Source organism: Lytechinus variegatus, chromosome 1 (assembly GCF_018143015.1).
Source record: "Lytechinus variegatus isolate NC3 chromosome 1, Lvar_3.0, whole genome shotgun sequence".
Classification (NCBI taxonomy): Eukaryota; Metazoa; Echinodermata; class Echinoidea; order Temnopleuroida; family Toxopneustidae; genus Lytechinus; species Lytechinus variegatus.
In genome coordinates this window covers 13,674,851-13,795,561 of record NC_054740.1, presented here as the reverse complement: position 1 = coordinate 13,795,561, position 120,711 = coordinate 13,674,851, and the positions used below count along the sequence as shown (strand labels likewise).

Here is a 120,711-nt window from a genome sequence, read left to right as displayed (position 1 = left end):
GATGGTGATGACGACGATGGTGATGATGGTGATGATGATTATGATGGTTACAATGATTATGATGGTAACAATGATTATGATGATGAAAATAATGATGTTAGTGGTGATGATGATGACGGTGGTGGTGATGATGGTGATGAGGATGATAATGATGGTAATAATGATGATGATGATACTGGTGATGATTACAATGATGGTGGAATTGATATTATATGATGATTGTGATGATGGGATGAGCTGTGGTAGTGATGATGATGATGTTGGAAAGGGGGAGGATGTGATGACGATAAAGATGTTGGTGATTGTGATGGAAATGCTGTTGATGAAGATGATGGTGGTGATGATGACCATTGCGATAATAGTGGGAGTGGTTGTAATGATTGATAATAATGATGGTCAAGTTGATAGATGATGGTAAAAATGGTGGCTGTGATGATAATAACAATAAAGGTGACGATGATGATTAGGATAATGATGGTGGTGGTGATTATGATAGTGGTGGTGATGATGATGATGGTGATGTTGATTAAGATGATGGTGATGATGATTATGATAATGATTGTGGTGGTGATGATTATGATGATGGTGATTATGATGATGACGATAATGATGATTATGATGATGATGGTGATTATGATGATAATGATGATGTTGATGATGATGATACTGGTGATGATTACAATGATGGTGGTATTGATATTATATGATGATTGTGATGATGGGGATGAGCTGTGGTAGTGATGATGACGTTGGAAAGGGGGAGGAGGATGTGATGACGACAAAGATGTTGGTGATTGTGATGGAAATGCTGTTGAAGATGATGGTGATGATGAAAATAATTGTAAATGATGGTGGTGATGATGACTATTGCGATAATGGTAGGAGTGGGCATGGTTGTAATGATTGATAATAATGATGGACAAGTTGATAGATGATGGTAATAGTGTCTGTGATAATGATAATGGTGATGATGATGAAGATGATAGTGGCAATGATGATGATTAGGATAATGATGGTGGTGATTATGATAGTGGTGGTGATGATGATGAAGATGATGGTGATGATTATGAAAATGTGGTGGTGGTGATGATTATGATGATGATGATTATGATGATGATGATGATTATGATGATGATAATGATGATTATGATTATGATGATGATGATTATTATTAATACATTGATGATAGGTGAGAAAGGTGGGCGGGGGTGGAAATGATAAGCCTAAGGGTGAAGGTGGTTGTGGCTGTGATGTAATTGAGCAGTTCAAGATAAATCCCATCTGTTTCGCTAAAACCTTAATGGATCGCATGGACTAAGCTAATCACTCTGAGATGGATTGTTTTTTGTTAGTTACCAAAACATGGAGTTGTATTGTGTTCAGCGCTTTATAACCAAAAGGAAAAGGCGCTTTATCAAATGACTATTGGGTTGGATTGGATGATGATGATTAATAACATATTGATTGCATGTAATGGAAATAATCGTCGTTATAATGTAATGTATATATAAAATATATGTGTGTGTGGGGGGGGGGTGGCTTCGATGGCAATATCCATCCCCGGTCTTTGCGAGACTTTTTAACCGTAACCTATGTACAGATAAATCCTACCAATTTATCGAGATTTCCTCTCCAAAATCGAAGCGATAAAGGGGGAATTTCCGCTTCCACTTCATTCATCATTGCCCCATGATCTTTACTAAAGACCTACGTCTAATGCAATCCTATCGCTTGGTGAAAAATCGTGAATTAAACATGAACCAATTTCGTGCAAGCCCCTGTAAGTAGTACGGGTCGTAAGCAAATGTATAGTTTTCTGTAATTCGCGCTCGACTTGAGATGTCACGTGTCTAATTCTGTCAATCATAGTTCCTGCTTGCTTAACCGCCAGTAGACGATGTTAAAAATCTTTTAAAAGCCTGAATAAGACAAAATCCGGTAATCTGTCTGTTTCGTGGATTTAATAAGGATTTTCACGGATACACTTTATCGTTTCATGTGATTGCAAAGCTGAAGTGGCTTCGATATGCCTGTGAAGATGACAAGGACAAAATACTGGGAAATGTCAGGAACAACGTGAATAATCCCTAAAAAGTAGAAAAATAAAGGGCACATGACTTAATACCAAGAGTTGAATCAAAATAAGGACATATGCAGGGAGCACGATCATGGTTAAGATGAACAAACAGCGTTAACTTTACTAACCACTTTGACTAGCTTATTCTATCTAAATAGGTTTGGTTCACAGGAAAACAAAAACAGTAGGCAAATCGCAGGACAGGATCAGTGTTGTAATGAGAAAACAGTTGAGGGTGGAATTTTTTTTCTTCATAATGATGATTTTTTTTATAAAAACTTGCAAGAAATAAAATCAAGCGGGAAAAAAATCAATTTCAAATGAAACATTGAATGGATTTGGTAAACAAAATAAATTAAAGGATATCCAATAAAATATCATGATGCTGAAATGCAAGATTATTATTTCACTAAAATATCAGTATTGTTTTATTTTTTTATTTATATATATATATTTTTTTTTTTTTGGGGGGGGGTAGACATAGCGCCGAACCTACATAAGCAGGCCTAGACCAATGGGGGTACAATTTAACGAGTATACCACCATCAAATTATCAATCAAAGTAAAACGGAAAGATATTGAGAAGAAATGACTCTCACAATATTATCTAAATAGTACTATTAAAGGATTATGAATATAACACATGAATCATAATAAAGAAAAAAAAGAAAGAAAACCAATTATATTCTAATTGAAACATTTGCTTTATAGAGATGTTCTTCTTATCTTTGCTTTGAAAATCATGTTGTAATTTCATTAATTTGATATGTCCGCGGGGTTGGACAATGCAAGGATACAAATTAAATTCCTGAAACGCAGTTGATCGTCCTAGATATACATCTACTTTGTTCATTGTTCATCTACAGAGTAATGATATATAGCAAATGTAGTACAGAAATCAGAACCAAAGAAAATAATCGAAGAAAAAAAAATAAAGAATCCCTTTCAAAAGTGATGTGAGCGAGAAGGTGTTGATAATACGTTCACATCAGATGAAGATAGCTGGATCATACTTTTCGGTAACAGTTCATATATTTCATGAAGTGGTGGATTATAATCGCATTTATAGATACGTGTCTTGATTTGGGCAATAGCACCATTAAAGAGTGTGAGATAACGTGAGCCCAATGATTAAAGTGAGAGTCCTTTCAACCAAATGGACAAGTACCGATATCAATTTATATATTCATTTTAGATGTTAGATGCCACTGAACGACATTACAGTCAAGCGCCATCTACGGCAAATTTCATGCAATTTGCAAAGATTTGTCTCCCGACTCTTCACAAGAGTATAACATGTATAAAAATGGCATGTTATTCCTCCTCTATCATGATTGCGATTCTGTCTATACTTGACTATAAATAAAAATCCATATTTTATTGTTCGAAAAGTTATCTGAAAGCGGAAATACTCCGAAAATTCATTCTGCACAATTGATCGTGGGCCCGGCAGCCACTGTGTAGCGTCAAACTGACGTTTCTATTAAACCGTTGAACGCCAAACAGGGAAGCAGCATTTCCTATCTTTTAACATCCTTTGGTCTGACGCGGCAGGGGCTTAAACTCCCGACCTCCCGGTTGAGAGACGAACGCTCTACCAACCTGACCCATCGTACCGGTAAACACATAGGTATCACCTTCTTTCCCCTTCTATCCTAATCTACCACGCTGTCACGTGACCAGCAATCTCTGACACCAGACAGCTGTTCCCAGTTATACCCGGCATGCTCAAGGCATTGGTAATTTTGACAAATGAGATAGCAGAATCGGGCTCAGCGTCGGTGGCGCCGAAAGTTCGACTATTAAACATTCCGAATTAGTGACAATGGCATGGGCACGCGATGGGTTCGGGACCACGGTCATTACAAGGTGGCCTTGCCTTGCCCCCCTCCCCCAACCCTCCCCTCCCCCGTCCCCATCCGGATTTTTGTGCTTGGTAGAAACTATTTGTACATAACTTGCTCCCCATTTGCCAACCCTTGGAAGTATTATAGTGTATCATAAAACGACTGGATCCGACACAGTATGCTTCATTCGACAGTTACCATGGTAACAGTGATACCTAGCCAATAACAATCAATGAAACTTCTAAAATCCCCCAGCTTTTTGACAAACATATCGATGAAACACAGCATTGGATCCGCATCTGGGGCCCGTTTCATAAAACTTGGTACAATTAATTTGCAATCGCAGTTAAAAGCTACTGAAATCCTTCAAACTGATTGGCTGGTAAAAGATCTTTTATAGCAAATGTGCATGTGTTATTTTTATGAAAAAGGAACCTGGAACCTGGGATGTGTAAATGTAGATTAATATGTTCATATCAAGAGTAGATAGATAACGACAAGGAAATGTAAACGATTTACTTAGCAGTAATAAAAACGAGGCATGTATGTTGTTGAAGGAGCATGCGAACATAGTGGAGAGGTTTGCTGGTTCAGCCCGTAAGGGGGGGGGGGGTGGCGAATAAGGTGACCTGGGTTTGATTCCAACGTGGTGCACTAGTAGTGCCTTTTGGTTCATTCTAAAAATATTATAATGTTAATTTAGCACTTACAGAGCTCGTTATAGTGACTGCACATCGGAGTGCTGTTTTTCTACTAAATCAGTACCGAAGTGTAGTCACTATACAGGCTCCATATTAAGGCTATATCAACACTTTAAATATGTTGAGAGTGTAATGCATTTATCCTTATTATCAGGTCCTTCGGAGAGGACCTTAATTTTTCGGGTTTTTTGGTTGCTTACTTACGAGCATTCATGCTTACTTAGTTATCGGATGAAAAAAATCACAAATTACAAATATCAAGTAAAAAGCATATACTTTTTGAGGAAATCTGCATACCCCTGCCAGGTTACAGAAAATGACAATAAAAATTTCCTTACATTAATTTAATTTAACTTAAAAAATGAATGACTACTAAAATGCTCATTGTGAATGACCGGAAAGAACAGCGAAATAGCTACCTTAAGATACATAAACTTTCCTGAACGGGTCTCCATTAATCTATGCAGAAAAGTGGTTATGTGTAAGAATGTCGTGTCGTTAATGCACTTCGAGGTGTTGATTTACAATACTTCGAGTGTTAAAACAGCACGTAATGTGCTGAAATTGTCACTTGAAAATAAGCATGTGGGAGTGATGTCACATTATCACTAAAGTGCTGAATTTTAGCACTTTATTTTTTTAAAAGGCATGTTCATGTACACTACATCTAAAAATCTCAAGTTACGTCATCGATCAGTTTTCGTTAATGTGTATTGCACGAATAAATCTAAATAATGTTCCATTAACATTATGTCATGAGTGTTATGCGCCATTGAAAGAATCTCAACCGTTGTGCTGCAGTCTCATTTTACGGTGAGTCCAAAAAAAGCCGCTTTATCTATTGTTATTCAAACCACCCATTAAGTAGCTGGTACAGCGGCTGTTTCCAACTCGCCGTATGGCGACCGTAGGCAAAATGTGATTGCGCCATAACAAGAAATGTCAACTAATATGACGTGGGAAAGTGATGAGTTCATTACAGAAAAAAAGCCAAACTAAGTTGTGCGAAACAATCATTTCAGTGTACTTACAGAGTATACACAAATGGTCTGTAACAATCAATAACAAAGCAAATTAAGTCAGCTGTCATTGCATAAATTCGTATAACTACTTAGAAATGTAAAGTGAAACTTACACTAGTATGGGAGAAAGAGGAGACATGTTTAATTTCTCCCTGGATAATTTTTTGACCCGTTTATAGGTAAAGGGTTGTCGTGTATTTCCTCTCCCCTATTGATGCGAAAATAGAGAGATAAAGAAAAAATTGAAAGAAAAAAAATGGAAAAGGCCGGGGGAAAGGCTAAATGAAAGAAGGAAAACGAGAAAACAGAAAGAACGGAGGAATGTGAGATGAGAGAGAAAGAGAGGCACACACAGAGAGAAATACCCTGACACCGAAAGGGCAAAAAAATGGGAAATGAGAAGAGAGACACGACGGTTACAAATATCAGAAGAATTAAGGTGATATCTCGTTTACACAAAGGGAATAGAGAGATGGAAGGTTGACACTTCGCACCACAAAATCTAAATGTTTCATACCACCTTTATTTATTAATGCACAATACATATTTTGTATTAATTTGATAATGTTATCTTTACATCCTATTATGCCTAACACTTTAGCCAATAATATGATTAAGTTAAAAAAAATAATAAATTTTAGCCTTGATAAGCTCACAAATCTAACCTTTAGACAGCTTTTCATGGTCAGTTTGAGAGCGTTAATTGTTCCTGATTTAATATACGGCCTGTCTGCATGCAGCTAATTGGCATATTTTTTGTGTGAGAATATGTCATTTATTTTCAGTTTTCTAATGGTGTAAAACTTCGAAGTATGTAGATTTAATATTCGCACAGAAGCGACAGAATTATGCGCAGTCTGAGTTGGCTTAGTGTTTATACAGCCTTGATTTATTTTATTTCCGAACATGATGAAAATAAATGTGGAATTCAATTGTTTTAATTCGAATCGGTTTATTGATAAAAAAAACTTCCATTGAGACGTTTTTACGCGAATTACATAAAGTTATAACACTGAACGAAAATAACTTCATGCGCATAACTTACAATGACATACCACAGCCTAACAGAGAAATATGTTGAAATGTTGATGAAGGCAAATAATTAAAAACGATCAAAGGAAAAGGTGGAAGAGAAAGAATAAAGATCCTGACAAATGTACACTCTCTCTATCTCTCTCTCTATATATATATACATACATACTTCGAGAATTCTATCCTTGAATAGAGTACTCGATGTCCTTCACAGGAAGAGCTTTGAATCATAAAATACAAAAATACCAAATAAACAATAAAATACCAAATTTTTTCTTCTGACGCGGATCGGAGTATGGCAACTTACGGACCCAGCCAGTGGCGTACCGTGGGTCACGGCATGGGGGGGGGGGCACCAGCCAAAAATTGAGTCATTTAGTGAGAGTGCGAAGCGCGCTCAGATGATAGGTTTACTGAACGAAGAAAATTTTTGATATTCAGACCTAAAAAGGGACATTATAAGCAAATTTTTGTAATCCTGATACGTACCTGTCTCGCTAAACATATAATGCGAGCGTGAAGCGCGAGCTGAAAATTTTGTATATATTGACCCCAAACAGGGATATTTTAAGGATTTTTTTTAAAGAATCCATTAAAAGTATGTATACCTCACCATAGTCCTCTAATACGAGTGCGAAGCGCCTGCTGATTTTGCTAGAATTACATCTAAACACATGAAGCACTTTTTGAAGTCATTATATTCATGATTATCATACGCATCTCACTAATCAAAAATTGCGAGCGCGAAGCGCGAGCTGAATAGTTAGGAAATTCAGACCTGAAGAGGGGCTTTCTAAGGCTTGTTTATAGGAATTCACTAAGACCATACGTATTTTACTAACCGAATGATGCGAGCGCAAAGCCGAGCTGAAAATTTGTGATATTTAGATAAGAAAAAGGAACATTTTAAGTCTTTAAAATGATGGCAATCACTTTAATTAGTCATGGAAAAGAAGTATATGTCATTACCAAAAACAATAAGAACTCGAAGTGTGAGGAAATATATTTGGTGTATATTGACTTGTAAACGGGAGGTTTTAGTACAACAGGATCATATATCTCGTTAAACAGACAATGCAAGCACCCAGAACATTGAAAGCATAGGCCCTGAACAAATTATGCTTCATAAAGTTATGAAAAAATATTTATTATGTAATATAACTTATTATTATAATTATATTAAACAATAATTTCTTTTTTCCCGCTACGTTGTTCTTCTTTTCTCCCTCTTTTTTTCGCCTTTCCCCCGTTTTTTTTTTGGTCAGTCGATGGGGGGGGGGAAGTGCCCCCCATGCCCTCACGTAGTTACGCCACTGGACCCAACTTCCGAGTCAATCTGACCCGGGATATATACAGAATATGGACTTGTTTGATCACTAAGAACACAAAGCCCATGTTTTAATACAATTTTTACATCTTGTTCACTTTCCTAGTTTGTTCTTTATCGTCCTCATGCTTCTACCGACCAGAAACCAGGAAAAAAATTTAATGTATTTGAAAACTGAATGAGAAAACCAGTTTGAAAATGAAGAAGCTTTCATTTACTCCTATTTTCTCAGACTTAGCTGGAGAAGACTCTGCCTACCTCACCCATATAATTGTACTTTCTAATGGCAATGCTGACTCTACAGCCATACGGTATATAGATGGCAACATTATCAAATGCCAACATTCGATTCATCATTCAGAGCCTAAAAAAAGGAAAGAAAGCGAGCGAGATGGAGAGGTATTTGTTTTTCTCATAGTACCCCTATCGGCTTGTGTAATTTCCTTTAGCCAGCGGTTGGAGGAGCCGGCGTTTGGTATGACGTACTTTATATCATAATGATCTGAGGAGAAAAGATATAGCCATGTCTTCAAGCGAAAAATAAGCTACGACGTTGGAGGCACGTTAATAATCTTTCCAAACAGTATACTTCCCGGTCTCATCGCATATGTGTTTATGAGTAACACAACCTTTGCGAAGGGTTTCTTAAGACAGCTGAACCAGCAGACTGTTTAATATATCACATGAAAGGAGAAATTATCAAAATCAGAAAGCTTAGGGGGACATAGTAAGTGCAATGACGGCGGAAATGATGTACCACCTGCGAAGCGCAGAAAAAAGTTTTGTCGCAGTGAAGAGAATTATTGTTATTATTATCATCAAAATTGTTTTTTTATCATTATAATAATAATAATGATGATGATGATAATAGTGATAATAATAATAATTATTGTTATCATTATTATTATTCTTATTATCATTACTACTACTATTATCATTATTATATCATTAGTATCATTATTATTATTATTATTATTATTATCATAATTATCATTATATCTTTATCATAAACGTTGCTATCCTATATGGTATTAAGTGAGGACGTTAGCAAGGCGTTGAGTTGTGCGGTGGTATTTTGTTTTCCTCTTAAAACAACAATTGAATATGCTTTGAAACACCAGCCAAAGCCATACCGAAATATTTTTTCCTAGAAAGCAAGCATACATTATAATTTATTTTCGAGAGCATAATAAGCGAGGTAGCGAGACTACTGAGCTTATCACAAATGTGATATTGATTTCATAGGAAGGTGTGCATTTTTGTGAAAATTTGAATTTTATACACAGTAAAAACGCTGTTTAAGATTTTATACAACGCTGTTTTCTATATGAACCTTACAATATTTGTTTAACCGTTTAAACAATCATGTTTAATTCATTGAAGATTAGATATTGAAAATTAAACTTTGTTGCTTAAGATTTAAACACTTGTTTAAACTGTTTAAACAATTACTGTAAGTAAACAGCGTTGTTTATTTTTTTTACTGTGTAAAAAACGAAAGTTTTCGTATTTTCTTGACCTGTATGACATTACAACAAAATATTTCAATGCCCGAACTTTCATATAAAAATATTTCAAGCGAATATTGCCTATAACATTTTCGGATTATTTACATGAATTTGACAACTTCAAATACATGATTTATAGTAGACTGTTTTAAATTCAATGTTATTTCGGGAGAAAAATGAAATATTGCATACATCGGGGGGGGGGGGGCTCAATCATTTCAAGGAGGGGCTTATTACCATACCAGTTGAGGAGGGTGAGAAAACGACAAAATTGTGGAGTCTTATTAATATATTTTCTTTTATTGGGGGGGGGGTCGTAGGATTAATTAAGCCCGCTTATTTTTACTTCATTTTTTCAGATTACCTTCCCCTCCATCTCTTTGTATATTTCATTTTCTCTCTCCGCTATATTCTTCATATCTCAATCCTCCAATGTGTTTTCTCCCCTCCCCTTTCTTGTTCCCTCTCTCTCCCTTTCTCGATTCATATCTTCCCATTAGTGGCGTATAGTGGGTCACGGCAGGGGGGGGGCACCGGCAAAACTTTGAGCCACTTAGTGAGCCCACGAAGCATGCCCAGTTGCCAGGTATACTGACCTAATAGAGAGATTTTAAGGATAGTGCCATTAAACGGATATGGATATCACTGATCGCACAATGCGAGCGCTAACGCGAGCTGAATATTTTTATATACCTAAAAAGGGAAATTATAAGCAAAGTTTTTATAATCATGATACGTACCTGTCTCACTTAAAAAACATTGCGAGCGCGAAGCGCGAGCTGAAATTTGTGTATATATTGGCCTCAAACAGGGACATTTAAGGAATCCATTAAGAGTATACATATCTCACCATAGTCATCATATGCGAGTGCCAAGCGCTTGCTGATTTTGATAGAGTTGTATACATCTAAACACATCAAGCACTTGTAGTCATGTAAGCATGATTAACATACGCATCTCACTAATCAAATATTGCGAGCACGAGCTGAAAATTTAGGAAATTCAGACCTGAAGAGGGGCATTCTAAGGCTTGTTTGTAGGAATTCACGAAGACCAAGCGTATTTCACCAACCAAATGATGCGAGCATGAAGCGCAAGCTGAATTTTTTTGACATTTTAAGGACTGAAGTGAAGAACAGCCATATCTCACCAATCCAGTAATGCGAGCTAAAGCACGGACAGGGAATGTTTTATATGTTTTATTATTACTTTAAGTGATCATGAAAAAGCACATGTCACTACATAAAACAATAACAATTCGAAGTGCGAGGAAATATATTTGGTGTATATTAACTTAAAAACGGGGGGTTTTAGTATTATTATTTTTAGGATTATATATCTCGTTAAACAGACAATCCAAGCATTACGAACAGTGAAGTCATAGGTCCTGAGCAAATTATGTGTCATAAATTTATGATTTTTTTGTTTTATGTTACATAACATAATAATAATATAATATAACATTATAATAAACAATAAGTTCTTCTTTCCAACTACGTTTCTCTCCGTTTCTCCCTTTTTCCTCCTTTTCCTTTTGCCGGCCGATGGGGGAGGGGGGGGGGCACGACGTGCCTCCATGCCCCCGTAGTTACGCCACTGCTTTCCATTGTAATCTGTCTGTCAGACTTTCTTTCGACCCCCTCTCTCCCTCCCCCTCTCTTTAACACTACTCTTTGTCGCCTACTCCTTCCTCTTATAAATCATTTTTATACACAGACTGGCCTAGACCTTCACCGCTCATGAATCAGGCTGATAGATTGACATGTTTATTTTACTGTCTCACAGAGGTTAAGAAACAGAGAAACAACATGACGTCTAATGTGTCCCATGAGGATCACGAAGGCGCTAATTCATGTCTTCACATACGGTATTAACATCCTTTTGGCACTCAGGAGCGATAACATTTCAAAATGTATTTTAACAGTTCAGGATGCAGGGAAAACATCTCGATGATTTAGCCATCAACAATATACACACATGCAGTGGCGTAATGAGTTAAAAAAAAATGAGGGTCTAGATATGGCGTAACGGGCAATTTTTTTCAAAAAGAAACGAGTGAACGAAGCAAGAGAGCAAAAAATTTCGACATTTTTGTTACTAATATCCAATTTTTTGATAGATTTTGACATATTATTCAGAAAAATCAGGTTTCACCCTTTTTTTTTTTGGGGGGGGGCGGCAAGCGTGCTAAAGCCCCCCCCCCTTCATCTTCATGCCACTGCACACATGTAAGTTTTTTTTGGGAAACTCTTTACTCGTTTGTCATGATTGCGTTTGATTTTGCTTTTGAAAAATGCTAACCTTATTCGGAGAAGCTCACCCTGAAGAAAAGTTTGTTACAAAAATATCAGAAACAAATGAAAGCATAGGTGAAGGTATGAGGAAAATCCAGGAAATATTAATAATAATAACAGTCAGTTCTTGTATAGCGCATAACAGTATGAATAACGTGGGTTGAGTGCAGCACAATGTGGATAAATTTCTTGCTGAAGGAAAGTATGCCATGGCTGGGATTTGAACTCAAGACCCTCTGTTTCTTTCAAAGTCGAGAGACTAATCCACTGGGCCACAACATGCTTGTTAGAATTTAAAATTTTTGATTTGTGATGTCATTATACGAGTAGTTGCCCCATATAGTTATGTAATATGAATAAAAAAATAATTTTCAATGGTTTAGGATGACTACATTTTTTTCTTTCAGGGGCAAGTGTGAAATAATTTGTCCGTTGATATAATGAAGGTACGATAAAAACCATCACTCCAGTTGAATAGAAAATTTTTACAAAATATTCCAAATCTGGTTTTGGTCTCGTAAAACTTGATCTCATTTCCCGCAAAGACAAGGTTATCATAATGACATGATTTATATTAATGACGAGTTTCACATAAAAAACATAATTGACGAAATTCACATCAAGGTCGTTGTTACAAACGTCTGAAATTTAGTAAGTGTCTAGTAATTTTGTCGAAAAATCATGAAAAACAATTTAATTTGAAATGAAATTGAGCAAGGAGATTCGGTTTTTTAAAATAAAAATGTAATTTGATTTTGACATGATATTCGACAAACAATCTCACATTCAATATATTTTCGTTTCACTTTCTTTCGTTTCATTTTTTTTTGGGGGGGAGGGGGGCTCTTCAACCCTGATTTGTACGCCAGTGAGTACAAAACTTGCAACTATGCATAGCTTGAACTTTCCTACATGTCATTCCCCCCCCCCGATTTTCGCAAGATTATTTAATATAATACTAAGCTTATAAATAAGTATAGATTACCATGTAATGTGAAATTAATCTTTCTCCCGATCGAGGGAGGTTATTTTCTTTGCTCATGCTTAAGTCTCTAGGGTAAGAGGGGAGAAAATCATGAAAATACCATTATTAAACATTTCTAACCGTTTGACTCAAAATCAAGATATAAGATAATGGGAGCAATCAAAAAATGTTTGAAATCATCTTCATTTTAATATAATTGAATAAAAAAAAGTCGGTATTATGAACATTCTTGTTTTGATTCAGACGATAACAATATCACTTTATCATCTAACCTTTTTGTTTGCGTTCACAAAGGCCATTTGTAATTTTGATATGAGTAGCCTGGCAATTAAACCTTTTACAGCGCTCAAGCATTTCAAGGAATAAAATCTCTGCCAGGTACCCAATCACCTAACCTGGGTTGATGGCAGCACAATGTGGATCACTTTCTTGCCGAAGGAAATAACGCCAGGGCTGGGATTCGAACCCAACCACTTATGCCTATAAGCCACAATGAATAATTTTCAAAATCTGCCTTTACTTTTACTAATCACTGGTGTTTCCTCCAATTTTTTATTTGGAAACAGCTGTTAAAGTTTGAAACAGAGTCAATAAATGCGTATTTCATTGGACATACATTGGCCCAAGGAAAGATGACGTTCGAAGATCTTTGGATTTTTTTAAGGTAAACGTTGTTTCCCTGCCTCAATAAAACCTTTGATATAATTCAATCTCGTCGAGTAACATGCTGCACTTCTCAGATATCTTTCTTTTCTTCAAAAGTGTAAGAGGAGACTGAAATTCACGAGTGAGTGACCTAGTATCGCCCTAGCACGCGAGGACAGGCACAAACCGCAACAGTTTTTCGCTGCTAACTCCATGATCTTGGAAGCAATCTTCCCCTTTCTCGCACTGCCCTTTCGTTATTACACCCGCCGTCAAGTTTAACTGGTTTTGCTTTCGTGTGGAGCATTAATTGGCGGAAAGTCTACCAGCGGGCGGCGACACTGGAAAGGACAGCTCAGGGGCTCATCAGAAGGTGTACTGTGGTATATCTCGCCTTCAGCGAGCGTTAGCTGAGAGTAAGCGCTCTGGTATGCGTGCTCAAGGCAGATAGATGTGTTAGAAGGGGTTAGAAGCTTCATTCGTGCTAACTCCATGAGCTCGAGAATCCCGTCGCTTATGTATAACGTTGAGACAGCACAACTTCATGCCTGCTTTATAATCACTTTCAATGTACTTGGTGTAAGCTACAGACTCGTCAACCGTATCGATAATCATCTTCTCGGAAAGAAATCACCAACATCTTCAAAAAAGTTGGTAAGTCGTCATCAGTTTCTTTTATTTGTCACTGTGAAACTAGAATAGGAAATTAGAATGAAATAAGTCAACGTTCACAATCTTCGAGTAAATTGATTAACGGGAAATAATTCCATACGGGTCCCATATGAACTATTGATGTTCCCCAGTGAGTTAACATAAGGCGTAAATGCCTTGATTAGAAACTACATGGAATGAAAACCGAATGTCATCAGAAAGGCTTTATACATTGATGACAAAATGAAAAAAAAATCAACGAAAGTTAGAAACTGACAATGAAACGGCAAATTGTCAATGTTGTGAACATGTGCGTGCGTATGTATGTGTGCATGCGTGCGGTATTATGTGGATAGGTGTGATGGTGGGGGGAGTAGGGGTTGTCGAATGTCGATTTGTGTATATTTACTTAAAATTGTGTATCCTCGTTATTTTAATATGGCGCGTGTGATTTTCATTTACTTATCATAAATTTGGTCCCGTCTTTCAAGCAATCAGGACAGTGCATGTATTATGAACTGGAAATTCACCGTGAAGGTATTGTTTTCTTTTTGAGTGTGTGCGTGTGTGTGAGAGAGAGAGAGGGAGAGAAGGAGAGAGAAGGAGAGAGGGGAGAAGGGGTTCTTTAACGGTCAGCGTCATAATGACCCGCTATCTTCATTTTGGCACCCTTGACCTCCGAAGCCTCTCCTGATGACCGCCATAGATTACTGCGTCTTAGCGACGTTATAATGACATGAATACCTCAGGTTTGATCACTTATATATGACAGACAGGAGTAAAGAGCGTATGTCTGATTTTTCCTGTGATGGGAATTCAACAGATATCCCCAATTCGGCCAAAGTTCATTGACCCTAAATGACCTTTGACCTTGGTCATGTGACGTGAAACTAATGCAGGATGTTTAGTGATACTTGATTAACCTTATGTCCAGGTTTCATGAACTAGGTCCATATATTTTCTAAGTTATGATGACATTTAAAAAAATTAACCTCAGGTTAAGATTTCGATGTTGATTCCTCCAACATGGTCTAAGTTCATTGACCCTAAATGACCTTTGACCTTGGTCATGTGACATGAAACTCTAATAAGATGTTCAGTAATACTTGATTAACCTTATGGCCAAGTTTTATTAACTAGGTCCATATACTTTCTAAGTTATGACGTCATTTCAAAAACTTAACCTCAGGTTAAGATTTGATGTTGACGCCGCCGCCGCCGCCGTCGGAAAAGCGGCGCCTATAGTCTCACTCTGCTTCGCAGGTGAGACAAAAACAAACTAGATTTGATGAAAAATGGTAGACAGGGCTAAAAGATTTCACCCATATCAAGTATTTTACTTCTAGCTCGTGAACATTAAAGGAAAAAGATTATGATTGTCAGTATCAATTTTGTTTGGATATGAAAATAATTCATTCTGTAAAATATAGCGCTACTTGACATTTATTTAGGCATGAATCTCAAGCGATGACAGCACGTGCGCGGTCGCCTTTTTAACCTCTCATCTTCTCTCAGTCATGTTCGATAAGAGCTCATAAAGATACAGAAGATGTAGTTTGTTAGGGTGGAGAGCTAAGGAGAGGAGAACACTCAGGGATTTAAAGCAATTCTTTCTGCATGTAAATGGATTAAGGAGAGGTTATTAGAACATTATTTGATTTTTAAGGGGATGGAGAGAGAAACGGTGAGAGAGAGGGGGAGAAGGGGGAGAGGGAGATAGAAATACAAGGGCATTGTGTGTTTCTTTCAAATGTTTGGAAATACTCTATAGATGCTAAGTTTAACTTTGTATTCAATAATTTAAAATCCTTATATTGTCTGCCCTTATTCAGGTAATATTGAGCAAATGTTAATTCTGTGGATATACCAAACAACGGAATTATACCAAGGATTTTTTTTCTACTGACAGTCCTTCTATATTAGTTTTCGTTCCTTCACTTATTAAGTCGTGACGGTCATTGAACCATTATTATTACACTGTTTTTTGTGACGTCATTTTGAGGAAGATCGCTCAAGTATCTACTCCTCGCTCTCTTCTAAGCTATTTTAAGCAGGAAAGGGCTTGTTTTGATCTCACCAAATAAAAAGATTTACACCATGGCTTTGGAAAAAAGGTTACAGAAGCTTAAAGTGAATATATTAAAGGGATGGTCCGGGCTGAAATTTTCTTTATCTAAATGAATAGAGTAAAATTCACAAAGCAAAATGCTGAAAATTTTATCAAAATCGGATAACAAAGTTATTGAATTTTAAAGATTTGCATTATTCCGGTGAAACAGTTCTAGGCATGTCTTCATGAATATTCATTAGGTGGGCTGATGATGTCATATCCCCAACTTGTTCTGTTGTATTTTATTATGTGGAATTAGTTTTATAAAAAAAAATTCTACCAAGAACTAAAACTGATTAAGTGCATTAGTCATTCATTGCCACAACTTATTTCATCATGACGGAGACACATAATTTACAAATGTATGAAAAAATGAAAAAAAAATCATGATTTCATGTAATAACATAAGAAAAGGAAAGTTTGGATGTGACACATCAACCCACCTAATACATATTCATGACGATGTGCATATGACTGTTTTCACAAAATATTGATAAACTTAAAAATTCAATAACTTTGTTATCTGATTTTGATGAATTTTTCAGCATTTTGCTCTGTGAATTTTACTTTATTGATTTAGATATGAATATTTTCAGCCCGGACCATCCCTTTAAGTTTCAGTATTCACTGTTACCAAGTTAGCGGTATGTATACTGTTAATTGTGAAGAATGACACTACTTAGGGTTAGAAGGGCTTCGTAAATGTATGTTAAAGCTTAAATGAATCTATTAAATCTTAATATTCATTGTTACCACGTTCCCGCTAAGAATTAGTTTATTTTTGAAAAATGATATAGGGTTAAAAGGCTTGGCAAATTTTGTTGAAAGGTAAGTGAGTCTATTAAATTTTCATGTCTGTGGAATCACGTTCAGCAGGTTGATAGAATACGAACTATGAAAGCGTCAATTTGGCACTGAAATTATGATGTGATTACACCTATTTGAATACTGTCGTAATAGCGTTCAATTTTTGCTGTTTATGTGTGTGTGTGTGTGTGTGGGGGGGGGGGTCGAGGAATTCTCTATAAATAAAATTACTTCCCTTGGTGGTCACGTATATAGTGAACATGGTTACTAGAACAATGTTTCACACAAATTTCACTTCAAAAGGGTGAAATTCACTAAAAAGTAGCTCTTTATCTAGGCAATCAATGAGTAAATTGCGCACTCAATTTTTTTTTTAGATTTCGGAGGGAGTGGGGCTACTGCTCACTTTACTTTTCACATAAATGTATTAAAAACAGTCATATCTTATTTTAACTTAATTTAACATCTTACCGATTTGAAATATTAATCATTTTTTCTAAAAACAACTATAGAATAGAAACGAATATTACATATTTCTGACTTGGTCACTTTGATCACTTGCAAATCTTCCGAATCACTACGCAATATCCAAAAAGTTAGCCTTCCGAACACCACTGATACGAGTCAATTTGTCTGTGGTCATTCACGGATGGTTGATCGATAAGGTCACGTGGTTTTGAGAAGCTGACGGGAAGGAAGTGGCGGGAAACCCAATATACCATAAATCCAGATATCAGAGGAAATGTAACAGGCAACAATACCATTGATATCTTCCTGTAGTAACAAAATCGTCTGCACGTGCGGACCCAATAAACAAGGTGAATTTGTAACACCAAATAACACCAACAGCAATTTCACTGAGTTATAAGACCAAACGACATTACATAAATGATAGTCAGCATACCCTTTAGAAATGTGACCTTTCTGAAAAGATAGTGACCTATTTTTGTTGATAGGTATTGGATGTTTTCCTCAAGGAAATGTATTATTCTGTGTGAGAGTGATATTTGAGAGGTTTTTCACAATTTCAATTACTTCTAATTCAAAAATATTTCACTGCCTTAGAGAAAGCATACTATATAGAGTTTTGGTTGTTCAAAAAGGATAGAAAAAGGGCTAACCGAGCTTGTGAGAGTTATGTTGTAGTTAAGATGCATAAAAGGGTTTAAGGTTTTGCAACGTGAGAGAAAAAGCCCCCCCCCCCCCCGACATTGAATTTGTTTTAATAAAAGTAGAAAAAATAGAGAAATATTGGTTAAGGCTTAATAATTATTCATCAAGGAATTAGAAAGTTGTGATTTTGAATAGTGTTTAATTGTGATGTCATTCGTGAGCGACAGCCATATATTATGTTATATGACATAATTTTCAATTTCTTAATGCTTCGAGATGAATAATATCATAAAACATTCTTTCTTATCGGAGGGGGTATGAAATGGTGTTCATGATTTTAAATCTTGAATGCAAAGACAATTACATGTTTTTTAGAATATGCTATTTTATGGAATTTATTTCACGTGGCATAAATTCAAAGCTCCTTTATTCTTTCTTTTATAAAGACTTTTGCCAAACTTCACTAAATCATTTCAATTTTGAATGGTGATACGGTGAACACCACTTTAATCAACAATTGGATATGATTGTCTTTTTTTATTACCTAAGAAAGGATAAATATATCACAACATAACATTTATAAACAAGACTTGTTTGATATGAAAAGAGAATGTCGATGAAACTAAATTATTACTGGGATAATCTTGGTATTTAAGAAAACATAATAGATCATTAAAACCGGTTGCAAAACATGAAAGCTAAGTATTTTTTTTTTATGTTGATATGCAAAACCCCGGTGCAAAAAACAAGGTTGATAGAGATGAAAAAGTTGATGAAATATTTAGTTACTACAGAGCCGCGGGATCATCAATAAAGTCGTAACCAAGTTCATGACTGTCCTTGTCAATGGTCAGTCATTAGTTTGTGGCCCTGAGCGTAATATGAGTGATGACCACGTGACCGCAACAATGGACTTGTCTTCTGACCTCTAGATGTCAGTTCATTTACTATCAATAAATATTGACCAAATATGCTAGGTATTTCATCAGGGTCATGCTAGCCGAAGTCTATGTACTTGAGACGAAAATGTTTTTTTTATGGAGGGTCAAGGGTCACGTCAGATTTTTATTGTAATCATAATTTTAAATGTAGTTTTCGGCTTGAATTAGGCCTAGTATACCCTCTATCAATCCACTGTTCTTTGATTGTATAGTCATTTCTTTATTTCAAAGAAAAGCAGTGTACAACATGATGAACAAAATCAAACAGTGAAGTATAAGCAATAAACACAAGGTCCTAGAACTTTTACTTCTTCAAGACAAGTTGAAATGAACATAAACATAAATCAGAGATGCCAAAGAAAGCAATCATGCTGTAAAACTGCATTGGTAAAATAGCATTATTATTAAAGAAAGCGGGTTGATGTCAAGCAAAAGCATGATATTCTGATTTTTTTTAAAGTTTGTTAGTTTGGTTATCATAAAACTCCAGCGGGACTTTGAGCTCTGGTTAAAATCATTATTGCGTTGAATGGACACATTCTTATCATGCATGATATCACTAATATCTGAAGGTCAATTTGCTTATAAGTTTAAGGAATACTAGATAGAAATTAGTAATAAAAAATAGAGACAGAAAGTCACCCCACTACTAGGAATTCAAGATGACATTGGATAATTAAGGGATTTGATGACGGTAACCATGCCAACCAAATTCCAATATTATTTCGCACCTCAGGTGCAGTGGTCGCATTTACAACAGGGGGTTTTATTACCGGGACGCAGGACGCTTTCAAGAACACAGACAATGTATCGTCAAATGCCCTTCATGATGACAAACACCAACCAAGAAGTCTTTGTCGAAAATTGGTGAATCAAAACAGCAGTTTCGTCTTGGACTTTGGACAAACTACATTTGCGATTTTTGGTCAGCCCCGAAACTTAGTACGAATTGCTGTTCTGGTTCGGCAACTTTCGACAAGAAAAACCCCAAGCTGTTCATTTTCATTTGATGAGAATTTTCAATAAATTTACTGTGGTCTAGAATTCGTTCTTCGTGGCTGTGCAAAAAATCGCTATAGTGAAAAGGACGCAATATAACCAAGAGCTAATTCATTCAAGCCTTTTAAACTTCAAACAAACTTTGTCAATGTCTGCACGTGACTATCTGGCCAGGCTCATAAAAGAAATTACAATCAGTTTTCCCACTTATTTTATTTTTCTCAGTAACATAGTGACATTGAATTAATCTAATTCTATCAATTTTCCTCGAAATTTATTTCAGATGTGGAAAAAACTATTCCTGATTCGGCCGGTATACAATTTCAATCGATCATTTTATATTACTGCGCGGAAACCTACTTACGCAAGCCAATCCAGGATTAACTAGATTGAAGTATTCTCAAATGATACAATTGGGGTCAGTCCCTAGACTCTTACAAAATAAAGTTAATCAAGTTCTTTACTTTTAAAGAAAAGGACAGCTATAGGTGCTACTGCCAGTACCCTCTCCTCTATGATTTCATCTTATATTCCACCCAACAAGTGGTCATAAAACTAATACATATTGCGCTTTATCATTGACATTTGAAAATGTAGTCCCATCTCGACCCCATCCTTTCTCGTTGCGACACATTTGCTGCAAGAATTTGTGAAATAATGTTTTCTTTTTAAGATGAAGTGTTAGTTTTATAGCATTATTTATTTGTATTTCTGCAGTTTTCTGTATGGTTTTTAATGTGAAATAAATGAAATGAAAATAATAATTAAAAAAAGTGAAGTAATCGACAGAATTCGCAATTAAGGTAGCCTCGTCCCATTTCTCGTGTTTCATAATTGACCGGGAATTAGACATGATTATACATCCTGATTAAAAATATTACTATGAATAATTATTTGCCTATATATCAGCCGACGGCAATATCCTTCCCGGAACACTGTCCTAATTACAATTATACGTGGACAAACTACCTTGCTGTTTCCTAAATTTCGGTGCTCCATGGAGGAGTGCTAGTGACGTAAAGGTGATCGACATTTGAAGAGTTTGGTTGCAAAAGGGGTTTTGAGATACACTTTATTTGGGCCATTCCGAAACAAATCATGTTTTTTATTCTACCATATTGCAATATTCTTATGAGAAACTAAATTTTCATGATTTACTACCCTGCCATGTGAACATAAATTTGGGCATAAAAGAAATCTATCTGTCTTCAATTCAATCATTTTTTTTTCAAAAATTATTGTGGATATAACCTCTTTTGCAAGCAAACTGAAATGGATCCAATCCCTTTTGAATAAATAAAGTGATTTTTCTTTGCCACTTTATTCACGTTTTAATGGGTATTTCAATTTTCTTTGGTATCATCAGAGCGACTATAAATATATAGGGTTTGACAAAAAAAAGGAAAATTCATGAAATATTGATCTGACTTTTTTTGACAAATGAGCTTTTCAGAAGAGTTTGTTTGCAAAAGGGGTTGCATCCACTCCAAGAAAATCATTTTTTCTTCATTTTCCCATATTGCAATATTCTTATGCAAATGATACCCTATACATGAACATATTGGGTATTAACGAAATCTTCCTGTCTTCATTATTTTTTAAATATTCTTTTCCAAAAATTTCCTTAGATCTAACCCCTTTTGCAAACAAACTGAAAGGATCTAAACCCCTTTTGATGGTAAATTCAACTTTTCTTTGGTATCATCTTATAGAGCTACGAAAAGACTTTACATTGAGAAAAAAAATCAAACATTGATGAAAAATGGATCCAACCCCTTTTGCAATTGAGCTCTTCACTTTTGGGGGTGATGTGATATTTTCTCAGATTTCAGTCACCTTGGTGCATGGACTATATGGTTTTGAAAGTAAGCAAATTTATTGATTATTCCACAGCTAAAGATGTGGTGTTAACCGGTGTAACGAATAGTGATCCACATCCATCATGTTCATCCAGTGCTAACTTTTCTTGGTGTAATGTTCGAACTCAAGGGTGTAATTTTTCAGGAACACCAACTATAGTGTCACTATAAACCCCAATTTTACTCTGAACGCTTAGGCGATATGTATCAATATTGCTAAAAGTGTTGTGTCTGTGATCAACTGCTCGATTGTGATGCATAGAGAGAGGGGTAAAACCACCGCGCGAAGCGCAAAATTGTCATTGATTTATCTCATTTTGAAATGAGGGCGACATCTCATAAGCCGATGGTAGCTTTGGCAACGATGACAAAATTCGGTTACAGGAAATCATCAGGTCACGGTGAACATACAGAAGTGGGGGGGAAAGCTGCTTCAAAATATTTGCAATACAAGCATCGCAAAAAGAAAGGTTAAAGAAAATCGGCTAAAAGCTTAAAAATAATTTGAACTATTCAACAAGAATATTTCATTTTCACTGCCGGAAAAGAGATTATCCAGTGGTAAAACACAACTACAATTCTAACGTTTCATCAACGTTTTTCGTCTGGCAAGATGTCAAATAGGATAACTTTCCTTGATTTTGATTGGCTGAGAAGCATTGTTACTATGGTAACTGTTTGATAAAACAGACTTTGTTTGATAAAACACCCAATATTTATCATGAAAACACCTCAGGTTGTGAAAGAAAAATCATGTACTAGCCTTTACCTGGATCGCTAAGCACCTTTCCCAGCTAGGGTTCAAAGTGTTGTTGTTTAAAAACCAGGATTTGGGAATATTGGTGTATTGGATTAACCCCAAGAGAATTCAGCATTATTATAGTGAATGCAATCAGTTCAGACTAGAAATGTCTGATCGATATGTGAGGTATTAATGTAGGTTTTTCTTCTTGCGTCTGAATAGTAATCCATCGATACAATATATCTCCCAAAAATAAAAATAACAAAGAAACAAAACCAAGATGCATCAATGGATATCATAAAACTTTTTTTTCGTTATTAGATCCACAGAATAGTGTCAAAAATATATTTTACATGAATCACTGTACCGTCGAACAATGTAACACATGTCACTAAAATAAATGCATATATAGATCAATTTATGGTTTAATTAATACAATTTCATACTTTATGTTAGAGCAGGATCTAACTTTGCTCAAAACTTTATTTATTGGATTTAGAATATAATGTAGGAAGCTAACATTCACCAGTACTTAGATAATACACTAGCTATATTTCTTGATTGGGATGAAGCCAAGAGGGTTTATAGTAGACATGTTATGACATTTATTCGTGACATTCATTGTGTCATTGAAAATACATCATCATGATTTACTTTAAAAAAATCAAATAAAGAGAAGGAAAATAAACGTTGTAACGTCCCTGATAACTAAGTCTCGAGCCAACCCTATACACCGCAAAAACTTTGACAAACCGGTGTACAACACAACACCAGTGGTTTTACATTGATGTGTTAGTTCAACACCTTTTCTGTGTTATTACAACACTTGATATTTACACTCTTTGACGTTACGCTCAAACTCTATAGGGTGTAATTTGAACACCTCATGGTGTGGCCCTATAGGGACACCAAATGGTTTCAGTTTTAACACCACAGAATTTACAGTGTAGTATCAGTTCATCGGACTCGATGCCATTAAATTAATGAAGTCATGGACAGCTTACAGCAAATGTTTATTTCCTAGAACCTGGAATCCCGTGGGTAAGCCGTCATGTATGCTCTTAAATCTTATTGCATTGGACAGGACAGCATGCTTCCGATTCCAAAAGAAATCCTGTTCTGTCTCAAGATGTTATTGTAATACATTACCACGTGACTATTTCGTCACATGACGCAACTGTAATGCTATACTGTAGTAGTTATAATAGTAGAAATTGACATTTGAAGGGAACAGTCGACAAGCCTCCAAGCATGATCCACATAGTAAGATAATTACATTATAATCATTGAATTAAAATATATAATGATGATGATGATGATAATAATAATATTACCCAGGGTAATAATAATAATTATACTTGCTTATACAGCGCTTAATACTTACTTTGTCAGAAGTCTCTAAGCGCTCTACAGTATATGCAGCATAATTACCCTGACTTTAGCAGTGCAGCTGTTACGCGCGCTGCGTTTCAAGGAATAAATTCCTGCCAGGTACTTATTTACCTCACCTGGGTCGAGTGCAGCACACTGTGGATGAATTCCGTGCTGAAGGAAACTACGCCATGGTTGGGATTCGAACCCATGACCCTCTGTTTCATATTTACATGAATTACCGAATCATATAGAAATACATAGAAAGAGAGGATAGTTGAATTGATCATAAGAATCATACTAGTAATAATTAAAAGTAAAATCATAATAAACCAATTATGGAATATTAATTAGAGTGATCCGGAAGGGTATTATCATCATTACACATGATAGTTACACGAATTTGAAATAAAACAGCTGAGTTTTAAAGACTTGTATCCTATGTGCATATCAGCTGTTTGTCAAAGCTCTCGAGGTTATAGAGGTGTACATAGGCGGCGGAAGCGGGGGGGGGGGGGACGAATCCCCCTAAATTTGTTGTTGATGACTTTTTTTTTTTTTTTTGCTTGTCAATTTATTTTCCTACGTCCCCCCTAAAATTTTGGGGTTGAGAACCTTTTTTTTTTGCTTGTCAAAAAAATTTTGGTTGTCCCCTCCTAAAATTTTTGGCTTCCGCCGCCAATGGAGGTGTAGACTGTCTTTTGACTAGTGTATCTGGACTCTAAATTAAAAACTTCGGGGTTCGAATCCCATCACGACACTTTGGTATAAGTATAAGTTCTTTGGTATAAGGTATGGATCAGGGGCGGAAATCTCTCCCAAAAGGTAGGGGGGGACAAGGGGCTGGAAAATTTGACGAGCCAAAGAAAAAAAAGGTTATCACCCCAAATTTAAGGTCAGCTGGACGAAAATAAATTTGACAAGCAAAAAAAAAAGGGTTATCATCCCAAAAGTAAGGTCATAACTCTTCCTAAAATACATGTTTTATTTCGATTTTGAATGCTGTATTTCTTACCATCATAATAGACCACAAATAGTAGGGGGCATTTGATATTGCGCCCCCCTACTATTTTGAGTAGGTGGGACACGTCCACCCTGTTCCCCCTGCCCCCCGGGGATTTCCGCCCATGGCATGGATGCACATTACTGTATTTTGTCGCACTCTTTCCATGCAGGTTGGGTGACTGGATACCCGGTAAGAATTTATTTAAACTTTACAAGCGCTTTATGGACAGCTTTTATCTACCAATTATCTATCAAAATTATCAAAATCATCTATCAAAAATTATCTGTGGTAACAATAACTAAAGACAGAGCACCAAAAGTGTCATAACTGGCAGCTGTGAGCGAGACACTGGATTACATCAGTCATTTTACTCCGGTGTTAACCTTGGTGTTAGTTCAAAACCTATGGGCGTTAATATAACACCTTTGGTTGTTACTTTTCCACTTTGGTGTCATGTTCAATCTCTATACTGATCAAGGTGATTCTTTCTTTCTTTCTTTTATTACTGTTTTCTTTCTACTTCTTTCCCCTCGCCCCTTTTACTTTTGCCTCCTTTATGCCCCCTCAAAGTTGCCCCGGAGCACTTGCATTTCTCCCCCCCCCCATACGCTACCGAGTAAATGAGAAAGAGAGAGAGGGGGAGTCAGGAGTGTATAAGCACGGAACTACATAGTATAAGTAAGGAATCAAAGAAGGGGGGGGGGGGTGAGAAGACGATCCAGGGCATAAGTCAGTGTCTGTCGGTATGATGGTAGTGTTACTAGGATTAGAGAGCTATTGGATGATGCTGACAAAGAGGCCTTCGTAACAAGATCCGATTAATTGATGAAGTGTAGTATCCATTCATTCAACGTTCCATTGACCCCCAAACTTTACATCCTATCTTCATTTGTTCTTTTTTTTTTCTTCTTCTTCCTCTTCTTCTTCTTCCTCTTCTTCTCCTCCTCCTTCGTCTCCTTCTCTTTCTTCTTGTTCTTCTTCTTCTTCGCTTTCTTCTCCTTCTTACTTTCTGCTTCTTCTCTTCTTCTTCTTCCTTCCTTCTTCTTCTTCTTAATCTTATTTTTTCCTTTGTCTTCTTCTTCTTCTTCTTCTTCTTCTCTTTCTCTTCTTCTCCTTCTCCTCCTCCTTCTTCTTATTCTTCTTCTTGATGTTGTTGCTGTTGTTCGTCCTTTTCTTTATATTTTTTTCTTCCCCTCCCATTCCTACTATTTTACTTTTCTTAATTTCCTCCAACTTTCTCCTCAAATGTTCCATCCATGTTTTATTCCTCTTTGATAACTGAGTATAATTTTTTTTTACTTCCTCCCAAGAGCAGGCAAGATTATTTGGCCGTTTTATTGATATTGTTGTTGTTTATGACTTCTCATTTTCGGGTATAATTTCAAATTCACTCCAACGATAAATAAGAATACAATTACCCATTCTTCTGGTTGGCATATAAACCCATATCTTCCCGCATATATTTTTTTATTTTGAAGTCGAGGAGGAAAGGATTGATTCTTTTGGGAGAGGCTAATGGTGTGACCCGAAACGTCCTTTCATCAATAGAGATTAATAAGGCGATATCCGATGATACACCACGATGGGATATCTATCCACTCCCAGGGACGAGGATGACGAGCCATACAATGGACCACGTGACACAAAGCGTTCCGGTCGATTGTAGGACTGATTCTGTGACTGATTTCATTACAGAAGAAGAAGGAGAAGAAGAAAAAGAAGAAGAAAAAAAATTATATGACTGATTTCATTACATTAGTAACTCTGCGTAATACAAATCAAAGGTAAAAAAAAAACCTCTAGCGTAAACAAAAAACAAAACAAAAAAGTGGAGGGATTTCAACGCTCGTCTCGGCGAAATATGATATAAAGTTGAAATTGTGTTGCAAAGGCAAAATATTATAAGGGGCGCAATGGCGTCCAATGTTGGAAGTTTAATATTTCTTGACATCAGTGAATTCACCCTCCCTCTATCCCCCTTATCTATATGAATCATCCTTTCCCCTCTCTTATGCAAGATATTTGTCTTTCCTTATTTATCTCCTTCATCAATTGTCTCTTTAAGTTTTTTCTTCAATTAATTATTTTGGATGTAGAATATTTTTTTCTTCGCATTTTGACGGCATGTAATTAAATGGTTATAAAGCTGACCTTGAGTTACGAATATTTAATTTCCTCGCTCATTTAATTGGTAGAGATTATCTCAACTAAAAATGTAAGTTATTGAGTCCTTATATATATATATATTTATATACTGCGCATCACATGTCGACTATCACCTTACTCTATATGCCGTCTGCTTTCAGTTTATGAATGTATACGTAAGTCCTTCCCTTTTCACATTTCATAGTAAGACCTTAATGGAGTAAAACGAAGCCTGGAGTATTAAGACCCAGATAATCATAATCACATCATCTTCCTATTACCCCTCATTCTCGTTTTAAATGTGTTACCTCTGTATGAACTATCCCATTCCTCCATACCCTTGATATAACCTGTATCGCCATCTGCAGATGTTCAGCCTTTCCATCTGTAGGATCAAATTCGTTTAATTCCTTCCCGCCAAAGATGCGAGCCCCGTAACGAGAAGACACAACAACAACAGAGGAGCTGACATGGGAGTGAACTAAGAGGGGGGGGGTTACAACAAAGATACTGTGGTGTTGTTGGATTAATGTACAGTACAAAGAGGAATACACCTGTCATTTCATTCCGGTGTTAATTGTTCGGTGTTTGTTTTACAACACCTTTGCTTGTTACTTTTACACTATTTGGTGTTATGTTTAACATCAAGGGTGTACTTTTAGCATCTCAGGGTGAGGTCATTACTGCATGGTGTCAGTATTAATACATCAGATTTTACAGGGAGTGAATGGTTGGTTTGGCTGACGAGTGTGAAAATATATTTTTATTTTAGCAGAAATTCCTTTACAAGATTAGGCCAATGAAACTCGATGTTGAGATTCCCGTCACATTTTTCCAGCTCATAATGAGGAACCGATTTCATTTTTCATTATTCAAGATACAAATTAGTTCATCAGTCAAAATTTCAATTCCTGCTATTTTCTCCTTTTTAAGGGGGGGGGGGGGTGGAGAAAAAGGTGCTGTGGAGGAAAGTTTACTTGGTTCCCTTTTCGCTCGATACGCCACAAACAGTCGGTGATGCAACAGAGCTTAGTTAGGGCGCCCTCGTTGAGACTATGGGCTGTAGGGCACGAAACGAGACACGTCGGATCAAGTGTCTTGAACAATATTTATAAGAGGGTCCATATTGATAATGTAGATTAATTGCGGTGGGAGTAGAGATTTTCTCCTCTCTTTCTTTGCTAATATAAGACCTAAGATCACACTCACTCGTCACGCCTCTGTTATGGTTTAAGGGTGTGTGGGTGTGGGTGTGCGAGCGTGTGTGTACGTAATTATTTTCGTCTCAAAAACAACCCACACTATTCAGTATTTTTAGGCGAAAAGTATTTTTTTTACGAAAACAGACTAAAAATAGTTAGCTTTCTTACCCTTTTCGATTAATATGTGTGTGATACAAAATAATGGACGATTTTGGTTGAAGCCGGAAAAACAAGAAAATACAGACAGACATGTACATCCTAAAATTCTTTATTACCCCATTTTCTCCGCGATGGGGGGGGGGGGGGTGTCTCAACTAGTTTGATTGGTGTAACTTTTATTTATGTTTTGTTATGATATTGCATTGATATAAAATATACTTAAATTATGAACAACGTTGTATTCCAAACAATATCAGTGTAATTATTGATTTGATGTTGATGAAATTAAAAGGGTGTGTGCAGAGATTGACGTCTTACCAAATAAAGTGCTACACTGGGATTCGAACCTAATACCTGTAGATTGCACGGTAGAAGTCTGAACCACTACAGCACGGTGTTACATTACATTTAATGCATATACCTTATTTCTACTACTCGATTCATCATGTAAAAGTCCAATACGAAATTGACTAACCATACCACCCTCCCCCTCTTATTAACCCCGAGACATAGTGTCACGTCGCAATATACTATCGGAAATTTCAAAGTGAATGTGGAAACATGCACAAAATACATTTCCTCAACGCAGAGAACATTCTGAGAATTCATATCACAGGCGAGGAATGAATGAAACGAATATTCCAGAAATGTTTTTGAGGTCGGTATACCTCGCTGCCCCCTTCGTAAAAAAGTACACAAAATATGATGTGATGTATTTTTTATTAGCCTAACCCCACGCAACCCGAACTCCCATACTGTAAATTACTTTACCAAATATATTTTGAGGAGTGATTGAGAATGTGATATAGCATTATATATTCATAATATAGTCTCTGCCTTATCTGCGTTTTTATAAAATGTATTCTTGTTCTTCAATTAATATCATTGTTATTATTATCATTATTAACATTCATATAATTTATATTATAAAAATATGAAAAGTCTGATACGAATGATATGAAATAAAAACAGGTTTTGAAGTGGATGTGTTTTGCAATCTTACTTGAAGGGTTGTTTTTTATTGTTTAAAAGTAAGTCCAGAATTTTTCGTACTTTTTAATGATTAGAAAACTACTTGTAGAGCGTAAAACGGGCTGGCAATAATAAAATGTTATCTTTGTTTGTAATATAATATACATTAACTAAATTTGAAAAGTACATGTAAGTGTTAAAGTTGTACCTCTTTTAAAAGAAACAAAAAAACGCCGCATCGAAATAGGGCGCTTGGCAACATTAAAGGTATAATTCAAAAAAAGGAAAAACCTCACGGATGGAAAAGAGAATTAATAGTTATTATACACCTTTGTTGAGGCTAGAATGATTACCAATGCATTAGTCAGCCTTTAAGTAGAATGATTGTCAAACTGTTAACAGATTGATAAATAAAATAATACATTAATGTTCTTTATCTCTACCTGACAAGTAACTATTCTCACTTTCCATGTTTACCTCGCTCTCTTAATCCCGGATCTCAACATTATTTGAAATGTCTCATTGGCAATACATGAACATGAGGAATGTGAATATCTGAGAACATTGATATTCATCAGTGAATTTCATATCATTCAATCGGTGTTCTAATCTTAATTCAATAATTTGTCACAATCGAAGAGTCTGTCGTCAGTGGTATTATTAGGGATCAAATACACATATGATAACACAAGTGGACCATAAAAAGAATGAATAAAAAAATCCATTTATTAAATGTTTTGCTCACGAAATCTTTGTAAAGTTTTGTTTATTCAAATTAATCTAAAGTCATTTAAGTTTAATGATATTATTGTAGATCGACAGGGCCCCTTTGTTATTATTCTACACAATCACATAACTAAATCAATGGATGAACGAAATGCGATTTTATTTAAGGAAAAAAATAAAGGTCTTTAATTGGGCGTGTTCTAGTTCCGACGTTTGAACTTTGTTGACAGTAGATTGATGTGTTCGCGATGATAATCAGATTGAAAAACGAAGAGTTAAACAAATGAGTTTGGAATAACATTGAAATGTGACTGTGCGATACAAATGAGAGGGAGTCAGTGGCAATATTCCTAATAAATGTATTATAATTTATATGATATGAAAGATAGCACATCAAAACGGTGACATGGATTTGCCATAGTGAAACTTGAGATCCCTGTTTTCCATCATAAACACCCATGTATTTCCCCCTATAAGAGGCTGCGAGGAACGATTCAATAGATTACGCATCTTTGGGCATACATTCTTCCTCCTGGAAGATCGTGAAATATTGACATGGCTGGATATAAATGTTAGATGAAAATGTGTGATTAAGTAACAAACAAGTGACAATTTATCGCAGTTAATTGAAACGTAATGACAGATTGGTATGTTAAAGAAGTGGCATCGTCTGCATGGGTGGAAATCTCTCCCCAAAGGTAGGGGGACCAGGCCGGGGCTGGACAATTTGACAAGAAAAAAAAAGGGTAAAGTCATCTCGTCCAAAATAATGTTTTATTTCGATTTTGAATGATATATTTCTTTCCATCATGAAAGACCAAAAATAGTAAGGGGGACATTTGATATTGTGTCCCCCCTCCTATTTTGGGGGTGAGGGGGACGCGTCCTCCCTGGGATTTCCGCCCATGATCGTCTGTAAGGTAAGATGAGGAGTCACAATGGGCTCCACGAGAAAGGCAGGTTGGTAGGGGTGGCACTTCAGGATGGGGGACACAGGACGATGTGCACAATTCATAAGGCCCACGACAAAGAATGTGGGGAAAAGAAAGAAGACAGATAATCAAACGGGAAGTGATGAATACCTTCTGTGTCAATATCGTGCCAGAAATATTTTCCAAAATAAGATTTCGTTCATGAGAAGAAGTTAAATAGAAATGAAATCAGAGGGAAAGAATCATAACAAAAATCAGATGAAATGGGTGTGAAACGATATACCATTACATTTCTTCTTATTTGTGAGAGTAGATCCTGAAAAAATGGGGATTATTTTTGAGAAAATGACATTTTGTGGAATTTATATCACACGATTTATGGAGGAGCTACTCGGCTGTGACGACACAAAGTAAGAATTTTACAAATTAATAAATCAATTATTCTTTGACGGATGTCAATTAAACCTTCACTAGTATTTCTCTCTAATTTCCCTTTATTAAAACCAACGTATCGTCCGGGTGAACTTCCCCTTTAAATGTTTTGTTGAATCTGCATTGTTATACATGGTTTACACCCTTCACATACATTATAAACAATGACAGTTCATCTAAATTGATATAATTTATGAGAAAATAAGCCTTAAAAAGCCCTTCCCCAGAATTTGTTCAATTCGGTTTTGGTTGGAATTTTACTCTCACTATTGATTTTTTATTCTTTTGGTACGTGATAGTTCTTTTGATTAACCCAAGATTTTTTTTTCCGAACAGGGGGCCGTTCCAATAAAACGCAACCCAATATATCAAACGCAACTTGGTTTTGAGCCAATAGTCATGTTCGTATTTCGGACTTGCACTTGATTTTTTTTTAAATGCGTTTAATCGTAACTCTTTATGCAACGAGCCCCAGGGGGAACAGTCGCGTGCCGTTCGATCTAACCTACCGCGTATTAATTCAACCGGCACGCGTACATCAGATCGCTCCAAACAAATTATGACAGTATACAACTCACTCTCCTTCAAAAAATATTTCGGTCAACTCCAGCGGAGGACGCAAGAGGTCAAGAGAAATATTTTCGGCAAGATCATCTTTCAGTTACCCAAACTCGTTCCCTCTTTGTTTCTTCGTATTTCGCCGTCTTTATACTTCCCCCTTTCGTATGTCGTCAAGATATAGTCTTGACAGGCTTGTTATAGCTGGGAGATGTGTTTACAAAAAGCGTCTCGAAATTCTGACAAGTTAAAAGGGCTTGGTGTGCTGGAGAATTTAGTTTCATATACATCAAAGCGGAAAAGGAGTTGAATGCTTATATCGTTTGAAAATTCCTAGTATTTAGTTGTTTTAATTTTGTTTGAAATATGAATATTTGTTTCTTGAAGATAAGGTTGCTGGTGGACAGGGACTGGTGCAGGATTGGAGTGGTGTACAAATATTGCACCTTATCCCCTAATAGTAAGTGTGTGTGTGTGTGGGTGTGTGTGAGTGAAGGGGGGGGGTGTGCGTATGTGTGTGGGGGGTCAATGCATAGAATAGCCTCACATTAAACTCAAAGACTACATATCTTATACCTAAATCTAGTTCAAGAGCCCAGATAATCTGCATTTTTATTTGCTCAATATAAAAAAAAGGAAAAAAAATGAAACCATATCGAAATAATACTTTGGTATTATGAAACCACAAACCCGGCTTTCTTTTGAAATCGTGTTGAGGCGACCTACTTTACTTCACGTCAGACGGAAGAATAACGAGCGTTTATAATGGATTGGGCTCGGTTTAAAGAGTCGGGGATTCAACATATATAATATATATGAATTCTATTTCTGCGAAATTGAAATGAGCTCATCGTGCTTTGCTCATCTTGTTAATGCAATTTGGAAACATTATGTAGGTGGACCTATTTGCTTTCGCTGAGATATACAGCAGATGTAGTGACCCCCTTTTCTCCTTGTTCTCTATCTCTCTTACAATCTTTACTTTCCATTTCTGTCCATCTCTCCCCCTTCCTTATCACTATCTCACTCTCCCTATTTTTTATTATTAGTCTCCGGACTTTGAAACAGAGGGTCGTGGGTTCGAATCCCAGCCATGTCGTAATTCACTTCCTATCCCCCCTCTCTCTCACTTTCAATCCGATTCAAACGATCTGTACTGACCATCGTGATCTTTACATTTTCCTGTGCTACAGAAGAACATTTTTTTTTCTTTTTAAGTCGACCATCGTATAGTTTATATAGGTGAAAGTATACAATTTGTGCAAATTTCACTGAAACAACATTGATTTTCTTTTTAACACTTGTACATAGATATCCAATCTTCTTAATACGATATTCGACTTAAAGATCTTGGAACTCTGATAATAATATGTCCATTTATATAGCGCAGTTCCTATGTGCATAATTATACTCAACTGCGCTTTGATACTTAGCCCGGCTGTAGCTAGGCCGTCATATTAATAGGCGCTAAAGCGTTCAAGGAATAAATCCTACCGGGCACCCATTCACCTCACCTGGGTCGAGTGCAGCACAATGTGGATAAATTTCTTGCCGAAGGAAATTACGCCATGGCTGGGATTTGAACCCACGACCCTCATTCAAAGTCCGGAGACAACGCTCCATGATACATGGAAAAAAAGTAAATGAGTACGCATTGAAATCGCTCCGATTGATTTACAAAAAGTCGTGAAGTCATCGAGTTCTTAGAACATGCACACACACACACACACCCACATTTACACAAAACACACACTCCCTCAGGCACATACACACATACGCGCACACACACAAAAAACGACTTTAATGGCGTTCAAAAGCGTGGATGCCATTTTGAACTAAGTTAAGTGCAACTCTTTCCTCAGCCAAAATCTGACTGATTTATCCTCCCCTCGCGTGCTTTTTGCGATGTATACTTCGTGATCTGGATATCATAACGGCAATCCAACCCAAATACATCCATCTTTTTTATTTGAAGTTGGAAATGGCAAAGAGCGATTCACATTGAAATATGCCCTTTTTAGCCTGATTGATTCGAGTCTATACCAAGTTTGTCTCTCGCCACTCCTTGCTTTTAAAGCATTTATTTTAACAGACTTTTCAGAGTTTGCTCAATTTATTTCTTCGGATTTTGCATCGGTAAAAGCGCTGCTCTCTTGATATTATTCAGCGTTCGCATGTAACCTAAACCTATTATTGAAAAAGTTATAAAGGCAGTGGGCTCCAATAAGAACATTGAAAATAACCCTAAGACTGTAAGGCCCGTATTCTGAAGTCAAGTTTAACGTAGAGCATGTTCTAACACTGTGCTAAAGTTATGGGAAGCCAAAAGTGTCATTTTTTTTATCACATTGTATACAGTATTTTTTTATGTTTATTGTGCTCTTTCCAGATTCCTCAATGGTGGAGGCGATAATCTTATTCCCACTTCCCAGATGTCTACTGTTAGTGAGTTATTTCATAATTGACTATCCATACCAAAATCACAACTATAAACCTGAGTTTAAATTAAACCCGACTTCAGAATACGGGCCTAAGTGTTTGCGCGCTAAAACTTTTTTTATGGATAATAGTGATTAATTCAAAGATAAATTGTATCGTATGAAATCATACTGACTATTGCACAGTCTTCTATATGATATCGATTCGTACTGACACGACTAGATATTTACTTGATTTGTATTTTGTCGTATATAATGAAATGATAATGCAATGCCCGTTTCTTTTAATATAATTTAAAAAAGTTCATGTAGGATTGACTTCTGTCCCGTATTCACGAAAAAGTTTTCAAGAAAATTTCATTTGGATTTCATTTTATTTTCCACAAATCAATCAAAATACAAAGAAAAACATGCAACTCATTCCGAAATAGTATGCATAATTACAATATAAATGCAGATTCTAAGTGGATGGACCTAAAGTAATGCAAAAGCTTGTTGTGGATAGACCCTTAACAAATAATTAATGTGTGATAATTGATAGCTAAAAATAGTTATAGAAAAAAAATAGAGCAGAGTTCGGAGAAAGTTAAAGATAGAAACTGGACAAGGATGAAAGCAGAGAACGTTACAAAGAACAGGGACAAACAGGTTACTAGACAAGACCAAGAAAGACAAAGCAATACATAAAAGAAAGAAAGGAGGAAAGAAGACCCGTCTATTATCATTCACGATAGCGACGTTCAAGTATGACATGAAATAATTTGACAGAATTGGTCGTATGCCAATGAAATAGAAAATAGTAGACGGGTATGATAAAATTATGATGCAGAGGCAACAACAACTAGCACTTAAAATCAACCTCAGCACCACTCCTCGATCAAGTCGGTTGTAAGCTCGTTTCATATCTAACTCTGATGTTGCAGTGAAGGCACCTAGGTTCATTTTCATTTGGTCCAATGCCAATTCGTCCAATCCAAACTCGTCTACTTTCATTTCATCTTTCTTCAGTTTTTCCAATATCCACATGGTCTAATTACCATGTCGTCCACTCACCATTTCGTCCAATAACCAGTTGGTCAAATAGCCATTTAGTCCATATACCATTTGGTCTAATTAGCCGAAGTGTTAATCGGGCCACTTCAATGAAAATAAAACGAATCTTTGACCAACTGGTTATAAGACGAAGTAGTGATTGGACCAAATGGTTATTGGACGAAATGTTGATAGACGGAATGGCATTAGACTAAGTGAAGGGAGACTATGTGGTGAGTTCATGGACGAATTGGCAATTCATTTACTTATGTATGATGGAAGGGGGCATTATGGGCAGAGACGAAAGGGAGGGGGCATTTCATATGGGCAAGGGTGGTAGAGAGGGGGTATTTCAATATGGTAGGGGTGAAGGGGGAGGGGAGAGGAGGTACATTCGTTATGGCTGGATGGAAGGGGGGATGGGGTCTTTACAAATCGGCAGGGGTAAATGGGAGGGGAGGGTGATTCCATATGGGAAGGGGTAGAAGAGAGGGGAGGGGTCATTCGATATGGCAGGGGTAGAAAAGAGGGAGTCATTCGATATGTGTAGGGGTGAATCCAGAATGGGGCACGCAAAGGACCCTAATTTTTTGTTTACTACACTCGAAAAAACGAAGAGCTAATTTAGCTCTTAAAGAGCGTGAATAGTGACTGCACTTCAGAGTGCTGAGTTTTTCTTTCAAATTTGAACTAGAAAAATCAGCACTCCGAAGTGCAATCAATATACACGCTCTTTAAGAGCTAAATTAGCTCTACGTTTTTTAGAGTGTAATCATTTCGAAAAAGAAACCATATGAATGCTTTCCATTTCTCAAAAATATACATAGTTGTCTTTTTGGATCTACATCCTCTCTGTATCAAACAAAACAATGTTCTTACTCCGAGAGGAGAGGTACTCACTCACTCTTTTGAGAGCCATAATCGAAATTTGCAATGTAAATATGGCGTTTTGCTGAAGTTATACACAGGCTTTTTGCATGTCCGATTTTCCGCGGACGAAATGACCTTGATTTATTGGTGAAAATCTTTTGTTTCTGCTTGTCAAATTTTCATAGGGAAAATGTGTCCCCCTCCTCTTTTGGAAAATCCTGGATCCGCCCCGTATGGGGTATAGTCACAGTCCCTCAGCCCCGCATGAACTCTTGTCTGGGTGTAGGGGGGTGTCGGTCGGTATTTTGCTTGATCTGATTTTACGATTTCATTTCGCGGGGTAGAATGATAATATGGGAAGGGAAAATATGTCAACGTGGACCATCTTGATTGAATATGGCGTAAGGAACGCGAGGAAGGTCGTTGACTAACGCCCTCTCCCGGAGGAGTTCAGGAGTTGAACATTATGGTGTATCCAAACAAGATGGGGGGGGGGGGTAGATAACTGAGGGTGGAGAGACTCACAGAGGGAGAGATAATTTGTATACGGTGAGCAAATAAATGATTCCAATAATAGAGAATTATGATGGTCATATTTGCTGTTTCGTGATATTTTTTTTCCATCAGCACCAAATGTATAGAGCTACAAAGATGAAGCCTTTAATCTATTCTACACAAAATCTAGCCATTCTAATTCAGATTTTGTTTAATTTTGTCTAACAAGGTGTAAGTCAGGCAAACTTTATTTTTACTAGAGTGGCACCACCATCTGTGAATTGCACTCGTCGTAATCCACCGGATCGATCCCTTTAAGATCATTATCCGGGGTTACATGCGTGAGAGCCCTTCCTCCATCATCGGCTCAGTCTACCAATTACTTTCCACAATTCGAAACAAAACATCCAGAATGCGCCCGCCACTTAACTCATGAATGCGCCTTACAAAAGCCTTTCCAGAACTCCGTAACGTTGGATACTTACTAGGTGGAAAGAAGCAAAAGGGTATTTACAGTATTTAGAACTTTGGAATCTCGGCGGGAGACACTTATCCACACTTTAATGAATCAAACATTTCAGTTAAGACACTTCACTTGACATGTTATGGATAGTCGTACTAACACGCACTTTGCTTATTACAAAGTAAAGAAAAGTTACAAAAGAAAAGAAGTCTGGTAAAGTGGGTACAGAATGTCATTATTTCATATTTCATTTTCGTCAAACTTATTTCCCGCCAATTCTTAGCGATACGACACATTCTGGAATTCTGTTAGATTTTTGGATTTTTCTTTTGATCGTTCCAAACCCTTTCAAAAACGAATATGACCGAGAAGTAAAAAAAATGGATAATGGATAAATTTTCTGTGCCCATCCCCGTTTTGAATTGTAGATTCTGCAGCACGAGTTTATTGTCATGCACACAACGCACATCTCTGAAGTTTATCGTCTGCGTTTGCTGAAGGTATACTCAGGCGCCCTTCTCTGAGAAATCTTTACTTGACAGCGAAACAAGAGCGGTAACTATAGCCGGATCTTGAGGTGATAATGTACATCACTGTATATAAAATATGGACTGAAAGTGGAAGGTTGGTATCTCCCAACCAATTTGATTATTTCGATATCAAGACATCAAAATATCGCAGCAACCGGGACAATAACAACACGGCCTTTCAAAGGATAAAACAATACCGCCTTTAGCTCGAACTCAAATTATTTCAAGACATGTGTAAGTCATTGTCGCATATTATGCATATTGAATTCTAGCGCCAAACCCCCATGGTCCTTTACCTAGACACCACGCAGGTGCAGTAACCGACACCCCCTCAACAGCCATGACAAAATATGGAGTTGTGGCATTTTACGATGATATTTGATATTTTTTAACAAAGATATTAACCGAATGTGGGCGGATCGTTTATAGATGGTAGATTTCAGTGTTTATATGTCGAGAATTAAATTTTGATGGAATTATCTCAATTAGATCGGATTTCGATAAGCATGAGGAGGGAATTCATGTCGAAGCAAAAATAAACTCCGCAGTGAAACTATGGACTCAAGGTCAACAACCTTATAGATGCAGTGCACGTTGTGGGTGGTGTGTGTGTGTGTGGGTGGGTGCGTATGGATGGGTGTGTAACTGTGGATGGACACATAGGGCGGCTTAGGAAACATTCAAATTGAAATTAAAAAAAATGACGAAAACAACGCACATTTCAGAATGAACATTAAAAAACTATTGTTATCAAACCATAATTAGAGGGGGCGCCCCCTTTGCACTATACCCGCTCTACGCCATGATCTCTTAATCCAAATAAGTGTCAAAATGGCAACTTGGGAGGGAACGTAACTTTCCTTCGTTCATCTTAACTTACTCGACCAATCTAATGACGATGAACTGCGACATAATTGCATCTTACCCCCCCCCCCACCCCCTTCTCCTAGATCTGCCACTGTCCTATAGCGCTCAATTCATGCGACAGTGTAGCTATCATTGATTACGAACTGGTTATAGATTCCATATCCCTTTCTTCGTCTCCACTGCCGACCCGCTTATGATACTGCTCATCAGCACTCAATGCAAATCACCCCAAGGCCATCATGCAATAGATTTAACAAAGCAGTAATTTGTTTCATTGATTTTCCTTATTCTTGGATCAAATGTCGAAATAAAAAATATGTTCCCTAACCAAATAATGTTAGAGGGGAATGCTATGCCTTAAAGGATGTATCGTGTGTCTATCGGAAGGTCTTGAGAACATTAATATCCGTGAATATAGCGTTATCATGAATACGAGTTACCGCAGTGGCGCTGATGAGTATTCAACCCTCCTCCGATTATTGCATGAAGTTAGATTCTTCTAAATGTTATCACTTCAACACATCTTAATTTGCAATGTATCGCATATTTCTCTTTATTTAAGTATTTGACTGAGTGGTTACGAATAGATCAAGAAATCGAAGCGATTTTCACCAGGAACTCCAGGACGTTTCGTCAATGCTTGATAATTAATTTTTTGCTATTCCCTCTGAATACTGCACCTCTTATTCATTGTAAGTACATGTATCATAAGCACAGACAGAAGCAATCGTTTCTATAATGATTGTAGATCGATATACATGATATACGAAATAATTATGAAGTCTAATGTATGAAATAGGAGATCATGTAACAAATTTGAGAGCCCATGTGCGTATTAACCATCGTCCTTTGAAAATAATCTAATATTTTGACTGTGTTACGATAAACCTAGATAAGTCTAAACCTTTAAGCGGTGGTTAACCTGGTTGTGGTATGGAGGATCCTATATTGATCATCATCACTTGGGTGTAATATCCTTTTTTTTCTCCTCGAAGCAATTCTTATGCTTGTGTAAACGAGTTTTAATAGAGGCCCACTTGTAACGGAGCAACGCATAAGGGGGTGGGGGTAATCAATCTTCCGTTTCTCTGACATGCATGTTGTACGAGCAGCAATGCTTCTGATGTTAATTTGGAGAGCTCGTTGGGTGCTAACTTTAAATGCAGTGTTTTCATATCTAGGCAAGATAGCCATACATATCCACACTCTAAATCACAAGGATTTTATATTGACTAGCCAAATATTTGATTTATATTTATATTTAGTGAAAAATGATTTGCGCAGAACTTTGAAGTATTTATGCGAATAAAAGTAGGCCTTAATCATGAGGATCGCGTGGAATTTAGCTAGTAAAATTGATTTGAAGATATCTTTTACCTTTTTAAATTTGTTTCCTAGCTTGCCCAAAACACTTCGAAGAGTGCATTGTGTCCCACCCCACTCCCCCACACACCGAGGCCATCGTGACGATATTTGCTTTACACTGAGCTGTGATTTACATGAAATGGCTTAGTTTTTGTCAATCATTGTCAAGCTTGGGAAAAGTGTGGAGAAACAAGTATTACATGAAAAATGAAATTTGTTCAGATTCAGTTATGTCTTCAGATCCAGCTTGCACAAAAAAAGGGTAAAGAATGTGCTTACGAAGTGTTGAAATTTCAATTTGGGTGACAAAATTGTTTCAAAATGCTTGAATGTATCCGTTTTATTTCAATTGACTAAAAGTGCAAGGGAAATGTAAGAGAAATGTTTCGCAGGGTAAGTTTCATTTCGCCATTTCCCCTTGACACAGCGTGAAAACGAGCATTTCTGCGCAAACAGATTTCTGCGAGCTTTACAAAAATGGACAGTGCTCACTCAAGTGAAGCATTATGTCAAAACTTTTACTTTCATAGGATAGATGAGCCCAAACCCAAGATTATATGTAAAAAAATAGCCACATGTTGTATATGTTTTAATTCCCAGGGCTTTTTCAAAGTGTAATTTTTTTTGATACGCACTGTATATGTATATAATATATATATATATATATATATATATCTTAAAATTTCACATATTGGCTTGTGTAAGGTAACAAAATAATGCTTTCATTGCCAATAAAAAACTTTATTGGCAATAAAAGCATTATCTTCAGCATTATTATGATGGTATTGTCATAAAGATAAGAAAAAAAAGCACATGAAAGAAATTATACAATTGTATAAAATGAAAGTATTTGGATAGGCATTAAGGCTTTTACAGCCAAAATATATTGTAGTCGACGAACGTTAAGTAATTATTTGTATTTCTTATAAATTGATAAATTATGTCATGGTGTATGTTAATAACCATACCCCTCAAAAAAATTGTAGCTGAGCGACAGAGAGACGTGTAACGATTAATGTTACACCGTTGATGATTTACAGAGTGATTAATCTCCGTATCATTTTCGCAAGCTTATTTAAAGTGTACGAGCAAAGACAGCATATTCGACTTCGGTTAGGAAGTTTGGCTAAAAAAATCGTCCAAAATTCATAATTAATTAAAATCGATTATTTAATGTATCTTTTTGTTTAAACAGATGTATGCATTGATTGCAACCTTACCTACATGGAATCAGTATTAACATTATATGGGAAATATTGACACTAATTAAAACAACAGGGCTGCATCTATACACAACAAAAAAAGTAAGTCCCCCCTAAATCAAATTGCTGTAACTTTTGAACGGAATTATTTTGAGATATAATATTTCGTAGGTGGATTTCTACACTCATTAGGCAACTCCTGGAGAAATATGAAATTGATCGGTTGGGTCATGCATGAATAATCAAAGATTGAATTAAAAATGACCATTTTTGAAAGTCACAAGAGTCGTGTTTCAGATTGTGCAAATACAATGTTGGACAAAAGTTGTTTTTTAGGTGAATTTTATGGTGTTATACTGGTTTACTATCCATCATTTAGCCACTCCACACACAATTTTTATATCGTATGTTCATGGTTGAGTGAGCACATTGTATTGCAGGGGCCGCGGAAGCGGGGAAGGGGGTTCAGCCCCCCCCCCCACTTTAAAAAAAAAAACATGTACAAAAATGTAAAAATGACCACACGATTGTGATTTTTTGCATGGTCAGCCCCCACCCTCCCACTTTTGGCTCAGCTACCCCCTACCTCCCCCCCCCCACTTTGAAAACCGTTCTGCGGCCCCTGTATTGTGACGTATCATCATAGTGGGTTATGGTAGTATCCTTTACAACTTGCTATAGAACATGTTAAAATTTGAAAATGTTGGTGGCTCCCCCGATTATAGGCCCCTCCCCCATTTTAAAATTCTGGGTCCACCACTAATTTGCCCATAAATTAAACTGATCATGAAAAATTGTTACGAAAAGAATACATTTATGCCGTATTAAGAGTATTCATTCCTAAGTTTTCGAATGTGCTCGCTCAACCATGAAAATGTTTTAAGTTCGAAAAGTGTGTGGTGATAGAAATGATGGATGATAAAAAAAAACATTTGAAACCGAATTTGCCCTCAATATGCACTTTATGACCCATTAAAATGAGTCTCTGACATTGAAAATACCAATTTTCCCACTTTGATGCGTGCTCACTCATCCATGAATAAACATATCGATTTAATTTTTGCACAGAATTCTGCCCATAGGCCAATAAACATTACTGCCAAATGACATTGCTAAAGACAGCCTTGAAAAAAAGTTCCACTATATTGAATGAGGGTTTATTTATTCTTAAACATATGCACTCATAATGTACACAAGTCTATGAGAGAAGAAGTCAAAATTTTCACAAATATGAAATGAGGGTTTGTTTCATGGACGGTTTTGGCTACTTCTGCCAACAGTTTTTTCATGAAACTTCGCACATGGCTTCAGAGTAACACTATCCAAAAGGCGCGCACACCAAAATAACCATTCAACACGGCACAGAGTGGGGCCAAGGCTTTGAACTTTCTTCTCATTTGCATAATTTTCGAATATTATGTGCTCACTGATGCATTAAACATCGGGATTTTCATAAAAATCAAATCAAATGAACTATGCAAGGAGGTTTTTAACAGATATCCATAGTTACGAATTGCATTTTTTCCAATAACGTAAAAAAGAGAGCATCACATTCCACATGTTCATTCAAGCGTGAATGTTTAATTAAACGCCTTTGAATCATTGAAGCATGTTAAATGGTCATGAACATAACAAAAAAGTTGAGAAAAGATCATTTTCAGTTACCAAAATGAAACAATACTTGTCTATGATATTTGAAAATCGTATTTTTTGTTTTCAATAAATGTTCATTGAACCGTGAAACGATGAATATTATTGAAGATACTCTTCCCAAAAATAACTGTCATCATATTCTTTCATTCTTAGTGATATAAATGTGTAAAAAATCCAATTATTGCAAATTTGGACTTGTGTTTATTCAACCATGAAATTTAGCAAAAAAAGTTGTATGGTACTTTAGAAAGTACCTTTTACAAGCCTTCTGACTATTTTTCATGATGAGAATGTGGAATTAGTTCCAGTAAAATGGAATCAAAGTCATGATATTTGGCTTGTGACTTTTGAAAATTGACATTTTTGCCTTCTGACGGTGCTCACTGAAGCATGACGTAAAATACGTCCATAATATTTACTCAGAGGGTAGCCTATAAAATTACCTACACGCTCATGTAAAAATATATCAATAATTCGAATTGGTTCGGAAATTATTGATGTTTGTTCAAGGGGGGACTTACTTTTTTTGTTGTGTATATATAAAAATGCGAGTAATATACGATACTGTAAGAAAATAAACATTAGAGAGGAAACATTATAGCATATTAATATCACAAAAGAGGCACACATGCTGTAATTTCTTATCGACTAATATTTCAGTCATCATGAGAAAGACGTGAATTATACACACATGCGTGGTGATGCAATATCACAAAGATTTATTCCGCTTTAGCAATTGACTTTCAATTTTCAGTGCAAAATGTACGTCTGCTGTTTGTCATCTATTTGGTATGATTGCATGGTTTTAGTAATTCATTATTGTGAATCAATGCAAATTATTTTCAAATGATTTTGAACATTATTTTTTAACAAAATTTAAACATATTAAAGACTCGCCTTGTTGTGAGGCTACTTGTTACTTTGATTTCCATCTCAAACTGCTCGTGTATTTTTTTCTTGTCAATTTTCTTTTTAATATTTCTATGTATGTATTGATTTTATTTTCTGTATTGTATAAAATTGTTTGTGTTCATTGTTCACCTTGAGTATCATTATCGACAGATTTATGTACGCTATATAAATCTGAAATTACCATCATTATTATTATTATTATTATTAACATTATTATTACTATGACTATCATTTTTATTATTATTAATAAAGTAGTCGCCGAGTTATGCAGTTAATTCACGAATTAGGTAACCAGAAAAACCTTTCATTTTTGTCGAAACGTTTAATTTCCACCGTACTTTCAAACCACGTGGACTATATGAGAAGATGACAGAAAGTTAATGGCGGCAAACAGCTGCTATTAATCGTCACTGAACGAGCCTGATAAAAGACGCGCGCTGATAGTTTCGTCTGCACAAGAAAACAAACGCCCCTGCTATACATGCAACAATAAATAAATGCAAGTGAGTAACTGTGGTATGTAATCGCGGGAATTCATCGAAGAGATGAGGTTGTTTTGTTCATTAGAATGCAATTTGCCAGCCTATTAATTATTGGCTGCGAAGTGAGACAGTTTTCTCCATTTACATAACCAATTTACAACTAAAAACTACTTGTAACAGCAGCATGGTCATTATAAGCTTTACTGAATGGGACACTTTAATTAAGAAAAAAAAGCATATTGTTCAGTCTCATTTATGTTCTTTATTATTTTCATCTTATATCATACTTATATTTACAAATTTGGATATCCATCATGCTGTCATAAACAATAACAATATGGCTATTTATTGATATCATCATTGGATACTTCAAAGGAATAACCAATGCGAAGTATGTTTGACCATGTCGATACTTTAAAATATGAAACACCCACCTGAAACCACTGGCGTACCGTTAGCGCACGGATTCCGTCACGTCTAAGAAAAAAAAAGCAAAGGGAAAGAGGGGGTATGTTATTTTCTGAATAATATGTCGAAAATTGTCACAAAATTATTATCAAATTGGTCACAATTTCAGCTCGATCGCTTCACTTGCTCACAACTTCTTATAATTTTGATCCATACGCCATGTCTGCCCGCTCAAAATGTTGGTTTATTTGCAATTGGGGTTCGGGGTGTGAAGCCTTCGGTTTCTTGGATTCTTCCTTCTTGGTCACTTTTTGGGCGTCGACTTCTTGGTAGGGACTTTCTTTTTTGGTGTATTTTTCGTCCAATTACCAACTCGAATATATTATTTTGGTCTACCATCAGTTCGTCCACTATCCACATTGTCTAATTGCCATTTCATCCACTTATTACTTCGTCCAATAACCAGTTAGTCCAATAGCCAATTAGTCCATATACCATTTGGTCTATTGGACTGAGTGATAATTAGGCAAAATGAATGACACTAATATTAGACCAACTTGTGAGACGAAATTGTCATAGACAAACTGGTGATCAGACGAAGTGACGATTGAGCCAAATGGCTTTTTAAATGTTGATGGACGGAAGGTCATTATAGACTAAATGAAGGTAGACCATAATGACGGCAAAAGGCGAGTATGCGATTTACCAATATTTTTGGCTCATCGCGGACCCCTCCCATCCATCCACTCCCAAAACATCCCAGCATCACGCCCCAGCGACTGACCTGGATGCAGAGGTTACAGTAATTCAATCTTTCTTCCACCAACTCCTTGCCTATTCTCCCACAGTCGTATCCCTGCCTCACCGAGTTCGGTGATAGGCTCTTCTTGCTAGCGTTAATGAGTAATGAACGTAACGACGAGAGCAGACCCTTCAAACCTACCAAGTTATTTACCATTCATTACAGTGTTAGTGAAGCAGTCCGGGTGGGGAATGCATCCCCTCCTACCGTGTTTTCGATCATTGGACTACCTTACCCTTCCCAACACATGCATTGTGTATGGCGTCCCCCACGGCCATTGACAAGGCAGTGGTTTAGTCTTGCCACTCTGAACCCAGGTGCCAATGGGTGAACTATGAACGTCAGATACTTCGTGCATGGGGGAATGATGTTGAAGTAATGTCAAAGTGCGAGCTTCACATCGCGAGAAATCGTTCTTTTCGCATTTATTAGCATCATTTACAATACATGCATTTGTATCATTATTTTTATTATCATTAATATGATGATGATTGTTATTACTATCATCATTTTAATTATAATCATATTCATAATAATAAATCAGAATTATCAATATTATTATTATTATCATTATCATCGTTATCATTTATTGACATTATTATTGTAATTATTATCATTTATCGTTGTTGTTGTTATTCGTTCAATATTGTTGATTGTATGTACGTTCTGGATTTAAGATCAATTTTCTAAACGGGCAATACTTCCAGTATAAAAAATAATATCCAAGGTAAAAAACAAACAAACCTAAAACATGCTTTTAAAGAAAATCATACTTAATGTAAAATAGTCTTACAGTTGCCTCACCCCTTACAAAGTATCTTTCCGGTTACTCTGTTTAGCACATCATACAACTCTTAATCTAGTCTCCTTCGTGTTGTACTTTCATATTTCATTTTCCTAGTAATTCCCAATGACAGATGAGAGGATACTGAAGTGCAAACAAACACGAACTCGTACCTAATTAATTAACTCCCTCTTCAGCATATTACGCGAAAGTCTCGTAAACTGCGAGACGAGATTAACATGATTAATATGAAATGGCCCGTGACGTTCAGACTTCATCGCCTTGGGTACGTGACCATACAGAGGGTACGTGAAATACATGTGTTTCCTCATGGATGGATCAGAGAAGGTTACACGGCATAAAACAGTCTTTGATTTAATCTAGTGAAATGATTTCATTTGATTGGCTGTGAAGGGATTAGCCATTGAAAAGCATTGTTTCATGATACTCACCATGACAATGTAATCCTACTGAAATTAGGGAAGACTCCTAATTTTGATTAATAAGACTACTGTAAGATAACTGATTTAAAAACGTAACATGTTCTTTTCCATAATTTTGGGATACCCATAATGTAAAACAACAAACAAACAAGAAACAAAAAAGAAGCTTACCTATTGCGATATAGATCTCAGTATACCGTTCCTTAAAGACGTGTTATAAAAACAAAATAATGCACATTTTCCATATCAAGTTTTCTATTGTTCTCTCAAATCGAATGATTTCAGTAGCTTTTAACGTTTTTTGGAAACTTGCTATTGTAAGTGTGTTATGAAACAGGAGCGGGATTGACCTTAATGATTGTTGCTAACACTGTAATGATTTAACTTTGCACCTTTAACAAGACTGGGGACAACGTTGACTGGTGCAAAATGCAACTCTCTGGACTGAAAGGTGCAAAGTTACACCTAAAGAAGTTCACAAAGACCATAAAGGTGCAAAGTTGCACTCCTGTACATGACACACGCCATCCCGTTGTGGCACAATGTTTGTAGCTTTGAATGTATGCAATTAAAAGCAGACACACAATGATATATGAATCGTAAGTTAGTAACTGAATACATAAATGACTAGATTGATATGTGTTAAAGAGAGTGGATGAAGACGTATATAATGACCGAATCAATATACGATTTCTCAGATGAGAAATTACATGAAAGTTCTGAATTCGCATAGCAGCCTATGTAGTTCTCCAGAACTTAATCCAATTACTTTACTCGGAATCGCGGTTGGGTGAATTTGTAAACTATGTTTCCAACGTCTAATTTCCCTTGATTTATGTTCACTTTTTTCTTCATCTATAAATGTGAACTCTTAATATCATATTTTCTCATTTTCCGTGAACTTGCTGAGACACATGGGAGTGATATGGTTCGGATCGGGTCAGGTTCTGAGACTAATCTAACAGCTGCGGAATGTTGGTAATATGTTAGTTAGAGCGTTTTCGCACCGCAACCCACATTGTCAAGTGCCCTTCATGACAATGACCGACAAAGTATAGTCTTTGTCGAAATTGGTTAATCAAAACAGCAGGTTCGTCCAGGACTGTGGACAAACGCCATATTTTGGTATGTTTTTAGTCAGTTCCGAAACTTAGGAAGACAAGTTAAAAAAATATTTACGACAAAGACCTCCCAGCTGTTATTTTGACGGGCATTTTCGATACATTACTGTTTTCTTGGATCCGTTCCGCGTCGCGCTGAGAAAACTACCTAATATGAAATGTAGCAAAACGAGAAACGCATGTGGCGAGATGCATGGTGTTGTGATTCAGGGCCTCTTTCTCCAAGAATTGTGACTCCGATTATCGTGATACTTCAGAAACATGGTACCTCCATCTCAGCCATGGCAGAAGAGCATGAGAAGAGAATTCATTTAAACTTTGAACTATTAATATGACCCCAGGCAAGGACAAGTCACTGTGAGGATGGGGGACATCTCAGAATTCCAGAATCAATCCATTGAATATCACCAAATTTATTTATCATCTTTCGAAAAAAAAATCCAAGGTCGATGCTATGTCAGGCATTTCCTGGTAATATTTCCTAGAGAGATGAGGTTAGATATGGGTGCCTATGTCGCCAAGAGTACATCGAAATACATCTACCGTACATTGTAATGCGTCTACCGGACATGGAACTGCATTTTCCGGACACGGTGGCTCAGTGGTAGAGCATAAGCATGCATGAAATAAAACCCAATTGGTTCGGTCTTCTGCGTGGATATTCCAAAGACTTTTTAGCTTTTTCTTAAGTACAATTACTAGAAAAAATAATAAAAAGAAGGAAATGTCATATCGATTATAAATATCCGTTACTTGGCATACTAAAAGTAAAAATGTCAGCTCATACCTTAGGTAATTTAGATTCGTTATTACCTTTTTATTATTATCATCATCATCATTATTATTATGATTATTATTATTATCATCATCATCATCCTCATAATCATCATCATCATCATTATCATCATTAACATTATTATTATTGATATTTTTTTAATTATTATTATCATTATTATTATTATTAGTAGTAGTAGTAGTAGTAGTAGCAGCAGCAGTAGTAGTATATAGTAGTAGTATTGTTATCTTTGTCATTAAACCAACATCATTATTATCTATGATACACCTTTGTCTCTATAAACTCATGGCACCAGAAGAATAAAAAAAAGATTTCGATATTACTACTCACGAATATCAACAAGTTAATGTTGTGTTGATATAAAGTGTATGTCTGGGTTTAGACGAATGACCTGCGTGTGGTTATTACTGCCGTTCAGTTGTCGGACTCGCGAACCTTCTATCCACTTTCCTTCCGTTTCAACGCGGATTTCTTGATTTCCTACTCAATTGATTTTTATCTCTTGAAATAGCCTCCAACCACTTTACAACCTTTCTCATCCAATAGGTGTAATTTTGTATCTATCAGCCACTTCGGGAAGAGTATAGAAATTCTATAAAGCAATCAATTTTGAGAACAATAATATATACCTTTTCATTTGCCAAGAACCAGCCGGGATTTCTTTTTTTAGTCTCGAATAGTTCTCGGTAAAACCAATGCGATATGGCGGAATGTTATGCGATTCTCTTATTATTTTGAGTACCGAGAAGGAATCGAGTTAAAAGAGAGACAAAAGGAAATCGATTTCTTTCTATTCCAACCTGTATCTGTGGTTTTTATTTCTATCTTTATTTATGTCAGCTAGGTAGCACTGCCCAGGCCTCTTGACAGGTTTAAAGACCTCTAATAAAGGATTTATCAAATCATGAATCGGAATACTTTTTAATTGTTTTCCTCCGTGATTGTTCTGTATTGTAAACGCCTCCCGTGTTTCATGACTTGAGGGGAAGAATTTTTTTCTGCAATGGAAACTATACCTATACCGCATTGTTTTGACAGGGTAAAACTTATCAAATGGCTGAATAAATAAAGACTACATAAATACGGTAATTAAAACGGAGAACTGATAAAAAGATGAATGATAACGATAATAGAGCAAACAAATTAATTAGATTAATGAAAAGTGAAGATCTAAACATCAGTACCTAAATTGATACGATGAATAAACACATTTATACATTAAATGAATGATTAAGCGATTACAATATTGACACAGTACGTTTTGTAGCCATATAAAAATCGTTATACTCTATTGCTACTTTCAACATAATAAAGTAAAAACTAAAGGCTATAATTGGCAGTGTATGTCCCATCGTTCATATAGTCATATGTAACTCTGAGAACAGTTACATATTTTAACCCCGGTATTCATAAAATCATATCAAACATAAATACAAAATATCTTTAACAAATTTACAAGCCAAATGAACGTCACGATTTTCCTATTTTTGCTTTGCGATGAAGAGGTTTTATAAACGACTATTGAGGAAGAATAGTATATACCAAAGAAATAGAACAATAAAAAAGGAAGAAAATTTACACATATACGTCCGCGGATAAGGACAATCTAAAATATACCACGTCATTGTTCGTCTCCTTACGTCACAAGGGTGTGGCATCGCCAATTTCTAATCGAAATAATAAAATTGTGGACAATTTCTCTACGATTTCACAACGGGCGTACGTATTCTGAAATCATGTAATCCTCAAAAATTGTTGTAATGTTATCAAGGCAGAATAGTCAACTAATCATTAATCTGAAGTCCTCCTTGAGCGAGAAGGACGAAGACTCCCGGTAACATAATAATTCCCTTTTTTCTCTCTTCACTTGAATAAAAAAACATGACCGTGATTGGGGATGGGGTAATGTCGTTTCTATGACTACCAAAAGTTTCAATGTATTATTTATAGACTTTATTATAGTGAAATAACAAAATACATGTACCCCATAATGGTTGTTTACAATAATGCTTGGATAAATGGCTTATTAGTACCACGGATACTGCGCAATTAGCTGCTTCACGTAATCGTGATCTAATTATACACATAATCTTACAAATATCATTGTTTCTTGATGGAGAATTTTGCCATGAAATGGTGTAGGTGGTTTTATAATTCAGATACGATTTTTTTTTACATCTGCGTTGTGTTTTGAACTGTCTCTCATATTTCCGTATAAGAGAATGAAACAGAGCAATGGCACCAATGTTGATTGTACATCCTAGCTTTACAACGGAAAGAGAAAGTCATACAATGAGTGAGATAATGCCGATAAGAAAGATTTCAAAGAAATTTGTGATCATCAGTACCGCTGACAACTTCTGAAAAGGACGCATTTGCCACTAGTCAGATAAAGTGCATTTTCGTCCCATGAAGTTAACAGGATTACCAAATTTCCTAATGATTGCATTCAATTCAACGAATATAATATTGGACTACCATGAAGAAGATTTATTAATTCTCTTGCTTTAAAATGGTGATTTATCATTGCTTTCAGTTTTTAGAGTAAGTAAGCGATGCCAAAATAAGATCATTAAAACGGATAGCTATGTGGTAAAGATTGAAAAATGAAAAAGGAGGAAAAGAAAGAGGAGGAGATGTGGAAGGAGCTGACACAGAAGAAAATAGAATAAGACGAAGTAGTAGTAGAAGAAAATATAATAAGAAATGATGATGAATAAGGAGAAGGGGAAGAAGAAAAACAAGAAAAAGAAGGAGGAGGAGAAAGAGGAGAAAAAAAAGAAAAGAAGGAGGAGAAGATGAATTATAAGAAGGAGGAGGGAGAAGAAAAAGAAGAAGATAACTGAGAAAACATAAGATTAATATACAAAGAGGAAGTGAATTGGAGGAATACGTAGAATGGAAGATAGTTTAAAGAGATATTACATAGCCGCGGGGACGAGATGGGGGGGGGGGGTTCGAGGAGTTTGAGAACGACGAAAAATCAACAGCCTCACAAATTAATTCCATCGCATCGTCCCAGGTAGGGAAAGTCATTTTCTTCCCAGAATTGAAAAAAATTGAACAGACTGATAGACCATTAACCCTCGATGTTCACCCTAAATTGCCTTTTCCCATTCCAAAGGCAATGTATTATTGACAACACAATCTAATCCGCCAAGTGGTTTTGAAATCATTCCCAGAATTCATTTATTTCCGGGTATAGGTTGGAGTTCACTTATTTCTCCAAATCAATTGCGCGTGGATAAATGGATAAAGCTAGATATAAAGTAGAATAAAACAAATTTTGAGTTTTTTTTTCATTGTCGCCACATCATACTGATCATAAAATGTTATGTTTCGGCGAATCTCGCCTGTCGTAAATTCCATATTGTTAATTGAGAAAAGGGGAGAATATAGATTTTCAAATCCTCGAAATATGAAGTTGAGGTGAAAATATAGGCCCTCTTTCGATGTTTTGTGCTGCACTGTGATGGTATCTAAATAAAAATGAATATGACAATTTTTTTTAATTGAGATTTACTGAATTTATGAATCATTAATGGATTGGTTGATTTTAAGTTCAGATATACATATAGCATACACAGTCATCAAAGTTGAAGATCATTTACAAAAAAAATTAGAGGAAAAAGACTGAAAGGAGGGGCGGATCCAGGATTTTCCAAGGGGTGGGGGCACATTGTCCCATGGAAAATTTGACAAGCAAAAAAAAAACCTCACTAAAAAATAAGCTCATGTTATCCCGCTCAAAATTTGTCAAGCCAAAAAAGTCCCCATTTGTGTACAGACGACATGTTCCCATTAAATATTTGCTGTGACTCTCAAGGGGGGGGGGGGACAATTGTGTATGAAAGACATATTTACATTGTTGATATTGACCATGGGCTGGAAACGCCCCCCCCCCCCTTGGATCTGCCACTGCATGAAAGGATAATCATAAGGTCTAAAAGCTTGAAAACGACAACCATCAGAAAGGAAGCAGAACCCTCTTCACTTTTAAACCATTCTGATTCAGTGGAAGCAAAGTGCTTGATAACTTTGTACAATAATAATTATCTTATATTCATTATATTATATTAAAATTAATTTGATTGGAAGTGATGTGAACACAGGTTGTTAAAAATTATTACTCAAGACATTAAACCTGATGAATATCCCGTCATTCGTCATATTATATCTGCAGGAATTTACGCTAAAGATTCTATCATTTATCATGTTTATAAATTTCAAAACGACAAGATTTTTATAAGATGTTCACGCAAGTATAAGGAAAGATTAAACCAAGAATGATAAAATAAAAAGAGTAACAAACGTAAATAACAAGCATTGACATAGTGTCTGACGCTACTTACCCCCCCCCCCAACAAAAAAAAAACAGTGCGAAAGAGAACGTTCAAAAAGATGCGCATAATATTTCATTTATTTCATTTTCCAGTATATCGCGCGTGTCTAATCTAAGAATCATACCCAATACAAAAACAGTCTGTGAACTTGAGTTCACATGACAAGTCTGCGAACTTTTACACGGTCGTGATATTGAAACTTTTATAATTTGGGAGCCATCTTTTTTTTCGATTCGCTTTCTCTGCGCAAGATGAATGGTCATGGATTTTACATCTGAACAAAACATTATTTTAACGGTTTAAGGACAATGTTAAAGCATAAGGTACCAACTTCAACACTGAGTATCCTATTATATTACATTCATGGCAGACTGAACAAGGACATTAAAGTATTCCATCGAATGTTGAAATGATTCGATTTCACATTGGCATAATCCACGGGAGGAAACCCAACCTGCCTTTTTCTGTTGTTTGGCATAATAACTCGATCCCTTATGACAGTTTAGGGTAAGTGTATGGGATGTTCTGCAATTCAAACCGAACCCTCTTCAACATTGAAGTGGCTTGATTCTGTAAAATATTTGGGGCATGTGAGGATTATGGGTTATAAGCCTCATTTTTTTTTTTTTGGGGGGGGGGGGTTTTCGCTAAGCACCGAGGGTAAGTTGAGAGTCCTTTGGTCCACTTGTTCTTGGTCGTTAATGATGATCAATTATTCATTTTCCCGCCCAAAAATGTATGCGGGCTTTGCACGTCGTCAGATTAAAGGTCGTGTCATTAGTCTCGAAATGTTGCGAGGATTTGCATTTTTCCTGTCACGCCGTGCAATTCCATTTAAACATAAAGGGTGAAATAAAACGTGTGTTAATTAATTATCGCCATTTTTGGTCAAACGTCACGCTAGATATTGTACACTGAATTCAATTTATTATGTTAATATACGATTTGTGGAAAGGAAATGTATACATCTGTAGTTCTATATGACAATGATCACGATTCAGTGGTAAGAAATTATTCAAAATAATCAAGTTGAAAAATTATGGCGTAATTTGCGTGATGCTTGACGAAAAGGGCAATGTAATGGAGGACGATTATAACACGTATATTGAAGTGACTGAATTCATAATAATACGCAAGTATATAAGAAATAGTAGAAAAGGTGAACAAATGAAAACGAAAAATTTGTGAAACCAGTTTGCTCCAGTTCCATATCCTTAAGCGAACAAGTCAATGCAACTTACTTTTTTCTCCTAAACTTTTGATACATTCTAAAAACAGGAGTGTATTTTCTTTTTTCAAGTGAAACGTTTGCAAATAGATTGCAAAAACATTGTCGTCGACGACTTCCGCTAGTGTTTTTAGGCGTGAACAAAACCCAGATCGAATGAACGACCGTGGGCTGCATGACATCGGTGGCGTATTGGAATCTCGCAATGCCTTAATCGTCTGCTCATTTGACCCTTAAGCTGTAAGCAAGAGTGAGCGCCGCATCGCTTGGTAGACTGCGAGATTTCGTTTAACACAGCAGCTAGTATCTTCGGTTGGGAATGCTACAGTGGCAAGGCGGGGAGGAGTGGTAGAAATCCAACACTACGCGTGGCATTGCCTTTCTTCGGGCACTGCTGCCGACTGTTTGGTAGTACACATCGTAAAGAAACTTGGTATCAATTTCCTCCACGCTTCGTGTCCGTGCTATCTACGTATGATGTGAAAGACATTGCCAACTTTGTAGTGAGATTGGGAATATGGACAACAGACATCTTGATAGATGCAGTCGTGTATTCCATGACATCTTATGCTGGAAAGACTTTGATTTGATTTCAGTACTTTCTTCAAGTTTTGTACGTCGAGTCCCGTGGCCATTGTGTGTGTACAGACTTGAACTAGCTAGTCTTGAGGGCGAATGTTAATATTGGTAAGTTACACAACAATTAAAAGTGAACTGTTCACTACGATCATTGGATCAATTCGTGTTAATCTAATTTCATGTCAATCTTAGATTACACGCGTGAAAATTGCATTGACTTTCATAATTACAATTGTAAAGTTAATTTAGGGCCTTATTCGTTCATTTTGTTTATTATTATTTATGTATTCATTTGTCTTATCTTATATTGTGTGCGTGTGTGCGCATATGGAGGGAGGGGGGGGGGTATCATAATAATATACACGCCCCATAGAGCTATTTGTAATATAAGAAAATCATAAATTTTCGTTCCATGATGGACGATTTTCATCCAAAGGGTAAAATTTTATCATGGTTTGAAATAGTGCATTCTGCCGTCGTTATGTTAGATGTATGTTCAGAGTATCTCCTGCTTATTCCATGATTACTAGTAATTTTGATTAAATTACAGAGTACTGGGAGTGAAATATGGACTTTTTTCCTGAACACTTTCGTGGCTCTTTTCTGTGTGAAGCTAACTTTTGTGGACCGTTCTTTATCTCTACTCTATGCCATTGGTTTGCGACGAGATTGGATTGATAGTCTATAGACCTACGTGTGTGTATTTGAGTTTTGTGAGACGTGTATCAATCAGATATAATTATTTACGTCTGGGACCGACCTTTAATGTCACCATCCGAAAGACGTGACCAGGGCTCGAACCTCTGCATCAATTTGTAACTTCACCACATAGCTTGGTTTACAGGCGCACGATACAACGCCAAGTTGTCTACGGTCTAGCTTAAAATAGTTAAGTTTTATATCAGCATAACTTATCAGTGTGCCTCATATTGATAAGAAAATGAACACTTGATTATTTGGGCGGGATTAGAATTTGAAAATCGAATGAGAAGTGGGTAAATGAAATATGATGATAATGAAATAAAAATAATGTTATATATTTTTACATTTATACTTTTTATCTTTATCATTAATCATTATTCTCAACACTACTGCTACTACTACTACTACTACTACTACTACTACTACTACTACTACTACTACTACTACTACTACTTTATTACTACTGCTACTACACTACTACTGCTACTATTATAATTACTACTACTGCTACTACTATACTACTACTACTGCTGCTGCTGCTGCAGCTACTACTACTACTACTACTACTACTACTACTACTACTACTATTACTACTTCTTTAGTAATATTAATATACAAAAAGTGGAGCGCCTCTGGCAGTCTCACCTGCATTAGGCGATTCGATATAGCAGCAGTGCTGTCTTTGATAACAGCTATTAAATTATTATTATTCACAAAAGGAAACACTCATATGATAATAAAATGTCCATTGACCCAACATGATCTTTGACTGTGATCATGTGAACTAAGCCATGTGCAAAACGACCATTCATACTTGATTACCCTTATGTCTATGTTTCATGATTGTGTAGATCCATAAACTTTCTGAGTCATGATGCCAACTAAAAAAATATCCCCAACACGGCCAAAGTTCATTGACCCAATGACCATTGATTTCGGTCATGTGACCAGAAACAAGCACAAGATATTTAGGGATACATGGTTACCCTTATGTCCTAAGTTTCATGAACTAGATTTATGATGACAATTCCCTAAATAACACAAACATTGTCAAAGTTCTTTGACCCTAAATGACCTTTGTCATGTGACCTGAAACTCGCAAAGGATGTTCAGGGATACTTAATCGTTCATATTATTTCTATAAGTTTCATGAACTAGATCCATAAAATGTCAAAGTTGTGATAACAATTTCACAAATACCCCAACATGGTCAACGTTCGTTGAACCTAAGTGACATTTGACCTTGGTCATGTGACCCGAGACTCAGGCAGTGTCTTTAGTGATATACTATCTTTCTTATGTCCAAGTTTCATGAACTAGGTCCATATACTTTCGAGGTTATGATGACATTTCGATTTCAATGTTGACGACGCCGCCGTCGCCGTCGGAAAAGTCTCGCTCTTCTATGCAGGAGAGACGATAACAGTGATAACTATTATTATTACTATTATCATTAGTAGTAGTAGTAGTAGTAGCAGCAGCAGTAGTATCAGTAGTAGTAGTAGTAGTATTAGTATTAGTATTAGTAGTAGTAGTAGTAGTAGTATTAGTAGTAGCAGCAGCAGCAGTAGTAGTAGTAGAAGTAATAATAGTAATAGTAATAATAATAGTAATAGTAATAATAATAATGATAATAGTAGTAATAATAATAATAATGATAATGATAATAATGATAAAAATAGTAATAATAATAATAATGATAATAGTTGTCACTGTCATTGTATCATTTTAATATTAGTACAGCATTAGTAGTAGTAGTAGCAGCAGCAGTAGTAGTAGTAGTAGTAATAAGTAATGAATGAAAATGGAAAAGGAATAGGTGGTAATGAAAATAACCATAATTACGATTTTGACGATATACTGATGTCATTGAGAATTTTAATGATAATGATGATTGTCCTTTCTATATTTCCAATTTCCTTTTATTTTCTTTGATCTCCTTCATCATTGCCATCATTTGTCAGCATCTTCTTTCTCTCTTTTAAGTTATCGTTCTTGTCAATCCTCACCATTTTTATAAGTCAGTTTAAATTTTCTCTTTACATTTTCTTCTTCATCATGATCTTCTTCTTCTTTTCCTTCTTCTTCTCCCTATTTTTCTTCTTGTTTTTCTTGTTCTTCTTCTTGTTGATCTTCTTCTCCCTTTTTTTTGCTCTTGTTCTTGTTCTTCTCCTCCTCCTCTCCTCTTCTTCTTCTCCTCCTCCTTCTTTTTCTTTCTTCTTCTTCTTCTTCTCCCCCTTCTTCTTCTTCCTCCTCTCCTCCTCTTCTTCTTCCTCCTCCTCTATTTCATTATTTTTGCTGTTCTTTTTCTTCGTCCCCCTCATCTTCTTCTTTTTCTTGTTCTTCTCTCCGTCACCTCCTTTTTCTTCATCCTATTCCTCGTCTTGATCGTCTTATTCCTCCCTCTCGCCCTATTTCCACGCATCGAACCGCACCAATTATTAGCACTCATCGTGATTGTGCTTTTTACAAAGCGATACTCTAATCATGTATTTGACCTGCTATTTTAAAATCATTCAGGAGTATCGATTAAGAGCTCCATAGCATTTCCCTCAGGCTCATGTCGCCCTGGCCACCTGCGACGGATGAAGTGTGGCATGAATCAGGTCAATATTGAGATATTGATGAAACAAACAGGGGAAGGGGGGATGGTGGGATAAAGAGAGATTAGGAAATAATGCGGAGAGGGGAGGTAGAAATATGGGAGAGGAGAAGAGAGAAAGATACATCAAGAAAGAAAGAAACAAGATAGATAGAGGGGGAGAGACAAACAATGAGGGAGAGAGCGGAGGGGAGGGAGGGGGGGGGGGCTTTTGAAAATCGTCCTTTAAAAGATTAGTGAAAGATTAATGGAATTCGCAAAGATTTAGGGGTATTGATTTTGGGGCCAATAACCCTTCTCCCAGCGTGGTCTGCAGGTCCACGTCGCTCTTTCACACCACCTGTCTTACATTTCTATCAGCATATACATACTTTTTTTTGGAGGGGGGGGGGTGTACCAGCTATTCACAAAATTGAAAATCAAATGATTATTAAAGTTAATCCTAAGTCGTGAAATTAATAGCAAATTTTCAATTGATTTCTGCATTGATTCAAATAACAGAAGTCTATTTGCTTTAATTGAAAATCGATTGATCGACTGCAAATATATTTTTTTACTCGAAATGGGTATGCGATGTATTCATCCCAACGAGTAAGACTGTTAGGGACCCCCTCCCCCCAAAATATATAAATAAATCTATCGAAGCTAGGCAGGATAAAAAGGTGGCAGAGTTGTTCGATTGACAGGGAAAGGAGAGAATAGAAGGGGCGGTTTTACTTTGAAGAGAAGTCGAAATGAATGTGGTGAAAAATATTAAAAAGAAAATACATGGCAGGGAAAGAGCAAGAAAAAATGAAGAGAGAGAGAGAAGGGGGGGGGGGGCAGCGAGGGAGAGAGAACTAGCACTAACCCATTCCTCCCCCATCTATCTTTTTACGCTTATTACTATAGTTGAAAATCTACGGAATTCAACTGTTCAAAGAAAGCATTTATATAGAATTAGTATGCCTTGGACCCGATAGAAGGCCTCTGTAGCCTTGGATTCGAACCAATGACATTTGCTGTGTAGACACATGCGATCTTATATCATCGCCTTAAGATAAACACACCCACACCAAGAAACAGACCTACTTTCTAGTCAGTATATACAGCGTGAGGCAGAAAAAATACACTTTTTTAATTGTGTATATGTTTTAAAAAAAAACTTGTGGAGTAGTTTTGTGAATTGATAATAATATAATATGCAACATTTATATCGCGCTTAGTACAATGTTTCTAAGTGTTGCATACTATTACCCCGGCTTTAGCACGGCTATTTCGGGCGCAACGAGCGTCCAAGGAATTCCTTCCCACCGGGTACCCATTTACTACACCTGGAAGGAGAGTGGCAAATGTAGATAAACGCCTCGCCAAAGGACAGGAGTGCTGCGTTGGGATTCGAACCCCGGACCTTGTGGTTCAAAGTCCGGAGGCTTATCCACTGAGCCACAACACCTCTATAGAGAATAGATTATACGTCCTTCATTGGGTGGTATCATTTTTGTTTGGTATAAGTTGACGACTGAAGGCACAGTGGACAAGGTCAGCTTATAAATCATACAACATGCAACATGCAAAAAAATCATCTGAAATGGATCAAGTAACTATCTGCGATCATTATGCAACCGCTCAAAATCTGGCAGGACATTGTTTGGAGTTGGCGCTAATTGGTGTTAAACCAGTCGACCTATCGTTCAAGCCTGTTTAGTCAACCGTGAATGATTATTTTAATAATCATAACGGAAATAGCAATAAATGGGATTTTAATGCGCTAAATTCACTCTACTGAGTGCTCAAGGGGCAGAATCTGACCCCATTCCCAACAAATTTGGTATTGGAAGAAATGCTGTGTCTAAATACGCAAAAATAATTTTAAAAATCCATCTCCCCTTTTCAGTACCGGTTGATTCTATACTGTTTCTGACTCGCACATTAGTATCTGTACCCTCATTCAAGTCCGTCTAAAGTTCGCACAATACTTGACTACTAATATAAACTTTAATCGTTCTATTATTTTGATTGACTTGTGAGTGGGAGCGGTTGTTGATCATGCACCTGAAAGCGAGTGTCGTCTGTTAATCATTTGCAATTGCCAGAAATGTTGATAAACTCGACGAAACCTTTCAGAGTCACATGCACTATACAAATAACGTATGGGACAAGACACCTGTTGTGGGGGAGGTTTCGGACTTCTCAACCAGCGGTCATTTTTCTCCAAATATATTTTAAAAGATCGAAGAGTTTAATATTTTGCTTCCCCTTCTCCAAACCTGGAACACCCCTTTGGAATAGAGAGGAAAGAGAATTACCTGTAACATTTGAATAAAGGAAAGGAACCAGCAAGTAGAGTTTTTCTTCAATCGAAACAAACATGAATCGTAAATCGATCTAATTAAGATGTTAACATACTCCCGATTCAACGGTGAGCATCATTTTAAACTCAATGAAATTCAAATTCTCACACATTTTCTTTTTCTTCCGAACTCATCTCCATTCTTCCAAATAGGCACGTTTACTTTCTCAACCGTTTCCATCTTTAACAGCTACTTTTAAGGGCGTCAATCCAGAGGGGGGGGGGGGGGGTCGCTTCATTTTTGTAAAGTAGTTTGGATAAGGGTGGACAGCATATGACATCATTATACGTAGCTTAATTCGTGATGAAATAATACCTTTTTATCGTGGACTTTGCTCTCTCGTAATATCTTAATCAGGGTAGTTTCGGCAGCAGGTTGTTGCCCCGTACCCCCCCCCCCAAAAAAAAACCCGGATTGACGCCCATGACTACTGTAGCGAAGAAAATATGCCGTGTGACGTCCACAATACTGTGTTGATATCTTTTTTCTGTCATCAAATCGGCGATTGTTGCACGTGCGATTTCATTCTATCAATAGTTTGGGACAAGCGTTCCAACCAAGTAGGCATGTACGATGCGATCGATTTTTTGAAATGTCTTCCATATTTTTGGAGGGTACGTTTGAGGTACAGCTGAAATACATCGTCCCACAGAAACGAATGATCAAGAGAATTCTAACGTTCAAAACATTTACAAGGGCATGGGCAGGGTGGTCGTTGGTTGTCAGATAATCTTGTGCGATTTTGGGAGTAATCAAATGACGTAAATTATACAAAATTACCCATAATATGTCACCCAAATATCTCCAAGACCTTATTTCCCTTCGTCCTTCCTCTTCTGTCAGATCCCTACGTTCATCATATTCCTATAATTTAATTCATGGCCCTCGCACTATAAGACCCGATATGGTGATCGTGCATTTTCTGTAATTGCACCCACCCTCTGGAATAAACTCCCAACTCATATCCAAAATGCTCCCTCCGTTGAAATTTTTAAATCGTCACTTAAAACTCACCCTTTGTCCTATTTTTTTTTGATTGACTGTATATTTTTAAAATCTGCCAACCTGTGCGCTTTGAAACACCAGTATAAAGCGCCCTACAAATGTTATTATTATCATTACAAATTATTGTCGCCCTGGTAGTGTAAACATGTTCATAAGATTATAGAGTAGAGGATTCTTGATTTTTTTATTGATTCGAGTTATTTACGTTAAGACACTATGTTTGAAAATGAATTGCTCTGTTATTTCATTTAGCACAATAGGTCGCCAAGTGTTCGTTATTAAATCGTTTGTAATTCATGGGCATCAGTCCTAGAAGTTGTATTTCTCGAGGACCCTACACTTCTCGCTAAACTTAAAAGTTTCCATATAGGATAAGAGTGTACTTTATACCTTTCCATTTGAAAGAGGGAAGAAATATATTAAATTGTCTTATTCATTTGAAGATGTATTGTACACGTATAGTTAAAAGAAAATGATTTGTCCTGAATTTGTTTCCTTTGTCATTTATTTCATCCTCTGGGTAAAAAAAGGGAAAGAAAACGATAAAAAAGTGGGAAGTGTTTTGACAGAAAAAGTTAGTAAAAGAGACAGAGATTCGAACACAGGACCTCTTGATTCATTGAGAGTCATGGTTTACCACTGCAGAATGATAGTAAGACTGTTACGGATCATTCAATCTGCATACGATTGCAATGGTTACATATTGTCGCACGACTAATGTTGAAGATGCTGTATACAATCTTGTCACACTTCCAACCTCCCTCACGTTTCAACCCTCTTCATTTATTTAACAAACAATATATTTCTAATTCCTCTAATCTTTATCAAATATTCACTATGATATGGATATGTAAAATATAAGCCTTTGTCAATAAATGCAAATGTCACCACTATTACCGTCATATTTTCCTATCTTTCATCTTTTTTATAACAAAATATATTATCATTAATGACAAGTAAAATTTACGCATCATTTATCCCTTGCCATTATTAAATGACTTCAAAAGGATGTCTGCACCCATTTCTTTTCTTTATATCTTCAGATCTGATTCGAGCACCTCAAGAAATGACGCAAGTATTGACGTCATCATGTCCTCAAACTAGACGATATTAATTGCAATAAGATTATGTACATTTTTTTCCTAATAGTTGTTGTGATATTGAGATTAGTTCACGAATTTTACATATATACTGAAATGTCACAGCATGTTAATTCCTTTCAGGGAATGTAATTCACATTATTGTCAGTGTGAGTGTGTGTGTGGGGGGGGGGTGGATGTGCGTGCAAATGTCTGTGTGGGTGAGGACACGTACGTGTGTGTGTTAGGGCGAATGTGTGTGGACAATATATTGACTTGAAAGGTAAATGCTAGTATTGGTAACGATATCAACATGAGTTCGTACAGAATCCAATGAAATGACCACCAAAGTGTCTGTTTGTATAAATAAAATGCATGTGCCAAAGGATTCTGGAAGAAATTGTGTCATTGCTAAGAAATCAGCAAATAAGCACAGGATTCGGGTAGAGCGTCGGGCCCGACGCCACGTGCGCTTATCTGTGTTAGGGATCTTCGGTGTGATCATTTTTCAGCGTAGATTTCAAGATTTCACAAAGTTCAGTTAATGTAACTGTACCAGATCTAGATCCTCGATGATATGACAATTAAGCCTTGTTTTACAGACCTTCTCATGAAATCAGTGTTTACTGCAACTACTGGAATTTCTCTTTAAAACGATATCCATGGTTTCAAGCACATACGTCACGCCTTAGCCTCATTTCCTTGCATTCATCATACGTGTAAAAAGTAACTCTTACAAAGTACTCTGAAGAGTTTTGCTCATCGAATCATATCCTATCTTACCCACATCTACAGCCTATACGAAAAGTCGGATTAATAAATTGTTGGTGTGTAAATCGGAAAACCCGTGTGACGGGTTAAAAATCATGGAAATGCTGATGCTAGAAAACATTCTGACCAAGTCCGGTGGATTCTTAAATTTCCTTGGCATTTCATCGATACGTGGTGTTCGATTTTCTTTGACATTTGAATCTTTACCATTTATGCAGGGGAAGGAAGAAAATGAAGGAATAAAACTGAAAATCCCTTTTAATGTCCCGCCAAAATGATTCATGTTATGTTTAAAGGGAATATCATACAGCCATGTTGTATAGTGGAAGCTGGGATCGCGTACTGCTCGAGTACTTACCCACAATGCAACATTTTTCATGTCGTCTCATGAAGTCTTGAAGCCTTTTAAATTAATTCATATTTATACACTTGTTAATCATAGTTATCATTACTAATGTTATAATCATTATCATCAATGATACAATTCTGATGTCATTATTATGCCTATGACTACTAGTGGTGGTAGTATCTTTTTAATGATTGCGTTTTCATTATTATTAATGATAATATGATAAATTTGTATAGCGCAGCCACTATACTTTACTGTGCTTTAGTTACTCCTGTTGTCACGCCTCAGTATTTCATTTCTGGTGTCTATTTCGAATAATGAAATATGGATTATGGATTGCTTATACTATTTACTAAATATGATGATCTACTTTAAACGCTTCCCTACACATTATTTGTGTCTTCACAAATGCTTTGAAAGCAGGTACACTACAGATTGGGCCATTCAAATTCTAAGGGGAAGTTGGTTCCTCAGTTTCGGAGCTGTGTAGCTAAATGCAGTCTCCAATGTTGCTTTGGTTTTAGAGTAGGGTATTTTCAACAGGAATCTAACACTTCGCAGGTTGTGTAAGGTCGATGGCAAACTAGGGGATTGGCCATTCAATGTTTTAAACACAAGTAAAAGCATCTTGAATGTTATTCTATAATCAAAAGGTATCCAATGCAATTCTTTCATAATAGGTGTGATATGTCAAAACTTTGGTGAGTTAGTCACAAGTCTAGCACAGGAATTTTTAACACGCTGCAATTTTGAAATCTGTAAGTATTATTAGTATGGTTATTATAATTATTAATATTATTATAATTTTGGTTTGATCATCATTACTATTATTATGCTATCATAATTTGTTCTGTAACATCGAAATCTTAACCCAATGTCAAGTTTTTGAAATGTCAACTTACATGAACCTAGTAATCAAGTATTACTGAACATCCTACCTATAAAGTTTCAGGCCATAATATGAATTAGGTAAAAGGTAATTTAGGGTCAATGAAGTTTGGCCATGTTGGGGTATTTGTTTAATTTCATCATAAATTCTATGGAGCTAGTCATGAGAGTTAGACATATTAGAGTTATCAAGTATCAAAGGTCATTTAGGGTCAATGTACTTAGATTATGTTGGGGGAATCAAAACGAAATCTCAACCAGTTAAGGTTAAAAATAACAACATATTTACCCAGGGTAGCCACTTCAGTTCCGAAAACTGTTCTCCCAGCGGGCCCTGCTATTATTATTACCCCGGTTTTAACACGGCTACCTTGATCGGGCGCTCGAGCATTCGAGGAATTTCTTCCTACCGGGTACCCATTCACTTCACCTGGGTCGAGTGCGGCACAATGTGGATAAATTTCTTGCCGAAGGAAATTGCGCCATGGTTAAGATTTTAATTGTCATAACTTTAAAACTACATGGATCTGGTTCATGAAATTTATACATTAGAGTAATCAAGTATTAGTAAACATCCTTTTTGATTTTCAGATCACATGACCGAGGTCAATAAACTTTGACCGTTTTAGGGGTGTTCGTTGAATTGCCATCGTCACTTTGAAAGTTTATGGATCTAGTTCATGAAATGTGGACATTTGGGTAATAAAGTATGATAATCTTGCACAAGTCTTCGGTCACATGATCAAGGCCAAATGTCATTTAGGGTCGATGATCATAGTAGGCCCTATTTTATTAATTACATATAATTATGAATTTGCTTTTATTGTGAAAAATTATTTTATATTCGTTTTCAAAGTCAGCACTGCTCTGCTGCTATATTGAATCGCTTAATGCAGGCGAGACTGCCAGAGGCGTTCCACTTGTCTTATTAGTAAAGGCGTATAAGTGGATGTATTTTATCAGAGTAACCACAACTGGAGTTTTCATTTAATGTTTTTGATGTTTTTATCCTCAAGTAATTATTCACCTAATTTTTTATCATGTTTGAAGGCCAGGAAATGTGACCTGTTTGGAGCGCCGAATTCAGTGATTGAGCGATGAACAGTGATGAATAGTAATGATGAATAGTAATTGGTTAGAGTAACTCGTTTCCCCTTTTCACAAGGTGTTAACATTACCAATAAATAATAGATGAATGAAGCGGAAATTACGACAAAAGCCCCAAACCTTAAAACACTGAGAAAATCAGGGAAGATTTAATGTCCCGACGATACACCGGACAAGCTATAGTATCGCCATCAAGGGAGACATTCTGAAGCTAACCCGATATCTTTGATAATTTCCATATGTATGGCTTGGCCCAATAAAATCGAATTGGAACGTTGAAGATGTACACATTTCGGAGCTCATTTTCCACATCTGTGTTGCTCGATTCTAAATCGAGTCGAAGTCGCCCGGGAGCGAAATTCGATTTGGACTCTAGGTATATCACGTCGATGGTGTATCTCCGACACGGAGGTACCAGGCATGCTTAGCCGAAAATTAAGACACCATGGGCTCCATTGATGCAAATTGTGGGCTTCCTCAGAGGGGAGGGGGGGGGCACGGGGATCAATTTGAGAGGTACCTGGTAGGGGAGTGATGTTTTGCTTGGGAGGATCGGGGAGGGGGTGATCAGGGAGGATGGGGGACAGTGAGGAGTGCCAAACCTAAAAGATGGTGCCATTTAATTGACTTTAAAAACTATTGTAACGCCTGCACCGACTTGGTTCCGAACCCAGGTCTCTGCATTCTGAGACCACCGGGCGCTAAACCACATGAGAGTGGGTATTGATGTCGGACGGGGATACATAGGCCTATTAAGCAGAATAATGTCGTAGAACAGGCTTTCCGAGAATCTGTCACGACGTAAGAATCGTGTATAAAGATATGGGAGACGAAGTCAACTGGATTTCACTAATAACAATTAACTATTAAACAGACATGACAGAGGCAAATTATGTTGGGAATGTCCCACGTTATGACAAGTGGGCCAGACTATACGTTATAGAATTCCAATATAAAAACAAATTTCATTGATCCATTCATTTAGTGGTTAAAACATTTACAAAAACAGGATATATATACATTTACAGCAATACTCAAGCTCGATACGATACAACTTAATATAGTTAGGGGCCCAAAGAAGCAAGTTATGGCTCCCGAAACGTAACAAATACGAGTTGATTATAAAAGGCAAGAATTATAAAAAGCAAACTTATCTACATACAACTTGACTGAAATGACAACAGAAAACTAGGACGAATATTCCGGGACATATGCCCCCCGAGTTATGAAATTATCTTTCCAAGAAACCCTAAGGCCAGGATAAATAATATCGTTTTCTGCGTATATGTACAATACATCTCTACGACATTTTCTTTTTTGGTATTGATTTTCATTTATATTTATATAATTTCTGTTCTCTTTTATACATGAAAACGGACAACTAAAATGTTTTCTAGATAGTATGTTTATTATTCATATAAACGAATGCAATAACATTGTTACAAAACATCTACTTAACAAAATTGACACTTCGATAATAATAATCGATTTCGCTTATTTTATCAATGACGTCAAAATAATGATCGTACTTGTAATTACGCAGACGAGAGGCATTTAGCGGCTAAGCACTATGGAAAATAATTGATAAATGTCGTACTGGAGGTTTGGCACATATCTTTTCATCCAGGGAATTTCCCCAGCCAGCACACCTTTACCCTCAGGTGTCGCTCAGAGTTGAGGCTCGATTTGAGATGACCGATATACTCGGCGGAAACCTGGTAACAAGGTGCGGTTTGATTCTCTGATCAGGCAAATCGAGTTTCCCTTCAGATTAGCCTGCAAGATTGACTTTTTTAAGACTGTGGAGGAAGGAAATAGTAGAAAGGGGGTAGAGAATGGAGGGAGAGGGAAGAGGAAAGAAAGGAGAAGGTATTGATAAGAAAGAGGGGGAGGAGGAGGAAGAGGAAAAGAAGAAGAAGAGGAAGAGGAAGAAGAAAGAAGAGGGGAACGAGGGAGAAGTAGAAGAAAAGGGGAAACAAGAATACGACGAATTAGAAAAGGAGAAGAAGAGGAATATGGTAGTGGGTCAAGATATGGACATATGAATGGATAGACATATACATAGATAGATAGATAGATGGATAGATAGATAGATGCATAGACAGATAGATAGATAGATGGATAGATAGATAGATAGATGGATAGATAGATAGATTCTAATATTTTTAGAAAATTAATTTATCAAAAGCAAAAGAAATTGGAAAATGTCAGTTGTCGTTAAATGATAGAAAAATTCAGGTTTATGGGACGGAAAATCGTATAATCTGAACGACACAAAGAAAGAAAAGAAGATGAAGAACATGAAATAATGCAAAAGAGTAATCTCGAAGGAACTATGAGCAATCTGAGGTGTCCATTTTTGTTTAACTTCTTGCTGCATCCCGTCAACCCCTTGTTCATCAACAAACACATCACTAGTAATCAGAAATCAAGTTTACTACTTATCCAGGAAATTCCCAAACAGAAGTTTGAAAAAACTACATGATAACCCGTTTTCACTTGTCAAAGACTCCTGATCAAGCAATCTTTATCACCTTAAGAGATACACATGTATGCACAGTTGTTCTCGTTTATCATCCTTGCTCTTGAATGCTTTTTTCCGGAAAATTCACAAATTTAATATTTTTTAGAGGATTTTCGTCAGTTTGTTATTAGTGTTTGTTTCTTTTCATTCGTTTGATGAGATTCTTGGGAGTGCTTTGTTAATGCTATGATTGAGATACTCGTTAGTGAAAGACAGCTGCGAGAAAGTAGAATGACAAACCAAATCACATTATCTGCCAAGCTAAATGTCGAGGGATTCAAGTACAATGTCTACCTCGTTATCAATTTGGCGTTTGCCTTCATCTCTCATTTCATTCGTGTCATGTGTCTTTCCCTCTCTCTGATACTCTCTCCCTTTTTTACCCCTTTCTTTGGCTTTCTTATCCCTCTCTTTTTGTCTATCTCTGACCCTCCCTCTCTCTGACTTTCTCCCTTCTCTCTTCCTTTTTCATACCCCTCCCCTCCCATCGCTCTCGTTCTCACTCTCTTGTATCCTTCTCTTTCGCATTCACACTCTTATCATTCTCGCTCATGTTGATTTGATAATGTTGTATGAGGATTCAAACCTTTCGGAATGGGGAAGGGGTGGCTTTTCTGCTACCCTTCCCTGTCCAACAACTAATACACCCTAAATGGCGTAATACAGGGGAAAAGCCATCCTAAATGGCGCGAACATGGACAAACCATTGTGGTGTGGACAGAAACTCCCTATATTGGTACATAGCAAAATCGTGTAATTTCAAACCCTTCCTGCCCTAAAATACCTATCAAACTGTTCCTCTCACGTAAAACGCGTAATTCAGGGTTTTTCAATAAGTTGTCGAAACTCTGTTCTGTACCACCATGGACCTGGTACCACCATCCAACATTGTGTTTACGAGCGAATGAGTGGAACCTCAGGGCATTGGCTATAGGGGCACACTCAAGGCGCGCATGGGGGGTGGGGGGGGGGCAAGAGCCCATGAAGCAGTCGAGTATGAGACCTTTTGAAATTGCCCCAAACTGATATTATTAATGTAGAAAATACATTAATCCAAATTCATGAAAAAATATTGTTTTCTTTTTATTTCTATTTTCCGGATGTTTTGCTATTAATAATTTTCAGAGTTCGGAAGTCAGTTTCATAACATATGAGCGTACAAACTGGTTAATGTAAAATCCTTTTGACATCAATCTCTTATCTTTTTTGTATGAGACAAAACGTGAGCTCGTTATAATGTCAGTTTAGGCCGAAGGAGGGGTTGGTAACACTTGCCCTCAGACCCCCTTGTTTACCCCCATCTTTCTGATGAACATTCTTAAGACATATTGTTGATAGACTTATGGATTTTCCATTGACCCCCCCTGCAGCTTTGGACATCACCCCCCTTTACATTCTTACCACCGAATCAGGTTCATAATACTACTAACCAACCTACCGATTTTCACTTCATATTGCACGCGATAATGCCTTCATGATTCACGATGACTGATCGAAAGAGAGTCCGTGTCTCGTTCATGGGCTCGTTGAATGGAATGCGACGTCAGCTGGAATCGCATTTCTCATCGATTAGGCGTATGGCAAACGGGGATGCCAGATGTCCACGGACCCATTAACTGTTGATAAGATACAAGTCAGTGGCGTATTGGAACTCTTGGGTTGCTGTGCGCACCCTTCCCCAGTTCGCGTGCTCGGAAAAGTGCAAGTTGACGAGGAATAACGTTTTTTGTCTCGCTTGCATAGCAGAGTGAGATTATCGGCGCCGCTTTTCCGACGGCGACGGAGTCGTCAACATTGAATTCTTAATCCAACGTTAAGTTTTTGAAATGCCATCATATCATAGATGAATCTAATTCATTAGATCTAACATTAGAGTTATCAAGTATCTCTGATCATGTTGCAAGAGTTTCAGGTCAAATGACCAAGGTCAAGATCATTAAGGTCAATGAACTTGGAGTATGTTGGGGGCATCAATATTGAAATCTTAAAGCAAGGTTAAGTTTTTTTTTTTAATGTTATCATCACTTTGAAAGTAAATTGATCGTTGCATGAAACTTGGCCATGATAGGAATCAAGTATGTGAACGAGTTTCAAGTCACATGACCAAGGTCAAAGGTCATTAGGGTCAATGAACTTTGTATTTATATGCATATGAATGGTGTTTATTGTGGATAAGTTTTCATTTTACTTCTTTTGAAAGTCAGCACTGCTGCTATGAGTCGAAAAGTGCAGGCGATCCTACCAGAGGAGTTCCACTTGTTCATAACCCCTCTCGGAGTGAGGTGAGGGATCAGTCAGTCCTTTTGGAGTGAGATTTGTATGTTTTGAAAGTGGATTTGAACGCTCTTTGGAGTAAATTTTTGTTCGCAGTTAATGGCAGAAGGAGCTATAATGCACTCTATATTGATGTACAGTTCACTCCAAAATGACTGGTCCGACTGGTCACTCCGAGAATTATATTTGGGATTAGATCAGTTCTTTCGTATATCATACGATCTTCTTATTCCCTTCTTTGAAATTTGCTAAAGATCTGCTAAATTCAGGAGTTCTATTGTCCTGTCTGTACTAAATGGGTTAGGTTATGAAAACTATCAGCACGGAATATTCTACTTAATAAACAGATAATTTTCTGGGTTTGATGGAACATCGAAATCTACGTCACCCTGTAGGTAGGGGTCTTGAGTTTCAGAACTCAATGAACCTTGAGCTTCCCAGAATCATTCGTCAAAGTCAAACTGTAATTCGTGATGAATTGCCTTAGAGACTTGCACCAATGGCAAGGTCGTGTCATGCTCTGTGGCGTATCAAGGTCTTGAGTGAAGGGCAAGCGCGTTGAATTAGACAACCCGTGCTCATTATTCCAAAATTGAACAGTTTATTCAGGGGGGACCATGAAATGTATGGGGTAACACGTCATAAAGACATTCTGTAAACTTTGTTTTACGTCCGAGCTCTTTAAAATACTATTATTCTTTTCTGTTTCTTCCTCCTACCTTTATATATATTTCTACTAAGGGGACATTACTAAAAAAAAAGAGGGAGGGGAAGAATCGAGAGAGGTGGTCGCACCTGCCTTCAACGGTGACACCATCCCTGTTTATTCATATCCCGTGGGATGGATAAAGGATTTGGTGGTAGCGATATGACCCCCCCCCCCTCCATAAATCAATGCCAATGGTAAGCAACAAATTCAGTACTCTTTTATATAAGATATCGACATTTATGACGCTAGAACAACTCTTCCTCTGTCTTGGCAACAATTCTTCTGAATTTTCATTTATGTATATTCGTTAAAAGAAAACAAGACGATATTAATTCAATTAATATAATATATAACCTACATTCCAATTTCTCCGCTAGAAATGCCGCTCCTATACGGGAATCTCAAACTGCCAAGTTGATGGGTAATGCGGCGTGTATAGTTAACTAATGAATCATATCATGACTCTCATATACCAGGAAAAAGATATTCATCCCACGGCGTACATGTACATGTAATGCATACCACCAATGTATTTCGGTGTAGGGTTAAATTTATCTTACCTAGAAAGAGCGACATATGGTATGTCGTTCATTGACCTCACACAATCATCTTCATCTATGAATCTCTGGACATGATCATAACCTACATTGTTGTTTACTGCTTGGTTAAAAACTTTCAAATCATTTCCCATCTCCCTTTTATTGCATCTATCTCATTTACCACCATGTCCTCTGACATTTTCTGGCTCCCACTTTCGGGATTGTGAACAGTGCAATTAGGCCTAATGATTTCCTATTATTTACTTTGGAAGGAAGTTCTAATCTAAAAAAAGTAATCTGCTTAACATAAAAGTTAAGCTAAACACATTTCACGTTCATACTATCTGACCACGAAGCGTAGATGAGTTTGTAATTCCGCAGTTCAATAGTGTGATGTACTGCCTTTCGAAGTCATATCAACACTACACAATGGGGCCTTTCAACCTACCTTTCATTGCTTTTGTTTTCTACCTTCACGTTGGGAGTTACATGTATATGTATTAAACGATAGATGATTGCCAAACTGAGTATAAGAGTTACTTTGGGCGGAAGCCTTGGGTAAAAAAAATCAGGAAGATGAAAAGTGATTGCCGAACAAAATGTTCTACAAAAAAAATACTGAGGATGAATAAGAGAGAAGGGAGAGAGAGAGAAAAAATAGAGATTTTTCCTATAAATGGAGGTAAAATGGTCCTAGAAAAAAAGGGTTTCACAAAAAAATATGTCATTTTGGTTACATAAAAAAAAAACATATTCCAGAATACCTGGGGGTGCTGCCTATGGAGAATTATACACGCAGCACCCGCAAGGATTTTTTGGGTGGTGCTTCAGCACCGGGCCAGCACCCCCGCTTCCCAAACATGGCAACGAAGAGAGAGCGAGAGAGAGAGAGAGAGAGCGAAGACGACGAAGAAGAAGAAATTTAGAAGTAGTATATAGTGTATAAGAAGTCATGCCATGAATTTTCATTGCGAACATTATCTTTTATGAGATTTCAGTTTTTCGTTTATGGCTCAATGTTTGTTCTTTCATGAGTAACAGTCATGCTCCCCGAAACTTTTAACCATGCCGACTAATTAATGTCGATTTCCAGATCGATGATGTATAATAACCAATATATCGATGCTTTAACGTCATCGTAAAGGTTTGCAAAAAATCGTGATGTCAATACCAAGTATGATTTTACCTCCCAATTTGATGTACAAGGGCGCTGCTCTAGAACTAAGTGTGTGTTTTTTTAACATTTGTTTCCAAAAGCACTGGAAAGCACTATACAAAAATGCTATGACACATACGAAATTGTCCTTTTTCCCGATGCGCTTCGCGCGAAATTTTTTGCACGCCAATATGAAACATGAAACGAAGCCCCTGTTCTTGGGGCTTGAAAAATGTGTGACGTTGGACATTCAAATCCACGTGTATTTGTTTGTAACAAAAGAAAGTATAAATACAGTACATTTCAATGAAAAGAAAATAACACGAGGACTTACCGTCTCGTATCTTTCTGATGTAATTTAAGAGATGACGTGGGTGTTGTTCCAATTAAACCATTCATTGTTCTGTAGAAGTAAAACGCTTCAGGCGATGCTGCGTAAACGTCATTTTTCATCATGAATGTCGAAGGAGCACTCAGACTGGTCGTAAGGGGCCGACGCCAGATCTAAATCAAACGAACATTTCGAAGATAAAGTGGTGTTATCGCCATACTGTGAAACGTGACATTATTTTCTCTTTTTTTTCAAAACAACCATGAAACTTTTCATGAAGAAATGAAAATAAGTTTTCATTTGTTTTATCAATTCAGATCTGTATTCATAACACAAAGTTATGAGAAAAGTTGCACAGCAAAAACTGTGGTGTTAACCGGTGTACATAGAGGACCACACCATTTATTTTACACCGGTGTTAAATTGGTGGTGTTAGTTTTACACCTATAGGTGTTATTACAACACCTTTTATTGTTACATTTACACTCTTTAGTGTTATGTTTAATCTCTAGGGTGTAATTTTAACACCTGAGGGTGTGGTCCTCTATTAACACCGATTGGTGTCAGTTTTAACACCGCAGGTTTTACAGTGTATAGTGATTAGTATCCAGATTACAGGTGACTTACCGCTAATCGAATACAACCATTATATTCAGAGACAAGCTTTTTCAACTACGGCACAACCATCTAAGTAGGATTTTTTTCTATATGTGCCATTCTCTATCCAGTTGTACGTAGAGCAAGACAGATGGTTCTGGGAAATGAAAAAGAGTTTAAAACAACAAGAAAAGTTAATAATTTGAATGCTGAATCGTGGAGGACACATTTAGAAACATAACTTGTTAATCGGGTTAGTAGTCGCGAATAAAATTATTATTGCAATAAGTAAATGAAGTCAAACAACAAACATGACAAACCCCTATACAGTTATACAATATCACAGGTTAAGAGAAATTCTACTGAAACTTGCATTTCATGCACGCACGCATTTGAATTGACATTTTTGCGATTGTCATAATCAAAATAATGTATGATAAAATAAAATAAGATGATTTGATTAATGGTTTTGTGTTGTGTATATATTATACTGCAACTACTTGCATGTCCCTTTCATAATGACCCTACATAATCTCTGCTAATGTACCGTACTACTCCAGAGGTGCCGTTTGGATATTACTTAAAAAGATCAAACGAAAAGGGATGGGGGAGGGTCATAAGAACGGCTACTTTTCGTATTGTTTGTTATTTCGACAAATGCAAAGGTTTTACTTATTTTTCTTTTAATATCTTTCGTGTCGTAATTGATTTTCTTACCTATTGTCAAATAAAAAAACACTTTTATTTTGGATCAAAATCAATAAACTATTTAAACTTGAATTTGTTGTATATTCGTGGGAGCATTTATAGTGACCGAACATTTTTTTTTATTTGAGGATGAAAGTGTTATTTGAGAGCTCTTTCCTGTTTGAATTGGATATCCATTAACACTAAGACAACAGTCAGAGTCTACACATTACATAATTGTTTATAGTTTTCAAAATTTTGGATAGGAGAATATCTGAAGTTGGGCAAAAGTTCTGACGAGGGGGGGGGGGGGGGGGTACGAGGGGGGGGGGTGGGGTTACCTCCATGCCCCTCCCCCTCTTGGTACTTTGACTGCAAACAAAGTCTGTTTTTCTCTAATTTTAAAAGGGCTCCCCTACAGTCTCATACACGATATATGACAAGTCTCCAGTGCAGTGACGAATTCCTGAAGCGTGTATGAATTCATGCGATTTGGTAGAGACATTAATGTCAGACATAAAGAGGATATGATTGATATCATTATTGGTTAATATAGAGTTACTCTACTGTAGAAGATAAGAGGAAAGAAATGGACAGACAGTGAGGAGAGGGTGTAAGGAAGAGAGAGAGGAGTGACCGTATGCAGCGGGGCAGGGAATTGCCCCCTAGAAATTTAGAAAACTTATTTTTTTTCATAAAATTCACTGAAAGTGTGCATAAAATCTTTGAATTTTACTATACATATTGACAAGCGCCCTATCACAAGCCGTACGCTTCGCTCACTCGCTTTTGATTAAAAAAATATATATACGTCTCGCCCCTCTCCCCTCCACCCATGAAAAAAAAATTGCTTACGGGTAAAGATGATATTTATTTTCTGACTAAAAGTGGCGTAAGCGTAGCCAAACGTGACACTTATCTCTGAAGGGCGGAGGCCCCACCCCCCAAAAAAAATGACCTACAGTATACCCCTCCATGTATCTCTCTCTTTGCTATTTCCATGGTTGTGGTTAATGGAAACACTTCTTTGATCACCATGCTTGCAGATTGTATACACTGCAAAAGCTCTCGTGTTGATTTAACACCAGCCCGGAATCTATGTCCACACCAAAGAAGTGTTAAACAACACCAGTTTCGTTTTGGTCTAACACCAGATAGGTGTTTAATACAGCACCAATTAGTATTAAAACAGCATCGGTTTGATTCCAAACTGGTGTTGTTTTAATACTTCTCTGGTGTGGACATTATATAGATTCCGGGCTGGTGTTAAATCAACACCGGAATTTTTGCAGTGTAGTCCTATCTCGATAACAGAGGTGCAAAGACTAATGACGAATCAACCATGTAATTCCTGGTTATTATGAATAATTATGACAAAATATTGTTTTGACGGTAGGTCTTGATACAGAAAAATACGATGCAGACAAGGCGAACGATAACTTTTCAGCACAGGAGTATTAGAATATATAAATGATTTGAGTTCTTCAACTGAGTAAACCATCACTAACATGACAACAGTTAGTTGCTTTCTCTTACCAGCTTATGCAATATTCAACATTATTTTATGAAATATAAAAAAAGAATTAAAAAATTGTTTTCGAAATTCTTATGGAAAATTAACCTCATGACTATTCACCGCTAAACCGTGTTACCTGATTTCCTAACCTAAAATACATCAGTAAGAATTGTATAAGTGAGACATCATTAATACGTTCTTGTGGCGGATGAAGCGCTGCCCGATTTCTCATTTTTTAAACCACATTTTGTCTGAAATAACAAGATCATTCGACTGCTCACGCACCAAAACGGATTACTTTCATTATCGCATCCGCTTTTTTTCTCTCCCTCTCCACCTTCTCTCTCTCTCTCTCTCTCCCCTCTTCTGTCTCTATTTTTTTTCTCTCTTTTTCTTTTGTATCCGCCTCTTTGCCTCTGATCTTCATTTACTGCCGTTAAAATGCGTTAGTGTTTCGATCTCTAAACCCTGTGCTAAAGATTGGTGTATTTCAGAATTATTTTGTACATTTTCATTTCTCACATTTTGTTCTACACTGTTAAAAAAACCCTGATTTTACAGAAAAAAAGAAATAACACAATCATTCTGTAAATTCATAAAACAGGATTTTTTCCACAATTTAACAGAACAGCTCTGTTTAAAAAGGGGATGTTTTATTAAAGGAAATTTGTAAGGTTCCATACACCAAATACCAATATCCTGTAAGATTACGCAATCTGGTAAGATTACAGGTGTTCTCGAGACTCAGCTGCAGGAACTTCTTTTTTCGAACAGTGTACAGTATATATCAGGATTTGAGAAAGTATAGTGGAATTATTAGTATTTGCCAGACCAACCGAGGATTAATAATTCCCACTATGCTTTCGAATGAAACGCCTGATATATTTGTTTTATATCCTACTTTTAATAATTTATAACCAAAATCTGTGCGCTGAGCATGCAAAGTCCAGTTACTTGCGTTGAATTACCTATTTTTCTCCGAGCCACCGCGCTCAGCGGAACGCAGATTAGTGCCTGCGCCGACACATCGCAGGACTTGTCCGGGAGAGAGAGCTCGCTGGCAGGTGCACCCGAGAGTTTAGCTAAATATCCAGTTTTCAGAAATTATGACGTCAGAATATTGGTATAACGAAAAATATATCGAGGTCTGACGTCAAGCAACATCATAGTTGAAATATATTCGGTCACATGATGCTATTTGAACCAATCACTATACAGGATTATCTGGGCTATATTCTTCAATATTCTTTCCGATTATGCCGCGTATTTCATTAACAGTGCCCCCCCAAAAGCTGTTATCGTTCACTTTCATATAATGTACAAGTCACGATGTTTCCACAAGCGATTTGACGCTTTTCAAGTTTTGTATTTAAAATGGGAAGTATCACCTCATTTCACTTTTGACTGTGTTTGAATGTGTCTGCAAGCATGTTTGCGCGCGCGTGTGTGTGCGTAGATAATTTTATGTGTGTCCGAGGTTGGAAGATGTTAACCGCTGTGTGTTTTGTCTATACAAGTGCATGGGAATACTACGTATTCATACCTCAATCATTTGTGCAAAAAGTACATTTTAAATAATGCTGTGAAAGGCAAAAATAGCGTCAATAATTGTTACACATTGTACCCCCAAATAGCTAGGCAACTCTTGACTAGCAGGGACTGAATGAAAGAGAATTGGCGCCATTTTGGATATCAATTCCCGCAAGAGTGAGTCATGATACTTCCTGGATAATGGCACTGAACTACAGGAAAGAAAATTGACAAGGTGCTGTCCAAACTTCAAAGCAACTCTAAAAAAAGAACAGTGACTGCCAGCGGGGTTCTGAAATAAAAATGCATATGAGCTCCGCACCGATACATATTCCTACGGGGACAGTGACCTCACCTATCCCTGTAAATATGGCGCCACGCCCGGTGCCTGCGTTGATTCCTTGGTAGAATATGTGTGTTAATAGGACGGTTAAGTGGGTAGCAACGGGAGGTCGAACCCGTACCTATTCAGTGACCCCCGAAGGCCCTTCCAGCCAGGTCATAACCCAGTAGCATTTTTACCGAGTTGCAACGAAGAGATTACTGAGAGATACACACCCTTACACACTCGTCTTACTTTTCTGCATGCGTCTGCATGAATTTGACTTTTATGCGTGTTCTTTTCAATCAAAATGAAAAACGTATCAAAGTTTAGGTAAGAAAAAATAAACTAAGGCCTTCATTTTTGTGTACACATGTCGTTTAAGTGTGGCTACACCGATAATTTAAATTCTACGCACTTTATCCACGTACAAAGTACACAGTTACATTACATTTCACTCAGCACTACTTATCTAAGTTAAGATAGCTGTGATTAAAGAAAAACAATGGATTTGATCATCTTCGTAAATAATTACCCCGAATGAATAATAGATGCGTAATGTAAAACATTATTTTGTAATGTTTTTTGTCTTCTCCATTTAATGTCACTGTATGAAACACTATAGAAATTCTTTGTTATTCCTATTCGTCTGTAGTAATTCTTAGAAAAGTTTGTGATAATGATAACAATTCATAAAAAGCAGCAAAAAATATTATTAATAAAAGCAATCTATTAGGCCTATATATATGAAGTGTTCTAGCCATAATGATGCATGTCTCCTTAAAGCAGGTTTCTTAGGAAATTTATCAACGTCATCATACATCTTCAGTAATGACCGGATGTTAATGTCCACTGAATGTACACAATTATTGAAGATCTCTTTCAATTAGCTTTATCAACTGTTTTTGTAACCTATCGAAGGGATGGCGATCCACACCAACGGTGAAGTATGAGGAAAGGGCTCTTGTCCCGACTCGTGATTTAACCCCATGTCAGAACGTAATTTTGTTAATCAAATTTCCTGCAATCACCGCTATCATTTTTTCGTTTGTACAGAGACGGGAGGGTGCTTGACCAGAGCTGCGGCTACCAACGGCTTGAGTGGACATTGGTGATGACTGGATAAAGTGTGGTCTTTGAAGGTAAATATTGTATCGAGCAAGAAGATATTTAGGGGGAAACCACACAGTGATGATGACGTAATTGACTTCCCCTCTGATTCCAGTGAGAGCGATGATCTCAAGTGGACACCTCGAGGTAGACAACTTCAAGTGGCTAAATTAGGAAGATTTCGGTGGCTGTATTCTAGTTGAAGTTGACCGAACGAACAGTCACATGGGTGACCACTTTATCACACAATCTGAATCTCAAGACATAGCGAGCATGAAAGACGATATGGGGATCGATTTCAAGGACACATCCTCACTTTCTATGGGTGCAAGCTTTTCAGACTTGAACTCTTCGGTCTGGGACAACTTGGACTATCCGTCGTCCTCTGGAGGCGAACGCTGTTACGCGACGGACTATGACGTCTCTGAAGGCGTCAAAGTATTTTTCACAGTGTCTTTCGTCTTGACCATTGCCGTATGTGGTGTTGGCAACTCCTTGTTATGTTTCCTCATCATCAGACACAAGAGGCTTCGGAGCGTCACCAATCTTTTGATTGCCAACCTTGCCGGTTCGGACGCGTTGGTGGCGCTCTTCAGCGCGCCCTTGTCACTGCATGTGTATCTTCAGCAGAACTGGACGTTGCCTTTCACCTTATGTCCTATTGTCGGGACGGTCAAGAATGTTTCGCTTTATGTGTCTGTCAACACACTCCTGGTCATTGCCATAGACAGGTAAGATTCACAAACATCAATCATTCTACAGACTTTGATCTAAATTAACGTTTGAAAGTAAGTTGTCCTAAAAAGTGGCAATGTAACGTTATTACTAATCATTTTTCCTTGATTCAACGCCATAATTATTCTGTAGCATTTTACAAAGATTTACAATTAGAGCATCTATAGCGATATGAAAAGAAAGTGCCAAATAAATTTTTGAGAGTTTGATTGTTTAGGGAAAAATCAGTGTTTTTTTATTACATAATTTCATTTTGGAAACCCCCGAGGTCTTGACTTTCGAAACGCCCTCTGTAGTTTATAATATTTAAGTTTAAGTCACATTCCGAAAGATCTCGAAAAGAACTTAATGTCGATAGTAAACAAATGGTGATAAAAGTGGGATGTTTAACCTGACACCGGTTGGTGCTTCTATAGGAACATACCCTGAGGTGTTAATGTTCTATCTTAGAAACTGAACATGACATCAAAGAGTGTAAGCATACAATAAACGACCAAGGTTGTAATGACAGTCAAATGTGTTGTACTAACTCCCACGAGTGTTTAACAATATAATTAACACCGGAGTATGTGGACTTATAACATATGTACACCAAGCAACAACACAGTTTTTGTTGTGTATATATCTTAAGTGTAAGAGTAACAAAGTGTTACGTGGCAAACGTGGTGGAATTTGAGGGGTGGGATATAGGGGTAGTTATGAGGTGAGAGAGAGGGATGGAAGGGATGAAGTGGGAGAAGTTTGAGAGAGACAGACCGACAGACATTGAAAGAGAGGGAGAGAGGAACAGAGATAGAGAGAGAGTAAGAGGGATAGAAACACGAAAGGGGCGTACAGAATAAATGAGTTCATATCTTTGTTAGACAGTCGATGGTTTACGACGGCAGTCGGTCATCATTCAGATTTTGTTTTGAATGTTATTCAGGGATGAAAGAGATAGAGAGGAGGAAGATCTAGAGAGAGACAGACGGACAGAGATAGGAAAAAGAAAGGGAGACAGACAGAGGGGTGGGGGTACTGAGTAACGTGATGATTTCATATCTATGTTAGACAGTGGATGGTTTATGAGGGCAGTCAGGGGATCATTCATATTTTGCTTTGTTAGAAATGGAAGAGTTAGAGAGGAAGAAGATTGAGAGACAGACTAAGGGAGGGAAACAGAGATAGAAAGAAACAAAAAGAGGGAGAGAGAGAGAGAGAGAGAAAGAGTGGGAGAGATCGCAAAGAAGGCATGCAGAGTCACACGATGAGTTAATATCTTTGTTAGACAGACGATGTTTTATGAGGGCAGTCAAGGGACCGTTCAGATTTTGCCTTGTATTTTGTTCAGGGTCTTATAGAAAGGTCGATGGTCTTGTATTAATATCATCCACTGGGGTAGCCATGAGGGTAAGGTTTTGATACTACGTATGCAGCATATTACGTTCAGAGACCGGTTGCACAAGAGGTTGTATTAAAAAAAAAATTGCATTTGATTTTGGAGTTGCGTTTGATTGCAACAGTAAGGAGTTTTCCTCTCAAGAACACAGTAGATGTATTGTAAATTATGCCCTCCAAATGACAAACAACAGTTGAGAGGACTTTGTCAAAATTGGTGAACCGGAACAACTGTATTGTCCTAAGTTTCGGAGCTGACGAAAAAAAAATGCAAGTATGTTTGTCCATGCAGAGTCCAGGATGAAACTGCTGTTTTGATTAACCGATTTTCGACAAAGACTTCTTGGTTGTGCTTTGTTATGAAGGGCATTTGACATCTTCTATGTTCTTGAACCGCCCGTACGTCGCGGAGCAAAAAACTTGTTTAATGCAACCTGCAGTTGTTGATTTATTGAAAGCGAGGGGATCTTAATCCAATTTTCGAATATTTATAAAGGGTCAGCTTTGAGTATCGTGTATAGGTCAGGTGTAAATACACTGGTTTCATTTTCCAGGAACAAACTTTATTCAAAGATCGCGAAATTTGATTTTTAGAATAAATGTTTGGTGTTTCAATAAAATCAAAATAGGAAAATAAAAGTTACAGTCATATCTCGTGACCAATGCCATGTTGTGCTTTGGGGAAGAGACTGACGTTCGTTTTTTTTTAAATCACAGTTTGTTTTAGGGGTAGTAATATTTTCTGCAATATCTATCTATTCCCCAGCGATTCCTGCTTTATTTGATTAAAAGAAAATAATCAGATAATTTCAGGTGCCCCAGTTAAAAGCAACCAATCGCGCCGATTTGAGAGTTACTACCTCTCTAACCCTTTTACATAATTACAGGCCGAAGAATTCATTGATTTTTTTAATCTACAACTTAAATTTTGCATTTTCTTCAACCTGCCACCGTTTCTAATCTAGATAATACCTTTTGTCTCTTTCTTTTGTTTTTTTTGGTATCATTTTTTAGAACGATGCAATTTTCTTTTTCCCCTCTCTCTCCCTCTCTCTATTTCTCTCTTTTTCTCTTTCTCGTTAGTCCTTCGGGTTTTTGCTTTCATCGATTAATTTTCTCCTCATTGATTTTATCAGTCGGTGTTCAGTCGACTCTTATATTCTTTTTTTTTTTAATTGTTCTTTTGACAAAGTAAGGATTTTTCTATAACGCTTATACTTAATGTCACATCCGCCAACGATATCCTCTCCCTTTATTATATGCAATATATATATATATATATATATATATATAATTGAATTATTACCGAGTTTATTATAAAATGTTCCTTCTTCTCATGCAATACTACACTTATCTTATTTTCACTTTTTCTTGCCGACAAATTCATGGTTCAATATTTCAGACCGAGAATAAGATCGACTTTAATCTGTGAAACCATGCTAGTTGTAAATTGAAATCCCCGATTGATTTTCAGTTTCTACCTGAAAAGGAGAACAAAATCGTATTACAACCCCGACTCCCCTCGATAACTCCACTAGCGGTCATTCCTCATTTAATAACGCCCGTGCTCACTGTTCGCCAAGTCGTTGAAATCAAATTTTTGGAGGGGTACGGTGTCGTCTGCACGATATTTTTCGGATTGTTAACTCACATGTACATTGGCTGGGAGATGCCTCGCTACTGACAGTTGTTGGTTGATTTATGACCCGTTTGTATGGATGGATGGCTGGCTTAAAGGTCCAAGTCAAATAGCATTTGGAGGCACCTATATGGAAGAGAGATTGATTTAGAAAGTATGGAAATACTTTATAAATACGTTATTAGTAGTGAGAAGACAAATATGATTTTTACTTTATTGCTGGTGATGCTTTTCCGGTGCTTCTACATACATTTTGTAAAACTTTTCTCAATTTGTCAAGTTTTATCCAGCCGCTCGTTGCAGAAAGTATCGTGATAGAACGCAAATTTTCACTGTTAACACTGTGATGTTAGAACTGACACCATTTGTGTTTTTAAGAGTACCACACCATGAAGTGTTAACTTTACACCCTTGTGATTGAACAACACCAGAGTGTAAAACACACATAGGTGTTGAAAAAAAACATCACAGATTTAACACTAGAGTGAAATAAATGATGTGGTCATCTATGTACAACAATCAACGCCAGAGTTTATGCTGGATAAAATGAAAAAAAAATGTCCAAAATGCACAGTTCTAATTGATTGACAATTAAGTTGTGATTGATTTTCAGAGTTGAGTATGATTGCAACTATTTCTGCAACAGGGCCTTCAAAAACTGCTTGCAACTTAAAAGTATCGTAGAAACCGTATTTGTATTACCGATTTCACGTGATGTCAACTTAATTAAGATCAATTGATTTTCCACTGAAACAGTTTTTAAAAAATTATTTTACATGATATTCAACAGGCGATAAAACATGGGGGTGGGGCTCTCAAGCAATAAATTACGCAACAAACAAAATTATGGACAAATTGTAAAGAAAAAAAAGCCAAAAAATTAATTAATGTAATGCCATGGAGAAACTGGTTACGAAATACACAGGAGAAAATCAATGTGTGTAATGACAAAAATCAATAAGGGGATAAAAAAGACTACTGCACAAGACATCCTTGACCCTCTCTGACGTAAGGTGGACTTAAGAAAAAAATCAAAGAAGGAAATAATAGAATCTTCCGGCACGCTATTAAATATTTGCTCTTCGTCGAGTCTTTTACATGTTGTCCCTTTTAAACGACCGCTTTTAATTCTAAAGGACACAAGAATTTGTATACCGGAGTTTCCGTCGAATAAGATATATCGATCAAACATCCTCTTTTTCGAGATAGACGTCTTTTAAATCTGATTTCTACCTCTGAAAATATTTATTTTTATTGTATTGCATTCGACCTCATATTTTTTATTTCTGGAAATTTAAGTGCTAAAATACTCCCTTGTATTTGACAACTCGTTAAATCTAGGATGAGGAAACGTTAGTCGTTTTTCTAATTTATTGAAGAAATAGTTACTGGATGTGACAAAAAAATAAAAATAAAAATATTTGTCCCCAAAATTGGGAATTTTGCAGTTTTTCTCGTATCATGGGTGAAATTTTCTATTAGTGCTGTTATATTCATTTTCCCTTGGCCTGCGTGCAAACGTATCGTTATTTGTAATAATCTCTGCTAGGTTTTTTTAAATTTCATATCTAATTATAAACTTCAACATTATTCTCTTTCAAGATTCATTATAATTATCCGGGATTTATTGTAAATTAAAGATTTGTTATGATAATTGAAAGTGAGCCACATTACATTCACGCTATAGATGGTACCACTGACGCACAGATGGGGGACTTTGGAGCCATAGACCTCCAAAGTATTCACGACCAAGAAAAAAGTGAAAAAAAGAAAGAAAAGCAAAAAAGATGGGAAAAGGTGAAATATTGTATAATTTTTTTTAATATTGTGTTAATATCCATCGCAAAATAAGATTTTAATATAAAGAAGGTAAGAAATTTTTGCTCGCTCGCTTCGCTCCCCCTATTTGCCATGTCTGATTCCCTGATTTTTTTGGCTCATTACACCACTGGATGATAACGATTTGTCCACTTTTACTCCTGATGATCTGTGAGTAGATATATTAAATAATAATAATAGTGATAACTATAATCATAAATGTATTCATTTGTATATCATTCAAATGATTTACACGTGCCATGGGCATATTGCATTTGTAAAAGGCTATAGGTTAGAGCTGAAAGTCAAGATTTATGTACGTCATAAGAGCATGTTGTGAGCGTCTGAAACATTATCCCCTTTATACTAATGTAAACTAACCGTCGTCTCAATGTACAACAATCTACAAATCAAAGTCTATGCATGGGACTACAGATTCCAGGCAGACGACAAAAAAAAACCAGGTCACACAATACCGATCAATCGATATTCGCAACCGCGAAACGGGTATCCTGCAATGTATAGGAAATGTCTTGGGATATTGCGATATGCCTTCATGGGACTGGCATCTATTATGACGTCGAAACCGCTACCTATGCACATTTTCCACCAATTTATAGAAACTTATATTTAGATGATTTAAAAGATATCGATATTTGCAAGAACCTAGTATTGCTGAACTGCGTGCCAGCGATATGCCGCCTTTTCACTTGTGCATGAAATGCTGTTGACATTATCATATAAACAGTGCTTGATGGTCACATATCTAGGACCGATATTTCATGACGAGAGCAAACACCTCGTAAAACGATGCTTTGTACAATGTAAAGTGGCGCCAGCCTGATGATAAGAAGTAAAAACACATGGAATCACATTAATACAACTCCGCGCAAAGTTTATAGGTCAAGTCCACCCCAGAAAAAAAAAGTTTATTAGAATCAATAGAGAAAAATCACACAAGCAGGATGCTGAAAATGTCATCAAAGTCGGATGTAAAATAGGAAAGCTATGGCATTTTAAAGTTTTGCTTATTTTTAACAGTACAGTTATAATATTATGCACAAGTCAGTGATATGCAAATGGGAGAGTTGATGATGTCCATCAGCCAATATTCTTTTTTTTATTGTTTGAATTATACGATTTATTTTTATTTTACAGAATTGACAATAATGAGCAACTAGACCGAACCACAAATGTTCAAACAATATTAATTCCACAAGCTCAGGGAGGAATAAATCTTTGTTTACATGACAATGAGAAATCTAAAATCAAAAGAAATTGTGAGAGGGTGATGTCATCAGAACCAATGTTTCCATACAGGATGTGCATATATTGTTTTGTGAAATTAAACAACACTTTAAACGACACTTTCTTATTTTACATCCAATTTCAATGAATTTTTCAGTGTTGAGCTTGTTGCATTTTTCATTATTTTATTAGAATAAACTTTGGTGTTGGGGTGGACTTCTCCTTTAACAAAATATGTTAATAATGAGGTTCCAATATGATGTAGTTAACTTGTGTTTAATTATGGTAAAAGGGGCAAACTTCATAGAGAGTTACAACGAATGTAACTTTACCAATATGTTAACAACCATGGTAATAAGGCTCATCAGCTTATCAAACTCAAGGTCCATGGAAATTCCTATATTATGGCCAAGTTCCAATAGTTGTTACTCTTTATGAAACAGACCCTTGAGGCCCGTAACACAAAGCCTAACAAAAAACAAACAAGGAGAATCAAGATTTGAAGTTCGGGGTTTAATCAAGCATGAGATTTGCACACTGGGCAATCTCGGTAAACTGCCGTCCGCAAAAAAATGAAGTCAAAGAAACGCTTTATCTCATTTGTTTTTTATTCAACTTTACAACTTCAAATTTTTACAGTATGCAGAAAAGAAATTTCTCTTTCAGATTAACAAATTCATTTCTTCAAAATTTTGCTTCAAATTATCAATTTTTTCCTTGCGAATATACCGAATTATTTTTTAATATTTGGCTACAGAGAACCTTCCTTGGCAAGTTATTGTAGATCTTACTTCGGGTGGCTAGTCAAATTTCTTTTTATTCCATTTCTTCTCTTTATCCTGCTATATTCCTTGAATTTCCTTCCATCCATCTGATTTCCCAATCTCAATGCCGCATCCAATGTATTCACGCTGTCTATTCATTATCAGCTTATTCTCAATTCAACATCATTTCCCTCCTGGAGCGCTTGGGGTACGTCCATACTGAATATTTTGTCTATAAAGTTATTGATATAAATTGATTGGTGCATGTTGTCGTTGAGGGCCGACCGACTCTCTGGCATACATCCGAGAGCTGGGCGAGCTTCGAGCATGGTCAGCTGTTGCTCCACCTTCTTTCACGAACTCCACATTTCCCCGCACGCGATGTACCACATGCACGCTCTTAAAATTGCATTGTTGAAAGAGTTCGCGATTGATTAAAACTTGTATTTTACCATTAAACTTGAGATTTATTCCACAAATCTTTAAATTGGCTGCTTAAACAGATTAATAACGTACAATGCTGACCCAACTTCTTGCACGCGATACAAGCTTAGTTTAAATCTATCACGAAATATACCCAGATCCTCTTAAAACAATGGGTCTTTAGCTGCATTGACTTTGCAGGATGACGGTTAGTATATAATAATAGATTCATCGGACAAAAATATAGTCATGTGGTTTGCGTAAGTTTCATATCGATTTATCAATATTACTATTTTTTTTAAACAAGTGCATACCCAGTTACCAATAATGCATATAGCATTTCCATTTATTTGAAAGCACGATAAAAGAGCATTGTAGATTCAATGCCTTGCTCACGGCATACTTATAGGTGGCGCGGCCGGGGATTGAACCCCGGGCTTTCAATGTATAGCTACGCGCCTTAGACCACTCGGCCACGGCACTTCCACCATAATACGATCATGACATTGCATGATAATCATTCTAATCAGAGTATACATTACTCCGTTACTGAATGATTATTATTTAATATAATGTGTTTATCGTTTTTCTCAAATAGAAGTTGTCTGTCGTTGAATAGAAATGGTGAACATGAAACTTGTGTCATGAATGATATCAATCAGAGAACAGGGCATAAAGCTTAATATTAGTTCTGCCTAATTGGGGAGGTATGAGTGCCTGTATTCAAAATTACATCATCACATAATGATAAAGGAACCTAATTTTATTCAAGCGATGCATAAAAAAACTGCGATTTGTATTGTAAGGATGTCAATGTATTTTTATGATCAAATGAAAGCTTTAAGTAGCAACCCGTGCGACTTTCTTAAATCGTTATGTTACAGAAAAAACAACTCTGCTTTGTTTTGATTATCAGATATTTTATTATGCACTTTATTGTGTTTTCTTTATCAATCTGTATAAGAAGAAGATTCATAAATCAATGAAATAAAATAAGATGAAAGGAAATGAATAAAGAGCAAGAATAAAAAAAAAACGAAAAGAAATCAAAGAGGAAGCACAGCGTAAGAAAAAAAACTTGTAAAGAAAATGATACAATCTAAATTCCAAACATTTAATTTGTTTGAGATCGGCTGTGAAAAGTGGCCAACCGAATATTAGAGATACATTTAAACCTTGTCGATTTGAATATCAAGCTAAAAGATTCGAGTTTGAAGGAAGATAATCTTAGGATTATTATGCTAAAAATTCGAAATTCGGCTGGCCATTATTCACAACTGATCTGGAACTATTTTAAACTCTTGAAATTTAGAGCGTAAAGTTTGTGGTGTGAATGGGGCCCAAATAGCGGGCTTTTCACGGGTTTCTTTAGGATATCATAATGGACAATGACCGAGGCGGGCATATGTCAGAAAACAAACCTCCCAGGAGAGATGGAAAATGGCGGGCATATTCTGAATAGCTTACAGAGATCTCAACGTCGGTTACCATTACACGTGCTGGCTAACACTTCGACTCAAAAAGGCATCCGCAAATAAATAGAAAAACAGCTGAACCATGAAAAAAGATGATGAACTAGTTCGAGGGGGTTTCGGGACCGTTTCAAAGAGTGTCTTGAGAGAAAGGGGATTTTTATGATTTAAATGAAATCCGGGCGGGCTTAGGCAAGTACCGAGTGCGCGTTTTGTATCGGCTTTGAAAAAGGTTAAACGGTCAGAATTTGTGCAGGCTTGATTTGAGCGGCAGAAGGAGTTAAGCAGTTTCTCAGTCCTTATAGCGTTCTATTGAGTTGTTTGACAAAGATTATTCCCTTGAAATGAAAAGCGGCAAACGAACGCTTTTGAATACCAATAGTTGCTGTCGACGGTTGCCTTAATCATTGTTGTCATAATGCGTAATTAAAATTATGCTATCATAATCATGATCAAATTCTATTTTGATAACAAACCTGCATATCCATTATCTGTTACGAAATAACTAAATCGCTATTTCTGAAGTGCTCCTAGAATCTGAAAATAATAAAAGCGTGGTAGTGACAATCACTGTTTTTACTATCGAATTGCATGACTTGGGTTCAAGTAGATTTGGATAAAACTATCTGAAGTTCCATGCCTCTTAAGGCTATAGCATGTTTCCGAATCATGATAAACTGCTGTATTTCAAACTCAATGAGGCCATAAACTTTTTGAATTCGTTTTCAGACAGATTAACAACTTGAAATAAAATTTTCAGCAGTTCAAAGGTTTTATTTTCACTTTAGAATGCCCTAGACCGAACCATAGCGGCTCGGCAAAGTTACCATTCGGCAGGTAATCTATTCGCACCGTGGCTCAACAGTGCAAACATACATGTACATCCCTCACAAATAAATAAATGGACCAAAATCGGACTGCCGAAGAGATTAAATACTTCCCCCCGTAGACGGCATGTATTTCATCTCTTTCATGTCTCGAGTGATAACCGGTGATTATTTTTACGTAGTGGGCGTTAATTGATGGGGATTCTGGAAGAATAATTTACCAGTGATAAAAATAATGCGCTTATCTGTTTTTGTGGAGTTGGGTGCGACTTTGAAAGGCCGAATCGGAGGAGGGCGGGTGGAGATGGAATGAGAGAGCTTGCTTAACCCTTTGGGTGCGACCAAGCGAGTACTTTACTTAGCAACGACGGGCTTCTATAGAAGGCGAGATTTGTTGGCTTTAACCTAAATCCTTTCCTACAAAATAAAAATGTTGGGCACTGTCTACACAGCAATTGGTTAAAACTGGGTAGTAGTAGTTTAAACTAATAATTACCGTGTTTACATTGTGATCGGCTTTTTATGCAGCGTGTAAACACGGTAACTGTGTGCTTTGGGTGAAAACTACACAGTATTGGTTGAAACTACCCAGATTTGGATACATTCTTTTAACCCATTATTGTGTGAACAGTATGCGTTGCCCAACATCTTAAGAGTGTACGTATACAGTAGCAAAAATAAACCCTTAATATTGTAAATTTATTATTGAACGAACTTTCTATTTCACCCAACGTTATTTGTCATGTTTATGCACATTTCTGCATGGACTTATCGAAAAAAAAAGCTTTTGCTGAATAGCATTTGCCTTGTTGAAATAAGTGAAATGAAATGATAACTCACATGGAATCTTTATTTTGATACCAAGCATGTAAATTCATTTCAACACTAGTTGTAATTGATGGCAAAATCATCATAGGCCTATTTCTTACTCTTTTTTATTGCAACGGGACACAGAAACTAAGTAGTTCGTATCTATTTTTTATATTACACTCGAATTGCATATTTTTGTAAAGAAAGATAGCACTTTGTGGTGCACGATTTTCTTTAACAGTGCATGTTTATTTTTCATTTCATTTACATATTAACTTTTTTACTCATTCATGAAAGGTTCTGACAGTAATTTTTTCGACAGGGTATCGACCTGTAATTGATGAGATATATGCATACATGTAATAGAGTCATAGATTATATCTTTATGATAGAAACAAATTATCAGTAATTACGAATCGTAAAGTGAATTTGCCTCCAGCTATGTTAAAACCGTAGATTCGCCGACGAAATGTGGACGGTCGCCATGTTGTGATGTCGGCGGATGAATACCAGTTGATTTTCAAACCAGGGGAACTCGTGCTGCGCTATAATCCTAACGACCTCTGCACGCCAACTCAAAAACAACTTTCCAACTATCGAAAATGACGGATTTATCTGGGGCAATTACACAAGGACAGACCGTATATGAATTAATTGTCCTTCGCAACGTCGATTTCAGATTCCACAAAGTAAATTTATAGACGGTTAAGGCCATTGCAAGCGTTTTTAATCATTCCTGTAATCCGGCATGTCTGTATGCTGCCAACTCAGTGAGTATACGATGTTGATGGCATGTCTTTCTTCATGTAGTCTCAACAGGAAGGATGAAAGAAATTAAATGATGTAAATATGATAGGGAATATCTACATGACAGATTGAATGAAACCTAATATATGTGAAAGCTTGTTATAATTATGTTGAGTCTTCAGTAGTTTCCACGATTCAAAAACAAAATCACTGTCCCACTTGGTAATTCAGTCATAATTAATTACAATCATTAAGACAATAATTAATTCCTGGGACAACTACATTTTGAAGATTTCCTTAAATTATTTTTATTATACAAAGGGAGAAAAGGAGATACAAATTTAACGAATTACTGTATTTTCTTTTGAATTAATGTAGACCTCATGAAACAGCGCCTATTTTATTCATCTCTCACAGATATCGTTTGATAATGGTTCTACAAACTCTACGTAATATATATATGGTTGTTCAACCAACTACTGTTATTTTTATGGTCCTGATACTTATTTCTATTTGATATTCTTTGAAATGATAAAGACCGAAGTAGAAATATCGTTGGATGGACTTCAAAATACCCCAGTAAGATTCGACGGTAGGAATATGACTTGGCTCTAACAGTATAATGAATGCTTCATCAACCACAGAGAAAAGAGAAGATAATAATATGACATAAAGGGATAGGAATTAGACCAAAATACTATGGTAGCGATCACAAACTAATTTTCTTTGAAAGAAAACCTTATCTAACGAAGATGTGAACCGAGTATAAGTTCAACAGTTTCCTATATTGACCTATAGATGGCGCTCGTCCACTTTGCAAAGTTATTTTCTTTTCCAAATCAATTTCGTGACACACCATGATTAATGATTATAAAGCAAGGTGAAAAAATTTCGAACTTTCAGGACAGGATACATAAAATCAATTTGCTCCTGAGCAGTTAAGAATTTGAATTAATATTTCAAAGGATTATTTTGATAAATAAAACATCCTAAGCAGTAATTATTACAAGGTTGTTTATTTATGCTTAAAATAAAAAAAAGAGACATTGAAACTGCTCAATAAAAAAGAATAGTCATAACCCTGTTAAACTGAAACAGAAGAATTTTGGTGGGGAAATTTTAGCACAAAGTATTCTACTTCTATATTCTTGTAATATTAGCATACCCTTTTGACGGTTGATGGAATTAGATATAGTAAGGAGTTGTTTAAACATAATCAGAAGAGGAAGTAGCCTGATACGAGTACACATAGACAGAAACCGTTTTATGCAAAATACTGGGAAAATATAAGGCTGCATTTTTTAATTTTAGAATAAGTAGGTAAATAGCTTTTGTTTGATTTGCAATGATTATACCTATTCTAAGTGCCTTTGATATTTACTATCTGTTATATACAAAACATACTGATTTTTTTATCACCGAGCAATGATCAAAGAAAATGAGGGTAAAATCAAGTTCATTTACAATGTGCCGCTTTAAAAACAGCTGCTGGGTAGTGATACAGAAAGTAAGAGTACTTAAGATTCTTTAGATTGCTTCCCAGCAGGGATAGAAGAGAGAGAGAGAGATAGAGAGAGAGCATTATAGGGAGAGAGGAGAGTTAAAGAGAGAGAAAGAAATTTCTGAATAGAGAGGGAGTGGAGGGAAGGAGGAAGGGGGTGGGACGGGAGGAAATAAAGGGATAGAACATGTAAAAATGGGAAGAAGAGAAGAAAAGATAATCATAGAAACAAAGAAATACATCTGTTTTGAATGGGAGAAGAGAGAGGAACGATAATAGAAAGAAATAGAAGGATAGAGGGGGAGAGAGAAAGAGAGGGAGAGATATATAAGAAGAAGAAGCATGTATTTAAAACAATACAGTGACAGACATGGATATTGAGTGGGATGGGAGCGAAAGGGGGAAGGGGGGAGAGAAATATAGAAAGGGAGAGAGGGAGGGAGGGAGGGAAGACGACATATGCTTCACGGTAAAAGCAGTTGAAGAGGATGATGATGGAATACTCCTCATGTTGCTAGGTAGAGAGTAGAGGCGAGAGATACAGGGCTGAGGGTACTTACTGGAGGATGAATTGAAGATGAAAAGGAACATCTGTGAATTAGAGATAATGATATACATATACAAATAAAAAAGGCCGATGTGGGTTATGATAATGTGTGTGGTTTTGACTGCCGTATGAGAGAGGGTGAGGGAGAGAAGGGGAGAGAGAAAAGGATGGGGGAGGGAGGGATGGGGTACGTCTGGGGAAGACAATGTAAGTAAGAAAGCGACAGGGTGAGGAGGAGAGATGGAGGGAGAGACTGCAGGAGAGAAGAGGAAGAGGGAGGGGATAGGGGCGCTATAGAACCAAAAAGGGCTCTTGGTCTTTTACATTCAATATAACATCCGGCTGTATACTTTACTTTACGAATCGTTAAGATAAATAATCACAAAAAACAATGACTGTAAGGTTTTCATCAGTCCCAGAAATCTGCCGAATTTTAATACAACATGCGCACAAAATACCTAACAAAGTTCACAGCCAATCCCAACACCGAATGCACACTGGTATAAAAACTTAAAATTGACACTGTATTATTTTCTTAAGTCATATCACTGCAGTGTCACGTCATTCTATTCATCTTTATTTTTACAGCTCATTCCGGTTTAAAGGGATCTTAAATTCTTTTGTTCCAGAAATGTCCTTAATTTGTTTCAAGTTTATTTTCACCGTATAGTTGACTTTAATCCCAGTGGAGGGGGGGGGGAGGATACCACCTCTTACGGTTTTCAAAGTATAGAGATTAATTAAGAGGGGGGGGGGCGAAGAGCGTTTCAACAAGAGGGAGTTAAGTTGTGAACTTTGTAATACCCCTACTATCAATTTGAGATGACTTCATCTTAATTTGCCCCCACCCTCCCACTCCCTGGTCCGTCTTCCTATAGGGATACACTGTCATCATTCCCTCATGCTTATTATCGATAAATCTGTCAAAATGGGATTTTCATATTGTATATTTTTATATATTTTACTTTGTTATATCCGTGAGATTTTCTTGTAAGAAGGTGCCTATTATTTTGTGCCCATAAGTAAAGGCCACTGTGGTTTTAAGTAAACTTTTGTACGTCATACAACAGAATGATTGATTGAACGATTTATTTTTGTGTTGAATTCTTAGACTTTTATCCCATCTTCTTCTCCGCTAGGGAGACATCTAAAGATGAGAGATAAAATATGAAACCGTTCTAGACAACTAGTACGGTGTCATCAGAAACAAAATATTCTAACGCTGACATTTTAATGTAAAGACGAAAATGGATAATGGAACCCTGCATCCGGGGACTTGGGATACGCACGATGACGTCAGCAATCTGGCGGGAATGTGCCTTGGCGCGATAACGATATTTTATCAATCGCCTGCTCGAGATGTTTCATATCTCTGATCCCTCACCAGCGTAAACAATGGTGACATGGTCTTTTTTCTTTGAAAGGTGAAAGATGGTTCGAAATGATCCATGAGCAATGCGATGCCGTGATAATTTTATAAAGCTAGACCAATTAAGCAATTAGAGTGCCCGCTGTTTCTTGTCGCGCCATTTAAGCAAAAACCGGCAAGAGTTCACAAAGACATACGAGTCCCTGTCGCTCATGACCAAAACAAGAAATTAATGAGGAGATATAACAAACGGGAAATGTATATGTTAGAAATAAGTCATGTCAGCTTTCATGGGATATCCTGCCATTGCATTTTGATACTTTGTTATACTTTTACCTGTTTTTATTATACTTGAAAAATAAATAGATCAATTCAATCAACCAATTAATCAATCATAAAGTAGATTTAAACAAAGGGGCAGCGAAGACAGAAATTACTGATAATTATAAGTTATTTTATTCAAAGAAATGATTTTTCTATATTTTACAAAATGCTGTTGGCCTGCACATATTTCTACAAATGCGATTTGATTCGAGGCTACTTATTTGTAATTTCTGATAGCATTTAAAAAAGATTTTTTGTATCCGTGAGCTAGGGGGCGTTGATCAATCCATAATCCGGGTTTAATGGGGGGGGGGGATAAAAGCTATTTAAAAAAGATCGCCGCATTATAATAGCGAATTCTGCACGCGAATCACGCCGACGATTTTAGAATTCTGTATGTTTAAGAGTATTTTAATGTCAGGTTTATAGTGCATTCCAATGCTTTTTAAAACAATTATTACATTGCATATTATGTATTTTTTAAGTTTTTAAAATTGTTGGGGTCAAATTGATATGTTGGCCCCCTCCCAATATTTTCATTAAAAGGGCTGTCGCCCCAACCCCTATACCTGCCCCAAATATTGATGCCTCTGTGTTCGTTCATTGCAGTTCTGTTACGAAGCAGAAGAAGGTTGGTTTTTATTAAGAGAGGATCATGAATTTCAATCGGTCAATTTCATTTTCTGCAAACTTGTATGTTCACCCAAGCTAGTTATGGCAATATTTTATCAATATAGTGCGTCCCAGAAAAAACGAAACCGAGATTTAGTGATGATTTATCATGACTTAATCATAAATAAAATAGACAAATGACCTATCAATGTAAAGCTTAGAATCTCCTCTTTCATCTGGTATTACTTAGATTATTCACGCATGAGCGAGCAAAAACAATTTGAAAAGGGGATACCAAAAAGTCACTTGGCGGGCCGTATCAGTGTTTTAAAAAGAAAACCACATTTTTAAAAAGTTCAATATCTGCTCTTTAATTTGATACCTCAATTACAGAAAATGGTCAAGAAATAACAAAGTTCTGGTTATTTGAAATAAGGCTTGAATTTCAATAATTTCAGAAATGAAGAGGTTTTACAGGCTAGCGTTCAAACTCACTTGACACTCCGTTTTGTTAACGATCAGCCATGCATGAAGTCTTTTGTTACCGTGCGATAGCTTCTGTGGGAAACCGGTGAAAACAAGTTTATTTAATGAAATTAGGGAAATACAAGCATTATTTTGAGGGATCATAACTTTTTTAATTCTCGACCATTTTCTGTGATTGAGGTATCAAAGAAAAGAGCAGATATTGAACTTTTTAGTCATGTGATTTTCTTTTTGAAATTCAGATACCCCCCGCCAAGTGAGTTTTTGGCATCCTCTCTTCGAATTGTTTTTACTCACTCATGCGTGAATGAGGAATAATCTAAGTAATACCAGATGAAAGAAGAGATTCTAAGCTTTACATTGATATGTCATTTGTCTAGTTTATTTATGATTAAGTTATGATAAATCATTGCTAAATCTCGGTTTCGTTTTTTCTGGGACGCACTGTATAGTTACTACTTATTTCAATTCCTGGTATACTCTATGAAAAGAAAAAAAATCTGAAAAGCAGCATAGAATATAAAAAAACCAGGTCCACACACTTGAATCAGAACAAGGTACATGCACATAACGCGCCTGTTTTCCACCTACAAAATCCATGCATGTCGGAAATCTAAATTTTCGATCGGTATACATTTTGTCTCAAACGTACGCCAGCAAAATAACCTATGTTTGAGGTTACACTGATTGATTTTCGAGTGTTACTTTAGATATTGCAGATCATTCTCGTGGGAGAGAATGGTTCTTTTATCAAATCCAATCGATTCATCTTCACTCGTCGAGATGGGACGGTTCTTGAAAAAAAGGCGCCACATTTCACCCGGGACGAAGGACAAAAATTCTGATAGTTTTTGTAATAGGACTACCACGATAAATTAATACTGTAAACCTTTCATCGTTACTGTTGCATGGCTATTAAACGTCGGCTGTCCATGGTGCCCCCGAAATCGAAAATATATTTTGTGAGTAGAAATATGTTACATGTTGTATTGCTATTATCAAGATGTATACAAAACCAATCATTGTAATAATTGGAAGAGGAAATAAACGAAATGAAATGAAGTGACTGAAAATAAAAAAGTGGAATATACATTGTAGAAATAATCAAAATGAAATTTAATGACTGCAGATAAAAAACGGAATATGGAATGGATCATGACCAAATATTTTTTGGAATAATGTTCACATAATCGAGAATGACCAAGAGTCCCCTTTCCCTTTCTTGCTTATCTCTTTTAACAAATTGATTATACATTTCTTTTTTTAAGGGATTATCATTGACATTATTGATCGTAAAATATATAATTCAATTTAATGTAAGAGAGCTTTACCATCACATATAAACTTAATATCTAAATCGTCAACTGTGGTAATGTCTTAAAATCGTCATACGTAATTTGCATCCTGTGCTGTGGATAGGATGTTCATTTACTTTGCTTGTTTTCTTCGCTCAACTGTTCCAATCTTATCGTCTTCCTCTCTCGCAACAACAGTTTATCTCTAGCAACCAAACGAATGCTCTATGTGGTGTCTTGTAATCAGCGTATTCGGAATGTCTTCTTGATAAAGCCATTAGGAAGATAAATGAGTAGCTTCATTGGTCTGAACAGCTGTTGGCGAACCAACCTCCGCGGAAAATGACCAGTGGAAGAAAAGTTCACTGTCCGTCACCCTTTTTACTGATGAGAAAATAAAGACTATTTGCCCTTCCTCCTAAAGTTTCAACCTTAAGAGAGAATCCTTTAAGTAAGGACCTACGGCGCCGGCTAGCGTCCGAGCTTTCGAATGTGTCGTATGTAAATCTTCTTCATCGTCATTTGTTTGTTGTTCTGGCGACCTTATTAAGTGAGGTCAGAATTTGACTAATGATATGGTGTCTTTTAATGGTCTCGGGACATTGTAGTAAATCATCGCCCTTAATGGGAGGTTAAGTGTGGGCAATCATGGCTCGTTCTCCAGTAACAGGGTCACTATTTCCTGACCCATTACCCATAACAAAACTGTACATCAAACGGATTTGATTTTTTTTTTAATCAGCAGCAATTGAATAATTGTTTGGTAACATATTCATACACAAATGCTTAGAATGTCCAGTTTTCGGGTTGGAATACCACACATTTTTGGCTCGTGTTTTACGCTCGCACCAATTATTGTTAATCAAGGTAGTCATTCTGTTCCCGGTTAAGTAAAATGCCTAGAATGTCCAGTTTTTTTTGTTGGAATATCAACGAAATTCAGCTCACGCTTCGAGCTCGCATTATTCACTTGGTGAGATATGTAGCCCGTATCCTATTCATGAGTCACTAAATGCAGTCTTTAAAAGGTTCCTTTTCTGGTAAGTACATTAAAAATTTCAGCTCGCGTTAATTCTTAAGATACAATCAGATCCTTTTTACATGATTACAAAAAGTGCTCGGAATATTTACTTTTCATGTCTTATTATACATGAAATGTCGAAAAGTTTGAACTCGTGATTCGCGCTCGCAACAAGGATGCCCTTTTAAAGTAATTAGGTCCATAATTGACCAAAAAGCGAGTTTTACAACTTCAGATTTGAATATTTTTCCAAACCGCTCGCTCGCTGCGCTGGTTCGCGAAAAAAAATAAAACCTAAATATATATATTATCAAACAGAAATAACTTAAAATAAACTGCGCTCGACTTAATTACTACAAAACACATAACTTCTTAACACAGATGATAATCTCATGGTGAAAATATCCGTTTGCACCAAAATGCCCTTTTGGCATATAAGTGCCCTATTGGGGCTTTGTCCCCCCCTTACGAAAATACTTTCCGTCGCCCCTGTCTTGTACAAGCGCAGTTCCAACAGTAATACAACAGTAATCATGAAACTAGTATTCCAGTTCTTGTTCTATTCAAAATGAATACGTTCATATCGTCATCATTTACTATGTTTACATCTTCTGCTGACGAAATATTCCTTATATTCATAGTACCACGGTGCTAATCTGTGTCAAAGCAGGAATTAGATTTAAAATACAGATTATACGATTAAATAGCCGTTCATAATTATCCAAATTGAGGATGTTTCAAGCCCCCTCTCACTTCATATCCTTAATTATTTCATTTTCCTTTTAATTGCCTTATCCTCTTTCCCATTTCCCCATCTCTTTTTCTGTTCCACTCCTTATCACACAGGCACGTGGTCTATTGTCCCACTCAATCATAAAGACCCCCCCCCCACACGCACACACACCCACACCCTGACACTGATCACACCCTCTCATCTGCTAGCTGTCACCATAAAGAAGGAGAAGCTTGGTCCGGCGTGTGCCGCTATGTGACCGAAAAATACCAACCAAAATATACCCCGCACGACAGCCGATGTACAGAAGACAGGCTTTCTTCACCATTGCACAGGTGGATAACGTCCCAAGTCGGAGGCCTAATCAGCCGACAGAGACAATATAAAGGAAATCCCGCCTCCCTCTGTCCCATTTCAATTTATTCTCATCCCTTGTTCAACATCTAATTTGACTCCAGCCCCACGTCACCATAACCCCTGTCCCACGAGTGACATAAACACCAACCCTTTCAAAGAAAACTTTTGCCTTTGATAGAAACAAAGGCTTACGATATATTTTTATCGTTTGGTAGCGATAGTACAATTTAAATACCACTAGCCCTTTGAGGAGAGTAGTGAACATTCAATTCCCAACGAAATGGTTGAGATAACAAAATTCCATCTCGTCTCTTCGACTTGAAATAATTGATGCCCTATTATAGTTTCGTGGGTCGTGTTCGGTTTTAGGGAGTTCGGGACAGCGAGACTCTATTTTATACCGAGGTCGGTGATCCGAGTTAATTATTTCAAAGATTCGAGTCCTGTTGATAATCCTTTTCATAAATACAAGTATATTCACAAAAAATATGTTGTATATTGAAATGAGTGATCTTAGATTTGCAAAATACCTATTTTTAGCTTGCAATTGACTCAAATGCATGAATAAATTTCGTGTTCTAGTAACTATTAAAATTTATAGGATCAATGAGTGAACCAAAAAGACGGGTAAAGCAGTATGGACGATTGCCCTAAATATATGATGAGTTAGTTTCGAGCATTTGTAGGGGCATTTACTGGAAATTAGCTGTCAATCAAATTTGCGCCACGAGGTAGCAGGGATTTAAAAATCTCGTTCACTTTTTCGCTCATCCATAAAACACGGAAATGATATGGAAACAGTAGATCACACGGCAATTAATAACCACTCGCTGAGCAGACGATAATTTACAACGATGGTACATACGGGTCATTGGACATTTTAGGTAACCATTTTCCCGCTCGATGAAAAGCTCTTAAAGATGGCAGACGCCTCGAAGAAATACCCAAGTATTATATCCATATCGAATCGGGGTATTTACTTTGTAGCCTATATAGGCCTACGAATAAGGCGTAATCTTGGCAGTCATTGGGCAGGCTTCTTTTATCTTTTAACTTACTATCTGTCATTGGTGTCAGCATATTACTCTTCATACCATACTAATTGAAAACACAATTAAGCCAGTCACTTAGTGGACTATCGAACGATATTTGTTTTGGGAAATAACAATTTAATAAAGTTGAATAACTTGTTATAGTATGTTCGTTTCAATAATAAGAAATTGGTAGTCGGTGCATGACTTTGGGGGTGTTTTTTGTGTCTCTATACAGTTCTTGTGGTTGTTTAATGAAATTAATATATATACTCATTAGCAGGTGCCACGTAACGATTTTAAAGAGGGTGAGCTGAAAGTGGGGGGGGGTCAACATGTATGAAATAAAAATTTGATAGTAATTTTTACGTTTTATGTACAATGCTAAAAAAAATGGGTTTAACCCCCCTCCCCTTTTCCATTTTGTAGCGAGTCAAAAATTCATTTTTATCCATCAGCATGTTTGTGACTCAAATCAAGAAGGTTTGTCGATATGTTTTGAAAGATTTTTTTATTACAGATTATTTCTCGTGAATAATCTGTAAATCATTCAAGTCGATGTGAAAATAATTGAAATGGTCCTGCACGAAAATACAAGCAAGCATAGATACACGAGAATGGATTTGCGCCATCTTCGACGAAATACTGTTGAACATACTCTTTGTTAGTTCAGTCGTTTACACGTATGTATGTCTGTTTTTGTATTTTTCTGTCTCATTCAAATCTTACAATTTGAATATAGAACGTTCATTTCATATGTTTAGAGCCCCAGGCGGGGATACGGCGTTATCCGGACACTGTCTTAAAACTACAAAACAGATTTTATCTATATACAAATAGGAAGAAATAATTATAGTTTTTGTTTACCCAGGGTAGCCACTTTAGCTCCGGTGAACTCTTTGTAAATTGTTCTCTCAGCGTTCTCACAGCGTGCCCTGGAAAAGAACAGTTTCAAAGAACATTACCGAAATTGTTGCAAGTCACTCTCTACTTTATATCTAAACAGAAATCAATATGAAAAATCCCTGTTCACCATTATTCAAATCATCCATGAGAATGAATTGGAAGAAAACGTTGTGCAGTGCACTACATGAGGGAAATAGTAATATTGTGCAAAATAATGATTGCATACTTGCGGATAATTATTATCCCGTTCGACTTGGAGGAGGGCCGGGTGACGTCGTATGGTAGGTAGGGACTGCCCCCTTGATTTGATTGTCCATCTACCAGAAAAAAGGGATTCAAAATATAAATAGGGATTAAAGGAAAGAGGTATTATTTAGGGAACAGAGTTCGAGAGAGTGAGATTTTAAAAAATGATTATGTACAATATAAATAATTATATATACATATCTTATTTTCTGTGCCCCTATCAAAATCCCCTGCCCCGCCCATAGAAGAAGGAAGTTATTTCACATTTGGTGAAATCGGATCATGATTGGGGAATAAGGGCCATATGTAATCAACCTGCTTCAAGTAAGCACCCTAAAGTTGATGGTGCTCTTGTTGACTGTTGTTTAGAAAATTGTGAAGATTTAGAACATAAATCGTGATAACATTTGAGTCTCATGTTTTATTACTTCATAACTTTTTGACGTCATTCTCAGATTTCTTTTTTGAACAGAATACAGTTATGTTATGTTACCCTATATATTTTAGACGAAATTATTGAATGTAAACTGTTATTTCCATCAGTTCAATCATTGAACATTTTCTTAACTTATTCGGTTGATAAAAATGGTGCTACTTCTTTAAAACAAAAATACATACACGTGTTTTAACCTCTTTTAATGCCCCCAATCAACGCCTAATCAAAAAATATAAACAAATACCAGTGCATTCACATCGGTGATTAAATCTCCTGAATTTATTTAAAATTTCCATGAGTGGACGTGTGTTTTTACCTCGGACGAAGAGGAAAAATTATTTGGCGGGAAACTTCATCCGTCCTCCTATTTTGCCCAATTTCATCCCATCGTCCAAAATTTCCAATTCTTTCCTACAGTGATAAATCGGTTGCTATGCATAGTTATCTCATGTGCTCTCCCCAAGGAATGTCAGAGAATCCTCCTTAAATATATATTCTTCTGCATTCTTTCCTCGACCAGTCTCAGAAAACAATCTTTTGAGTTTGTTTTTCTGCCGGTTAATTTGAGAGAACTTGTTTTATTGTTTTTATTCCCTTCCTTTCCACGTTCAAATCTGGGAAGCGTTACATTCGTGAATTTAAGGCCAAATCACCCCCCCAAATTGTTTTTTTTATTTTTATTTGAATAAACAGAGAAAAGTCAAACAAGCATAATGCTAAAAATTTCATTAAGATCGGATGTAAAATAAGAAAGTTATATTTTAATGTTTCGTTTATATTTCTCAAAACAGTTATATGCACAACTCAGTGATATGCAAATGAGAAGGTGGATGATGTCCCTCACTCATTATTTCTTTTTTTTTATTGTTTGAATAATACTATATTTCATTTGTTTTTACAGATTATATGATAAGGACCAACTTGATTGAACCACAAAATGTTAAAAGAACGGTAATTTCACATGTTCAGTGAGGAGATTTTTTTTTCACAGGACAACGAGGAGCAAATTAGAATATTTCATGAGTGACGTCATCAGTTCCTTCATTTGCATACCGACCAGGACTGTGCATATAACTTTGGGAAATTAAGTGAAATGTCATAATTTACTTATTTTACGTCCGATTGATGAAATTAAAACTGCTGTGCTTGTTGTTTTGTTTTCTCTTTTTATTCAAACAACTTTTTGTTGGGGTGGATCTACCCTTTAATGAATACGTTACTTATTTTATTCGAATGAGACAAGCACTATCTTCGTATTTTAGTTCCATTTTTGTGGTTTTCTTGACACATGTCGCTTGAATTCGTATTTCATTTTGGATGGTTCATGGAATGGAAGCCGAGTTATTTATCGTGAAATAATTCTTCGAAATATAGGTCAGCTTATCCAGCCGATTTACTGATGGCTCGAGTTTTAAACAGTTTAATTGCGCGTCTACGTCTCAGACAAATTCGATCCCAGGTTGAGAATAATAGCTTCAAATATTTATTCCATAGCGTTTGATCCTGTCGTGGTATTCATTTGGTGATGAAAACAATCGCATAACGTTTGAAATGAGGAATTTTATCTACATTCTCAATATTCTTTAACAAACGCCAAATTTGGTTGAAATATGTACCGACCAATACGACCAACAGTTGGTTGAAAAGAAAGAAGTCCCAAATAACGTTGTATGCAATTTTGTTTAAATGAAGAGTTGAAATCTTTACATTTGGAAAAATCTGTAAGTTAAACGAATCAGAGAGTGGGTATGAGATGTAACATAAGAGTCGAAATAAACAGGAAAATTTTGTTAGTTGTACGTCTATGGATTGGAATGCGAATAGAGTGGAGAAAAAAATGGAAATTCAAATTGATTGATTAGAAAGAATTGATAATATGCAATCAAATCACAGAAGCATAAACCTTTGAAAAAAATGTTCTCTTGCGTTTTAATTAAATATAAAACTTTGATGGTCTGGTCAAATTTCGTAAAGCTTTTAATACTACTATACAAATGGCTGTTGGCTGACATCACAACTTATGTGCCTATTTTTAAGATAGGTTTAGCGACACGTGTAAATGATCTTGACAGCCTTCAGTGTCATAGCAAAGCTTTGCGGTTATTTCTTTCTTATGTAAATTACATTATCGCGTGCGCGATGGCCTCATTTAAGATGCTGTACACGACAAGACGACATATAGAATCGTTCACTTTCCATTACGTAATGTCTACGTGTACACCCATACAGTCTTTCAAGAACAACTCATTCATGTCTTAAGTTTTAACTTATCCCTGTTGTTACTTAAACATAATATCTCACCATGTCACTTGGCTTAAAAGACAAATAAATAGTTAACGTAAAGATACTGAAGTAACTCTACTCACGTCATCTGGCTTAATTGTATCACGAAATTAGACGAAAAATGCAGGTCAACACTTTCCCACGACGAGGCAAACTAGTGACACGCCCTCAAGCGGTCAAGTTCAAATATATTTCATCGCCGCTTCTGTCTTTACAAATTTGCACGATTGTTTTGACTGTCATGAAAGTTGTATAATATCGGATAATGAAATTTCACTGAAAGCCCCCCTCCTCCACCTCCCCACTAAAATGAGATGAATTCATTAATCGTAACGTTTCAAATCCGATGAATATTGATTGAGAGTTCCCAATTGGCGTAACGTAGGTCGTATTGTTGTTTAGTCAGACTGTCATATACAATCTAAGAGATTTCATCTGTAGAGAATTGAACTCGATTATTACCATGCCATCATCATTGTTTTTTCATTGAAATATTCATTAAATTGCAATAATCATCATCTTGATCGAATAATCGAAAATTTCATGTCCCTTAGGGAATAGCTTGCTCTTTATTTGTTATATAAATTATCAGATGTCGCTTCCCTTAAAAAAAACCAATGAAAGGTGATGACGTCGTATCCACAAACCTTTCACAAGTTTAGATCGTCTATCAAACATTACATCGTGCTTCATTTTTAAAATTCTGTTTATTATGAAGGAAATCTGTATCTGGTGCACAGTAAAAAATGAAGTGCTAATTTAGCACTTACAGTGCTTGTATAGTGACTGCACTACGAGTGCAGACTTTCTAGCTTAAATTTGAACTAGAAATTCAACACTCACAGTGCAGTCACTATACAAGCACCGTAAGTGCTAAATTAGCACTTCATTTTTTACAGTGTGAAATGTCTCTAATGTGATTAAGGTTCAAAATTATTGTTCTTATATGGCGATGTATGAATGATTCGATACACACATATACCTGTGTTACACAATCATAAACACATACCCTCAAATGTGCTACACAGAAATACTCGAACACCTGTACAATCGAGCTGTACTAAGAACACAAGCACACAACACCTGTGCTACGAACACACACACATACACCCTCACACCAGTGGTACACACACTGACGCAAACACCTGCGCTACAAACAGACTGCGAACCTAGGAGGAAAACGAGAAGGCTACAAAATAAAAACGATTGCAAAAGATCTTCAGATACAGTACGTCCTTGTTGAAAGTTAACAATTAATCTTAGTATTTTTTTTCCTCATTGCGTCGGTAAAGAAAACACAAAATTATATAGAAATAGGTTGATACCTGATACAAGTTAGAGGAGAAAATTCAGACGGAGATCGGATATTGAGATGGGGTAACAAAACCTGCTCCCCATTTGGTGTTCGGAATATTTGTTTCCCCTTATTTGACCTCCCCCAAGACTCTTTAAAGTTGAGCCCACTTCCCTTTCCTGTGCCATCGACAGACTTGGCCCAACTTCATACAAAGACGCTTGCCGATCTTGAAATTTCAGGGTCGTCTTGCATAATGGAATGAAACTCCACAAAATAGACAATAGTCTGAATGATTCACTGTGGGCTTTTAAGGTATATAATTCTTTGTTTTCCAGTAAGTTCACAACACTGACAAATATTGAACAAAATCATAAATTAATTTAAGAGTCGTGCCGGTGTTTAACATTTTAGAAGCAGTTAGCAAGCCGTATAAAATATTATATGTGTATAATGAGAGGGGGAAGGGGGAGGGGGGGGGGTAGAGAGAAAGGTAGAGAGGGGATGGGTGCATGGGTCAGGCGGTTATCAGGTACAATCAGTACAAAGTCATGTTTTTTAAATTTCAAAACTTGTTTTAGGTGCATGAATCTTAAGAAAATCGACTGTGAAAAATATACATCATGCACCTGTACGTTCTAAGTTTGTATCGTTGTATTTTTTAATACGGTAAACAGAAAATCACGATGAAAACATGCCGATTATACTGATAGATTTCAAACCTCACTATTTTAAAAAACCTGGACGTTTTTCCTCCACTGAGCAATTGTTCTTTTTTTCTTCTTCTCCTTCTTTTCTCCAGGTACATTGGTATTTTTAGACCGCTGCGTCCTCGGATGAAGAAGTCGACGCTTTGCGCGATCGTTGCATCCATCTGGATCGTGTCCATCTCGGTAACGTTACCGACGCCTCTAAAAACCCAGGTCACCACCTTCAAGAACTGCCACACCGGCCAGATGCAGAACCAGTGCTTCGAATTATGGCACAACCTCTTCGCTGGTAAAATCTACATCTCTTTCATTACGGTTTTCGAGTTTTTGATACCGTTCTTTACCATGGGATCCATCTACCTGCAGATCGCCATGCAGCTATGGATGCACCGAACGCCACCGGGTAACCAGACAGAGCGACACCGTGAAATCACATTCGTTCGCAAGCAGAAGACGATCCCTATGCTTATCACCGTCGTCGTTGCCTTTTTCGTATGCTGGGCTCCATATTACGCCTACACGCTGGCGGTGTACTTCGCCATGGACACCCTGGAAAACTACTCGGGCCACATTGCGCTCTTCTACGTGGTCGAAAGCATCGCCATGCTCAACTCTGTCATCAGCACCATTATCTATTTCCTGATGAGCCCCAATTTCAGATCCGAGCTGACCACCATGGCTTCCAACCTCCTTGGACGGAAGTCATCAGGTCGGAACAGAACAAGCGACATGGACAAGGAGAAGTTCAACACACCTAATAATACTCACAGTAACATATCTCAAGGACGCAATGGCTACATTCAGGTAGGGCTGGTGCGGAAGAGCTCTGACCAAACTGCCGAGGCTCGATTGTAGTCCGGTAACACGGAAGAGAAAAATATTGATGCACCTTGTAGAAGGATGAGAGATTACTTTCCTTCATTAAAAATGCCGATCAACGAACGTGGAGAGTGTCAACACCACAGAATTACAATAACCAACACCAGAACAACTCTGCAAAGTTTTAACGCCCTCTACGTTCGTTGATGCCGATCAGGACTGACCAGAATTACGCCACAGACTTCATTTCTTACTATACATTTTAAGTAACGGGTGAAATCAAAATTGGGGGGAAGTGAGAAGGACGAGACATGCAGGGAATACCATGACTCGGAAGAGGTTTGTTGGCAGACGTTTAGTTTATTGCTCAGGAATACCGGATGATCCGTCATCCTACTTGAGGACGGACCCAAGCTGGTAGATGTCAGAGGTTCTATTTACGAAAGCCCAAAATTTTTCATAAACATGACAGTTAATAAATGAAGACTGGAACAGAGAATGGCCTCGTTTTATGCCAACGTTGTTGTCACAAGGTTCTTTTACACCAGCCCAAATATCAAATACCGGTTTTGACAGTGTGAAAGCAAATAACTCGTAATCTGTGCAGAAGGATGTACCTGCAAATTAGCAGGACAGATTAAAAAGTGTGGGAGATTTCGCATTTACCTAAATTTACGGAAATCACCGTAGTTACCGCGCCGTTGTCTCCGACCGCGGTACACTTATTGTTGATCGATGCGACCGCGGTATAACGGTAATAATGCACGTTTATCATATGGAAAAGACATCATTGCATCGTTCATTTTAGATTCACTGCACGTATGATATATAGGTCTTATATGGCTCATGATAATACCACTGTGGTTGTGCACTCTTCTCCTCATCAAACGCAATCACGATGGAGTGCGACTGGTATGTGCATGTGCACACTATGCGATCGGGAAAAGTTGTATTTGAATTTTACTTTGTAAATAGAAACTACTTGTATGATGCACAGCGCCTATCATATTCACTCATCATGATTCTAAGCACTATGCCATATACAATTTTACCATTTCTACTTGTAAAATATGTTGCCCAAGGAAACGAGTTTGCAATGCTTTTCGTATTTTTGCACTTTTGTAGCAAAAAACAACAACAACTCTTATACCATTTTAGAATGAAATCGGTTATATAACATCGAAAATAAAACAAACAAACAAAATCGTCGTTGAAACTTAAGTGTTTATTTCTTATTAATGATTAAGTTGGCGCTCAGCATCTTAACTGTGCATCACACATTTTCTAAGTACTTGTCTGTACATTACTTAATGATATTTATTACTTTACTTCTTCTAAAACTCTGAAAAAGTAAATTTACTCCGATATTTTTTTCTATTACCTCATTTCGTTTCTACATCTCTTAATGGTATTTAAATAACAGAAACTACGATACTACATGTATTTGATTTTAACAATGGTAATAGTGACCAAAATAATGATATTTATTTAATAATAATAATAAAAACAATAATATAAGAATCCAATCAATCCAATCCAAAAGACATTTGATATAGCGCCTTTTCCCTTCGGTTGTAATATAATAGTAATAATAATGATAATAATAATAGTAATAATAAAAATAACAGTAGTGATAATCTCCTTGTGATTGAGACCACAAAGGGACAGTATGCGATTTTCTGCCTCTCTTGGAATTTTCTTGTATTCCTTTCAACTTCTTCTCTTTTATCTCATATTTCTCATTTCCTTCTTCTACCCCCTCCTCCTCCTCCCCTTCTTCTTGTATTCTTCACATAAGAAATATCATCCTGACAAGAAACATCTGTCGTTTTAACGATGTCTGGCGGACATCATAACATGGGGATGTATACAAAATTTATCAAACCGACCGATATATACTTACGCTTCAATGTCAACACTAATTGTCATGCTTTTGAGACGGTATATCCACTAAACCTGACTTTTTGATCATTTACCTACACGACCAAAAACCATGGGTGATCTTTGTATGTTTTTTTTTTTTTGGGGGGGGGATTATGGAAATACCAAGACAATAAACCATACGTTTGAAACTAGACAGTGACTTTCGTGATATCTTTATGACCAAATTGACATTAATGTATTTTTATCATTTTAAATTGAGAATTTATGTTTCCTTTCTTTCTATACAAATATATATACGTAATTCAGGTGCTTACGTTATTAACCTTATCATGCTTATGTAAGATTTGATTGTGATAGTAATATATTATTATTGACTACGTAACAGATGTTTCATCATTGGAAATACATTGTACTTTCTGATATATACTTGTTATAAGTTTTTGGTGAATTTTTATACTTTATTAGGAAGCATGATTGTATCTTTATTATTTTGTTTTCATTTGATATCCATTTGATTTCCCAAGTCACACAGTCATGGTAAATCCAAAATAGTTTTGATACGATGCAGAGAGTACTAGTTTTGATGTATGGTATTACAAATAAACGAGTGTTCACACAAGCTGGCTTTACTTTGTCACGTGTGTTTAAGACGTGGTTTTATTGTGCCGAATCGACATGATCGTAAGGCGATGTGAACTTCAATAAATAAACACTGTTTAAAACTTTAAGCAGTTTGTTTAAGCCCGTCACTCGAAGAATAAGTTGTGCAAAGTTCTAAAAAGGTTGTTTAAAGTTCTTTTTATTATCATTATTATTGATATTATCATTATTATTATTATTATCATTATTTGTTTGGCGTCACCTGAGAGGTGAAAAGCGAAGGGAATCACTATGACCTCCAGGTCATAGTGATATAACAGATTGGGGGAGTGCAGGTGGACCACTACACCGGGATTTCCCCGAGTCTTCTACGAATAGTACAATGGGTTCTTAACGTGCAATGGTAGTGACGGGGCCTCCTTTTAACGTCCTATCCGAGAGATGGAATGTTTTCCATTGTAACATAACCTGCATCTATGGGTCATTGTAACATAACCTGCATCTATGGAACAGGGGAGAGAGGTTTACACACAACGCAGTCTTCGGTCATCCGCTCGGGGTAGACTCGAACTCACGACCTTTAGTTTGACAGGCAGACGCTTTACCGACTGAGCCAACTCCGCCCTCAAACAAGTTCTTTAAAGTTTCAAAAGGTTGTTTAAAATTTTAAACAAGTTGTTAAAACCGTTTTAGCAATTTTAAAGAAAGTTTGAACTATGGTTTGAAAGTTTGAGCAACTCTTTGTTCGAGTGACGGGCTTAAACAACGCTCTTAACATTTTCAAAAGGGTGTGTTAACGTAAATGCAAATAGATTCATGAGTTTGCCGAATGGTGATTATAATGCTGATGATTTTGTGATTGATGAGATGGTGACATGAATATTATCTGTCGTCGACGTTTTCGCTGATGTTCATGATGATATTACTGACGATGATAGCACGATAGTGGAGATAAATGAGTGGTAATGGCACTGCTGTTCATAATGGTGTTGTTTGATAACGATTATGATGATTGTGGTTGTGGTGTAAATTGATATTGATGACATTGATGATGGTGATAATTATGATAATGATATTGGTGATGATGACGATGATAAAATCTCTACCGTTTGTAACAGAAATATGATCAACGTATTGTTTTGGAATTGGGTCCACTATTGTGGAAGTTGTTACAGAAATCGAGCGAATGGTATGTTTGCCCGGGGGGGGGGGCTCAACTTTATTGCTGTACACACGCGCGACCACATGCAGGTATTACAAACCCACCCTAAACAAATTTTATCCATTGGTAAATTATCTGTATACCATCTTTAAGTATTTTCGGGTGCATTTTTGACGATTGTGCTCCCGAGACAAGTACAACTCGATCGTAAAAATATACGCGTTTTACCTCCATACATTTTTGGCCCAATAATTGACACCTTAAACACGTCACACGCCTGTTACGCAACGATCAGCCAAAAATGCCCATTTAGTGCGATTTTTTTAGTCACGCGTGTGTACCTCAATATAGGTGACTGGCTCCCCGTAAGTTTGAATCCATAGTTGCCCTAAAATACTCAAACACAACACATATACCAAACAAGAAATGTGGGAGATATAGTGACGTCATAATAATATTTAGTATAGGCTTTTATAAACGCCGTCTAATGAGTATGGTACGAGAAGTGACTGCCGCGTAAATTAACCCTGGGTAAAAAAGCATTGGATGACTCGTGCCATTGGATGTTTGGACGATTGAAACCTTAATATTTACTTTAAATCACTAAAGTTGATCTCAATGACCAGATTTCTGACATTTCAGTCACAAAAAATAGGTCATAATCATTTGCTTCGGATAAGAACATGCGTTTGCAAGGGCTGATTCTCGAAAAGTCGGAATATCAGTTATTCAAACTAACTCCAGATCGGGTGTTTATTATAGTTACGAGGTTACGATGTTACTCTTGTCATTAATCATGTCCGATTGGATTTATTCGAACACTTAGATGACTAGGAGCCGATTCATTTTTTTTGGTGATAACTTCGTAATCGGAACAAAGGTTTTCCCATCCTAGACTCAATTTTTCCTCATCTTATAGAAACATTAAATAAAATAACGAGAGAAGAATTAAAAGTCTGACACATATAGTTACTTTCCACGATTTATTCATATTCAAATCAAAATAAATATAATAACCATATTCAAAATAATTACATGTTGATGCAACAAAATTTCTTAGACGATATTGAAGATCTTTCAACGTCATTGTTACTTGGTCCAGCTTTGATTGCGCAATAATGAAATTGTTTGGTTGGTCCGGTGTTGAATCTTTAGCACCGAGAGACTAAAGCAAGAAGATTCCAATCACAATCTCGTCAGGAGTTTATCAATATTTTACGGAACATAAAAGTAAATATATGATATAAATGAGTATGTCAGTATGACCATAAGCGTAAAAAGCATTACTTTCGAAATGTGTGTTTGCATTAAAAAAAAAGAGATCGTAAAAAAAATCATAAAGATTACAAAGAGGGAAAATAGCCGTGATTAAAATGATTTGCGTGTAAGGAGAAAAAGAATAGTCTTAACTTATTGTACAGTCAGAATACATAGCACTTTCGTTCATGTTCTTTTTAAAAGATGTGTGCTGTACAATGCTAAAAGAAAGTAAGTAACATACCAAATATGATTATCTTACTCCTGAAAAAGCGCCACTGGTAAAGTTACCTTCTATCTAATCATTTATCATGAAGTTCAATTGGACTAAATCATAAAGGAAATGATGAAGAAAAAACTTCTCGTTTGAAATGCAATTGCATCAGCAATCCTCTCGCTTTAAGTGCCATCGATAACAAAAGATAACATGAATACGCTTGCCTGAATACGTTCGCTGGATTTTCAATACAGTGAAATAATTCACCATCCATAAAACAAACACAATTTTACATTCGTTTTGCCGACCGATAATTTGTCTTGAACTTTTTAAAATTAAAAATACTGTCATAGGTAGTTTCGGATTTCTGACGCACCTTATCAAGACGAGTTTATCTGCCAAAACTACTTTCTTGCGCATGCGTAAGACAAGGATTGGCTGTTCTGCGCATGCACATTACGATATTCTTCTCCAAATAACACGTCATAGATGTTTCGTCCCTAATGCTTACAATAGAGTATCAAAGTGTAACATCAGTTTCCATGGTGTCATGGCGGGCTGGTTCTCTAAACAGTCACAGCTGTCGATCGTCTGTACACATTTACATGACTTTGGCTCGTCTGAAAAAAATAGGTTGCAAGCGATAGCAGCCATTTTCTCCTATGAAAAACACACGCTTTCATTCAGCCGCCATGACACCATGGCAACTGACGTCATCGCTTCGGTACTCTATTTAATTAATAATTTTTTTTTACAATGGCAAAAATTATTTGAGATTCAAAAGGAATTTCAGAAACATGACGAGGAACTTCACGACTGTTGCTCAGATAAATAAATCAAATTAGATAGCAAACCTAATCGCATATTGCGCATCCGCACGGGCGAGCGCCAACACACTTCGTTTGAATGTTTTTCTTGACATTATCCATACGAAACTAGGTCTGAACATGGTGAACAGGGCGTGGCTGTTGCCAGCAATGAGTGAGGCGTGCATGTTCGTTTGGTTCCCATATCACGAGGAAGCTTTTACTACGTTAGGTACGGACGATACAGGAACAGAGTAAATCTATTGAAAATGCCCACCAAGTGATAATGACAGCTCTAAGGTATTTTTCATAGCTTAGTGAACCGAGACAGCAGTTTCGTCCCAAGTTTAAGAGCGGACGAAAAATTGCAGACATATCGTTTTCCCAGATTGAAGGACTAAATTGTTGCTTTGGTTCATCAATTTTCGACAAAGACTTCTTGGTTGGTCTTTGTCATGACGCACATTTGGCAATAAAAGTTCTCTGTCTTGAATCGTCCATACATCGCGGAGCGAAAGCTCCTTACTGTAATGAAGGATGCTATCCAGATTCAGGCAACCCTTTTCTGGCAACGGAAACTCATTAAAAATAAATGAACTGCCAGTGGGTTATTTTTCTTTGTGCTTTCATTGAAGCCAGTGTAAACTGTTTCAACATTTCCATTTACATACAAGTCCACACAAGACAATGTCTACCGTTGCGTTGATTTTCCCACATGGTATACCTACATGTATGAAAAATTAAATTCGTATGCCTGAAACGAAATATTGCTCAAAATTTAACGAAAATGACGTAAATGTTTTTGCTTGTAACTTAAATTAAAAAAATACATATAACATTACCCTAATTTCTTGAATACCAATTGCAAATATCATGAATATAAACAGCAGTAAGTAAATAGCCCACATGTACGACCAAGGTGATAAGGTGATATGCATTATGGTTGAAGTAACAAGACATTCAATATTTGCATGATGATTGTTAAAGTTCAACCCATTCCTGTTTAACATTTAGAATGATCAAAACAAGTAGACATTTTATATTCAATTTTACATTGAGGTTGTATGGTAAATTGATTGCGAAATTTGAGGGAAGAAATCTGCTCAAAGGAGCTAAAAAAAAAACACCTGTTAATATGGCCTCTATAGTACAAGTAAATATGAATGAAGTTGATCCGTTTTGTTAAGAAAAAATATATATCATCACATACCAGTGATAACGAACGACCGGTTTCCAACCATTGAATAATCATTTCACATGAAGCCATATTTCCCTTATCAGATCTAAAGGTCGATATAAGAGAGGCAACTCTGACTGAGATTGGCCGAAATGGTGCACAGAGGGCCGAGATATAGACCCATATCACCACTTAAAAGACAATAATACATAACTTTACAACATTTCTTAACACTGATCAATCGTTGAAGTATATGCGCATTATACAATTCTCATAGCCCACGATGCAAAAATACAATGCAACACGTGTTTGTATCATTTATCGATATTCGAATAAAGAGTTAAATATATATTTACAAAAGACGAAAAATAGACCCATGTTCTCATATTTACAATCAGTTTTTTCTTGCTTGAAATAAGACAAACTCCACTGAAGGCACGCAAAGATTCCATTAAATCTAAAGATTTGTTTGAAGCTAAGAAAATAAAGTAGACTTTCATTCACACAGTTCTGTCAACCCGTACGTTGAATACTATACACAAAAGATCTCTTTCCAACCTTTCTCTTGTCAAATAAATCAAATAAAAATATTTTGAAGACATAAATCTAAGTCCTTTCAAAAGGACAAGCGTTTGCATAACATACTGAATTATTAGCTTTCATAAAATCAAGACATTAATGTAAAAAAAAGCTCTTTTCAGATTGGCATAAATCGTTATTACTTATATTAAAGTTCAGTTTTCATCAACATGATGATGATAATAAAACAATCATTTCCGATTTTGCACTTGCTATGACAAGAAAACACTGTTTCAATGAAAGTACACAAAATAGAATTCCAGAAGTTGGCTGTTACAATTAAATTCTGAGAATTCACAGTTCGTTCGACGTGTGTTAAGTTAGGTACTTGACGCTAAAGATTGATAATGTTGTCTTTGAATTCTTCATTTACAAGTGCATGACAAAAATCACAGTGATATCAACAAGAGTTTAGCAATACTGAGTGCCCTCTAAACTCTTTCGTTAGAGGCTCCCCTTTAGGATCATCTGACGTCTTCACAACTTCACACATGATCCATTTTGCGAATAACGATTGGCCTCTGACGCAGTCATATCCGTGTGTCTACGGTCTCAACGGTAGGTTTCCTTGTCCCATTGATGTAGCCATTGAGTCTCGGGACATTGGAGGACTGACTGCCATTGGATCTGTGTGACGTCCGAGTCTGGGAGACGCCGATGGATGGCAACTTGCAACAGACAAAGGCTTTTCCAAACAAGTTCACAAGCTCCTTGCGGAATACAGGGCTCAGGCCAAAGTAAATGATGGTACTGACGACGGCATTGAGCATGGCCAGACCTTCAACGGCGTACATGAGGGTAAGGTAGTAGGGCTGTCTCTCTATCACCTCGTACAGGAATACGACGACAATGTTGTAGGCGTAGTAGGGAGCCCAGCAAAAGCAGAAGGCTACCACAACTGCCACAAGCATCGGGATCGTCTTCTGCTTGCGGACCAAGGTGATCTCTCGGTGGCGGGCCGTCATGTGGCCGGGAGGATGGCGGTGAAGCCAAAGCTTGGTGGCGATGCTCAGATAGATGCAGCCCATGATCAGCATGGGCACTAAGAACTCCACTAGTGAGAGTAGAACGACGTAGATCTTCGAGGCTCGGACGTCGTGCCAGTATTCGGCGCAGAAGCGGAATTCCCTACCGTTGCACGTTCCGTTGTAGACTCTGGTGTAGAGGGCGGTGGGTGTGGCGACGAGAAGCGATGCAAGCCAGGTAGCAATGACGATCACCACCAATGTCGCTTTCTTCATCCGAGGCATTAGAGGGTTAAAAATACCATGGTATCTGGAAGAAACAAAGAAGAAACGCAGTTTTTAATGGATATTAAATTTTTGTTTGTGTGTGTGAGACTGTAATCAAAGAAAAGAAGCAATAGGGAGTTTTCGCAACCACAATGACGGGGGCGGATTCAGGAACAAAGTAAATGAATTGAAAATGTCCATTAAATGATAAAGAACAACTTGGAGGTCTGTGTTGATATTGGCGAACCGGAACAGCAGTTTCAAATGACAACGACATTTGGCTTAGGTCTTTGTCGAAAATTGGTGATCCGGGACAGCAGTTTCGTTCTAAATTTCGAAAACAGAAGAGAAAATTGCAACTATGTAGTTTGTCCAGAGTCCAGGACGAAACTGCTGTTTTGATCCACAAATTTCTAGACAGACTCCTTGGTTGTGCTTTGTTATAAAAGGCATTTTACAATAAATGTTCGGAGATCCGTCGTTTGTCGTGGAAGTGAAAACTTCCTAATACTGACTATAGCTAAAGGGGCATGTTTCACAAAACTATCTGTATATGTGCGCATGAGTTTACGAACGATTGAAGTGTGAAGCGCCAAACTATGGACCCAAAATAATGAATGGCTTAATAACAAAATATGGGTGAATTTCAAATAATATTTTCGACGAAGGAAAGAAATGCTCAGAAAAATAACTGTACAGATTGTTAATCGTCTCCTGGATATTTCAACTTCAGCAAATGCAATTGTTTGCATATTGGCTTGCCACGTGACCTATTTTTGGCTTTCCATATTCCAGTCGATCGGAGGATTGTGAGTAGTTTTGAAGAGCAGCTTCAAGAAACAGCCCCTAAGCCCCCTTGTCAAGATGCAGAGCCGGAAATACGACAGAAGAAGATGTAATGTATATAGGAAGAGAATGGGGAAATCAAGGCCATCCTTTTATTAAAAATAAATAATCAGACCAAATCCAAACTTTTAATTTCAAGAAAATGTACACGCTAATAAGAGATGTATTATGATATCATTCGTGACATTGGTGTACCGGAACTTATGGTGGGGGGAGGGGGTCGTTCCATTTTAAGAATACCTTTTTATCCGCTTTTTTGGGGGGGATGTTTTATACAAATATATATATTCTATCACTCAAAAAGGGAAATCCATTCTTTTTATGAAATTTTAAGTGTTTTGTTTGTCAGATCTTCAAATCTGAATATTTTTATAGCCTGGTGTACGACTTTAATATCACGTAATTCGACAATGAATTGGTTGGTTTATTTTAGCAAGGGAAGGGGTGGATGGAATGGGGTTAGCTATTAACAAACTAACATACTTTCTGCGAATAACCATCGTGATTCATCCCAGGACAACTTGGTCATGAATGGGTTTGCTGGTTTATAACACCATTATCCATCATTTCTCTCTCTCTCTTTCCTCTTCATGACAAGGAGATGGCACAAACAATTCTGACGTGAGCGCTCACCAGGCGTTTGCTAAGCGATAACCCGCATGCCCTGATGGAAGCGTGCACTGGTATCTGACCAGTTTGCTTTTCCGTCATTTCTTTCTTTCTTTCTTGTTGACGCGGTGACAGCCGGCCATACCCAGGGAATGTCGACTGACGGATGACCCCAGTAAACATAAGGTATCACCAACCAGGCACTCTTGGTATCATCATCCTTAACTGTCTACTCCTGCAACCATGGCTCGCCGGAATGATTTTCAGCTCTTAAAAAGCCCGGGTTAAAAAGTTCACCAGAAAGACAAGACAGCACCACAATATCACGTTATGGCGAGATGTTGTATGCGAGGCTATAATTGGGGAAGAGGGGAGGATTTCACGAAGTGATTTGTCAATGATTGTCACTGACAACTGTGATAAACAACTAAAATCCTTGCATTCAAATGGTCATTGGCAAGATACTCCCTGAAGGGTTAGTTCAAAATACGGGAAATAGACAATAAAAAGGTGAAAGATTAAACTCTGAAAGCTTCACAAACCTACTTAGTAAAACACTAAGCGTTTATATACATGTGTGTAATTTAAAAGAAGTATGATTCACTTAGTTTTGGATACGGTGCATTACTATTTTTGAAAATGCGTGCGATCGATGAAAGCCACCCAAAAAAAATCACAATGATTTTCTGTTGATAATAGTGTAATAATACTATAGTCTTACAAAATGTCGAACCGGTCAGAAATCATAGCTGAATTAATCTAAAATATATTTTTTGTTTTGTACTTATTTATTCATTTATTTATTTAGTTATTTATTTATTGGTTTATTTATTTATCTATTTATCATTAATATATTTATTTATTTATTTCGGGGGCAATCGCCTTTCGAAACCCCAAACTTGTGCAAAGGAGCTATAGATGATAGTGATGGTTCTGGAAGTAGCTTGTGCGTGGTGGTGTTAATGTTTTTTGTTATTGTCATGTGATCTGTGACGTCAGTGACGAGTGAAAATCCATCTGGAAAGTATGAGTGTAGGGTTGACCAGTAGGTCACACACACCGCTTGGTATAACGGAGGGGGGGGGGGTAGCGGGGTATCTATTGTCTCCCATCATGCATTGAAATAATACTTAGTTTAGAAAAAAAAATGTGACAAATGGTTACTGCTTTCTTTACTACGCCCTTCTACGCCAGTTGCAGAATTTTGGGAAAGTAATGTCCTACAAGAACATAAATCTTCATTAAATGTTATGAAAAACAAATTTTAAGCTGAAATATAAGGGAATGGCGCATTCGTTTTAACGTGTGGTCCAAGATACTTAAAAATATATGTGCTTGTATTCAATGTTGCAGCAGCGAACAGTGTTAAGAAAGTTGTTCTACTCCTAACATTGAAATTTAAAAAAATACACGTGAAATATACGGCATAAACCTTTATACATGTATTAACCAAAACTTATCATTATGCTTTCTTTGCGTATGGCTTTACTTCTTGCAAATTAAGGTTGAAGTATGGGGTGCAATTGGACTCCAACCTCTCCCCTTGCCGAATGGGGCCCGAAGACATCCCATGTAATAGAACCAACTTGTTTTTCTCCATTCGAATCAACATTGGCTTCTTCAGACTAGGGAATTTCCTCACCGCAAGAACACAGTCAATTTAATGAAAATGGCCGTCAAATGACAAAAAACGGCTGCGAAGTCTTTGTCGAAAATTGGTGAACCGGAAGAGCCGTTTCGTCCTACGTTCGGAGCTGACGAAAAATTGGAAATATGGCGTTTGTCCAGAGTCCAGGACAAAACTGCTGTTTTTTTATTCGACAAAGACTTCTTGGTTGCTTTTTGTCATGAAGGGCATGCATTTGACAATAAATTTTCTATGTTCTTGAAGCGTTCTGGGTCGTAGTGCAAAAAATCCCTATTGACTGGTTGAGGCTTCAGGGTCCCGTTTCATAAAGACTTGTTCTAACAACTAATTCACAATCAGCCAATGAGATTGAAGGATTTCAGTAGCTTTTAACTGTTATCGCAAATTTGTTATTATAACAAGTTTTATGAACGGGCCCCAGATCTTAGTTGGGATTTTAAGACGGCTGCCAGGGTGGGCAACCCTATAGGCTTATCAATCAGCATCCGGGTACTGTCTAGGTCAACCGGCGTTTTGGCCGTTCGCTAATTGATTGCTGATTGAATATGTGATTGTATGACCTGTCTGTTTGTTTGTTAGCTCTAAAAACTCGTCTTTAATTCACTAGTTTCTTCCAACGTGGTAGAGAACCTAACACAATCTGAAAGTTTTTATCTTTTTTATTTTTCTCAACATCTGATCACATTTAAGTGAAATGTTATAAACGACATAAAATTGTTCTTACGTGTTATTTTCAACGCTCTTTCATGCTTCTACACGTACAGATGTAGGTGGTGATTTCGGACATGCTTGTTTTAGTAAAACCGAAGAAATAACTAAACGAATGAAACAGTAATCGATTGTCGATAATTTTTTTTTTCTCCAAAAAGTCATTACGTGTCTAACTATATTTATTCATAAATGTGTGTGTGTGTGTGTATGTGTATATATCTATACATATATATACTTTCAAGAGTAGGACTCATATTACTTTTTGTATTCTTTGAGTATTGTTTGTTATAGTGTTTATATCACTAGCGTACCTACGGGGGGGGCAGAGGGGGCAGTCTGCCCCCCTGACGGGTCGCAACCCATACAAAAGACATATCCCTGCCCCCTGACGAGCTTGAATACCTATTTTGCCCCCCCCCCTGACAAGCTTGAAGAGCTATTTTATTGAAGACACTTTTTTTGTTAGCTTGTCAATTTTTTTCGGGTACGATTAAAGAGCGTTTTGATTGAAGACCTTTTTTTAGCCCCCCCCCCCGTGGAAAATCCCAGGTACGCCACTGGTTTATAAGTAGAAGACTAGATTATCACTGGCTGGCATTACCCCAACAGCAGTGCGGTATATAGCGACATTGACAATATATTTAATTCAGACATGGTACATATCTATTTAATTCAATCCTCAGGCCATACCGGTAACACGACAATGAACTCACCCGCTACTCTCCCGGGGAATACTCGTGTCTCTCTCGCTTCATACTTGACGAATTTCAAGATATATTTCACCTTGTAATGTGTAAAGTGATATGACACCAAACATCACTGGACACGCTAAGAATACATTGATGCACACCGGTTTCCCCGAAAGTTACAAGAAATGTCAGAACCTATTGTATCAACGTTTTATACAGTACTGTCCCGTATAAACACCAAGGTGAGTAGAAGATCAATGGTAATGATGATGATGGTAACAATAATGATGATAAATACTACTACTACTACTACTACTACTTCCAAAACTAATGATGATGATACTTCTTACAAACAAT

General features: G+C 36.8%; 2 protein-coding genes and 1 long non-coding RNA gene across 3 annotated transcripts; 1 reads left to right on the top strand and 2 right to left on the bottom strand.

Moving 5' to 3' along the window:
- The first annotated feature begins 54,534 nt into the window (after positions 1-54,534).
- LOC121406423 (prokineticin receptor 2-like) lies at positions 54,535-109,438 on the top strand. The gene is made up of 3 exons (XM_041597451.1): positions 54,535-55,084; positions 79,054-79,838; positions 106,211-109,438. Exons 2-3 carry the CDS (start codon positions 79,333-79,335, stop codon positions 106,971-106,973), a joined length of 1,269 nt encoding a protein of 422 aa, XP_041453385.1. The 5' UTR covers positions 54,535-55,084; positions 79,054-79,332; the 3' UTR covers positions 106,974-109,438.
- Positions 73,376-104,269, bottom strand: LOC121406433. The gene is made up of 5 exons (XR_005968801.1): positions 104,198-104,269; positions 101,111-101,178; positions 82,871-82,984; positions 73,973-74,099; positions 73,376-73,518 (listed from the first exon to the last, which is right to left on the bottom strand). It is a non-coding gene; the product is annotated as an uncharacterized LOC121406433 (long non-coding RNA).
- A 3,266-nt stretch (positions 109,439-112,704) lies between the features above and the next one.
- LOC121406411 (prokineticin receptor 2-like) lies at positions 112,705-115,891 on the bottom strand. Its single transcript, XM_041597441.1, has one exon. It carries the CDS (start codon positions 115,867-115,869, stop codon positions 115,150-115,152), a length of 720 nt encoding a protein of 239 aa, XP_041453375.1. The 5' UTR covers positions 115,870-115,891; the 3' UTR covers positions 112,705-115,149.
- Between the last annotated feature and the right edge of the window lie 4,820 nt (positions 115,892-120,711).

Bases quoted from the DNA above. Each gene is read 5' to 3' on its own strand.
- LOC121406411 (XM_041597441.1), bottom strand. From the start codon at position 115,869: ATGCCTCGGATGAAGAAAGCGACATTGGTGGTGATCGTCATTGCTACC.
- LOC121406423 (XM_041597451.1), top strand. From the start codon at position 79,333: ATGGGTGACCACTTTATCACACAATCTGAATCTCAAGACATAGCGAGC. The intron at 79,839-106,210 runs GTAAGATTCACA...TCTTTTCTCCAG, and splicing joins CTGGTCATTGCCATAGACAG to GTACATTGGTATTTTTAGAC.